Source organism: Mustela lutreola, chromosome 1 (assembly GCF_030435805.1).
Source record: "Mustela lutreola isolate mMusLut2 chromosome 1, mMusLut2.pri, whole genome shotgun sequence".
Lineage (NCBI taxonomy): Eukaryota > Metazoa > Chordata > Mammalia > Carnivora > Mustelidae > Mustela > Mustela lutreola.
This window is the reverse complement of record NC_081290.1, coordinates 278,734,849-278,875,767: the sequence shown is the minus strand read 5'-3', so window position 1 is coordinate 278,875,767 and position 140,919 is coordinate 278,734,849. Positions and strand designations below refer to the sequence as shown.

The 140,919-nt window shown below is 44.2% G+C and overlaps 6 protein-coding genes, 2 long non-coding RNA genes, 7 other non-coding genes and 1 pseudogene across 18 annotated transcripts; 9 read left to right on the top strand and 7 right to left on the bottom strand.

The window, feature by feature from the left end:
• The first annotated feature begins 659 nt into the window (after positions 1-659).
• LOC131813125 (olfactory receptor 10V1-like) lies at positions 660-1,641 on the top strand. The gene has a single exon (XM_059143310.1). It carries the CDS (start codon positions 660-662, stop codon positions 1,596-1,598), a length of 939 nt encoding a protein of 312 aa, XP_058999293.1. The 3' UTR covers positions 1,599-1,641.
• A 7,105-nt stretch (positions 1,642-8,746) lies between these two features.
• On the top strand, positions 8,747-39,233 carry PATL1 (PAT1 homolog 1, processing body mRNA decay factor). Its single transcript, XM_059143298.1, has 19 exons — positions 8,747-8,965; positions 11,228-11,339; positions 18,604-18,821; positions 19,119-19,199; positions 19,791-19,985; positions 20,925-21,026; positions 21,677-21,766; positions 21,985-22,205; positions 23,432-23,521; positions 26,204-26,384; positions 26,861-26,984; positions 27,638-27,735; positions 28,291-28,350; positions 29,362-29,510; positions 31,019-31,178; positions 34,598-34,753; positions 36,877-36,968; positions 37,068-37,217; positions 37,530-39,233. Exons 1-19 carry the CDS (start codon positions 8,951-8,953, stop codon positions 37,549-37,551), a joined length of 2,316 nt encoding a protein of 771 aa, XP_058999281.1. The 5' UTR covers positions 8,747-8,950; the 3' UTR covers positions 37,552-39,233.
• A 5,710-nt stretch (positions 39,234-44,943) lies between these two features.
• Positions 44,944-58,338, bottom strand: LOC131813110 (uncharacterized). 4 transcript variants are annotated; one of them, XR_009346621.1, is made up of 3 exons: positions 56,509-58,338; positions 51,445-51,573; positions 44,944-49,518 (listed from the first exon to the last, which is right to left on the bottom strand). It is a non-coding gene; the product is annotated as an uncharacterized LOC131813110 (long non-coding RNA). The 4 variants fall into 4 exon arrangements; XR_009346616.1 differs by lacking the exon at positions 44,944-49,518 and adding an exon at positions 49,953-50,147 and having other exon boundaries at positions 51,398-51,573; XR_009346609.1 differs by lacking the exon at positions 44,944-49,518 and adding an exon at positions 49,953-50,147.
• A 151-nt stretch (positions 58,339-58,489) lies between these two features.
• OSBP (oxysterol binding protein) lies at positions 58,490-92,606 on the top strand. Its single transcript, XM_059143275.1, has 14 exons — positions 58,490-58,988; positions 63,505-63,713; positions 65,916-66,166; positions 70,748-70,946; positions 71,182-71,284; positions 71,611-71,665; positions 71,847-71,978; positions 77,684-77,929; positions 78,206-78,326; positions 86,544-86,647; positions 88,136-88,231; positions 89,000-89,181; positions 89,926-90,146; positions 90,243-92,606. The coding sequence occupies exons 1-14, from the start codon at positions 58,627-58,629 to the stop codon at positions 90,383-90,385; spliced, it is 2,424 nt and encodes an 807-aa protein (XP_058999258.1). The 5' UTR covers positions 58,490-58,626; the 3' UTR covers positions 90,386-92,606.
• A 2,360-nt stretch (positions 92,607-94,966) lies between these two features.
• LOC131811894 (U6 snRNA-associated Sm-like protein LSm3) lies at positions 94,967-95,300 on the top strand (annotated as a pseudogene).
• Positions 95,301-96,581: 1,281 nt separating this feature from the next.
• TRNAF-GAA (transfer RNA phenylalanine (anticodon GAA)) lies at positions 96,582-96,654 on the top strand. The gene has a single exon. It is a non-coding gene; the product is annotated as a tRNA-Phe (tRNA).
• Positions 96,655-100,004: 3,350 nt separating this feature from the next.
• TRNAK-UUU (transfer RNA lysine (anticodon UUU)) lies at positions 100,005-100,077 on the top strand. Its single transcript has one exon. It is a non-coding gene; the product is annotated as a tRNA-Lys (tRNA).
• A 2,710-nt stretch (positions 100,078-102,787) lies between these two features.
• On the top strand, positions 102,788-102,860 carry TRNAF-GAA (transfer RNA phenylalanine (anticodon GAA)). The gene has a single exon. It is a non-coding gene; the product is annotated as a tRNA-Phe (tRNA).
• Positions 102,861-103,151: 291 nt separating this feature from the next.
• On the top strand, positions 103,152-124,407 carry LOC131813095 (uncharacterized). The gene is made up of 3 exons (XR_009346599.1): positions 103,152-103,553; positions 104,307-104,472; positions 124,140-124,407. It is a non-coding gene; the product is annotated as an uncharacterized LOC131813095 (long non-coding RNA).
• On the bottom strand, positions 103,807-103,879 carry TRNAK-UUU (transfer RNA lysine (anticodon UUU)). Its single transcript has one exon. It is a non-coding gene; the product is annotated as a tRNA-Lys (tRNA).
• On the bottom strand, positions 105,410-105,492 carry TRNAL-UAA (transfer RNA leucine (anticodon UAA)). The gene has a single exon. It is a non-coding gene; the product is annotated as a tRNA-Leu (tRNA).
• TRNAR-UCU (transfer RNA arginine (anticodon UCU)) lies at positions 105,859-105,944 on the bottom strand. Its single transcript is given in 2 exon segments — positions 105,859-105,894; positions 105,908-105,944. It is a non-coding gene; the product is annotated as a tRNA-Arg (tRNA).
• TRNAV-UAC (transfer RNA valine (anticodon UAC)) lies at positions 106,222-106,294 on the top strand. Its single transcript has one exon. It is a non-coding gene; the product is annotated as a tRNA-Val (tRNA).
• LOC131813071 (olfactory receptor 4D9-like) lies at positions 116,843-122,173 on the bottom strand. The gene is made up of 2 exons (XM_059143223.1): positions 121,997-122,173; positions 116,843-120,804 (listed from the first exon to the last, which is right to left on the bottom strand). The coding sequence occupies exon 2, from the start codon at positions 119,824-119,826 to the stop codon at positions 118,891-118,893; it is 936 nt and encodes a 311-aa protein (XP_058999206.1). The 5' UTR covers positions 119,827-120,804; positions 121,997-122,173; the 3' UTR covers positions 116,843-118,890.
• A 4,538-nt stretch (positions 124,408-128,945) lies between the features above and the next one.
• Positions 128,946-129,881, bottom strand: LOC131813083 (olfactory receptor 4D9). Its single transcript, XM_059143250.1, has one exon. The coding sequence runs from the start codon at positions 129,879-129,881 to the stop codon at positions 128,946-128,948; it is 936 nt and encodes a 311-aa protein (XP_058999233.1).
• A 9,212-nt stretch (positions 129,882-139,093) lies between these two features.
• LOC131813076 (olfactory receptor 4D11) lies at positions 139,094-140,029 on the bottom strand. The gene has a single exon (XM_059143237.1). The coding sequence runs from the start codon at positions 140,027-140,029 to the stop codon at positions 139,094-139,096; it is 936 nt and encodes a 311-aa protein (XP_058999220.1).
• Positions 140,030-140,919: the final 890 nt, after the last annotated feature.

Sequence of the window (140,919 nt, the reverse complement as noted above, 5' to 3'; positions counted from 1 at the left end):
CTGTTTCTAAAACGGCTGTAACTTCTCTTGACTCTTGGTTAAAAACACAGAGAAAGTCTGTAAAAGGTATGGGGTGCTTATAGTTAAGGGCCAATGTACTAGAAGGCTCAGTTTTTTCTGCAATCACAAAGCAGTAATGGGGCCATCATGCTCAGTGCCGCTGCACTGGCCCGTTGACCTTTTTCTGTCTAGGAACCTAACCCTCAGAGAACAATGGAGCATCATTTATATGGGACAATATGATCCCAATGTATATTATAGGACTTGGACTCAGGATCATTACGAGTCCATATTTGATAGCCAGTATATTACTGCTAGGTAACACATGTGTTTAGAAGCTCAGGGGTTATTAGTTCAGCTGGTTCTTGCAAAACAAAAGTGAAGTCAAAGTCCTGAGCTCCATTGCCACATGGGGCAAATTAACTTGGCTCTTACTCAAAGTGACAGGCTTTCCAGTTAACCTGAGCCAACTCTCTTGAAAATGTGAGCTGGCAAACACAAGCAAGATTAGAGAGTGACATGCCCGGTATAAACTCGGCTTCGAGATTATTAAAGCTAGAGGTGCTAATACAGTATCATCACTTCATCCTAAAGCTCAAAGCACTTTCTTTCCAAACATAATTTTTCTTTTGTCCTAGAAAACCTGATGTGCCACTTTTATGGGGGATGAAAACCAAACCACAGACATCCAGTTCCACTTTCACCCATTTTCGCCCATCCTGGAGATACAAATACTTATTTTTGTGGCCTTCCTGCTGATGTATATCGGCAGTCTCCTTGGTAATGCCACAATCTTCCTCACTGTCTGGGCAGAGCGTTCACTCCACACTCCCATGTATTTCTTTCTGGCCAACTTGGCAGTTCTGGAGATCTTTTACTCTTCCACTGTGGCTCCTCTCGCTTTGGTCAACCTCCTGACCATGGGGAGAATACCCATCTCTTTCACTGGCTGTGGCACACAGATGTTCTTCTTTGTCTTTCTGGGCAGTGCTGATTGTATCCTCTTGGGGATCATGGCTTACGATCGGTTTGTAGCCATTCGGGATCCCCTGCGTTACACCCTCATCATGAGATGGCAGCTGTGTGCCCAGCTGGCAGCGGGAGCCCTGGTCCTTGGCTTCATTCTAGCCTTACAACTCACAGCTCTGATTTTCCACCTGCCATTTTGTGGCCACAACAGGATCACACACTTCTACTGTGACGTACTCCCGATCTTGCGGTTGGCCTGTGGAGATACTCGAATGCAAGAAGCCATGATCTTCATTGTCAGTGTTATCATCCTTACCATTCCCTTTTCCCTGATCTCCATCTCCTACATCTTCATTGTGGCTGCCATTTTGAAGATCCGCTCTGCAGAGGGGCGGCACAAGGCCTTCTCCACCTGCTCTTCTCATTTGACTGTGGTTCTCCTCCAATATGGCTGCTGTAGCCTCATCTATTTACGCCCCAGCTCTAGCTACAATCCAGAAATGGGTCGTGTGGTGTCTGTTGTCTACACCTTCGTTACCCCTGTCTTGAACCCCTTGATCTACAGCATGAGGAACAAGGAGCTGAAAGACGCACTAAATAAGGTAACGAAAAGACATTTGCTGTGCTAGGAAATGTGGACTCACATGAATGATAAACTCGGAAAATGATAAACTCAGGGGAACTAATTTACTACTTCCTCAGGCCCCAGTTCCTATTTCTAGCTCCTGAAAGTTAGATATTAACATTTAAAATAAGAGAAAGTAAATTCTTGATGGGCAGGTATTTTGTTTTGTTCTCTAAATCCATACCCAGTGCCTAAAAGAGCTAAAGCTGTCAATACCTGTTTATTGAATTGATGAATTCCTTCGAGTGATGTCAAAGGACATTCTTTCTTTGTTATCTCCCCTTCAAGGTTATATACTGAGATATGCTGCTGGCATTCCATAAATACTCACAGAGTAACTACAAGAGGTTCCCTTTAAGAGCACTAATAATTCAAGTTTCTACTCATAAAGCTTTACTTTTCTCCTTTCCATTGACTGAGTCTTGGGAAATGTTTATTGGGAGATCTATTATTGTTGCAAAGTTATAAAAATAGTATCTGGAATGTGATAAATATCTGGAACGTATCATCATTTTGAAAGTGTAATTGGTGATGCTTTAAAATCATAAACAATATCTTCACCCCACTCAGAATGGGAAATTTCAAGAAGGGGTCAGGAACTAATGGTTATTTGGCAGAACCAGTATGAGAACTTCTTTCCTCTGTTCTTGCCAATCTGTCTTGCTACGGTTCTTCTTTTAAAATAACATTTTTCGGGCGCCTGGGTGGCTCAGTGGGTTAAGCCGCTGCCTTCGGCTCAGGTCATGATCTCAGTATCCTGGGATCGAGTCCCGCATCGGGATCTCTGCTCAGCAGGGAGCCTGCTTCCCTCTCTCTCTCTCTGCCTGCCTATCTGTCTACTGTGAACTCTCTCTGTCAAATAAATAAATAAAATCTTTTTTAAAAAAAATAAATAAAAAAATAAAATAACATTTTTCCTAGGTGCCTGGGTGGCTCAGTTGGCTAAGCAACGGCCTTCTGCTCAGGTCATGATCTTGAAGTCCCAGATTTGAGTCCCACATCAGGCTCCCTGCTCAGCGTGGGGTGTCTGCTTCTCCCTCTGATCCTCCTCCCTCTGGTGCTCTCGCTCTTTCTCTCTGAAAATAAAATCTTCTTAAAAAAATAAATAAATAAAATGTTTCCATTTTTAAGTATATTACATATCAATTTTAGAAAAATTGGGAAACATATAAAAGTAGGCAGGAGTTAAAAATCATTTCTAACCCCACCAATTAAAATAAACCTCAGATAATGTTTGGGTACTTTATACATTATGCATATTATATTTGGAGCTTTAGTACCCTGCTTCATTCTCTTAACTTATAAACACCTGCCTTGCTCAAGTAGCCTTTTAAAACATGGTTGTCATAACATTTCCATTTATTCTTATTGGCATTTAAACGGCTACCTATCTTTCACTATTACAAGTATCACTGTGGGTGATCTTTACATATGATTTTGTGTTAACTCTAATTACTTCCCCAGTGTTAAAATACTTTAAACCCCTATTTACACACACACATTGCCAGATTGCATTCCTGAGACTACAAATTTATACTCCCACCAACTATTTACAAATGTATTTGTTTTATAAATTCACAGTCAACACTGGGTCGGCTTCCTTCCATTCCTCCCTCCTTCACACTCCCCCTTCTTCCTTTTTTTTCTGTTCTTAGCTTTTTCTTATCTGCCAATTTGATGGCTTCACAATGGCAACTGTTAATCTTGTCTACATTGACTAAATTGATCTTTTTATAGATTCCATAGCTACTTAAAAATTTTTGTGGCCTTTACTAAGATGCTCAAAGAATTTTAAAATCTATTTTTAAGTTTTTGTACTTTATTCAACACTTTCCGTATGTGCTGAAAATATTTTGAAAGTTTATCTTATACATATACTACATCTTATATATACTATTTACATATATTATATGTGTATATGTTATAAAATTCAGCGTTCAAATTTTTGTTTTGTGATTCTCATTTTTATAGTAAATAAATTCTGAAAATTTATCCTGAAATCATACAAATATTCATCCATATTTTGTTCTTGCTGCTTTATGTTTAAAATTTACATGGAATGTATTTATCATTTTGGAATTTACTGTGTTGTATGCTGTGCTGTAAGGCTTTAACTTTTACTTCAAAATAAATTACCAATTGCTTCAATATAATTTTCAAATCGTATTTCCTTTATCCATTGAATTGAGGCATCATCTTTATCACATAGTAAATCCACATTTCTGTCAAGTTCTACTTCTTGGGTGCTTACTCTGCTCCATAAATCAGTCTGTATATTTCTGTACCAACACCACCTTATTTGTACCAGTGGTATTTTATGATCATCATCATATTAGAATCTATTTATCTCTCCAGAAATTTGTCCTAATTAAAAGGTTTCGAGTCTGCCTTCAAACAGGTTGTGGTGGTTTCAAAAACTCCTTTGATATCCCTCCCTTTACAGGGTTAAGCCTGATACCCCTCCCTTTGAGTGTGGGCTATACTTAGTTAACTTATTTCTAGCAAATAGTACGTGGCAGAACTGATATATGACTTCTCAGACTGGGTCATTAAAAATACTGTGGCTGCAGCCTCTCCCTTATTACTCTGGGAAGAAACTGCCACGTTCTGAGAACAGCCAAGAAGCTCCATGGAGAGGTCCATGTGGAGAGAAACTGAGGCGTCTTGCCAACAGCCATGTGAGTAAACCATCTTGGGCACACACCTGCCTTCAGATGACAGAGCCCTAGCTGACGTTTTTGACTGCCCTTCCTGAAACACTAGGAGCCAGAACCACCCTGCTGAGCTGCTCCTCCTAGAATCCTGACCCTCCAAAGCTTTGTAAGATGAGAAGTGATTTTAGTTTTCCGCTGCTACGTTTTAAAGTAATTTTTTGTGCAGCAATAGAGAACATAGCCCCCATTATTGGAATGAACTGACGAGCTGCATTTTAGGGGGGATCTGCATGCACATGGCCTACGTTCCACCACGGAAATCAGGGCATGTCCTTACCAAAGATTTTATAAGCTCCAAAACCGCAAAAATTTCCCAGATGTCCTTTGATTCTGTGCCAACCTCACACGCCATCCTATAAACCCAGGTAGTGGTGGTGGTGATGGCGACTTTTCAAAGAGAGAAAAATACCTACCTTGTAAGATTTGACTTTTGTTTCAAGAGATTTCTTGGCCTCTCTTAACCAAAAAGCCTTGTCTCCTAACCCTTAGCCCCCATTTTCCAAAATGACCACAATGACATATCCCTTCCCACATGTTCTCCTCCCACTGTGACACTGACTCTTTCCATCCAGAGGTGAGGTCCATCTTTCTTGCCCTTGAATCTAGCAGCAGTGATGCTATGCCACTTTCGAGACTAGGTCATGACAGGGGATATGCTTCCAACTGGCCCTTACAGAACACTTGTTCTTGGAACCCAGATACCAGGTGGTGAAGAAAGTAAGAAACCACGTAGAAAGTCCACATGTTAAGCACTGAAAACCCCTCTGAGGTCTGAGCTGCCAGGTAGTAAATGAAACTTCAGACGGTTCCACCAACCAACCAGAGTCATTCCCAGATGCAAGCAGTACCGTGTGATGCCACCTGGAGCAGAGATGAGCTACTCCCCTTGTGTCCCCCTCAAACGGAGATTCATTGGCAAAATAAATCATTGTTGTTTTAACCACTGAATTCAGATGGTCCATTATGTGTATCAAATAACTACAACATTCCAAGTTAACCATCAAAGTCCAAAATATCACGGGTTTTACATTATAAGTTTCCTATCTCGCTAATGGGGGGCGGGGGGGGGGGCGGGGAGAATACCAGAATCCAAGCATCTCTTCAATCAAAAGTGTCCTGACTTCAGTTGTTAGCGAATGGGTGAGGGAAACAAGTGTGCCTGAATTCTTAAACAACACTGTATATTTTACATCAGGCTTCTGTGTATGTAATAGAATGCCTCAAGACTGTTAATGGTGTTCATGGAACTTTGACTAATTTTCACACTTTGTTGAACAAAACTTTTTCTTTTGCAAGCTCTGCCCAAAGGAAGAGAGAGAGCCAAGTTCCCTCCAGTATAGCAGTCTCCACAGAGAGCCTGAAATCTCTCTCTTTCCCCAACTGTCTCAGGAAAAGGCCAGAAACGAGAAGCTTACCTGCCTCCTCTCATTTAGACACGGGGAAATACAGAAGACCAGCTAATGCCAGAAACAGATCACCACTGAGCCCATGGCACAGGGAACACCAAGGTGTTGGATGGGGAGTTAAGCTTTTCAGCTTTCACAGGATTTCCTCCCTTACTCCCTACTCTTCAGCTACCTTGCCCCCCATTTCCTTAGCACCAGCTGTTGCCAGTAAAATGGGCAAGGATGTATTCTGAATGGGATGCTGCCACCTGCCCCTGTTCCAGTGATTCTATAGGAACTGTTAAGAAACCAAGGCAAAGAATCAAAAAATCGAAATCCTGCCACTTGCAACAACGTGAATGCAACTAGAGGGTATTATGCTAAGCGAAATAAGTCAATGAGAGAAAGACAATTATCAAGTAATCTCTCTGTTATGAGGAATTTGAGAGGCACGGTGGGGGTTGTGGGGGTTAGGGAGGGAGAAAATGAAACAAAATGGGACCGGGAAGGCAGACACACCATAAGAGACTCTTCATCTCTGGAAACATACTGAGGGTTGCTGAGGGGTGGAGGGGAGGGAAAGAGTGGCTGGATTATGGACATTGGGGAGGGTATGTGCTATGGTGTCTGCTGTGAAATGTGTAAGCCTGATGATTCACAGACCTGTACCCCTGAAACAAGCAATACATTATATGTTAACTAAAAATAATAAATAAATAAATAAATGAAATAGTCTCACAAGAAAATGGATTGTTTTACCTCAATTTAAAAAAAAAAAATTATAGAGCCTATAAATACCACAAGGGATTATTTGTAGCTTTTGGGGAAAGGACAGACAGCGTTAAAGAAAACTCAGTGGTTTTATCCAACCGATGTCCTCTTCCATCTATCAAAGCCTCTTCTACCTACCTGGCATGCAAGAGACTTTTCTTTCACCCACTCACTGGCCACTCTCCAGAGACATCATACCTTATCTCTAAAGAATCACTTGTCAAAAAAAAACTTGTATCCTCCCCAACTTAATAAAGGATTACATTACACAACTTTTTTTAAAAAATGCATTATTTTCTTTAGAAAACCCTCAATCTCCTTCATGAACAGGTATTAGGTGAGGAAAAAAAGGATAATTTTGTTAATCCAGTGACACCTTGACTTCTGCTGAATTACTGCTTATTCTTTCTTTCTTTCTTTCCCAAGTTCACCCATTTCACTTATATTCAGCTTTCCTATTTTCCTTTATAAACGTCTTTAGCTATATCCTGAATCTCTTGATATCTTTTATCACTCAGTTCTAAATAGTTTCTGCTTGCCATTGTATTTTCTTAAGTAGTCCATGACTTAAAGATGTGTTTCTTTTTAACATCTGATTTCTAACAGTGATGAGAAAACATGGTTTGTAAACATTTTCCATAAAGAGCCAGTGAGTAACTATTTTAGCCTTTGCTTGCAAAATGGTCTCCAGTCTAAGTACTCATCTCTGCCTTCCTTGCCCTAAAGCAAAGACAATTTATAAATAAATGAGAGTGACTGTATTCCAACAAAGCTTTACTTTAAAAGGCAGGCAACTTTGTCTGATTCAGCCAAGAGTCATAGTTTCCAACCCCTGTTCTATAGCACCAATGCTTTGGTCATTGTTAAGACTTGCTGTTACCTAATACTGTTTTGTAATGTTCAGTGCATGCCTGAAACCCAACAATCACCTTATTCTCCGGCTGCTACTCTTCTTCAAGGTTCAGGCCTGGCCCACGCAAGCACTTGCTTTTGTGAAAGGATCACAGTGCTTCAGATACTAGGTTTTGGAATGAGAGAGTCCCCAGCTGGCAGCATTGCCACTTGCCATTGGGTGGTTTGGGGCAAATTACCTAACATCTCTAATCCTTTGGTTCCTCACGCACAAAAGAGAGAAAATAATAGTACCTACCTCGTGGGGTTGGCATAAGGAAGGATAGAATGACAGCACCTAGCAGAGTGCCAGGTTAGACCTCAATCGCCATTATACCATTGAACCACTACTGTGAGGCAGGTACCATTAAACCCATTTCACAAAAAAATTAAGGCTCAGAGATGTTTTGGTAACTTGCCCAAATCTGATGGCCAGTGACAAAGCACGGATTCCCACCCAGAACTTCTATTTCCAAATCCAGAGTGTCCAGACTTGGGGTTTGATTAGCATGTGAGGAATTTACTGTATGCCATTCCTAGGCCAGGCAGCATTTTCAGACACGCGGAGAAAAGGAGTTGCGAAATGCACAGGAATTAATTCTTCGCGGTTGAAGTTTAGTCCTTAGGGGAAAAGAGAGAGTTCCATGAGCTCTAAGGGGCCGAAGGGGCCCGGGCGGTGCCCGCACGGAGGACGAACCACCAGAACCCAGACAAACTCTCTCCTGGGCTCGGTCCGCTCCGGAGGCGGTGTCCCCCAGCGGCGCAGCCGGGGTGGGGCTCGGCGGCCTCGCTGACCTTGCTGCCCACGGCCGCGCTGCCCTTTCTGGCTCCCCCGCGCCACGTGCCCGGAGCGCCTGGCGCCTAAAAATCTCACCCCGGTTGAGCCTCCCGGAACGAGCCTCTGCTTTTTAAAAACCGGGCGCCGTCAGCACCTCGAGACACATAAATCACAGCCCCGACCTGCTGTGGACTCAGCGGGTGGCGTGCCGCTCTCAGCGGTGACGACTTCAGCCCCTCTCGAGGACCTGCACCCGTCGGGCTTTGCCCCCTCCACTCCGCGCACAGGGTGTCTCGCCAGGACCACCGAGCCCCCCGAAGACCGCGCTGGTCGCTGGAAAAAGAGCCCAGGAACCTCCATTTCTCCGAGCCCAGGACCGGCCTGGGACTCTCTAAAGCCATACCCTGTGACAATCACAGGGGTTTTCTCCGCCCCGTCGGTGACGGAAAACTCGTGACTCGGACCTGAGCGCTGGGCGGGCGCAGAGAAGCCGGGGGCGGAGCCGCGAGTCGGGCTCGCGAGGAAGCCCCCGACGGGCGGCGCGTGCGCAGTCTCTCTCCACGGGACCTCCTTCCCGCCGCTGAGACTAGGAAGCGGGACGCCAAATCTGTCCCCGCGCAGCCGCCGCGCCGGGCGCCGAGCGGGGCGGCCGCCCTCCCCGAGGCGCGCCTGTGCACGTTCCCACGCACGCTCCGGCGTACGGCGGCGGCCAGGGGTCGCGAGCCGGTGGAGGACCCGCGCGCGGAGGAGCCGGGGAGTCAGCGCTTCTTCCCTCCCTCCCCCACTCCCCTCCCCGCTCCCTCCCCCCTCCCCAAGAATGTTCCGCTACGAGGTGAGCTCTTGCGACCGGAAGTGACCCCTCCCTCCCTCCCGCGCCCCCTTTCCTCTCTCACGCCCCGCGCGTCGGTCCCGCGCCCCTGGGGAAGGAGGGGGCTAGCGGCGGGACCCAGGGGACCGAGTAGAACGCTTGGGGCCTGGGGTCGCGGGTTTAATCCGTGGGCGCTGAGCCGGCTCCAGGGGGCGGGACTGTCCTATCAGTTGCCGCTGGGGAGAGTTGGCCTCTGTTTTGGGGTGGGGAGGGCCCGTTAAGTACTGTAACCAGGCCATCCCCCACCCACACCCCGGCAGGAGCCGCGGAGGGGAAAGCGATGCCCCCATCCTTGAGGGAGAGTCTCCCGGGAAAGCCTAGAGACGCGTTTCCCGCCCTGGACCCGGAACCACCCCCCCCCCCCCAATTACACACACACCCGTGCGCACGGGCACCCAGCGGGTCAGGGGAGCCTGGACTTGCCCTTTACTGGGGCCCGAGACGGTTTACCGAAGAGGGCTCCGAGTTGGGAGGGGGCGTGTCCCGTAGAAGTTCCGGGCGAGGGGAACGAGACCTGTGTTTGGTGACCATCCCGGGAATGTAGCAATAGTAGAGAGTCCTGCCCCTGCCACTAACTCGCTGTATGACCTTGAGCTGCTCCTAGTCTCTGGACAGAAAGTTTCTAGACTTGTAGACTGAAAGGGCTGCTCTGGGTGATCCCGAAGAGTCTTTCTAATTTAAAAAAGCAGTGATTTGGTTAAGTTGATCTGTGCTGTGGAAGCTGCTGCATGCCTGCCTCGTGGAAGTTTGGAAGGGTTTAAGACGGGTAGAATGGCCTTTTGGCCTAACCTTGCCTTTGGGAAAGTCTGTTTAAGGAGGTTGTCTGGCAAGGTGTATCACAGACCTGCTATTGATGTGTGGTATTGTGATTCTGAGTCTTTGAAAATTGGGGCCACAGGTTACTTATACTTGATAGGAATGGTTCAAGACCAAACTGACTTGATGTAAACGTGGGAGAGAGGATGAGGTGCGGTGGGCAGAGTGTCCAAAAGAAGAGAACTTGGAAAATAAATCAGTTGAAAACTGAAAAGGGGGGGTTGGTATTTAAAATAGAACTGAGCTTGGGCGCCTGGGTGGCTCAGTGGGTTAAGCCACTGCCTTCGGCTCAGGCTCAGGTCATGATCTCAGGGTCCTGGTATCGAGTCCCGCATCGGGCTCTCTGCTCAGCAGGGAGTCTGCTTCCTCCTCTCTCTCTCTCTCTCTCTCTGCCTGCCTCTCTGCCTACCTATGATCTCTCTCTGTCAAATAAATAAATAAAATCTTTAAAAAAAAAATAAAATAAAATAGAACTGAGCTAAATTGTTGTGGTGATAACTAGCATTGTTTAGCAAATTTACAATCTTTGCTTCATTTAATCCTTACAACCCTCTAAGGTATTGTCCTTTTGTTGCCACTCTGAGTAAATGTAGATAGAGCTGGAGACACACTAGGTACTTAGACGTGTTTAATGAGTTAACCAGAATATGACTTAGCCAAGTTTACACATACTTGTAAGAAGGGGACCACAACTTGAACTCACCATATCATAGCTTTTCCAGAGTTCACTTAATTGGGTTTGAGATTTTAGCTTTCTGTTTCATCAACAGATGAAAACAGAAGAGGGGAAATGAAGAGAAAGCTTTAAGAGGACATAATAGTTGAAATTTTGGCATGAAACTAAGGAACATGATACTTTTGTTGAAAGATACACATAAAACTCAAAGTAATGATAAAGTTTGCATTTTGAGTTGTCATTACTATTCTAACCAGTGATGTCAGGAAAGTTGGGGGCCTAATTTCTTGGTTGCATGAAGAGATAGTTATTAAATTCTTGATAGAGAAATGGAGTGTTTCGGAAAAGAGAAACTGAAAGAAGATACTGCCATTTTTCAATGTCAGGGAAATTGGAGGTAGAAAAAATGATGTGTTTACAAGAGATCATATTCTAAGCTATCCTGATGATTGGTAAGACAAAATGAACTTTTTTTTTTTTAAGATTTTATTTATTTGAGAGAGAGAGAGAGAATGAGAGAGAAAGAGAGCATGAGAGGGAAGAGGTAGAGGAAGAAGCAGACTCCTCGCCAAATAGGGAGCCGGATGTGGGACTTTATCTGGGGACTCCAGGATCATGACCTGAGTGGAAGGCAGTCACTTAACCAACTGAGCCACTCAGGGGCCCCAAAATGGACATTTTTTAAATGAAGGTGTGAACTTCATCAATAGCTAATCTCTTTTCTCTTTTTTTAGTCTTTAGAGGATTGTCCTCTGGATGAAGATGAAGATGCATTTCAGGGCTTGGGAGAAGAAGATGAAGAGATTGATCAATTCAATGATGATACATTTGGGTCAGGTGCTGTTGGTAAGTGACATCTTTCTCTTTTAATGTCATCTAGGTCTCTTGTTCTTCCAGTGTTCTCTTTTGTAAGTGCTTTGTCTTAGTAGGAGTAACTACATTCACAAATTTAGCAAAATATTCTATTCTTGGTCTCAGAATAGTCTTCACTGGAAGCATCTACCTCAATGCCCTGGGCCCCTCTTTTGCCTCATTTATATATAAAACCAGATGCTTTCTGAGCCCTGTGCCTTCTGGCTATATTATCTATAGCTCTAGGTTGATGCTGTAAGGTATGCTAGTCATTAGACAAGTAGACATTGTTTAAAGATTTAATATAATCCTAGAAGAAGGAAATTTTTATTTTTGGAACATGTAAGTTTTGGAAAATTAGTAGAGTAAAAGAAAACTTGGCCTTGGGTGTGTATGTTTTAAAACTCAGGTAACCATTGGTGTATTGCATGACCCCGCTATTGCCTTACATAGTATCTTCAATAAAATAAAAAACATTTTATTCTAAGAATTGTGGTGATAGGAAGTCTTCATAAGTTAGAAAAGTGCTCGCACAGATGAACGTTTCCCATCCCTAGATACAGATAAATATTTTAGGAGTTAGAAAGGGTAAACAATTAAAGAGTCAGGCTAAACTTAACATGGCTCAGAGTTATAGTAATCTAAAATGGGAAACTTAGGCAACAGATTTATATGATAAAGTTTGAGAATTAGAGATCCTTAACCAAATATACTAATAAAATGTATTTTAAAAAAGAAGTAGGTAAGAGTTAATGTAAATATTTTTGCTTTAACCATTGGTGTAGAAAAGTAGCAATAAGAATGTTTCTGTTGGGATGTGTAAATCTGTGTGATTTCTTTGAAATCAGCATTCTGTCTGTGCAACAAATATTCAAAGTTAAGTAGCAAGAGGATATTTCACAGTAGTGACTGATCTTAAGATGTTTAATATAAAAAACAAAAGGTTTTAAAGGTGTGAAAGTGGCTCCTCGTTTTGGAGTGATGTGGCCCACTTGAATTTATTAAAACTTAGACCAAGTTGAATTAACTAGGAAAAATGAGAAAGCATAGTATTTTTAGTCAAAGTTTACAAAATTCGGTAGAGAGTAAAACTGCCACTCTCAGGAGCAGCAGGAGAACCACTTAAGGTAGAAGTGAGACTGATTACAGAAGGAAACCAAAGACCTTCTGGATCATAGCCATAGTTTAGGAGATGAGATCCTACAAGAGGATGACATGATCTAAGATGCTGTTCTCTCTCCATGGAGATCACTGGGGAAGAGATGTTGACTAGAATTGCAAATACAAGGAACTGATGTGAATTGCAAATTGTATTTGGAAGTTAGTTTAGTAATAACCTATAGGATACAATAGAGTTAACAGATACTGTGTGCATGTTTCTAGAACTTCTTTTAAAGTATTGTACTGAATGTTATTTTTTTAAGCAAATTCCTCAGGTTTAAATAAAGTTGGTGGGATTGATTTATAGATACTGTATTAAAATGAGACAGCATACTAAAATGTCCTCAGTTTTGAACCTGGACAGAAGAGTAATAGTTTCATCTCTTCTCATTGACTTCCAGCGTGCTGTGGACAGTCTTTTTCTGCTTCTGTGTTCCCCACAAGTTAGGGAAAATATTGTCTTAAAAGGACATTAGAGTGTACAGAACTCTATATGATATGATGGGAAAAAAGAAAAGTGCACACACATTGAAAAAGCCCCTAGGGTTATACTTTAAAAGAACAGGTAGCAAAAAGTAAAGGCAGTGAAATAGCATATGGTTAGCCCACTTTGTACCCCAGGGCATAAGTGATAAAGAAAGACTTTTCTTGGTCAACAAAGTTTGTAATGGGGAAAAGATGTCCAAATATGAATCTTTAAAATATACACTAATTACAAAGTTAAAATCTTAGGGAGAGAGAGAGCACATGTGTGCATATGAGTTGGGGGGGAGGGGCAGAGGGAGGGACAATCTTAAGTAGTCTCGGTGCTCAACAGGGACGCCAGTACAGGGCTCGATCTCAGGACCTGAGCCGAAATCAAGAGCTGGACACTTAACTGACTGAGCCTCCCACATGTCCCTCATGTTAAAATCTTAATTCTTCAGGGGGCACTGGGGTGGCTCAGTTGGTTGAGTGTCTGACTTTGGCACAGGTTGTGATCTCAGGGTCCTGGGACCAAGCCCTGTGGCTGGCTCCCTGCTCAGTGGAGAGTCTGCTTGGTCTACGTGTCCCTCTTCCTCTACCCCCAAACTCCCCCCACCCCCCGACACTCATGCTCTCACATGCTTGTGCATGCTCCCTCTCAAATAAAATCTTTTTTTTTTTTAAACTAACTTCTTCATAATATCTTGATACAAATATCGTACAGATTTATTTATTTATTTATTTTTAAAGATTTTATTTATTTATTTGACACACAGAGAGAGAAATCACAAGTAGGCAGAGAGGTGGGGGGGGAAGCAGGCTCTCTGCTCAGCAGAGATGTGGGACTCAATCCCAGGACCCTGAGATCATGACCTGAGCCGAAGGCAGAGACTTAACCCACTGAGCCACCCAGGCGCCCCCAGATTTATTTATTGAAAAAATTGCTAAGTCAGCCTGTGATTTGTTTAATGCACCATACAGGTAGATACATAGCTGGTGTGAAGAATTTAAATCAGGAGGTAAAATGTCCCACCTTGGACATAATGTTATGGTTTGATAGTTTTTAACTCAAAGAGTGAGTGTCTTGAATGATACTTGTTAGTTATTTGAAGTCACTGGCTGCTAATGCTCTGATGTCATCTTTCCTTAAGAAACTAGTCCTTGTCTTCTGCATGGAAAAATGTTTACATCATCTTTAGAGCAGTAAATAGCCACAGTAATCTCAGCTCATTCTCTAAAAATAAAGTTCCCACTTGCAGAGTGCTTATTATCTGCTAGGCACCATTATGAATGTTTTATATTTATTATTAATCCTCACAAGAACCCTGCGAGGTAGGTACTGTTATTATCCTCATTTTAACAAATGAGATAGAAGACTATGAGAGAGGTGCAATCAGGGTAGACTACCAGTTATGCTTGAACAGTCCTTGGGGAATCTCTGGGACTCTCCTGCCTTTGCTTGGAAGAGCCCCCCATTGTTTCCACTTCCCTTCTGTTGATAGCTGCTATGATCTTTAGGGACTAAGGCTGTCTTAAAATTAAATCACCTGTACTTTTCATGTGGTATTTATTCAGAATTATTCTGAGATAGGCAGTGGGGGGCGGGATGGGGGGAGTTGGGTTGGGCGTTGCTAGCCGTGGGTGGATTCAGTAACCGGTCACATCAGGGTAGAGATTAATTAGTTGAAAACAAAAACTTCTTTTTCTTCATTTTTCTAGTATACCTTTGCCTACCCTTTATTATTTTGACCATTGTGGATCAGGGTTAAGCTTTGTTATATCTGAGTAACTTTATTTTTAGGTCATTTGAAAAAGATACGAGTGAAGTATCCTCTAAAAGTAGGGGCTTGTGATCTTTTGATATTGCTTCACATGAGTTTTCACAAGAGCAAGGAAGACCTAAAATGATAATGATGGGATTCTGTGGCTTAGATTCCTTTGCTTACATCGTTCAGACGGTAATAGTTAATTCACAACAGAGCCCTTCTCGCAGGATAGGGCTATTTAACGAGTGTTTTTTTAAATTAAGGACAAACTGTTCATCTTTGGCAGCTCTAACAAACTCAGTAAGTGTGAGCATGGGAGGTAGTGAATGAAAACAACACAAGTTTAGGAATCCCGCATCAGAGTAATCCACTAACAAATTAACTTCTTTTTTTTTAAGATTTTTTTAATTTATTTGACAGAAAGATCACAAGTAGGCAGAGAGGCAGGCAGAGAGAGAGGAGGAAGCAGGCTCCTTGCCAAGCAGAGAGCCCAATGCAGGACCCTGAGATCATGACCGGAGCTGAAGGCAGAGGCTCAACCGACTGAGCCACTCAGGCACCTACAAATTAACTTCTTAAATTGGGGAAATAAATGTTTTAAAAAAATCCCCTCATTCAGTATTATAGAGTACCCATTTTTTGGCATCACTGAATTAGTAAAATTACAAAAAACAATCTGTCCTTTAAAACGTACTCAGCTTACTCTTCCTTAGCAAAGATGACACAAATATTAATGTCAGCAGTGATTTTTTTTAAATTTACATTTAATTAGCCAACATAGAGTACATCATTAGTTTTTGATGTAATGGTCAGTGATTCATTAGTTGCATGTAATACCCAGTACAATTTATTTTTTTTTTAAAGATTTTATTTATTTGACAGAGAGATCACAAGTAGGCAGAAAGGGAAGCAGAGAGAGAGGGAAGCAGGTTCCCTGCTGAGCAGAGAGCCCGATGCAGGACTCGATCCCACGACCCGGGGATCATGACCTGAGCCCAAGGCAGAAGCTTTAACCCATTGAGCCACCCAGGTGCCCCCACTTGATTTTTAATAACACTAATCTTTAAGAATATTTTTCCAGATAACTGATAATTTAAATTAATGTTGTAGTTTTCCTCTAAAGTGAATTTTTTTCTTTACCACGAGTGGTACATTGAAATATACCACAGTGCCCAAAGACTAGACAGTGATTCCGATCTTAAGCTACTTAGTAAATATTTGCATAAGATGTTAAGACATATTACAGTATTAATCATTACATTGAAAATTTGCAAATAATCCAAGTTTCCATCAGTAAGGGATAAGTTAAATTAGTATATCAAAAGATCAGAATCTTAAACAGCATTAAAAAGAATGAGGTAATGTTATCAGTAGTTACATGCAAGTGTATATACATGAAAAGTATCCAAGAAGTATTGCTTAAATAAAAAGAAACAAGTTGAACTTTATAGTTTGCATTTTGAAAAACTTAACATACCTGTAGAATTCTGGGGAACATTCTAAGTTATATATTTGTGTGATGTTTAAATTTTTAATTAATAGGATTTTCTTTGTAAGCAGGAAAAAAGTTAATATTAACAAGTTGTACATGAGCCCCTCAGAAAATTGTCAATAAATCTAAAGAATCTCTCTCTCTCTCTCTTTTTTTTTTTTTTTTGAGTGGCTACCATTTATTATAACCTTGTTGTATACCAGACATCTTTCTTTTTTCTTGTTATGGTGCCTCCAGTTCTTCTTTCCTCTTTTCTCTTTTAATGAGGTACATAGAAAAATTATATGAGAAGGATTGTCATTGAGGACACTTGCAGAAAGAATTCAGTGTTTTTATGTTAGTTATAAAGAGAATTATCAGGGCACCTGGGTGGCGCAGTCGGTTAAGGGTCTGCCTTCGGCTCAGGTCATGATCTTGAGGTCCAAACCATCCAGTCCTGCCTTGGGCTCCTTGGTCAGTGGGAAGTCTCCTTCTCCCTCTGCCTCAGCCCCTGCTTATGCATGCTGCTTGAGCACTTGCTGTTTCTCTGACAAATAAAATCTTTAAAAAGAGAGAGAGAGAAAAAAAAAATTTAAAAATTGAGAGAAGAATGATCTGTTACCATTTTCTGTTGAATTTTATAGGGCGTAAAGAACAAACTAAGAATAAAATATATACAGATACATTGGGTTTTTGTGGAGTTTGAAAGTCTTGCATGTTTAGATGAGGTGAAGGTAGCATTAAAATGAAAAGGCTATTTAGGGAATGTTTCCATGAGGAGGAAAAGGTATCTGAATTTGAATGCCAGAAGGGGAAAAACATGGAGTCGAACTTTGGCAGTGGAAGCAGAATGGAGGAATGAGATAGAGGAGCATTGGAATGATAGCGCGAGGGAAATAAGGTCTAGTTCTAGAGAAGCTGATGGAGGGTTGTGAAGATTTTTACCTATGCTGTAGCAGGACTCCAAAATAATGCTGCGTTGGCATACAGAGAGAGAAAACAAGCTAGTGCTGGAGCTACAGACCGTCCAGGAGTGTGCAGGAATAGCAAGGGCATTGTCAACATGGAAAAGGACTGGACCCAGCTGCGGGTCGCCCCCCGCAGTAGCCCTGGTGTTGCTGCAGTAGCCACCCGGCAGGCCTCCATGCCTCCGGTGTTTCTTCTCCTTTTCCCGCCCACCCCTCACATCCAGAATCTGTTCTCAGTACAGCAGCTAGACTGTTTGTTTCAGAAAGGCCACATCAAAACCTCCAGCGGCCCCCCCATTTCAATCAGTGTGACCCAAAAGGCCCAGAAGGAGCTCCCTCCTACTACCTACTTGGCCTCACGCTTTTTTCCTGCTCTTCCTCTTTGATCGTTCCAATCCAGACACAGTCCTACTTGACTCTCAAAATCATCCCTTGTCTTTAAGTCCTTTCTACGGACTGGCCCTCTATGTGGAACACTCTTCTCCCAGATAATCCACACGGCTAACTATCTTACCCTTGAATCTTTGCTCAGATGTCACCCTCGCAATGAGGTGTACCTCTCTCTGTCCCATTTAAAGTTTTCAACCTGCTTTTCCTCCATATATCTATATAGTATTTCATCTCATACAGTATCTAAGTTATTTGTTATATTTATTATCTATTTCTGTCTCTTCCCTGCTTGAAGGAAAGTTGCAAGAGACCAGGGATCTTTTTGTCTTTTGTACACTGATCTATCCCATGTGCCTAAAACATTAACACATAATAGGTGCTCAACAAATACTAATTGAATGAAATGAGTAGATTTGAGAGCTCGTAAAGATGTCAGGCATAATCTAAAAGGACATGTATGCTAACGCAGTGGGTTTTAACTTCCCTTTTTTGCCTGATATGTCATAGAATCTCAAAACTAGGGATGCCTAGGTGACTCATCAGTTAAGTGTCTGCCTTTGGCTCAAGTCATGGTCCCAGGGCCCTGGGATCAGAGTCCCTCCTTGCTTCCTTGCTCAGTGGGGAGTCTGCTTCTCCCTCTGCCTGCCACTCCCCCTGCTTGTGCACTCCCATGTGTGGGGTCTCTCTGATAAATAAATAAAAATCTTTAAAAAAAAAAAAAAAGAATCTCAAAACCAGTGAGTTGTGGACATACCTATCACTGGCTTAGAAACTGTTTTCAGAATACAGTTTGAATGCCGTTGGTAAGGTATTAAGCAGTCCCTCTAAGTGCTTCAATTATATTCCTGGTAGGATGTTGTTTGTCCTTAATAGTGAAAAGCTCACTTTCCTATGACGCTTAGTTTAAATCTTACTTTGTTTCTCTCAAGTGGAAATATACTGTCTTCTGAAGTTAGAATTGTTCATCTGGTTAACAGAAGAATTTCATCCAACTTTTAGTCTCAGTATAAACTATGTTTCTTGTGATGTTCTTACAGATGATGACTGGCAGGAAGCACATGAGCGCCTGGCTGAATTGGAAGAGAAGCTGCCGGTGGCAGTTAATGAACAAACAGGCAATGGAGAAAGGGATGAGATGGACTTGTTGGGTGACCATGAGGAGAATCTGGCAGAAAGGCTCAGTAAGATGGTGATTGAAAATGAGCTAGAAGATCCAGCTATCATGAGGGCAGTGCAGACCAGGCCAGTTCTGCAAGTGAGTAAGTTACTCTGATCTGAGAACTATAGCCGACTAGTAATTAAGGTGAAGTACTGAGCTTTGCTGTTTTGTTTCATCTGCTACCCTAAGAAACATGCATATACCATAGAAAATTGTTGATATACTTCCTGATCGTAGCAGGTGAAGAGGGGAGTCAGGTGTCGTCTGGAGCACTGTAATTTCATCTTCTCAAGCAGTTGAGACTCTCTCGAAGCCTTGTTCACCGAAAGCAGTTAAAGCGTCCAGAAACCTCTCTCTACTCCAGACTTTGTGTATGTGTTTCCTTTTTTGTAGCCCCAACCAGGAAGTCTGAATTCCAGCATCTGGGATGGGTCTGAAGTTCTGAGGCGAATCCGAGGGCCACTGCTTGCTCAGGTATGAAACATTTTCTCCTTATACAAATTCCTAGTATCCGAAAACTCCTGTCTTGACCCTTTCCTTACTAAAGCAATGTGTTGATGTATGTCATTTGCTGTTATGTTGATTACTTAACCTCCTCATACCTGTACCTGTTGATTGTACAGTTTATTTACTCAGCCTTCATGCAATGCTCATTTGTGCTTTATTTTGAAAGGTTGAAAGGGAGCCTTTAGAATTTGAATTTGTTAGCTTATAATTCAAATTGCTTAAGTCATTTCTAGGCAGAACCATAGGAATGAAGAACAGGTCAGTGTCTACCAATGGTTATAGGAGGGGTTGTCTGCTAAGGGACACTACAACAGGAGTTTGGGGAGTGACAGAACTGCTCTGTTCTTGATCGTGGCAGTAGATCCATGATATGTATTTATCAAAATTCAGAGGGCACCAAAGAGAGGGAATGTTACTGGATATGAAATAAAATTTAAAAATAATTTCTCAAGATGCTTTTGGCATCTGTACAGATTATTAAACATTTGTTACGGACTAATTTTCTTTCTTTCTTTCTTTCTTTCTTTTTTTTTTTTTTTTAACTATTTCGTCAATTAGGAAATGCCTACAGTATCTGTATTAGAATATGCCCTGCCTCAGAGGCCCCCGCAGGGTCCAGAAGACGAGCGAGACCTTTCTGAGCGCGCATTACCACGGCGGTCAACGTCACCTATCATTGGGAGTCCTCCTGTTAGAGCCGTCCCCATAGGCACCCCACCTAAGCAGATGGCTGTACCCAGCTTCAACCAACAGGTACCTCTCATTAACAGGCACTCAGCCCAGGATATTGGGAATCTGGGCAAAATTATTTGGGAAGTTGGCGATGCTGGGAGGAGGGTGGAAGTTTTGGGTAGGCGTTAGATTAGAAAGAGAAATAGCCAATTAGAGGAGAAGTGAGTACAAATAAGAGACACATTCCCTAATGCCCTTTTCTGGTGCTGTTCCTGTTGCTGCTGCCTTTTAATTGGGGGAGAAAAAGGGTAGTTAACCACATTTAGTGTATATATCCTTTTCAAAGTGTTTTGCTGGCTGCCCACAACATTGGCAGAGAGGTAACTGAAAGCTGGGGGGAGTGGGAACACACAGCATTGTCCACATCCCTTTTTACCTTTAAGATATCCCTGCTTTCCCTAGAGCCTGTGCAGTCCTGTTCCATAGACTTTCCTCCACCTGAAACCAGCAGCTGAAAAGGAAGGCCAATTTGGAAGGTATGGGGGGAGGGTGGTGTTGGTATGGCCCTAGTTAGGCTCAGTATTCTATAAAACGGTGGAGTCCCGATGTATCACAAAAGAGCTGAGCATGGCGGCCATATCACAGGGGCTTCAGAATAGGACTTAGTTAATCCTCCAGCTTTCTTATCATTCCTTCTCCCTCGCTGCTACCAAAATAATATCCTCTTGCAGAGAATTTGCAAGTCAGAATATCTGTTGGTACCTCCCTCAGATAGCATGGAAGGGTGGGGATAACTGGAGAATTAGCTAAATCTTCTTCAGTTACAAGTGGCACATTGCTTGGTGTTTACGAGAGGAAGTGACCAAAGGTTCTTAGGTGAACCCATAGTCGTAGCAATTTGCTTAGAAGTAGGGCTTTGCATTGAGTTCTGTGTCTCTACCAGTACTCGAGGGGAGGGAGAGTAGGTGGAGGAAAAACTGACTTCATTGAGTGTAGTTGTGTATATGTTTGTCCTGATAGATCCTGTGTCCGAAGCCTGTCCATGTCCGGCCCCCGATGCCACCACGTTACCCTGCTCCCTATGGTGAGAGGATGTCTCCAAACCAGCTCTGCAGTGTCCCGGTATGTGTCTTCACGTCCTGATGAAAACGTGCTGCATATGGTTTCACCATTAGTATATAGAGGTCTCCTAAATTAGGTGCGCTTATTATAGTCTCCATACTTGAATTTCTGGATGTTATGGTCCCCAGGTCAGAAAACATGGTTCATCATGTTCAGTTGTTTCATACCTGAGCTTTTTTTTTTTTTTTTTTTTAATCTTTAATGGGGCACCTGGGTGGCTCAGTGGGTTAAGCCTCTGTCTTCAGCTCTTGTCGTGATCTCAGGGTCCTGGGATCGAGCCCTGCATGGGGCTCTCTGCTCAGCAGAGAGCCTATTTCCCCCCTCTCTCTGCCTACTTGTGATCTCTATCTCTCTGTCAAGTAAATAAATAAAATTAAAAAAAAAAAAAAAGAATCCACACCCTGCGTGGTCATCTGGTTTCCTGCTATTTCAGTCCCTTATCCTACTGCCTCCTTCTTCGGGTTACATGATCATAGTGCTTCCTGATGTCTAGCATTGCTCTCTTTCATATTCCTTCCATAGACAGCTTTTTTATATCCAAGATTTTTATATCCAAGTTTATTCTGCATTCCTACTAAATTCCTTTATATCAATTTACAAATTTCACAGAATGTGTGTAATTTTTTGTCTTTTTTTTTTTTTTCCCCTAGAATTCTTCCCTGCTTGGTCACCCTTTCCCTCCTAGTGTTCCTCCTGTTCTCAGCCCCCTCCAGAGAGCACAGCTTCTTGGAGGAGCACAGGTAAGCCTGTGATGAGCCCAACCCATGAAGAGCTCTCTTGCTTTCCTAACATTCATAGGTAATACCTCTCTTTGCTGTTAATCAATCTCTAATGCCTCTTATTTTATTCCTTCACTTTTTCAAACAAAGTTATTGATGGAAATAGTATTCACTTTTTTGTGGATAAAAGCAAGAGGCTTGCTGATTCACTAAATCTGAGATCTTGTCCCTCTTTCTAGCTACCGCCTGGACGGATGTCTCCCAGCCAGTTTGCACGGGTCCCTGGATTTGTTGGTAGTCCGCTTGCTGCCATGAATCCCAAGTTGCTGCAAGGGCGAGTAGGGCAGGTGCTTCCCCCAGCACCTGGCTTCCGTGCCTTCTTTAGTGCTGCGCCCCCTGCCGCTCCGCCGCCTCCGCAGCAGCACTCCCCTGGCCCAGGGCCTCACCTGCAAAACCTAAGGTGTGCAAACTAATGCCACTCTTTACTCATCAGTCGCCCAAGGCTCTTTATCAGTGAGGCTTCCATGTCTGCAAGGGATGTGTTTTGAGATGTTACTGGATCTTCTTCTTGTCAGACACAAAAGTGTTTGACAGTCTCCAGGCATTCTTATGAATTAACATTTTCCTAAAGTCACATGCTTCCTGTGTAATTTGCATATTGCTAATCACCCCTTTATTTCTTCTAACCTTTCTTAGGTCTCACTTTATATCCATTTTATAAACATCCGCATGCACAAAGTACTTATTATGTAACAAGAATTACCAAATGCTAAGGACCAGAGATGTAGATGCTGAGATGTCAGCTCATCTTGGTGGTAGCCAAGTTGCTCACTTCTAATCTGGTTTTATAATAGAGGTTCAAGTTTCTGCTTCTAGTGAGATTGTATTTTATTACATGTCATATAGTATCAGGATTCCTCAGAGAAACAGAACCAATGAAGTATTTATATATATACACATGTACATATGTATATATGCACATACATTTTTCTTTATATAATGAAAAGATTTATTTTAAGAAATGGCTAAGGAAATCCATAAAGCAGGCCAGGAAAGTGCAAGTTCAGATAACAGTTGAACTTGCATTCTTGAGTCTGAAATTTGTAGGTTAGGTTGGCAGGTTGGAAGCTCAGGCAGCACTTCTGTGTTTCAGGCTTGAGACAGAATTGCTTTGTGTCTGGGAAATAGCAGGTTTTTGTTCTTAGTGCCTTCAACTGGTTGGGTGAGGCCCACCCACATTTTCAAAAGTCCTCTTTTTCCTTATTTCTTAATAACAATATTATTGTTAGACCGGTGTTTGACCAGACAACTGGGCACTACAGCCTATGGCCAAATTGACATAAAGTGACTATCACACATAGATTTTCAGTGTGATTCCCAAATAGTTGAAACTAAACACATTAAATCTTTTGAGACTTCTGTTTATAGTTAGGAGGAAGAAGAAAATAGTTACACTGCTTCCCTGCGAATTCACTCAAATTTTATGGTCCTCTTCTTAGGAGTTGTGAATTAGTCTTGGTAGAATACATGTAAAAGTACTACAGTCTTTTCCTTCTGAAAGATCTGAGGATAGACTTGTGTATTCCCTTCAGTGCGCTGTGTGAGGTTAGCCTGTATTGACAACATTCTCTAAAACTTCAGATCACAGAACAACAGAATTAAAAACTTTTCCCTTTTTTTTATTAGATCTCAGGCCCCAATGTTTAGACCAGACACAACTCACCTCCATCCACAGCACCGTCGGCTCTTGCATCAGAGACAGCAGCAGAGCAGAAAGTAAGGACTCATCCTGCTCCTTGGTGGTTTCTTAATTCAAATTTTCCTTTTTTACAGTGTAACAAGGTGCTACTTATTTAGTTTACTCTTTAAGTAAATTTAATTAGTACTAAGTTTATTTTACTGGTAAAGAAGATCTTATGTGCTGTCATTTTATGCTTTTGTTACACTAGCTTGCTTTATTTATTTATTTATTTATTTTCATTTTTGGTCGGGGGAGAAGAGAATCTTAAGCAGGATCCACACCCAGGACAGAGCCCCACAAAAAGCTCGCTCACAACTCTGAGATCATGACATGAGCCAAAATAAAGAGTCAGACGCTTAAACAGTTGAGCCACCCAAGTGCCTTGATACACTGGGTTTAAATGACAAGATTTTTTTATCAACTAATTTCTAAGATTCTATAAATCTGTTTATCGTACATCAGAAATATAATATAGATATGATTTTTTAAGTCATTTTTATACTCTTAACTACCTTTGTTTATCACCTCAGCTCAGAGGTGACCTTGAAATAAATGGCTAGGTTTGTATTTCGGTCTTACGTAAAGCCAGCAGTCACTCTGTTTTTGCCTGTAATCTAATGTTTATTTAACAGATGCAAATATGTACTTATGTGTGCAGCCCCGGCTGCATATTGGGCACTGTGGTAGGTTTGGGGGACTGAAAGAAGAACGAGGTATGTCAAAGTCCTGCCTTCATGGGGTTGAGGTTCTATAATCGCTCATAAACCAAAAATAGAAAATTAAACATAACTTTGAGGTTTCTTTAACCTTCAGTTTTATGGTTCTCTGTGTGTAATTCCTTCTCACTTTCGAAGAAGCTCTAGAATATTTTTTGCAGGGGAAGAACAACATAGGCTCTTAAAATAAGACACAAAACGTGCTAACCGTAAAGGAAAAGATTAATACATTTGACTCTTTTAAAATATGAAACTTCTAGTGCCTGAAGTTAACAGTACGGTTTTATATATTTGAAAATTTCTGAAGAGGGGGGGTTCTCATTTATATAAAGTGTTATTACCACCAAAAAAACCAATGGGAGATACAGAAATTCTAGTGGGTGTTGAATATATCTATTATCTTATGTGTGGTGATGGTAAGGCAAGTGTTTGCATGTCCAGACTTACAAAATTGTACACATTAAATATGCACAGTTCTTTGTATGTCAGTTACACCTCAGTAAAGCTGATATGACTTTGCTTATATGTGGAATTTAAGAAGCAAAACAAAAGAACAAAGGAAAAAAGAGACAAAAACTCTTAACTATAGAGAACAAACAGATGGTGACCAGAGAGCAGGGTGGGTGGGGGATGGGTGAAATAGATGATGGGGATTAAGAGTACAATTATCATGGTAAGCACCAAGTAACATTTAAAACCATTGAACCATTATATTGTACACCTTAAACTCAGAGGAAAAAAAAATTTTAAGCTTGCTTATAATCAGGAAAATACAGATTAAAATTAGATAGCTATTTTACTTCATCAGACAAGTAAAATTTGAAATGTCTCAATACTCATTATTGGCAAGAATATTCGTTAGTCTCAGCCTCGTGTAGAGGAATTAGGCAGTAAATAATAAGGTTGAAAACATGGATACACCACATGCTGGCGGTTCTTTTTGGTGTATGCTTGGCTATGCTGTCAACACAGATAAATGTGAGGAGTGTAACATTGAATAAGAAGCAAGGGGCAGACTTAACATGTCCAGTAGCATTTATGTAAAAGTTAAAGGCACACAGAATAATACCGTATAATATTTAAAGATGGATACATGAGTCATGAGTCTTAAAAATATTGCAAGGAGGGGTGCCTGAGCGGCTCAGAGGGTTAAGCTTCTGACTCTTGGTTTTGGCTCAGGTCATGGTCCCCAATTGTGAGATCAAGCCCCACATCAGTATCCATACTCAGTGTGGAAACTGCTTGAGTTTCTCTCTCTCTCTCTGTCTCTCTCTCCCCCTCTTCCCCTCTTCGTGCTCCCTCCTATACACACATGGGCACAGAATGTCTCTCTTTCTCTCAAATAAATAAAATCTTTTTAGAAAAAAAAAACATTTCAGGGGGAGTTCATACAAAGTCAGGATAGTGGTTCCTCTGGGAAGGAAGGGAGGCAGGAACCCAGGATCCAGACAGGGTACAAAAGGGCCTTAACTAAATACAACAGTATGTTGCTTTAATACTGCTCTTTAAAACCCTGAGGCAAATTGGGGCAACTAAATTTTTTTCTTTTTTTTCCACTAAGTCTAGGTGGTGGATAAATGAATGTTTATTGTGGGCTTTTCTCTATATTTGAAGTACTTCATAATTTTTCTGCAAGTTAAAAAAAAATGTATAGACTGTGAGTCAATTGGCCTGCGTTCACATCTCTTTGGCCTCGGTTTGTTGTCTTCAGTGGAGAAAATCAAACCGCCTACCTCTTAGGGTTGTTGCAGGCCTAAACAGAAGTCCGTGGGTGAGAGTACGCAGCACAAGTGATGAGGCACTCAGGTCTCCGGGTTATTTCTTTCAGTGTGTATCGCATAGCTCTTTGTTCTCCGACATGATTAAGATTCAGTTCTTTTCACTTTGTTAACGAAAGCAAAGTGGAATCTTTTTTTAACCGGCGGGGCTTGTTCCTGTGTTGTTACAAGGCCTAATGAATACTGTGACTTGGAGTGAATGCGCCCCTGTGTTTGTTTTCAGTCAGCATCGCAGTCTCAATGGTGCTGGAGACAGAGGAAGTCACCGGAGCAGTCATCAAGACCATCTCCGAAAGGATCCCTATGCCAATCTCATGCTGCCGCGAGAGAAGGATTGGGTCTCTAAAATCCAGATGATGCAGCTGCAAAGCACTGATCCCTACCTGGACGATTTCTATTACCAGGTAGACAACCATTCAGTCCCTTACTCTGGGGAGGTGCTCAGAGAGATACTGGTAGACCTACATACTGACAGAATCTGCTTTTGATGTAGTTTTCAATTGGGTAAGAATTGACTAAGCAAATTCTGTCCTCTTCTGAAGCTGGAGAGCCTCTCAGTGTTCACTAGAAGGTTTCTATGTTTGCCTCTTATTCTTTACAGAGGCTCTCGGGCCAATGTTTTGAAATCTCTTTGGCATCAATAATCTGGTTTTCTCAGTTAAACATATTGGCAGTCTAACTTTAAAGATATTTCCATTGATGTTGGGCTTTTCTGTAGGCTGGGATTTTTTGAGAAGTAAATATCTGGCAGTCTAGCAAAAATTAAAGATCGATGCATATGTAGAGTCCCAGTTGTTGCTGCCGCCAGTATAATCACGTATGATAAAGAACAGCGGTACTCTGGGCTTGTGTTGCAACTGAAATCATCTTCGTGTGGTAGAATTACTTTGAAAAACTGGAGAAACTGTCAGCTGCTGAAGAAGTACAAGGCGAAGGCCCGAAGAAGGAGCGCACCAAACTCATTACCCCGCAGGTGGCCAAACTGGAGCACGCGTATAAGCCAGGTGAGGTCCTTACCCCTAGGCCCACAATAAAAGAAATTCAACCTGCTGCCCATACGATAAATAGAAATAGCTGTGGAGACAACTGGATACAGACGTTCAAAGCTCATTCGTAAGGACCATTGTCCTTAAATGCAGAGGTCTGCCTTTATTGTGTGGAATGAGTGGTTTAGTAGATGGACTTGTAAATCCTTCACTGCTTGGAATTCCTTAACTTCTAATTTTTTTTTTTTTTTTAAGATTTTTATTTATTTATTTATTTGGCAGAGAGAGAGACACAGCGAGAGAGGGAACACAAGCAGGGGGAATGAGAGAGGGAGAAGCAGGCTCTGTGATCCCAGGACCCCAGGATCATGACCTGAGCAGAAGGCAGACGCTTAGCTACTGAGCCACCCAGGCGCCCTGAGATTCCTTAACTTTTTAAAATGTGTTATAATTTCTAGTATCCCTATAATAAAAGGGAAATACTTCAGATTTTTATTACCATTGCAACCAAAAAATGGGAAAAGATAGATTTGGGTAAGAGATCACATTAGATACATAGATTTCTGTACTGAACCATTAGACTGTGAGGAAAGAATATAGACCATAGAGGTCTTAGAAAGCTGCCTGCTTACACTGCTGAGTTACTTGTTGAAAATGCTTTGTCCTTACAGTGCAGTTTGAGGGCTCTTTGGGAAAGCTTACAGTCTCCAGTGTGAATAACCCCCGAAAAATGATCGATGCCGTTGTGACGTCTCGGAGTGAGGATGATGTAAGTGTCAGCACAGCCGTGTGTTCAAGAAACTCTGGGTTGTCCCTGGTGCCTAGGGGTCACCGTGGGAGGGAATCAGGCGCAATGGAGTTGTTTGTCGTGTGACTGGGAGCTTCCCCACCACATGTCCCGGCGTTCTGGTTTCCTGCAGGTGGGCTGAGGTGCTGACACATTCCTCAACAGCCAGGCTAGACTTGGGGCGGCAGGAGTCTTTTAACTGGGTAACCGGCTGCAAACAGCACTGGGCTATTCATTCCAGTTTCAAAAACTACCATTTTCTGTGTGTTTTAAGATTTTCCTGTGATAGTCTGCATCTTTACTACATTCTGTAATTACCTTGTGCCCACCTGTAAATTCAGTTTAATAGTCTGTGTGGGTTAATTCAGTCTGCTCTGTAACCTTCATCCAGTTAGTCTTGGTTTAGATTACTAACTTTCAAAGAGTTAAGATTTTTTTCACAGTATTGTCACAAGTGGAAGTACATATGCATACTTAGAAAGTTATTTTTAACAGAGGTTAAGAATTCACACTGAGTAGTCTTGTCTTTTTTTTTAGGAGACAAAAGAAAAACAGGTTCGGGACAAGAGACGAAAAACCCTTGTCATAATTGAGAAAGTAAGTTTAGAATTTGTTGCTGTAGTTAGTTTCAAATAAGGAACTGTCACATAGATGTGGTACTCAAGAAGTGGAAAAGTAAGCAGTCGGTGTTCTGTGATTTTAATTAGTGAATATGTTCTTCTTATGTGTCTGTTATGTACCAGAGCACACTAGAAAAGAGTGTGCCGTGCCTCACCTCTGGCTTCATGGAAAGAACACTGCAGTTGCAGTGAGAAGTCTTGGGTCTTTGTCCAGGCTTGGTCAGTTAACCACTAAGTGTTTGGGAGCAGGTCACCTTTCTAAGAAAATGAGAATAAAAATTACATTGTTCCACCTGTGAATTAATTGAGTTAATTAGGTCAGTTCACAGGTATTTCCTGGATGCTGGACACTGTGCTGGGTGCGAAGAAAAATGTGGTACTCTGTAGGCAGTTCGTTTATAAAGTGTAAATACTATGTGTCTAGGCCATAGGCATGGTGAGGAAGAGCACCGAGTATGGAACCGGGCTGCAAATCACGTCTTCTGCATTTCTAGCTGAGTCTGCTTAACCTTTCTGTGCTGCCCTCATTTTCTTCGTCCTCAACAGTGGAGATGATAACGTCCTCTCTTTCTGACTGGGTTGTGGAGAGTGTCTTGTGAATGAGTATAAGCATAGTGCCTAGAACAGTGCCTGGCACCCAGGAGTAAAATTACTACTGTGTTTATAGATAGAAGGCATCACTTGAAGCAGCGATGCAGATTGTTTCTGTTATAATGCTGTTCTTGCTGCTGGAAGGTTTGCAAAGGGTGTAATCATTCACTGTCCTCACCTCCTGGGTTAGTGGTCAGGAGAGACAACAAAGAGAGAGGAATTCTTTAAGTTCTTTCATTATGTTTTTCTGGATTCAAAAGAGCACCTTTTTCCTCTGTCTTACTACAGTTCGTCTTCACTCTTTTGTCTTTACCTGGTGGTCTTAAACTGTGAAATTGTTTATCAAATACTCTGATCCTGACCCAGCATGCTGTGGCCTGCTTTGTGTCTCACTTAGACCTATAGTTTACTCCTGGATGTGGAGGATTATGAAAGGCGGTATCTCCTAAGTCTAGAAGAAGAGCGACCTGCCCTGGCGAATGAAAGAAAGCACAAAATTTGTAGCATGTATGACAACTTAAGGGGGAAATTGCCTGGACAAGAGAGGTAAGAATTGTACACTTGGAGGGGCACGTGAGACCAGCTGGACTCCTTACTTGGCTGACCTGAGCTTTCCACATTTCTGTCTTTTGGATATCTTCTTACCATCCCAGGAAGCTCAGAGTCTGTCCTTCTAGCCGAACTCAAATGCCACGTCATATAAAGCATTTCATAATCCTTCTCGGCCAGGAAAATAATCTCTTTATTCCGTATTCATTTATTTGGTACCTACCTATTCACTCTCTGAGAGGAACTATCCTGGGCATTGGACACATAGTGGGGAGCATGATTTGGTGTCTGCATTTGAGCCTATAGGTTGTACTTGCTTTGCGTTTTATTCCAGCCTGTTCAGTCTTTTAATCTTCATGTAGTCTCTTCTACTAAGTTGGAAAGTACAGACATTTATACTTTCTTGGAATTTCCATAGAATGCTTATACACTATCGTAGCCAATCAGTCTTCCAGTGGGGACTGAGCTCCTTAATGTATCCTTTTATCTGTATCTGGCATCTGTCCCACCCAGGATCTTGCAAACAGTAAATGTTCTATAAATCCAAAGTGTTTATTTGATGAATGTAAGAGGACTCTGTCCCGAAAACTCCCCTCTCCTTTGCCCATGCAAAAGAATTGGTGATTCTTCTAAGCCAGGACACACACAAACCAGAACATAAGAATAAACCCCTTCTTTTCAACACACCATTTCTGGAGTCAGGCGGACAGGCAACTGGTTGAATAAAGGTGGGCTTTCCTTAGCTGGGGATGTTATGGGGCCATCAAATCAACGTAGTTGAAGTATATCTATTGAGATAGAAAATTGTCTTTAAGAAGTTGTCCAGTGAAGAAAGCCCAGTACAAAGCCATGTGAATTCTCTGGACTCTTTTTTGTTGGTTTTTTTGTTGTTGTTTTTGTTTTAATGAAAAAAATACACAGTCAGTGAGCACACAGATCTAACAACGTTTCTTAAAAATGGTAGCAATAGGGGCGCCTGGGTGACTCAGTTAAGTACCTGCCTTCGGCTCAGGTCACTTGGGATCGAGTCCTGCATCAGGCTCCCTGCTCCATAGGGAGCCTGCTTTTCCTCTCCCTCTGCCACTGTCCCTGCTTACGCTCTCTTGTGCTCTCTCTGTCATACAAGTAAATTTTTGAAAAATGTTAACAGTATAAAGTTAATTGTGAAATGATTGTTTTTATATTCTTTTTGCTTATGTATGTTTTCAGATTTTGTTGTATTAACCATGTTGTTTGTCTAGTTACATAGTATTTAAATGAACATCTGTAGTTTGAACAAGTCTATTTTATGTATGTTTGTGAAGATGATTTTCTACATTTGTGAAACTTGAAAAATGACTTACTGTTTGGTAGAGAGTTGAGGAAGTAATTCCCATTATTTTGTAGCACAGGTCATCATAGGGTGAAAATACGCACAGCATGTTCATTCAGTAACATGTAAGAGGAGAAAAAGGACCTGTTAAATAGTTCCTGCTGACCTAAGTGAGCATTTCCTTCCCCTGCAGGCCAAGTGATGACCACTTTGTACAGATCATGTGTATCCGAAAAGGGAAGAGAATGGTTGCCCGTATTCTTCCTTTCCTCTCCACAGAGCAAGCAGCTGACATTCTCATGACAACAGCCAGGAATCTCCCTTTTCTTATCAAGAAGGATGCACAAGATGAGGTGATCCCCCATGTGGGACTTCTTTCCTTTGGGTCTTCATAGTTGATAAGGTTTCTAGAATCCAAATTTCATTCCCTCCCCTCTTCCTGTTTCTGTTGTTTTGTCTAACCTTCAACAGTAGGATTTGACTGTTTAAAGCAAAACTCTACTCTAGGACTATACTTTTAATCCCATTTTTGCTCTAACAGACCAAGTTCCTAAACTGAGGAAAGCAATAATCCCATCGTATTTGTCACAGTCATGAAGCTGTGTTGTGTATCAGAATTTCTTGGGAGGCAGATAATTCAGTCCTGCTCCAAACATTCTGAATCAGAATTTACAGAGGAAAGGTCAGGGCTTCTGTATCTGTAAGAGAATCCCCAGCTGAATCCGATGCTTACTAAAATTTAGAGATGTATGGTCTTGGTTACTTTGCTGGATGTAAAGTATTCACTGGGCTGTTGTCAGGAGCTTAACATTTAGCTGCATATTTAGTTGAATGGTATGCCACAGGAATCAAGTCAGTGCTCGTAAATAACATTTATCGAGATCTAAACTAGGCTGGACTTTGAAACATGATTTTCAAGTTTATAAGTAAACTCTTGGTAAGAACTGCTCTCTACTTACCCTTGTCCCAACACTTGAAAGATTAGCGCTATTTAGAATCATTCTAGAAGTTCAGAACAAGCAATTGAAAAGGGTAGTACAACAGGTAGTTACTACTCAGTGTGAGGTTCAGAATGTTGGAACTTACGAGAGTGAGCCTCTCACAACAGGTGATGCTTGATCAGTAACCAGCTGGTGATGATCCACAGAAAACATGATTCCAGGATACCATGTAGGTAGTATGGCATGAAAGTTGAAAATTACTCCCTCTGAAATCATAGTGAGTTGAAAAAGTCCTTTGAAATTGTAACACCGGCAGAAGAAATTAATGCAAAGTTGAGGCCTCATGTGGAAAAGTGAAACGGGATGAGACAAATATGTTTCTTAAAGATCTTTAAGAAGGAAAAATGGGTTGGAAGAAAGTTTAAGGATTTGAGGTTTATCCTAGAAAATGGAGGCCAGACAAAAACCAGCAGCTTCCTTAGAGCATATAGATTATTGTGGGTCATGGGGTGAATGCTCGGTCCTAGAGGAACTCATCAGTGGAAATAAGTTTGGGAAAGCTTTATTCATTCAGTAAATATTTATTAAATATTTATTACATGTCTATGTACCAGGAGCTATTTTGGGTCTTAGAAATATAGCGTGTAGGGCTAGGAGCTTGGAATTCAAAGACGTCTGCCTTAGTGGAAGAGCCTGCTAGTGAGGAAAACTTGGTTAATTATAGGGGTGGAGTTTCTGTCTATGTGTGTTAAAGAGTAATAGACTACATCCCTGAATACCATTTCTTGAAGCAATAACTGGTTGCACGTCTGAGGCCTAAGATATACAAGGTAATCCTGGAATATCTTGTGCCAGAAAGTAAGGAAGCTAAAAGATTACTAGGGTTCCATGTGAAAGATGCACAGACAAAGCTGAAGGGACTCCTGTTGGCCAAAAGTGGGATCATTTGCTTCAGAAAGAAAAATTACAGCAGTGGATTGAAATATATCAAATATTTTGAACTTAATGATACCAAAAAATATTTAATCACCTTCAGAGATTGCTAGGCCATCAACTCATTATTCTAAAAATGAGTATATAGGGAAAAGACTCAAACATTTATCCTGCCTTTTCATTACAACTAAATATCATGGTAACCAGAAAGTTGATAATAGAAAGTTCTTCCTAGAAGAGTTTCAGCTAATAAATGCAAAAGAAATGATAAAATTAGAAAATCTCCAATTTACAATACCTAATAGAAAAGCAGTCAGTCAGTCTGGACAGCAGTCCTTACTGGTGCAAAAGGCATCAGGTTAAAGGTGAATAGGGAATCTTATGTTGGTTGGGGCAGCAAACAAATGATTACTGTCTAAGAAGGGGGACAGCCAGACACTGGGTGCTTCTTGACGTAATGCAGGAGTGAGCATACAGATCTATCCACGAAGTTTTCTTACCCTTGCCTTCCCCGATGAACTTAAACATTTTATTAAACCTCTGATTCTAACCATCAGTTTTTATTGAAAAGACAGAGGGTAGTAGAACCTGTTAAGTAACACCACAGAGCAAACTGTGGAATGTCAGCAACCAAATAGCATGAGAAAAGAAGATAGGCAGTGGGCAAGGGACCACCAGTTCACAGATGTTGAAAGCTTTACCAGCCAGATGGTATGTATGGGTCCTATTGGAATCATGATTAGAATACATCAGTTGCTAAAAGATCTTTTTGAGACAACTGGAGAAAATGAATATGGAGGAGATATTAGGTGATATTGAGGAACGGCTGTTAATTTTGTTAAGTGAGAGAATTTGTTAGAAATACAAGCTGAAGTATTTATGAATGAAAGGATAGGATATATAGGAGGAACAGATTTAATTTTAATAAGATTGGTAGAATGTGGATGATTTAATTATCAAAGCTGGGTGATGGGTACACAGACTTCATTATACTCTTATGAGTGATTAAAACTGCTTTTGTTGTTAAAGCTTTGTTTCTTTAGAGTAGTAGATCACTAGAAGTCTACTCTCCATCTTTGAATGCCATCTGAAGTAAAAACCAGCTGTCACTTTTTATACCATGGGCACTGAGTGCTGGAAGCACTTGATTTCCTTTCCTGTGTTAGAGCCTAGTTAACACTGGTAGCACTGTGTTTTAACCTTTCAGTCTGGGCCTCGTGACAAAAAGGACTGAATGACTCGCAGGCCAGAATTCAACAGCCTTGGATTCTGGTTCTCACTGCTAGCTATGGAACTCTGAATGACGAGCATCTGCTCGCTTAGCTTGCCTAATAGCTGCAAAATCTATCATTTTCCACTTCCTCACTGAGCCTCTATAAAGATCAGACAAGAGCCAGTTAAGTCCAAAAGTATATCAGGGTAGTTCCACGGCGCTCAGGATTTACCGGTCTCAGAGTCCTTCTCACAGTGTGTTGAAATTGCCAGTTTACTCATGACTCCCCACTCAACTGTACATCCCTGCAGGCCTGGACTGTTTACCACTTCATTGTAGCCCACGATGCCTGGCACACTGTAGACATTGAAATATTTGTGGGATGAAGCCAAATACTGATGTTTTATCGTGAATCTTGCCATTTGAGAAGTGATTTTACAACCTTGATTCACGCAAGTCATGTTTCCTGTGCAAATGGAATTTTAAAAGTTCTCAGTAGACACCTCAGAACCCACTGTGGAGACTCCAGTAGTAGTACCTGCTAGATTTGACAGCCCTTTTGTGTTAAATCTTGCCTGAGGCCATTTGAGGGTGCCCCTGGGCATCCTCCTGTCCGTGTCCGTTGATGCAGGCTAACTGAAGTCACAGTTGCCAGGACGTAATGCTTTTCTTCATTTTTTTGTAGGTGCTGCCATGCTTACTGAGTCCCTTCTCTCTGCTCCTGTATCACCTTCCGTCAGTGACTGTCACCAGCCTTCTGCAACAGCTCATGAACCTACCTCAAAGCGCAGCTGCACCAGCACCCTCCAACCCTCACCTCGCTGCTGTGCTCCAGAACAAGGTGCTCACACCCTCTTAGGTCCCTGAACTTGGCCAGCCTTCTAGATTTGAGTTACAGATACAGATACTGGCTGCTGTGGCAACTTGTAAAAAGGTTTCTTTCAGGAGTGCCTGGGTGGCTCAGTGGGCTAAGTGTCTGCTCTTGGTTTCAGCTCAAGGTTGTGAGATGGAGCCCTGTATCTGGCTCTGTGCTCAGTGCAGAATCTGCTTAAATCTCTTTGTCCCTCTGCCCCTTCTTCCCTTGTATGTGTGTGCCCACACAAGGCCTATCTCTCTGTCTCAGTCTCCAAAATAAATCATTCAGTCTTTTTTGGAAAAGGTGTCTCTCAGCCAGGAGTAGAGCCTCTGACAGAGGAGAGCCTCTGACACTAGGCATTAAATGCCTAGTGTCAGAGGCTAGAAATAAGTGGTTTCAACAAAATGGGATTTTTCTCTCACTTGGAATGGCTTTGGCATAGTGTCTGCGTGTCATCAGGGATATAGGCTTCTTTGGCTCGCCTTCTCCACAGCCTCAGCAGTGGCTGTCACCCTCATGACTTCTCTGGCTCCACTCTGCTTCAGGAAGAGAGGTGCCTGCAGAGGGGCCAAGTGTGTAAATTAGCTGTCTGCCTTGTTGGGATGTTTTCCAAGAGTTACAACCAACAACTTCTGCTTAATTTCAGTGGCCAGGTTTTCCTTACGTACCACACATAAGTGCAAAGAGGGCTGGAAAACATCTTTGCGTTCACACCACTGTAATCTCAGATAAAATGCAAGTACTGACGTGAGGAAGGAAACAGGTAGCCTGCACTCTGACTCTTAAGATCGTAAATAGGAGAACATCTTGTCCCATGTTTCATCTACGTCAGATTCATGATCCAGAGACTTGCTGGGGACGTGTAACGTAGAAGAGAGAACATGAGCTTTCAGAGCAGCTTTCCATTCCTTGCCTGCCAGTCTCCAGGTTTGTGACACTGAACACATTCTTTCACTTTGCTGAGCCAGTTTCCTGACTTGTAAGGGAAGGTGACAAGGGTGATTTCAGAGCTGTCCTTTTACTCAGATGAGCCTACTGCTGTGATAGTTCAGCGTAATGCCCTTGCTCAGTGGGCACTTGTGTGAGCACAGTGTGAAAGTCAAGGCCTCTTTCCCCCGACACCTGAAAACCTGCCAAAGCAGGACTCAAGGGCAGTTGAGAGGTGATAGAGGTGGGGTTTCTGGAGTGACAGGCTGTGGGCCTTCTGCAATACTCGGGCTTGAGTTTAATGTTGATAAAAGCAATAGAAAGCCACAAGGTCAGACAAGTGATTGTATGTGTAGCCCAGTGTTGTTTTTCTGACAGTGACATGAGGGTTCTCCTCTGTGAGGTGAGCTCAGAAACGTGGGTTCCCTTCAGATCCACTGTTGCTGTGATTGATACATTTAATCTTGGGCTGCTTGTTGCTATTTGTGTTCCGTTCTGTGCCCCTTTAGACCACGTGTTTCCTGCCAGTACTGCCCATTGAATAAAACAAATCTTTAATTTCTAGAGCAGGTTGCTTAAATTTTAATAGTCCTACATATATGAATGTATCTGTGCATCCCTTCTCTGCTTTGAACGTCTTACCTAAAACTTTATCTGTCCGCTAGGGATGTGTTATGGAAATTTTGTTAAGGGAACTTTTTCAGGACATTCAAGGAAGTCTCTTCATAGCCTAATCGTTTCAGTCACTTCTCTTTTTCCCACCGGTCTTCACATCTTTTTTCTTAATTCAAATATCAACCTATTTAATGTTATTTCTTTCTCTGTGAACTTTAATATTCTGTATCAAAGTTTATCTTTGACTATTTTTAATCCATTTCTGTTTTAGTAAATGCAAGAAAAACTAAATCCCACATTATCTGTGGCAGGGAAAAAATTTCATCTCACTTTGGGATGGGGAAGCGGAGAGGATGCTTGGCCCTGGGATTTCCCCTTTTTGTTGGTAATGCTGTTGCTGCTCTGCCTGAAGTAAAGCCAGGAGAAGGACACGCCCTCCCAGCTCATGTCTGATGTTTGTGACGCCAGAGCACAGCAGCGGGGTCATTGTGGGCTAGTGCTGGGATCCCCTCAGTGCTGGTGGAGGATCAGGAGCTAAGTTGGATTCCCTCTCTCTCCTCTTGTAGTTTGGCCTGTCACTGCTCCTCGTCGTCCTGAGCCGTGGGGAAGACCTCCAGAGTTCAGACCCCACTACCGAATCAAAACAGAACAACCAGTGGTCAGTCCGGGCTGTGTTTCTTCTTTCACATTCTTTTAGATCATTGTTTATTCTTTTTCTCATATTGTTCTTATGTGTCGTTAACGGTTTTTCTTTCAGGACAGAGGTGATGTTCATGGCAACCCGAGAACTTCTGCGGATTCCCCAAGCAGCCCTGGCCAAGCCAGTCTCTATACCCACAAACCTGGTGTCCCTCTTTTCTCGCTATGTTGACCGACAGAAACTGAACTTGCTGGAGACAAAGCTGCAGTAAGTCTGAAACAGGAGAGTTCCACATCTTACTAAAGTTGGCACTTTAGACATTATAATGAGGAGATCAGGGGCATAAAACTGAATTTAGTGGAAGACCTTAAAGAGTTCTATCAACTGCATGAGTATCTACTATATACGAGATGCTGTACGGGGTACAGAAGCACCCTTGAGTTCAGTAAGGAAAGGTAGAGATACTGTAGGTGTTTTGTTGAGAGAATTCTAACAAGGATGTAACTTTAATGCTAAATATTGCCTTCTGTTTTAACTCATTTATACAAGTTTCCTTTCTCTCTTTCTTTATACCCATAGGCTAGTTCAGGGGATCCGATAAAAGATCTCCAAATGTGTCCTGTACCTCCTTTCGGCTGCCACCTGCACTGCCGCCTCACAATGGAGTGTTTTTAATGAGGGAGGGAAGGTAGCTTATTTCCCAGAGCGTCTTGTGGGACCGATTCCTGTCACCAGGGGTCGGCTCCCAGTGCCAGATGTTTCCCCACTGCTCTGTGGAATTTGGCTGGGTGGTCCTTCGGCTGGTTCCTTCTGACCTTCTGTGTTACAGTTCTGCATGTCCTGCTTTTCCTCAATTCTTCTCAATTTTGCATTTTCTTTGCCCTAGAGACGCAAATATAATCTCTCCCCTTTCCCACCCCCAGTACTCCAGTTCAGAGTAGATCGTAGCCTGCCAAAGGATTCCTTCCCTCATCCTGTTAAAGTCTTCTTTCCATTGCCCCATATTAATACAACTATAGGAGAACCAATTAAGTAGAAACTGATATATATACACATACATATGTACATACATATGTATGCACACACACCCCCTACACACGTTCACGTGGTCTCCAGAGGATCCTTAAAGAACGAGTTTTAGATTGAGAAATACATAGTCGACATGTCCCTCCTCTGAAATCAAACCAGCTGATGTATTTTTAATCTGTTTCTAGTCCATCTTGTAATTAATTTGGTGGGTTCTACTTGTTTTAATATAAATACAGGGTATGCAGCACATGAATAAAATCAGAACTCGTAATTGGCTGACGCCCAGCTCTAGGCTGAGAAGTCCTGTATCTCCTCCCCGCCGTATTTCCTTTGTATCTGTCCGCCTCGGCGATACGGCACACGGTTAAGCCCTTTTCCTGCTACAACTACAGTGCACTTGAGCCTGTCCCCTCCAGGGCGTACAAGGTTGCCCCAGATGAGCCAGACTTAGAACCTGCTTCCACAGTGTAGCGTTTGCACACTCGCTCTGTCTTCCTGAGACAACGTCAATAAAGCCATGCTTTTACTTCCCGCTTCCCCATTTTTATTTGGTGTCCTGGGTAGCAACCTCCAGAGGTAACCACGGAAGCTCAGTTCGGCTTGCTTTGCTCTGCAGGCTCCTCCACGCCACAGGCAGAAGTGCTGCCCTTCCCCTTTGTCTCCAGGTCCCTCTCCCAGGCAGCCAGGGGGGCCTGGCTCTCAGTCCTGGCAGGGACAGCGCACTGTGGTCCTTTCCACCCCTCCCCCTCTTCTGCAGCAGCCAAGCAGGACAAGGGGTTTGATCTCCAGGGATTACAGCCCTCCGGAAAATTTAATCACAGTCAGTTTCACATGACTCTCCTGATGATAAACTTTTTGCTATTCTCACCTTTTCGAATGTTAGTGAGGGGACAGGTTATGATATTTAAAAAGAATCAACATTTTGCACAAACATGTCTCCTACAACAGTAAAGTCCTCCATTATAACCTGCTGTCCTTGCTCTCCATCTCTGCGTCTCCCCATTCTGGAGCCCCGGCCCCGCCAGCTGCTCCCGGTGACATGACCTAGCGTCCCTCTGCCCTTCCCTACTGACTGTTTCCACCATGCGCCTTTCCTCCCTTCCCCTCACAACTGATCAAGTGAATACTTGACTATTATTTCTTCCTTTCTGTGCTTTATCTTTTTTGTTTGGTTCTAATTAATAAAAATTAAAGTTTCTAAATTTACATTTTTATAGGGTATTGTAAATAAAAACAAATTGTATACTTGAAGAACCGAGTGCCTGCATTTCTCTTTCTTGTTACTTCTTGGCTGAACGTGATTGCAAATGTGTCTCTAGCCTGTTTTGATGGGACTGATGGACATCTTGGTGTTGGGGACAGATGAGGATTTTACTTTTGTACTGTCGTAGGTGAGACAGATCAAAGACCTTATGTTCACATGGTGACCTTCCTTGAAAAACCTAGGTGCTTTCAGTTCTCCCCCGTTCCCCCCCAACTATAAAACCACATTGTGAAGTGTGGGGACACACCGTGCAGTCCATCTGCATCCGCTCTACCTCCCGGCACATGGGACTCGCGGAGGCTTCAGAGAGCGTGGCCAGCTCTGCCTCGCATCGCGCAGTTCGTCTCCTCATGGGATGGGGAAGCATTGATAATTCTTCATAGTAAATTTGTGTTATTTCAGACGGGGTGTAGTTTTTACTCTCACATGCTCCAGATAAGAGACTACGCGCGCTCTCCCCTCACGCTGCCATCGTGGTGTGTGCACTTAACTCTTCCTCGCTGGGTATTCTGGTGAGACTTTCAGGATCAAGCGATTTCTGGCCAGAAAACAGAAACAGAGTCATCCCATGTCTCAGTGGGTTCAAATGGAAGCTAGTACTAAAAGCTCCTTCCCAAGGGTGCCTGGTCGCAGTTGGTGGGACGGGCACTTTTGGTTTCCACTCCAGTTGTGATCTTCTGGTTGTGAGATAGAGCCCCATGGCAGCCTCCGTGCTCAGCAGGGAGCCTGCTTCAGAGTCTCTGTCTCCCTCTCCTGCTGCTCCTTCCTCCCCACCCCTGTTCACATTCCATCTCCCTCTTTGCTCTCATAAATCTTAAAAAAAAATAAAATAAAATCAGTGAATATAATCCTCTAAGAAAATGGAGACCGTAGAAAGTAGTAGCTAACAGAGCTGTGATTAATAATTTTTATAAAGATACAAGTGAGTAATATTGAGAACTTCACCCTCACCCATACATAGAAATAACAAATAAGATACTTGTTCAATCTATCAAATCAACAAAATCTTTAAAAATAATGCTAGTGAGAGTTTGAGACTGCCACTTATACTGGTAGGAGAAATTACATTTCTGGAAGTGCTTTGGTGAGGTGAAGACCTTCAGAAGTATTCACAGCCTCTGACTAATTAATTGGGTTTTAGAAAGATTCCAAAGGAATGATATATATATATATAATGAGAAAACTACTTGATGAGGGGAGATTCTGTTCCTGTTGGTTACTGATGTATGTCTCCAGGTGATAGGAATACCAGAAGCTAATTTTTGCATTTCCGTGTTTTCCAAATTTTCCATAGAGAAAACATATTGCTTATATTTTTGGGAGAAATATTTTTAGGAAAAATTGCATTTAAAGAGCTCAGTTAACATGGGAAAATACTAAAATACAATGTTAAGTGTAGGGCAGGTTCTGTATATGTATGTATGTGACTTAGTCTTACAGAGGGAAAAAGGTGACAAAGTAGCAGTGGTGACCTTTAAGGGAAAGGTGGCAGGGGATTTTGTCTGGGGGTGATTGTTCCTTTCTCCGTATTTTCCAGTGTGTTCAGTGACCATGTATTGCTACTATAACCAAAAGGGTGATTCCTCTGTAAGAACTAAAAATAGGAGTAGCCTTCTGCTTCTAGTGAGAAAATAAGTCACAGCAGAGCAGAAGCATCTGATCTAGTTGTGCTTGACTTCAGAGCCAAAGTGTTTGACTTTGCAGCCTATGAATATGCTGCATGAGAGCAAGGCAGTTACCTGAGAACTGTGGCCTGGTGTTCCGTACTCCATAATTGAGATGGCCTACCAACTGGGGGGTCGGAGAACCGCTTCAGTAAGCCCGGGCCGTAGCTCCCAGCAAGCTTCCCATTTCCTCTAAGCTGCATTTTTTCCAAACTGACTTGAATCAGGAAGGATCCCAGCTCCATCTCCAGGAAGATTAAGTGTCAGCCAGCTGGCTTGCACCGAAGTTGTCCTGTCCGTCATTAGGAAGGCCAAGACACGACTTTGAATTTGATACAGAGAACTGGATGCCATATACCATCTGCTTTTGAAGGGCAGGGAAGTCCACTGTGTAAGAAGTGAAAGTAGGAAGTTGAAAGCAACTTCTGCTTTTCCTCTGTCCGGCCACGTTTTAAGTATATTATTGTTGTGACCTTTGAGAAACTGCCGTGAGGGTGTTTAGGAAGCAAGTCTTTAATCTGAGGAATCAGCATCTTAAAATCAGCTAATAGCATTGTTTTGACCTTTTTCCTTCTTCCTGCAGAAGCGCAGCTGTGAATCGTTCGCAGGTCTGACAGCCTCTGCTTTCCTTTTGCTTGATGACTTGCACATAAGGCTGTTCTGTGACTCTGCCAGCTCCCACCTTAGCCAAGTTCATTTTCCGAGGCAGTATTACCCTCACTCAGACCTTAGGGTTGGGAAACTTCTAGAAGCGACCTAGGGAATCAGTGGTGTGTGTACTTGGCCAGTTATGAATACATTGTCTTAAATTACTTAGATGTTAAGTCAATCTAAAGAAGAGGAGAGAAATCCGCATATAACACAGGGAAAATGTCAAGATTTCACACACTTGGCCCCAAAAACATATTGATAGGGACACCTGGGTGGCTCAGTCGGTTAAGCATCTGCCTTTGGCTCAGGTCATGATCCCAGGGTCCTGGGATGGAGCCCCACGTCAGGCTCCCTGCTCAGCGGGGAGCCCACTTCCTCTGCCTGCTGCTGCCCCTGCTTGTGCTCGCTCTCTCTCTCTCTCTCTCTCTCTCTCCCCCTCTGACTAACAAACGAACAAAAACACACTGCAAGGACAAGTATATTGTCCTCCAAGTGATTTTTTTAATGCATATACATATGTAATTAGTACTATAGATATTCTTACCTTTTTTTCCCATGATACATCATGGACATCTTTCTATGTCACTATATAAAAGCTCCCCCATTTTGTTTTTTTAAGATTTTACTTTTTTAAGTAACCTGTATACCCAACATGGGGCTCTAACTCATCCCCAAGACTGAGAGTCCCATGATCACCGACTAAGCCAGCCAGGTGCCCCGAGCCGCCCTTTTTAACAGTCGTGTGGTGTTCCACTGTGCGTCATTGCACTGTGACTTATTGAACTGCTCCCCTATTAATAGGATTCGATCTTCAGATACTTCTCGTCATTGTTCATCCATCAGTGCACAAAGGGGATCACCTTATAGCTCTTTCATGGTGTACAAAGAACACTCACACTCATCATCTTGCCAGTTCTCTCTATAACCTTTTGGAGTAGGATGGGCCGCTCTGCAGGTACACTGCCACAGCTGTGTGTGGCTCAGAAAACCGTCCAGCTGGTGAGGGCTGACACTCGGATGTTTTAGGCTGCATGTCTAGCGACCCGGCCACTAGAAGGCCCCTGTGCCTGCTCCCTGCTTTATCCAAGAGCAGCGAGAAAGCTCCAGGCATTTAAGGACACATCTGCAAAGTCTTCTGATGGGATTTTAACTTCGTCATTCTCAGTAGGCAAATCAAGCAGTTGCCTCTCAGGAACATCAAAGAAGGGGGTGGTTGAGGGGGTCATTACTGGGGCCAACTGCATTATTGTAAAGATCAGAGTTACAGCTGTCCGGCATCCGTATGGTCCTTTACTGTAATAACTTGGTCTGCCTGTGCCATGCCTGTCAAACTGCATTTTCCCACACTCTATCATGACAACCCTGAGGTCAGGAACAGGCTGGTAAACTACGTCAGGCCCAGTGGTGATAACTACAAACGGAGGCCCCGCGTCACTGCAGCCTGAGGTCTCGGGAGGACACTCACAGGTAGTGACGGGCACTCGGAGAACAAAGGTCGAGGGAGTCGGGAGGTGGGAAGACAGGTACTCGAGACAGTGGTCAGGAAAGGCTGTGACGCGTAGGTGCACGAATGTGACAAGAGGACAGCGGTGCGAGGGGCTCAGAAGAGCATCCGAGGCAAAAGGAAGAAGACGGCCAAGACCCTGAGAGGAGAATGAGCTCAAGGCCCACAGGCGGCTGATGTTGCTGGAATGAAGCAGGGATAGAGGGGCCCACAGGGCCTTGAAGGGATTTGCTTTCATCTGCAGAGTGTTTGAGGAAAAAGCACAAAATCAAGGCGTGACCTGATTTGTGCTTGTGAAAATCACTGCAGCGTGAAGATGGCAACAGGCAAGAGAAGGGGCCACTTGAGAGAGGGCCTCACGACACTATTCCTCGTCTGCAGAAGACAAAGCCTTTAGCAGGCAAGGTGACCGAGAGAGAGTCATTTTTGAAAAATTAGGTCTAGGACAGTGCTTACCTTCGGGAGCATTTAAGGGAATGGGATTCAGATAAAGTTGTAGGAAACCGGCTGTTGGGTGGTGGATTGGTGGGTGTTCGCTTTACTAATGTGCTTCACAGCTTCTGTGTATCAGCATTCAGCGTCTGTTAGGGGCCAAATTGTGTCCCTCGAAACTCACATTGGAGTCCTGACCTCCAGGGCCTCAGAATGTGGCTGTATTTGGAGATGGCGTCTTCAAAGTGAAGAGGTTAAGTGAAAAATGAAGTCATTAGGGTGGGCTCGAATCCAGTATGGCTGTCCTTTTAAGAGGACATTGGGACATGGGCACAGAGAAAAGGACCATCTTAAAAGTGAAAGGGAGATTTCAGAAGAAGCCAGTCCTGTCCATACCTGCACTTGATCTCAAATTTCTAGCCTCCGGAATTGTAAGAAAATAAATTTTCATTATTTAAGCCCCCAAGTCTGTGGTCCTTTGTTACAGTAGCCCTGGAAAACTAGTAAGTAGAGGTGTCAAATATTTCATCTTTAAGCATTTTTAATTATCGGGGCTCCTGGGTGGCTCAGTCATTAAGCATCTGCCTTTGGCTCAGGTCATGATCCCAGGGTCCTGGGATCAAGCTCTGCATCGGGCTCCCTGCTCAGCGGAAGACTGCTTCTCCCTCTCCTACTCCCCCTGCTTGTGTTCCCTCTCTCGCCGTGTATCTCTGTGTCAGTTAAATAAAATCTTCTAAAAAAATGTAAAAAATAAAGTAAAAAGTTTTAATTATTTTTTTAAAAATCCCATGGGGTAGTAGAAAAATATATATCAAAATGTTAAGAACAGTCATCTCTGAAAGGTGTGATTATGGGGAGTTTTCATTTTCTGTATTTATATTTCTGAACCTTTATTTTTTAATTCACAAGTAGGCAGAGAGGCAGGCAGAGAGAGAGAGAAGGAAGCAGGCTCCTTGCTGAGCAGAGAGCCCAATGCAGGACTCCATCCCAGGACCCTGGGATCATAACCTGAGCCAAAGGCAGAGGCTTTAACTCACTGAGCCACCCAGGCACCCCCCATTTCTGAACCTTTTATATCTTTCATAATGAATATAATAGGGGTTTGTATTTGAAAGAAAACAGAGCATGGATATGACTTGTCCAAGATGGCAGTGAATTGAGTAACCGAGAAAGAAAACTTGAATCACATGTACAATCATTTCCCATTGCTTCTTCATTAACAGACAAGTAAGCAGACATATTGTGTGGGACATCCAAAAATTGCTCCTTGGAAGGGAACCCTTTTTTCCCTCCTTCCCTCTTCTTGCTGCCCAGAATGCAGTTGTGATGGCTGGAGCTTTGGCTGCCACCTTGAGGCAAAAGGTAATATCAACAGCAGAGGAGAAAGAGTCAGTCAGAGTGAGTCTCTGAAGACTTCAATGAGCTACTCTACCAATTCTGAGCTGCCTGCCTACCTCTGGATCTCTTTTATATGTGAGAATAAACTCTAATGTGTTTAAGCCAACATAAATGAAGTCTTTCACTTGCAAATAAACCAAATCCTAATTACACAGTTTCTTTAGTCGTTTCATATTAGAGTTAAGTTAGTGAGGGGAGAAGCAGTATTGAATAATCTTTTAATAATTTATCATAAATTGGAGGGATGGCAAAAATGGTATCTTTCCTGGGAGTAACAGACAGGACCAGGCTGATGATACTTTTTAAAAATAGAAGAAGCTATGTTTATTTTCTGTTATCAAAATGAAAACAAATGTCATGTCGTTTTGTTGATGACACCGGCTGTAACTGTTTGAGTTTTTTATGTTATTAAGAAGAGAAGAGTTTTTATGGCACCTATGGTACAAAGGACAGCCTGCCTCAGCTGTGGGCCTTTGCCCTTACAAATTACCTACTTGTTCAAGTCTGTTTCTCCATCTGTAAAAGGGGGCATAAAGCAGCTGGGATTGTGACAAGGAATAAATTCAGTTATATTTGTGAGTGTGCTTAACAATCAGTAAAAGCTGTGGGGTACCCAGCGGGCTCAGTCAGTTAAGCATCTGCCTTTGACTCAGGTCATAATCTTGGGGTCTCAGGATCCAGCCCCACGCCGGGCTCCCTGCTCAGCAGGAAATCTATTTCTTCTCCCTCTGCCCCTCCCCACACCTGCTCGTGCTCTCTCTCTCTTTTAAATAAATGAATAAATATTTTTTTTTAAATCATGTAAAAGCTTAAAAAAAAACTTCAATAAAGCTTCACTGTATTAACACACTCCTGCATCGTATGAAGTCCCAGTATTTCTAGGCTTCTCTATGGCATGTCTAATATTCCCAAGGAAGTCTTGGGCCCCACTTGGGTTAGATCTGCTGTGCTTCAAAGATAGTCTTGAATAATTAATAATTACAGGTAGCATGGACTGATCATTTACTCTATGACAGATTTCATTCGTGCATTTTCATTTAATCCGTCCCTCAAAACCTTGAGAAATAAACGCTGTTCACATGGTCATTAGGAAACTGTTGAAAGGTTTAAGTAAATCCCCCCAAGATCGCATTCCCTTCGCACAAGCAGAACAGGGACCCCAGTGATCAGGGTCCCGAGGCAGAGTAACGCATCACTCTTACAAAGCCTCAGTGAGCCAATGCCGCCTCCTGCTGGGGGGTTAGAGATTTTCCCAGATAGTAGGCAGGTCCCATTTTTTAAGTATACAATTATTCCCTGTGGGACTGTCTACCAAATAGATACACAATGTGGTCTTCCTTTCTAGGACCGACCGTTCCCCTTGGTCACCCCAGAGTAGAGGGCTGAATGACCTCCCGGGAAGTTCTGTTAAAGTCCTGTTCCGATATCCTGGCAGTTCCCGCCTCACTTTTGTGTCTTTCTACTTTCGGTGAATTTCATCAGCCTACTGCACTAACTGGACCTAAATTGGAAGAACAATTGGCTCAGACGAAGTACTTGCTCCGGGGAAAGTGAGACAGCCAGGCAGACCATTCCTTGGTAACCACAGAGAGAACCATTCATTCCTCTTTTCCACGCTCAGTGCAGCCCTGAAACTAGAAGGCTTTAAGCATTGTTTGGACAAAGCGTGCATGAGTGGCTCTGACCCCCATGGCTCTATGGCAGTCCCAGTCCAGGCTTACCACCAAGGGCAGTATCTGTCAGGGGTCCAGCCTGCCTTGCCTTTCCTGTGGGTTGAGGGAACCACATAATGTAAGCCTGACCTATAGGGGGAATGGTTTCCTGTTGTGGGTGCCCTGGAAACGCCCTCTTTAGGAGCAGGTACTCAACCCAGCTGCTGACATCATCAGTGCCTCCTGGCTCTCCACTGAGCCTGTCTCCCTCTGGGAATCGCCCTCACCCCCAAGGAAATGCCTCAGGCTGGGCCACCTTCTTGGATGCAGCCTGGAAGCAACAATGGACTGTGCTGTGCTGCGAGTGCCCCCAGCCACCTTGCGTAAAGGGCGGAAGCCTGGGATGGGCTCGTCACAGCCAAGTGCCTCTCAGGCCCGCTTCTTCCTCAGATCTGGTTTCCTCCTCCTGCTCACAGTGAGCCTCTGGAACGTGTGCACCTACCGCCACATTCAATCCAGCCTCTGCATCTCTTGTAGAAAGCTGCACGTGGTCCCCAACTGCTGGTTCTTTTCCCCTCTTGTGACTCCAGTGACAATAACAAAAATTGGGGTCACTTTAACCCCTAATCACTCCGATTACACTTGGAATAGAACCCACACCACTCTGGAGGCCTGTGCCCCCGGCCCTTCATCCCTCCACCTCAGTCACCGCCTCTCCTCTCCTCCTCGGGCCTTCCCACCTAGTGACCATCCTTAGGGCCAGTCAGTGGCTCAGGGGAGGGGTGTGAGACTCTTGATCTCAGGGTTCTGAGTTCGAGACCTACACTGAGCGTAGAGATTACTTAAACAGAATAAAGTCTTTTTTTAAAAAAATGACTATCCTGTGTGCCTGGATGGCTCATTTGGTTGATCGACTGCTTTCAGCTCAGGTCATGACCCTGAAGTCCTGGGATCAAGTCCTGTATCAGGCTCCCTGCTCAGGAGGAAGTCTGCTTCTCCCTCTGACCATCCCTGTCTCATGTTCTCTGTCTCGAATAATCTTTTTTTTTTTTTTTAATTATTATCTCCATTCATTCTTTCCTTCTCTAACTCCTCCCCAGTCCCCAGATCTTAGAGAAAGTTCATCCCTGTTTGAAACGGGTGACACCTGTTAATTCTTTGATCGCACCTCACCTGCCCTCCACATTACTGTATGTATGTATAGGATTACATCTTTTCTCTATGAAAATACTATATATATTCATTTCTGTGTTTCCTGCTCAATACCTGGGTGTTCCCAAGATCCTCTATATTCCATGAGGAACGAGAACCTATTTGTACATTCACTATCCTGTCCCTAACACCTGGCTCAGGCCTGGAGATGTTCTAGCAGATGCTCAATAAACATTTGTTACATGTGAATAGGCCAGGCTGTGTGCTACCGGCATGCGGGAACTGCAGATGACAGACACAGATCTACAGGTCACATGCTGGAGGAACTCGCCCTGTCGCAGCTATCATATGTGAAGAACACAAATAACTTAAGGCGAGACAGCAAATATCACCGCAAATCCTATGAGTCCTGTGGAGGGAGCATTACTTCAAGGCAAGGAAGGAAAGGAGATGCTGTGTAGGGAGATATTGTGCCGGGCGTTAAAAGAAGGGGAAGCATTCGCAGAGGCACCCACGTGGGAAAGCACAGGGCAAATGTGGAAACAGACGTTGGGACCAATTTAACGGGAGCATGGAATACATCAAGACATTAGAGCAAGAGACTGCCTGAAAAGAAGTCACTACAGATTGTCCTTATTTGCTAGGCTGAGAGATCTGGGCTGTATTCCGGAGGCAGCGGTGACCGACGATGACTCAACTCAGCCTTTGAAAACATTAAGAAAAATGCTCTTTTCAGATATACAAGTAGAAATAATAGTAGACACCCATATGCTTCTCACCAACATCCAACAGTTAACATGGGGCTCTATTAGGTTTGGGGTGCCTGGGTGGTTCAGTGGGTTAAAGCCTCTGCCTTCAGCTCAGGTCATGATCCCAGGGTCCTGGGATCAAGCCCCACACCAGGCTCTCTGCTCAGCGGGGAGCCTGCTTCCTCCTCTCTCTCTCTCTGCCTGCCTCTCTGCCTACTTGTGATCTCAGTCAAATAAATAAAATCAATTAAAAAAAAAAAAACATGGGGGTGGCGCCTGAGTGGCTCAGTGGGTTAAGCTTCTGCCTTCAGCTCGGGTCATGATCCTAGGGTCCCTGGGAACGAGCCCCACATCTGGCTCTCTGCTCAGCGGGGGGCCTGCTCCCCTCTCCTCTCTCTGCCTGCCTCTCTGCCTACTTGTGATTTCTGTCAAATAAATAAATAAAATCTTAAAAAAAAAAAACCATGGGGGCTCTATTGCTTTATAGAGATATACAGATGCATGGAATAGATACACAGATATAAATGTGTGTGTGTGTGTGTATGTGTGTGCATTCCAGAGTATGTATTACTTTTTCTTGGCTCATTCTTTCTTATTCTTTTAATCTTTCTTTCCTTTTCTGAGCCATTTCCAAGGAAATTACAAACACTATGACTCTTCATTCCCAATTATTTCTCCTAATATTAAAGGTGCTTTTCCTTCATAGCCATCATACCAATATCACATTGAACAAATGTAGTAACTGCCTAACATCATCTAATACCAATCCTTTTTCAAATTTCCCCAGTTATCCTCCAAATGTATAAAAAGCTGTTTTGTTTTGTTTTGTTTTTCAGAACCAGAATCTAATTAGGTATGAGGTTGTGTCTTTCAATTTGTGGTTTTTTTTGTTTGTTTGTTTGTTTGTTTTTAATTTAGGACCATCACCCCCTGGCCCTTTTTTATGACATCAATTTCCCTTAATCTTTAGGTCTTGTCTTCTAGAAAACCAGTTGTCTTTATAGAACACCTCACATTCTTGATTTATCTGATGGTCTTCCTTCGGGGTGTTGTTTAACTGATTGCTCCAGCTCCTATAAACCAAAGGTTAGATTTGAAGGCTTGATTACATTCAGAATTCAGCATTTAGGGCAAGAAATTTTCATTAGCAGTGCTGTATACTTCATGCTGCAGCACACCAGGAACCTCATAAAAATATTGATTGTCCCAGGGTGAATGATGCTAAGTTGGATAGCTGACTTAAGGCGGGAACAGCCAGGTTTCCCTACTGTAAAAGTAGCTCATTATCCTTTGTGACTGACAAGTAATCTGAGGGATATGCCTGGCAGTCCAAGTCACATTTTTGTAGCTGTTTAGTTTTAGCAAACATTTCCAAGTGCATTTAATCACAACAGCATCCCAGTAAGGTTTGATACCCATTTAAGAGAAGTGAAAACTGAGGCTCAGGGGCCTGAGTGACTTTCCCGAAGTCGCAAAACCAATAACTAGCAAAGGCAGGACACAAACATAAAGGGATTCGCTTTAATTCAGTTTTATTTTTCTTTTTAAAAATATCACAATTAGGGTGCTGAGTTGGTTAAGCATCTGCCTTCAGCTCAGGTCACGATACTCGGGTCCTGGCATCGAGCCCTGCTTCAGGGTCCCTGCTCAGTGGGGAGTCCACTTCTCCCTTACCCACTCCCCCTGGTTGGGCTCTCTTTCTCTGTCAAATAAATAAATGAAATCTTAAAAAAATTACAAATCACAAATAATCTACATCTAACTGCAGGTTTTCAAAGTGTATCCTCTCTTCAGAATTCAATAACTATTTCTCTTTTATATCAACATTTTCTGAAAAAGAGTATTCTTCACTTTCTTTTTTTTTTTTTTAAGATTTTATTTATTTATTTGACAGAGAGAAATCACAAGTAGATGGAGAGGCAGGCAGAGAGAGAGAGAGAGGGAGGGAAGCAGGCTCCCTGCCGAGCAGAGAGCCCGATGCGGGACTCGATCCCAGGACCCTGAGATCATGACCTGAGCCGAAAGCAGCGGCTTAACCCACTGAGCCACCCAGGCGCCCCTATTCTTCACTTTCTTGATACCAGAGAGCACAATGCCATGGAAATGCAGTTTGTTTTAAAAGGTCAGAACGGCTATTTGTGTTGCGGATTTAAACTAGCAAAATGTAACAGGTGCCGGATTCCCCAAAGCTCAGTTTGTAACAAGAGTTCACAACATCCCCATGTTCAATGAGCTACTGACTCTGAGACTGTCACAAACCTGTGAGCCAGGGCAATGATGCTAAAGCCAACCAGGGCCCTCAGGTCTGGAGGAGACACCCACCTGGAGAAGCACACAGAAAGGCAGGGCCTCTCGAGTTGATTTTCTCCTCCCAGCGGGGTCAGCAGCCCGTGGGACAGAATGAGGAGTGCTGCGAGGAGGACTGGGGAGACCCGGACGCTGAGGCCTCCCCCCAGCCCACCCCAAGGATGTCCCTGGAGGCTCTCGGTCTCCTCACCAGAAAGAATTCAAGAAGAGACCAGACACCCCGGGTGAGCGGTGCGAGCCAGGGAAGTTTGAGTTCCAGTACCCTCTGCAGACATGAGAGCCCTGGCACACTGGCAGTTGCGTTTCTACCTCTCCCTGACAGCTGTACAGGGAGGAATGTTACTGGAGGCAGAGGTTTCCTGGAAGCCGGATTTCATACTTTTTCTTTCTTATTTGGCCAGGGGTTTCCGGCCTTCTTGGTTAGCCAGCTTGGTTTCATCTGGTTTCTTATGGCTTTGGGACAGGGGCCAGGACAGGCCTCTGACCTTCTGATGACAGAACTGCCCACGAATTCCCCTTTTCTGGTCTCTGGGTATTCTGTTAGAACCTGACTAGCTGCTGCTTCTAACATTTCTCCTTCAAGCACTCTGGGCCCTTAGAATCTGGGAAGGGAAAATTCCCTTCATGCTGGTCTGGGACGTTCACCTTGCCTGAGGGTTCCAGAAGCCCTTACTCTCTAAGTTTCAGGATACCTGGATGGACAGTGGGGAGCAGAAAGAAGTCACAGGCTTGGGGCAGAGGGTGTTAATAGGTTTCATCTTCATGGGGGATGGGTTGGAATCCCTGGTGCGCCATCATTTGATAATGAAATGGTGGGGACTCTGGAAGAGACAATTTGATAAGAAAATTAAACAAACAAGGTCCAGAAGGCAAAAGCAACAATATAGCCACTAGTAGTCCTGAAAAGGTCAAGGATGGGGTTACAGGTGGGAAGCTCTTACGTCCAGCATTCCAGATATTAATAGCAGGATCAGCCCCTTTGGCCATTGGATGTAGCCATTAGACTGGGGCTTCTAATTCTGGGATGTTTTCTTCCACCTGGCCAGTGGTGTTAATGTAGGTGCAACACCTTCTGTTAATGACAGCATATACTCCATCTTGTTCAGCCAAAAATTAAATGTAAGGCCAGCCTGTTGTCTGTAATTACATTGGCCAAAGACAAGTATGACCTGGTAGAGATCTGAGAAATGCGATACAATGGGGAACGCTGGTTCATCCAAGGCTGCTGTCAGATTTCGCAGGGTGGAGCCACGATATGCAAATCCCCAAGGAGCTAAGGCACTGCCAGCCAACAGAAGGCCTATAGCCCTTTTGGTTCTGGAGTGGGGTGGGCAGATATACAGGGATTCCAGGGTGCAACTGCCCCAATGTTTGAGGTTATCAGTACACTGAAATCCTAGGGCCAATACACGCTGAGTAAAGATGGGTCCCTGTGGATTGTGAGAAGGATGTACACAGATAAGGAGACAGTTGGCAGAGGTACATAAGGTCATGGGATAACCTGCTGTTCCTAGCTCCTGGAGCTGTTGGGCCTATAGGTAAGAGTTATTGTGTGTGCATTTGGGGAATCAGGGCCTGCCCCCCCCCCATATCCTAGGGAATTGGAAAGTGGTGGTGAAGGGAGAAATTAAACAGTAATGCTGAATGGTGTCCAGTGAGGCCATGATCCAAAACATGGATGTACTGAGGTTTTACTTGAAAGGATGGGATTGGCATATACCGAATGGGTGGCATTGTAACCCGTGTCAGTTATATTTTCTAAGCAGGCATGCCACATTCCATGCCTGGAATACTGAATTAAGACATCAGAAAATCATCTGATGGTCCAGGGGTCACTGGCAAAGTGAAGTCCAGAGGCTGCCCCTGGAGGTGATGCTATTTGGCAGCTGACTGATCTTTCAGGGTCTGTTTTTATGGGTTGAATTATTGGAGTTATCTGCAAGTGGAGCTTAGGAAATAAGCAGGGTCCACTACCTGAAGTATCGGGGTGCAAGGAAGGGATAGGTCAACACAGACCCAATTAGGGCTGATAAGAATCCCTTCTAGGGAAGGGGCACTCAGCCTGGTAGTATTTTTGATGGAGTTATTTTAGGAGAATGAGCAGGATGAAAGAGGGGGTAAGAAAGATCTTTCTGGGGATGTAAGTGACAAATCCAGCAGTTGGAAGAGTTATTTCCCTTGCAGATAATGTTGGACTCCTTCATCGATCTCCGTAGGTTAGAGCAGTAATGAGAGTGAGAAAAAATGACTTCTAGAGCCATGTCTGAAGGTTAGACCCAATAGGAAAGATGTTTTTTGTTTTGTTTTGTTTTGTTTGAAGGAGGGGGGTGGCTTAAGGATAACAAGAAAAACAACTCAGAGGCTCAAGTAGACAAAGCATAAGAAAATCCAGAACTCCGAACGTTATAGCTTTTACACACACAAAAAAATACCATAAAGCTAAAACAAATGTATATATTAAATACAAGGGGGAAAAAAATACAAAACCAATAAATTCAAATTTACATTTAAAAAAAAAATCCAGGCAATAGCTAAACGTATGAAGCAAATACTCATCATAAGGTATCAATCACTTTTTTTTTTTTTTTTTTAAAGAAGTAGCGTAGATTTTCCACTGGCTCACGGGAAAGGGATGGAATGTCACAGTTTTTGACTGTGGGCAGCCTGGACCCACGAGTTTATTTCTAGACAAATGAACCCAGCTCATTATACCTTAGAGCTTAGCTGCTGTTGGGTGCTAAGAAAAACCTGGTAGGGTCTCTACCATTTGGGGTTTAATTGATCTGAAGGTAAACCCTCCTTCCAGGTCTTTAATAAAACCATGTCTCCTGGCTTGATCCAAGAGACAGGCTTTTTCTTGGACAAAAAATCTTGCCGTAGTCAAGGATACCTGCTGTACCTGTCTTAGGCTGATTAAATGTTTTATAAATTTGTGAGCTTCTGAATCAAACAGCAGATCTGCTATTAAGAAAGGCCTCATATAGCATTCCACAGGGGCTGAGTCTGAGGTTCCTTTTGGGGGCCATTCTCATTCTTAAGAGAGCTATGGGCAGGAGTTTCATCCAGGATTCTGAGGTTTCCTGACAAAGTTTGGCCAAGATTTGATTAACCCTCTTGACCTTTCCCAAGGATTGGGGCCTCCAGGCAGTGTGAAGGTGATAATGAATTCCCAGGGCAGAAGGCACTTGCTGAGTCACCGTTACAATAAAGGATGGGCTATTACCACTCTGCCGAGACTTTGGAGGCCCAAAATGCAGGATAACTTCCTTTAGTAGAGCTTCTGCTACCTCTTGAGCTTTTTCTGTTCTAGCAGGAAGAGCCTCTATCCAACCAGTGAAAGTGTCCACAAAGACCAGGAGGTATTTACATCCCTGAGATGGGGGCATCTGAGTGAAGTCTATCTGCCAGTCCTCTCCAGGTTATGTGCCTTGTCTTTGGATGGGCTAGAGAAGGGGAGGTGTTCTTGTGACATATGTTACAGGTCCTGGTGACTTCTTTGATCACCCATGACAGGGTAATTCCTGACTTTAAGACTCTAAGGAGGTTAACACGTCTCTTCCCAAATGAGAAAAGTCATGTAGTCCCTTGATGATTCTCCACCAGGATGCCTAGGGAAGCGTCACCTTTTGATGTCCACTGTCCCTTGGGATGGAGCTGGTAGTCTTTCTGCTGAGTCCAGTTTATTTTATTTACTTATTTTATTTATATTATTGGTAGTCTTTCTGCTGAGTCCAGTTTACTTCCTTCTTTGTATAATGGGACCTTTCCTGGAGGGTTGGTCCATGAAAGAGTAAAGCTGTATTGGGAGTTTGGGGCCTTAAAGCCATCTTTTGGAGCTTTCTACAAATATCTGGACTGCCCTGGCTTAAAAAATGAGTTCCTAGGACCAACATTCCCTCTGGGGTATCTGGATTGACACTGGTGAACTTTTGTGGTCCTTCTACTGGACGGGGTAGAAAAGAGCAGGATTGTCATTGGGTCCTTGGGTGATCTCCCTCAGATTATCATAGTTTACTAGCTTGATACATCTTCTCTCGCTCTCCAGGAGGCACAGTACCATGTGGTCCCTGAGGTCTAGTCCCTGCTGCCCAGGCTGATAATTCCAATTAGGGTCTATCTGAGGTATGACAGTCATTCCAACTGGGGGATCTGTTAGGCTGGGTAGCATGAAGTTCTCCTCTTCTGCCTGCGTACAGAATTGCTCCTCTGGATGGTAGTGATGGAACAGAATGACCAGAAGGTCCTTCCAGGTTGGATCAAAAGAATGGAGTCAGGCTCCTGAATTCCTCAGTAAATTTGTTAGGATCCTCAGAAAACCAGCTTAGCACTCATGGCACTGCCTGAAATCTAACATCAAAAAGGGGACGAAGAGTCTTTGTGGTCCCCTAAGTTCCACCCACCACATCCTGGAGGGGGCAGAGGAACTTTTTCTTTTGGTCTCAGTCTGGCCAAAGAGGGTAGACTGGTTGCTAGGGTGAGGGACTGGTTGCTTAGGCTGGAGCCAATGGTGCTGAGGTATTTCCGAGGGGAGCTACTACAAGAATTCCTTTCTTGGGGCCAAGATCTAATGACCCCACCTCCCACTGTGCATGTTTTATATTTGTCAGGGGCATCCCTGAGGGCCATAAAGGCCTGGATGGAAAGGAATCTCTACTCTTTTCTTGCATTGTATGGAAGACATCAACTTACAATATGGTTTTATAGTTAAGACTATCATTTTCTGACCAGATCTCCCCTCTAGCTTATATGGTGGCCAAGCAATGTTACAAAAGAAAATAAGCATTTTCCTATTTAGGCTTTCAAATAGAAGCTGATCCCAGTGTCTCAAAATACACCCCAGGGGGCGTCTTTGGGGATAGAGGTGGAATTTCCCATTGCCTTCAGGGAGAGAGCTGACGCCTGTAACAAGAAAAGGAGCAACTAAACCAGGTTCCCATTACCAGAAGCCTGGAGTCCTATTTCCCTGAGGAGAGTTAGCTCTCTCTCTGAAACCTGAGAGGATCTCAAGTGGTTACTCTTCTAGAAAGTTCCAATGGCGAGTGGACTGTGGATGATCCCAGCCTACTGTCCATCCACCCCTGAAATCACGGCTATGGCCAGCATGCCGTGTGATGACCCAGCAGCCCTGACACCCCAGGGCCCTCGCCTTTTTCCAGCACCTGCTCTCCCAGAAGTGATGGCCTCCCTGAAGACCCAACAGAAATGATGCCTGATAATTAACCCTGATGTCCCAGGATGGATCCTTTCAAAACGGGCATTATCATGATTTCAAGATCTCTGAATATCCCACCTCCCTTGCTCTGATACGCCTCTTAACAGCTGATGGCAAACAATAGCTACCAAACAGGAATCTCTTGGGTGATCTAAACATTTCTTGTCTGGCCTGTTGATCTCTCCCTCACTTTGTGGGCAGTTCTGGTGAAACTAACCTCTATTTTCCAGTTCTCTTTGCATCCCTGAATTATTTGGGTTGAGTCACATAAGTGGTGGATAAGGCATACCCACAGGGAGAGATCTCAAAAACTGGGGTCCTTTGCCAGGGAGTAAAATGGTTTATAGCTATTTTATGGTGATCACAGTCTGAGCTGGCAGTCATGCAGGACCTCTGCGATTCTGGAAAGGACATCTCACAGGTCTTTATGTCCCACCACCAACAGAGGAGAGTGCAGAAGAAGGTAGGAGAGGAAACAGTTGAAGGCAGACAAAGTGGGTCAGTGTCCCATGACCAAGAGGCAGAGTCCTATAGACAGAGTCACCTTGGGACCAGTGAAGAGGATCTCAGTGTGCTGCTGTGTCACCTGCACGAGTGAATGAGTGACCATGGAGCACTCTCTTACACGTCTCAGTTTCTCCCACCAGAAGTCTAAGACAACCAGAGTGGTTCGGAGCACTGGAGGATCAGTCCTTGTGTGTACATACAGAGATGAGCCAAAGTCTTAATTACTAGTGAGATGCAAAACCCATGGGACTCTTGCACATCCTGAGAAATAATCTCCGACACTTCCATAAAACTTTTAGTCACCGAAGAGTGACTGTTGGCTGGAAGGAGCAAGTGTCCCTTGATTCTTTGGAGCTGAAAATTAATCTCTCATAAATGCCACCGGACCATCCGGTTCCCTGGTAGACCAGAGAGGACAGCAAAGGAGGAGTGGTGAGTTGACTAAGCAACTCTCCAGCACTTAGGCGAGAGCTGGAGGCTCACCAGGGTGGAGAGGGTCCCTCAATGCGCTGTTCCTTCCTTCTGGCTGGCTTGCCAAAACGGTGCCGCCGGTAGGCTGGGGAGACCCTGGCCCCTGTGGCCTCCGCCCAGCCCATTCCAAGGATGTCCCCGGACGCTGCTGGTCTCACTGCAAGAAGGAATTCAAGCACAGACCAGACACAGCGGATGAGCGGTGCAAGCAGGAAAGTTCATCGAAGCGCAAGCAGGCTCCGCAGGCGCGAGCGGGCCGGCTCGAGCGCTGCACGCCGGGGGCTCGGGTTTCCATCCTTTACGGACAGGTGTTAACCAGGGCTGCAGTATCTATTACCTGCGGCGGGGAATTCTCGAAAGCAGGGCTTCCCGCCATTTCTTCCTTATTCCGTCGGGGTTTCCAGCCTTCTTTGTCAGCCGGGGGGGCCAGTCCGGTTTGGTCCAAGTTTCCCGCGGCTGTTTGGGGAGGGCCGCCAGGTCGGGCCTCCGACTTTCTGACCGCGCCGGCCGCGATGCCCCCTGCTCTGGACTCCTGAAGCCTAACGAGCTGCCTGCTCCAACAGGGGCAGACGACCGCCCGGAATCAGGAGCTAAGGGCCGTGGTGCGAGGAGGAGCAAAGCGGGGAAGGGAACTGGGAGGATCTTGGACGCGCGAAGGAACTGGGGAAGCGGTCTGTGGACGCCGCAGCAGCCCGGGCCTCCCGCTCAGAGCCAGCTGCGAGGACGACGCCCTCAAAGAGGGCTTCCCGCAGGCAGTGGCAAACGACGGAGAGTCGCTCCTCCCAACAGGAAACGACGGATGTCTTTGACTCAGGAAGAGAGACTCCAACCCCGCGCCTTTGCGAAAAAAACGCTTCTGGCAAGAGGACTCGGCTCGCCGACCCCGAAGAGCCGGGAGCAAGCAGACACGCCCCCAGGCGGGCTTCCCGGATCTTATTGGTTGTCTCCAGTCAGCCCCTCTCTCAATTGGTCAGCACTGCCCAGCGTCAGCTGTCACAGACACTATCCAGAACCAATCATCTCTAATCCCCACTCTGGCTCTCTTCCAACATGTGAGTGACCTTTAGACGAACCAATAAGATAGGGAAAGTGAGGATGTGAAAACGAGACTCCTTCCCTTTTTCTTCCTCTCGTTCAGCAAATGGTAGCTAAGGCTGAGCAGCTGACACCAACCACCAATCCGTAAGGGCGGAACTGGGGCGCACAGAAGAGTGATGGCAGGGGGTGACGTGGCAGTGACGGGATCATAAACTGAAATGAGTGGCGGAAACCCTGGCCAATCCGTGACCGAATTGGCCGGGCACTCTGCATTCTCGGGTCCTCCCGGAGCGCCGGAGACTCCGGGAAAGCACCAATGGGCTTGTACGTGAGTCTGATTGGCCTTCAGCTGAACCAATCAGCAGCGTGCCTGCGGGACGCGTCCCACCCCGGGCTCTCACTGGGCGGTGTGAGATGACAGGCCCGAGAGAAATGCCAATGTCCTAGGGGTCCTCCGCAAGTGACGCTCAGGAGCACCAATCGACTGTCTCCTTCCCGGCGGCCGAGCCCTCCTCCCGCGGCGGGCCTGGCGGGGCGGGGACGCTGCGCGGCCGCTGCTGATGCGCTAGCCGTGTGGGGCTCTCCGGGCGGCGACGGCGGCTCTCGTAGGCGGTTCCGGTCCTGTATCTCGGGGCGGCGGCGGCTCATGGCGGCGACGGAGCTGAGAGGGGTGGTGGGGCCAGGGCCGGCGGCCATCGCAGCTCCGGGCGGCGGCGGCACCGGTCCCCCCGTGGTGGGAGGCGGCGGCGGCCGCGGAGACTCGGGGCCGGGCTCCGGGGCCGCGCTGGGCACGGTGGCCGCGGCGGCGGCGGGCGGCCCGGGCCCCGGCGCTGGGGGAGTGGCGGCTGCGGGCCCGACCCCTGCGCCTCCGGCGGGGGGCTCCGGCGGCTCGGGCGCCGGGGGTTCGGGCTCGGCTCGAGAGGGCTGGCTCTTCAAATGGACCAATTATATCAAAGGCTACCAGCGGCGGTGGTTCGTGCTGAGCAACGGGCTCCTGAGCTACTACAGGTAACTGCTTCCGGGGCGCCGTCCCCCACGGCAGCCCACGGTCCCCGCGCCGTCACCCTCTCGAGCCGGCACCGCAGCCAAGGTCGCCCCAGGCCCCTTTTCGTCACCTGCGCGCATTGACAGCCCGCGACGCGAGCCCACCGCCACGAAAGTGAACGCCCCGGCTCTAAGCCCTCCCCCCGGGTTACCCGCCCTTAGTGCAATACCTTCCCCTCCGTCCCTGGCCTTTCCAATCGTTTGGAGAGCATCTACTCTTCCATTGTGTTTCCACCAGCACAGAGGTGCAGTGATGAATTCTGCAAGGCAGGCGCTGTTGTGGGTGCTAAGGGACGCATGTAGGAGAGCAGAGCCTGGGCATGGCTCTCCAGGAACTTGCTGTGAAAGTCCCAAGTCTTAGCTGTCTGTGCCCAGTCTCCAGAATTCAAGGTTATTAGCAGCCCTTGATGTACCCGACGTTGTTCTCTCCACTTTCAGGCACAAGGACGCCAGGCACAGGGTGGCCTTGGTATCTACCCCCTGTTTTCCTTATCTCTCCCAGACTTGGCATATGCCTTCACCTTCTGGACAGCCCGGAGTGGAGATGTGCACTCCAGTGCTGCTTTTATTCACACTCATCCACCTGCCCGCTACGGGAATGGTTTAAGTGGTTTATCTAGTATTTCTGGGGTCTCTTTGGTTGGTTCGGTTTAAGTTTTATTAAAAGAAGAATCCATGTCTTTGGTATGATTACTTTTCTGTTCCACAGTGTTTGTTTTGGAGTGTTTAATATATATTTACGGTGACTCACAGTCTTGCCATAAACTGCAGCCTGCTTTTGGCTACTTGAGTTACTAGACATATGATAGTGGATTTGGGAAGAAACATAGACATTTTCCGAGTGCTGGACAGTTTGGATAGTTTCGTTGACTCCTGACACTAGCTGTGGGAGTTAGGAGATATTCCCATCTTACTGATGAGGAAACTGAGACCTAGCTGGACAATTTTTCCAAGGTCTTAAGGAATCAGGATTTGAAACTAGTTCTCTTCACACCAACATAACCTAAAACTCGGGTTAGTGTTACATGAATCAGTCAGATAATAGAGATCGTTGCTTGCCTATAGCAAATGCGTTTCTAGGTCACCGTTACTATATGTCCTTTATACAGAATATAATTATTCTGTTTAGGGGAGACTTTGCTTAATAAAATGGCATTTCTAATTGAAATTTTTTTATAAAGACCATCCTGTTTGAGACCCCAAACTCTGTGAAGAACAGCTCACTCTTTTTCTCTTCCTCTGCAAGTAGTCATTCTGCCACCAGGAGAGTTAGAGTGAATGAATCTCTTGCATCAGCTCTTAGAGAATTTTGAGGGGAAATTGAAGGTGGGAGTTGGAGGTTGTTGAAGTTAAGAACACATTCTTATCTAGTCTCTAACAGTGGAAAATGCCTTAGCACATCCTCACTGCTTCAGCTACGTTGTGAATAGCTGTGTGTGTCATTTGCATTATTATATGTTCAGAATTGATTTTAATTTTAACCTAAGTAGTCATCCAGGATGATCAGTGGAGGGTTAGATTTGACATTTTAGTGTGTTCCAAAACTTTCCCTCTACTCAAGTCCTGCTTTCCTGTTAGACTGACCGTCATTCTAATGTTCAGTTGATTCGTATCCTAACTTAGCTTGTAAGTCACTGTTAACATTGATTCCTCGTCTTCAGAAGTTGTGTCACAGTGCAGGCCTTACTGTGTGGCCATTTTTCCTCATCCAAGTTCTTACCAGTTCCACTTTCCAGGCCAGTTGATTCTTTGATCAGTTACAGCCTTAAACAATGTTGATATTGGCTGGACATTAAGAACTTAAATGTTGCGGTCTCTTCAGGTATTTGCAATCACTTTTAACTTGGCTCCTTCAAGAGCTAGTGGCACCTGTCTGACAACAGATCAAACTCCTTCCAAAGCATACCAAATCACATATTGGGAAATGTGCATACGCCTGTCTTTGCCAGCTAAGATGGTCCCACCCACAGACCAACCAAGCAACAGGAGCCAGGGTTATCAAATCTGTGCACTGCTTCAAAATCACACTGAAGTACTTCCTACCAACTACACTCGTAGTTTATTCTTAAGCGGGTTCTTTGGGTTCCCATCTCCTTAGAGTTATTTAGCTAAATTGTCATTCCTCCCACTTTTTGTGCCTCTGTAACCTGTCATCTCCTCTATATGCCTTTTATAAAATGCTGTTTTCTTTTTACCTGAGGTCATGTATTTCTTAGACCCACCCTGTGATGAACCATCCCAATGGCCTTTAGCGGGCCTCTTCCCTCATTTTACCCATCCTGTTCTTCTTTACATGGATGTTCCATTACTTAAAACCATATGTAGAATCCCAGCTTTCCCAGACACATGGTGACAGGGCCATGTAGCATTAGTTTTCCTGACTAGCTTCCAGAGATTGACTTACTGTTTTGGCTGGCCTTTTTAGGGAACTTTCTAGACAGAAAGTACCACCTAATTGATACATAGTGACTGAAGAACATATCTTGCACTCTGAAAATCATATATTTCCAGCCTCTGTACTAATCATCTGTAAACATACATGTATCTGCCTGAACCCAAGAGCTCCTGAGTTAAGCCTGCCTTACTCCTAGGGTTCCTTGGTAGTTCTAAAACTGCTGTAGACTTTATGGGATGTGAGAAACTCCTTAAGTTCGTGAAGATGACCCAGGCAGAAGACATTCATGTAAGTGTCTGGTGAAAAGTACCAACAGATAGTGGGGAAAGTGGTACAAAGTCCAAGTAGCTCCCTTGGAGTAGAAAGCAAGGGTGAGTTGGCCTGTCAGCTGTGGGTCTGAAATTCGGCCTGCATTATTCATAATGTAACTGAAGCTTGGGGGCGGGGGAGGTGGGGGAGGGGAGGTAAGAATAGAAAAAAACAGGGATTCACGTTACAGTGTAGCAGGTGCAGGAGGTAGAAAATGGCCTAGTCCATTGAGACCCCCCTGGTCATCCCATACTGCTCATTTGTGTGTTTGAGGAAGAAAAACCAGTTTCATGTGACACACTGAACAATAGCAAATCTGTCTTCCTAAGCACAGTAAACAGACTTTCTCAAACATACCAAGTCTTAGTTTCTGGAGATGGGGTGTGTGTCATTTCTGGCATGCAGGAATTCTGGATGTGCCAGGTGTGTGGGGCTGCTTGGCGCCAGTGAAAGGGAAATGGCTCTGCTGCGCACGGTGGCAGTTGGCAAAAAGGACTTTGACCTCTGTATGTTCCAAGTTGGTCAGGGAAAACTGTGGTCTCAACATGCAGGTCTCTGGGCATAACCCAGCGAGTGGCGGGGAAATTAGCTCAGTCTGCAAGGTCTATGCAGTTGTGCTAGCAGCTTGGTATTTTCTGTGAAGTAGCTTGTCACCAAGTGGTGATGTAAAGTTCAAAAGTTAGGCTATTAATAGAACTGTCAGTAGAGATGGGGAAAATTTTTACACCCAATCCTCTGAGAACAGATTTGCTGAATCTTTCCTAGCTATTAATAGGATGGCTTAGGAGTTCCTACCAATAGAGGTCAGTGGATCTTTGGAAAGAGCATATTCCCAAATAATTATACTACCTAGTGATTCTTTTATGATTATTATTATTCTTTCTTTACTCCTACAGAGAGCTAGTTATTCCTTTCATATCATTTGAGCTGTAGTCAATACTTAATACCTAAGCATCTCAGTGCACCTTGCACTGATCCAGTAGAATTCTAAGCGTAGTGTGACAACTCTCATTTGGACTGAGTTGAGCTTAGGGAGGGGGGTTGTTCAGTATAGGTGAAATGGAGCTATTCTTTCTCGGAGGGAGTGAGATTGTTGAAAGAAATTTTGTTATGTGAGTTTATGAATCACTATTTTTTTAAAAATTTGATATATTCATTTGAGAGAGAGACAGAGAGAGCACAAGCAGGGGGAGGGGCAGAAGGAGACTCCCTGCTGACCTGGGAGCCTGATATGGGGCTCGATCCCAGGAACTGGAGATCATCTCCTGAGCTGAAGGCAGATGCTTAACCATCTGAGCCACCCAGGTGCCCCATAAATCACTATTTTAAACTTAGAACTTGCTAAGTAAGAAGTAATTCCTGACTACAAAAAGGTAATGAGGGAACTTTTTTTGGTGTGATGGGAATGTTCTACATCTTGATTGTGAAGGTGGTTACACAGTTGTGTACATTTGTCAAAACTCACTGCATTATACACTTAAAATTGCTGAATTGACATAGCCTTCCATGAAGGCTCTTTCTGAAAAGCCGAGGGTGAGAGGAACAGCAGAGCAATACAGTCTGACTCTGAAACACCACTTAATGGCTGTGAAAGGAAACCCCTGCTGATTGTTTCTGGAATTTTAGGGAGCCATGTGAGGGAAATAGTAGAACTTGCTGTTTCCTAAGGCTGCTGCATTTTCAAAAGGCTTAGAGCTACAAGAAGACAAGAAGGTGGTGAAGGATAAACCACCCATCCGCTTTCTACTTAAGCTGGTCTTTGTCTCATTATTGCAGGTCAAAGGCTGAAATGAGACACACCTGCCGTGGGACCATCAACCTCGCCACGGCCAACATCACCGTGGAGGACTCCTGCAACTTCATCATCTCCAACGGCGGCGCTCAGACCTACCATCTGAAGGCGAGCTCAGAGGTGGAGCGGCAGCGCTGGGTGACGGCCCTGGAACTGGCCAAGGCGAAGGCCGTGAAGATGCTGGCAGAATCGGGTAGGGAGCAGAGAACACCACGTGTGGGGAGCTTCTTGTTTGCGCCTCCTCGGCCATACCTTATTTTATCCCTCACTCTCAGTCCGTTATCACCCATCTGACTGACTCAGGCTTGTCATCATCGTGTGGCATTTCTCCCGGAGTGGTGGCTTTCACCTGTCCGCAGTTCTGCCCTGCGCGGTGTCTGGAGATGTTTCTGTGGTCGTAGCTGAGGGTTGCTGCTCCTGCAGGCATCCGGTGACTAGAGGCTGGGGAGGCCGCACGGGACAGCCCTCACAACGAAGAGTGAACTGGGCCCAAACGTCAGTAGTATCGAGGCTGAGAAGCTCTGTCGTAGAGGTGCAGTGAGTGTCCTTTTGGCTTTTAATGCCATTTGGCTACCTCAAAATTTGGGGGAAGGATTATTTTATTGCTAGGTCCATCTCAAGATCATTACAGGTCACAGTTCGATTCTGTTGTTACTTTTTTCTTTTTCTCCTGACATTTTTTTACCTAAGTATCTTCTGAGTTGAAACAATCTTTATAGGTTGCCAGAAACCTTATAGGGGATACTGCCCATGAAAAATCTTTAGTTTGCCTTAGTTTCACCAGAAAGAGTGGTGTACACATGTTGTGATATTTCTTCAAGGAAAATGGTCCCCACTTGTTAATAGTTTAAGCACCCTGAGCTTGTCCACTCAGAGCTGACCGGGATGGTCACCTCCTGGCTTTTGTTCACCTCTTGTTTTTCTTATCCGTGGTCATTTCCCACACTGTATTTAAAACCTGGTAAACAGTGAAAGGAATATTTACTACATTGTTAGTTTTTTTGGTAACACGTTATATTTTGGATTTAGTCCTGCCTCTCGAGCTAGCAGATAGGGGAGGTCTTTCCTTATTTCTTTTGTTTTGATTTTAGTGCTGATGTTCCAAAGGAAGTGACACTGCTAGGAGAGCATTTTACAGTTGCAGGACTGATAGCGAGAGGTGCAGCATGGCCCTCTGTTTGACCTGCTTCTGGAGGGTTGCTTAATAGAATACCTTACATTACTTTCAGTGCAGGGGTGGCTTTAGTGTCAGATGAGTTCATCACAAAGTTCCTGAGGAAAAGGAACTTTGGAAAAGGTAAATTAATGAGTCTTTTGGTGATGTGGACATTGCTTACAAAGAGCCAGACTGCATTTCACAACCTATTGCATACAGGGCTCACCTGTCACCCACAGGATGGCGGGTTTGTAGTAATGATCAGCTTGGACTGGATTGGAACCCTCAAGCTTGAGTTACAAGGCTCTATAATTCATTCCCAATCCCAGGAGCCATTTAGCTTCTCCATCCTGTCTTCCAGGGATCATTAGTTCTAAGACTTCAGTGCGCATCAGAATGGCCTGGGCAGCTTATTCAAAATGAAGGTTCAATTTCTGGGGTGGGGCCAGAATGTTGGCACCTTTAATAAGCCCAGTGTTGGGAGGGTGGGGAAATTGAATGTAGATGGACAAAAGGTACAGATTTATATTATAAGATAAATAAATACAGGGGGTGTAACATACGACATGATGACTATAGGTTTTTTTTTTTTTTTTTTTTAAGAATTTATTTATTTATTTGACAGAGAGCATGAGCACAAGCAGGGGGAGTGGCAGGCAGAGAGAGAGGAAAGCCCCTGCTCCATAGGGAGCCCGATGTGGGGCTCAGACCCAGAACCCTGGGATCATGACCTGAGTAGAAGACAGATGCTTCACTGACTGAGCCACCCAGGTGCCCCCTCACGATGACTATAGTTAACGCTGTATGGTATATTTGATAATTGCTGAGAGATTACATCCTAGAAGTTCCCATACAAGGAAGAAAACATTTTTGAGATGATGGAGGCTAACTAAATTTATTGTGGTGATCATTTGTCAGTATATATAAGTCAAATCATTATGCTTTGACAGTGCTGTATGTCAGTGATGACTCAATAAAACTAGAAGGAAAAAGAAAAGCAGGAGCAGAATAAATGTGTCCCAGTGGGAAAAAAAGGAAGAACCAGCCCGGGTGTTTGTGGTACAGGTGGGCTGTGGACCGCATCAGCGCCTAGTCGTCTGGTAGCAGCAAGCTCTCAGTTGGTCCCAACGCCCAGCATGAGGCATGCTGATTTAGTTGGGGACAGAGTTGGTGGGCTTCTGACTCATAGCTCTGGAGTCACGTAACTGGCGTCCCGTGATTCCCCTTTTGGCTGTACAGATGAGTCCGGAGATGAAGAGGCTGTGTCACAGACTGACAAGACGGAGCTGCAGAATACCCTGCGGACGCTGTCCAGCAAAGTGGAGGACCTGAGCACGTGCAATGACCTCATAGCCAAGCACGGCACGGCGCTGCAGCGCTCCCTCAGCGAGCTCGAGTCCCTGCGGCTGCCCGCCGAGAGCAACGAGAAGATCAAGCAGGTCAACGAGCGGGCCACGCTCTTTAGGATAACATCCAATGCCATGATCAATGTGAGTGCTGAGTGCAGCTGGCGCCTGGGTCGCCTTTTTGTTCTTTCCCCCAGAATGTAGTTCTCCCCGTGCGCCGTGCTGGGGAACATTGGAAATGAGAAAGCAGGGAACTGCTCAGGGGACTTAAGTTACATTGTTTGTTTCATGAACGAGACCAGGCTGCACAGTTGGAATGACTTTCCTGCTCTGATCACACAGTCCATGCCAACCTGGGAATTCGTTAGGAGGCCAGGGGCCCAGTCTTCCTTCTGTAGCCAGCAGGACATCTGATGGTGATGTTAGTTGAATTCCTTAACTTCTCTGGGCAGCGGTTTTTGTTTGTTTTTATCTAACCTGATCCGCTGGATCTGAGAGGTCTCCGTGGGTCCTTTCTGTCGTGTGTGAGCTTCAAGTTGGGAGTCTTACCATCCTTTGCTAGTGCGTTCTGGCCTACAGTGTGGTAAGTGGGGGCCGGCCAGGTACTAGTGAGAACTTGATAATACTAGTTAGTCCCATCTGTAGTCCTTGATCCCAGGGGTAATTCTGGGTGATAAGACAGAATATTCAAATTTTGCTTTCAAAAAGAAGGGACCAGTGCTTCTGTTTTATTGTGACTCCAGCCTCAGGTGGCTGTGTGGACTACGTCAGCTGCCTGGATACAGGGCTCCAGGTAAACTTAGAGCATGGCGGGCGTTGGGATGTATTTCAGAAACTGGGTGATAGGTGTGAAATGAATACATGGTTTAAGTAGCGCAGTTTCTCCTCTCCTGGTGACTGATTCTCACCTGGCGGGTTTTTCAGTTAACTTACCAGAGGAACACCAGGGGTTATGTCGTAAGGCAAGTGGAATGGGTATTCTGAGAAAGGGGTTACACTGGTTTTGCCCCTGTCCAATTAAATGGATGAAATTACTCTACGAGGGCCAGATTTTCCCTTGTTCAGGGAGCGATAGTAAGATATCTGCTTAGAACTAGTTTAGTTCACATGACTTCTAGAGATCAAAGATCTTTTCTCGTGACCAGGGGAACATTTAGTTTTTCTCATTTAAAACCCCTTTGTTACTCAATAGGAAGTTGTGATACCCTTGATTTTCATATCATTTTCTGAAATCTTGAACATTTTCCTTGGTGCTCCGATTCACATACCAGTTGGAAGAGGCTAATTATTTTTGTCCACTTCAGGACTGCAGAAAGGTCAGCTGTCTCCCAGGACCATCCTGCCCATCAGCACGAGTGCTTGTGTTTGTTTCTAATGGCTAATCGTGTGCTCTTGTTCCAAACTGTCTACTTCTTAGTGACGGCATGCCTGTTTTTCAGGTCCTCTTGTGACCAGGAAAATCTCATAAATCGTACAGGTCAATTCACCAGTAGTAAATAAATACACTTTTTAAATGGAACACCTCAGGCCACAATAGTCCCCTGACAGTGCGTGTTGCCTCTTATCCCTGTTCCATGCAGGTTTTCTTCCCTTCTGATGTGAAAAATTAGCTAAATCAAACACCTCTTGGGGTGCCTGGGTGGCTCAGTGGGTTAAAGCCTCTGCCTTCAGCTCAGATCATGATCTCAGGGTCTTGGGATCGAGCCCTGCATCGGGCTCTCTGCTCAGCAGGGAGCCTGCTTCCCACCACCCCCCACTTTGCCTGCCTGCCTTTCTGCCTACTTGTGATCTCTGTCTGTCAATTAAATAAATCTTTAAAAAAAAAAAAAAAAAAAAAAAAAAACCTCTTGATAAAAAAAATTCTCATAAAATTGAAACTCAGTTTGGATTTTTCTTTTGAAAAAAAAATGCTCATCTTCATTCCTTGGGGGCAGTTCTTCCTCCCCAAGTTGTAAATGTTCAGAGTTTGGTGTCAAAGGGAATGATCCTTTGGCAATTAGAGGTAAGTTGTGTTTTCATTCTGTTCTCCGCAGTGTACTGCCTATGCCTCCTTCATAGCTGGGTGTTGCTTGAAATGGGTTTTTTATCCTTGTGTTTTTTCCTTGGTATCTTTTCGGTGCTAAGGGCAAGGCCTTAAAATTAACCTGCTAACTTCACATCCCCAAACAGGCAAAGTTTTATCAAAGGAAGAGTACATTTCACTCAATTTCTTGATATGCTTAGGGCATAGCTATTCTTACCACCAAAGTGAATCTAACCTGAGAAATATATTTGATACTATTAGTATGTCCACTTGCTTATCCAGGAAACATCCGTGAGCACCATCTGTTTTCTAGGCACTGTGCTATGGGATATAAAACAAATGTGGATACGGTCCCTGCCCTCAGGGAGATCATTCTTTAGTGAAAGGACAGAGAAGTGACGGATCATTATAGTGTGCTAGGCATCATGATAGAAAGGAGCGCAGGCTGCTGTGGTGTATATAAGATATTGGAGGTGTTCAGCTCAGACCAGGAAGATTACAAGATAGAGAAGGTAACTCCTCAACTAAGTTCTGAAAGACCAGAGAGACTCTTCCTATGAAAAAAGGCAATAAAGAGCTTGGGGGCCTCAAGTCCAACTGCTTTGTCTATCTACATAACCTGCTTCCTCTGTGAACACAATTCCTTTTCGGTAAATGGTGATGATACCAGTAGCTGCTCAAAGAATTGTTGAAAGGCTTCTATAGATAATTAATGTAAAGGGTTCAGCGAAGTGCCTGACATATTGCCTTTCATTAAACTCGAGTTATCATCAGTATTCTTAAAAGAAGTGTGGGAGAAGAACTGATCTGGGTATGGATGTGGCTTACACAGAGCCCTCCCCTCCCCCCCAGTCTGAAAACGAATTGACTGTTAGAATAAGGAAGTAGCTAGAGATAAGGCTGGCCAGGGATTAAGTGTGGGGGAGGGGATGGGGTACAGATCCTACTAAATGGGCTTGGTAGAGTGGATTAGAAGGGGATAAGAGCGATTTTGATGCAGGCTTAACTATAATAGCTAACGCCTTATTGAATGCTTACGGTGAGCCTCAGATTTCTAAGTGCTTTACAGGTAAAGCGACAACTCTTTGAGACGGTTGCTGTGGTGGTTCTTTGTTTACATATGAGGCACAGATAGGTTAAATAAGTAACTTGCCCCAAATTGCATAGCTAGATCGTGGGATGAAGCTGTGAGTAGAGCCCCAATGATGGAACTCCTCTGAGGGTATGCACAGATCCCAGAAATATTAAAGAAGAATCAGTAGGACTTGATAATTGGAAGTGGAGAGGGAAGAAAAATGTAAGAATCAAGGGTGCCTCCTAGTTTCCTGGCTTGGGCAGGGGGAAGGGCCCTGGTATTCTTCTTGGTGTGGAGAACGAATACCAAAGGGAGAGGTAGAGTCAGAAAGGGAACATGGTGTGTTCACTCTGGCACCCTAGGATTTTGAGATTACTTTGAACCGTTGGATAGACAGTTAGATACCCTGTCTGCATGAATGCAGAGCTGGAATTACTGATTTTGTAGGCATTAGCCTATAGGCAAAGGTTGAAAACATGGGAGTAGATGTTTTCTGTTTACTTTTTAGTTTTGCCGTAACAGGGAATAGATTTTTAAGCTTGCATTGCTTCCTTCCTTCATTATTTATTAAGCAGACTTTATCAGGCTCCTACAATGTACAAAGCAACTAAGTTAGGAGCTGTATATAAATAAGATATAAATGGTGTATTCAAGTTGCTTGGAATCCACCTGGAGAGACAGAAAATCAGTTACAATGCCACTGTGGATGGTATAAAACAGAAGTGTGTGCAAAGTGCTATGGAAATGCAGAGGAGAGATTGGATGCTTATGAAATCATCACATAAGAAGGAACATTTGCCATAGATCTTAAAGAAGAAAGAGGACTTGGCCAAGTCGAGGAAGTGGGTAGGAAAAGGCATTCCTGGCAAAGCAACTAGCATATGCTTGTGGCAGGCATGCCTGGGAGAGCAGGTCAGTGTGGCCCACTGTCGGGCGTAGGAGCAAGTCCAGCTGCCTGGGGAGGAGGATACGAAGCAGGTGGTGGCCATACCTGAAGGGCCTTTGACGTTCAACCCAATAGTTAGGTTCCCAATGGGGAGCCCGTGAAGGGGGTAATATGAACAGGTCTGTGTTTTGACTGTAGATTCCTTCTTTGATGCCTTATGTAGGCTTCTGGTTTTTAAGGTCAGTTGTTTCTCTTTGTGACCAAAATAAAAACCAGCTGCTTTCCCCCGTCTTGATCTAATTCAGGGCAGATTCCCTTTTCTCAACATCTGAATTCCTCAACTTTAGGTGACCTGTGTGTGGTCAGGAATGTATTGAAAGCAGTTATCCTCTGCTTGTCCTCATCTTTCAGTCAGTAGATTGCTGCTTTTGGTTCAGTTCACACAGTTGGCCTTTGTGACGTTGCCACAAATACCTTGTCTGGGTTTACTGCTCACTTGGCATTTGTTTCATCCTCATGACCAGGAATATGTAAAGGAACCGTGACAGCCATGTCCAGTTTTTTCCCTGGGGCTGACCTTGATTGCATCACGGAGCTGGCTGTCCCTGATACTGTGGAATAAAAATGAGTCTTCCACCGTAATTTGCGAAAGTTCCTAGAATATGGTTACTTAACAGGCTCACAGAGGCCTGAGGGAACTCTCTGACTAGTTGGGTTGAGCATAACTCTTTCTCCATACAGGCCTGCAGAGATTTCCTCATGTTAGCCCAGACCCATAGTAAAAAGTGGCAGAAGTCCCTTCAGTATGAAAGAGACCAGCGTATCCGACTGGAAGAGACCCTGGAACAGCTGGCAAAGCAACACAATCACCTGGAGAGGGCCTTCCGGGGGGCCACGGTGCTGCCGGCGAACACTCCTGGCAGTGCTGGTTCTGGAAAAGGTAAGTCACCTGGCTCTGGGGTGGCCCGTTCACATAGGAGCCAGGTGGTTTTCTGCCACTGATAGCAGACCTGCAGACTCTCCAGGATCAGGGGTTTCTGTGCCAGGGAATTGGAGCTGTTTACTTCTCCTGCCATGTGTTCCTGTGCGGTAGTCGCAGTGTGGTCAAGATCCTGCTGGGCCGGGTTTTGGTAAATTGAGCCAAAGTAAACGAATGGCCTTCCTTCTCCTTACAGATCAGTGCTGCTCTGGCAAAGGAGACATGAGTGACGAGGATGATGAGAATGAGTTTTTTGATGCTCCTGAGATCATCACCATGCCCGAAAATTTGGGCCACAAGTAAGTTGTCCTTGACTCCTGCCAAAAAGAACACATCCGGCCATCAGAGTCGAGAAAAGTTTCAGTGGGACTGTCGTGGTTGTCGGTGTTAACTAAGATCTGGACTCTTTTCCTTAAATGAGTGGAAAACTCTCACCTTTTTTCTATGAGTGAGTTCTCCAGAGATATTTGAATGCATGCATATTCTAATCTAAGTGTTGTCGTTCAGTTACCCGTTACTAACTTCGTGCAGTGTGCTTTGCACTCTACTTTGTAGAGACCTGGCGAGAACCAAACTCTAGTTGTTGATCCTTGTTCTAATTCCCGTATGTTTCCCACCTGTGTAGACGTACTGGCAGCAACATCAGCGGAGCCAGCAGTGACATCAGCCTGGATGAACAGGTAACATTCAGTTGGGAGCCATCGGATGGGAGACCTGGGCGTGATTCTCCAGGATTTGCTTGTAAAGCCCTTGTGAGAGACGGAAAATGCCCAATCTTTTTCAAGATGGGGGAAGGGAAGCATATAAATACCGGGTTTTTTGTTCTTTGTGGGTGATTGAATGGCTTTGTTTTGCCCTTAGTACAAGCATCAGCTGGAAGAGACCAAGAAGGAGAAGAGAACTAGAATACCGTACAAGCCGAACTATAGCCTCAATTTATGGAGCATCATGAAGAACTGTATTGGAAAAGAACTCTCGAAGATCCCCATGCCGGTGAGGCTCTTGCACACCTGCGCTCTGCCAGGAGGGCCTCTCGGGCCACAGTGGGAAGAGTGCTCCTGTGACAGCCCCACACACTTGAGAGGCAGTTCGTGTGTGGCGTGGTCTTTGTTACCCTTACCATCAAAAAGTGTCCCTTAAAATTAGCTGCTTTAATGTAGTCTGTGGATCTGGTGTGTTTCCAGATCACGTCGAATCAGATGCATTTGTTTAATGACGTTTGTGAGCAGATTCCTAAGCTTGACATGCTGGGGGCATGCACAGATAAATGCAACATAGCTTCTGTGTTCAAAAAGCATGTAGTTTAAAGGAGGCAGACATGAAAACAAGGAGAAAATTCTACTCTCTATGGTAGTGTTACGGGAAGTACTAGCCATACGCAGGCTTGGGGAGCACAGAACAAAGACAGTCCGTTCTGTCTGGGAAGATGACGACCATCTCCATGGTGACGTTGGTGTTTGGGCTGACCTCCCTGCCCCTCTTCCTGCCCTCCTCCAGTCTGTCCACTCTGTTGCCAAAATGATCTTTTTAAAATCACAAATGTAGTCATGTCACTCCTTAGCCTAAAATCCTTAACTGAATTCCTTCTTTGCTTTGAGGGTGATCCAGATTCCTTAGTGGGCCTGACGCTTCTCCCTTGGACCAGGCTCCACCCACACTGCTGATCTAGTCATTCAGAGTCACGTTCAGGTGTGCTAGAGGCATTTTGGTTTCTCCCCCTCAGGGCATTTGCGCAGACTGCTCTCTCTGCCCAAACTTTCATCAGCTCCCCGTGCACTCGTGCTGTGGCTAATCGCCTTGAGGATTCAGCTACAACATTATGTCTGTTAGCAAGCTTCCACCCATGCATCCAGACAGGGTGAGAAGGCTCTCCCTTGTGTTCCAACAGGTGCCATTGCTCAGTCATTGCACAGGCATTTACTGAGCTGCCTCCTGTCGGCCTGGTGTTATACCCATGTATCAGTTATGTTTGATTTAGGATCAATTTAAAGAAAAAAATCCAAAATCTGTTTGTCTAAACCCAGGGTCAGCAAACTGTGAGCCCCAAGGCTACATCTGGCGGCCATCTATGCAGCCTGCAAGCTAAGAATAGTTTTTATATTTTTAAATATCTCAAAAGAATAAAAAAGAGGATAATATTTCCTGATGTGAAATTTATATAAAATGTAGATGTTAGTGTCCCGTTAAGTTTTATTGGAACACGGTGATGCCTGTTCATGCGTGTATTGTCCGTGGCTGCCTTCATCCTACAGCAGCCGTGTTGAGCAGCTGTGACAGGGGCCATATGGCCGTGTCATATGGGATAGTAAATATTTCGGCTTTGAGAGCCATATACATATTTACGATCTAACCTTTTATAGAAAAAGCTGGTCAACCCCTACCTAAAGCAAATAGTAGCCTAAGTCATCCTCCTGTTAAAGTCCAGAAGTAGGGGATCCCGGGCTGGTACCATACTCCACACTGTTGGGACCAGGCTTCTTTCTATCCTGTTGCTCTACTATCTGTGGCCTCGGTTCCTGGTTCTGAAGTGGCTGCTCTAATGGGGCCCATCAGAGTCTCATCCCAGTCAGCAGGAAGAAGGGAAGAGAAGGGTGTGCCCTGCCTGCAAAGAGTACTTCCTGGAAATTGCATGAACTACTTTCACTTCGGTCTCTTTGGCCAGAACTTAGATGGTCACAGGTGGCAGGGAGGACTTCTACCTTCAGGGGCGTGGCTTACTTAAACATGGGGGTGGGGGGTGTTTCTGTTTCTTGCAGAAGAAGGGAAGAATGGAGGGGGGGGGTAGCATACAGAAATACGGAAAGTATTCTCCTCCCCTCTTGGGTCTTACGGACCAGAGTGTGGCTTCTGCTTCTCCACAGACTGCGTTCCTCCTGGGCAGAGACTGTGTCTTACTGCCCTTCCTATCTTTGTTGCTTAGCCAGTGCCTGGCACATGGATACCAGTTAGCAGATGTCGAAGTCATTAATTAACTGGGTCTTAGAAAACAAATGGATTCATAGGTTAAGTGTGTAGGATTTCTGTTAGAAAAGTGTTGACTTCCGGACAAGAAAAGGCCATGGGTTAGCACCCTGGAGACACACGAAATTACTGGTTTACTGGGGGCCTGAAAAGAAGCCTCACTTTTCTGGCGCCTGCAGAAAGTAGTGGGAGGTGGCCTGGAAAGGCGGGTCACTGCAGCCTCAGAAGTGCAGTTCTTGCTTAGAAATAACTTCTGCGTTTAGGTGACCTCTCTGTCTCCTTTACCATTAGTTCCTTGTTGACATTGCCACCAGGGGTGTGCAGTCCTGTACCTGTTTGCCAAAGCTCCAGTCCTCGCCCTTTGCCTGCCCTGTGGGGCGTCACAGGAGAGCTGGTTCCTCCAGGCTGTTTCTCAGGTTCTGTGCCTTGGCAGCTGGCTGCGCTCCACCAGTGCGAGGCACCAGTAGGAGTTGTGGGGGAGGGGGTTGGGGGGGAGAGGAAGGGAGGGACCCTGGCCATGCATTCTCCTGGGCAGTGCTTTGACGGTGGCTGCGTGGCTCTGGTTTCCACTGGACGGGCGCCCTGAGACTTCAGCTGCTGCTGGGTGCCTGTGGCCTCTGGGCCATGGTTCTACCACTTGCTTCTCTTTGTTCCTCCAGCCCCGTGCCCACGGACTCCTGCTGTTGTGATCTCCAAGCTGTCTAAGTGTCTATCAGCTATGTAATGAATTCCCTCCTTTCTTCTGCTTTAAATTTGCAGGTTCATTTGTTTTCCTGTTGGGCCTCTGGCTGATAAAATGACCAATATGAAAATCTGGGCGCCTTTAGAGAAACCGTGGTTCCTGGAACAGTGATTGGGGCCAGGGCTGCGTGTGTGTAAAGAGCAGCGAGGGCTTAAGGATGCACTGATTCCAGGCCCAGGATGTGCCCATATGTCTTGTAGCTATCAGAGGAGCGCATTCTTCATCCCATGTTCCTCAACACTCATGGAAGCATTACTTTGTGCTGCCTGAAATTCTGCCCCTGAGAGATTTTGTCAGCATAGTTTCTAAGTACCTTCTGTAAAAAAGACTCCGAGGATTAGAGCTGTGTTAGTCCATTACCCCTCAGTGGGCATTTTTTCTTTTGCTGTTTTTCTCTAAGTGTCTCTCAGCATCAAGAAGATGGTTTTGGAGTGTGGCGCCCTATTTTAGTTGAGGCAGGTTAGATCCTACTGATGAAGTCCCAGAACCTAAGTCAGGTTCGGTGGGGTGAGGTTCGGAGCTGACGACTAAAGAAAGAATTCTTAAGACATCTTTGGTGCAAAATGGTGGTTTATTAAAGCACGGGGACAGGACCCGTGGGCAGGAAGAGCTGCTGCACCGGGTTGTGAGGAGTGGCTGGTTATATACACAGGAGTTGGGTAGGTGAGGACAAAGGGGTGTCCAGAAGGGCTATTGAGGCAAAGACTACTATCAGGATATTGAAGGCCTGGTTACTATCAAGTAAAGACAATTGAGAGTCTCCTGGTGGAATGTTACATTCCTGCTATCAAGCATCCTTGTTAATGAGATTTAGGTTTAGAAGAAATTTAACTTTATTTACTTTTCCTTCTACTTCCACCTCCTTCGGTTTTTTATGGAGGGGAGGGTGACATTAGGGCTTGAGGAACTGAGTTCTGTGTCTTTGGAAATTGGGCTATTGATAAGGTAACTTCTTTGTTGTAATCTCAAGGACATTTGCAAACCAAGGGAGACTCCTGTCTTGCAGGATTGCGATCTCAGCAAGTTAACTATTTATCATTTTATGGCAGTCAGGGGTGCCTGAGGAATGCTACACATATGGGGGGGAGCGGATGAAGGGGAGGTGCAAGGCGCCAGCTTTTGCTTTGTCCTCAGCCAGCCTCCTGCTCCCTCATCACTACTGCCCAAAAGAGGAGTGGTTGGTTTTTTTTTTTTTTTCTTAAGATTTTATTTTATTATTTATTTGAGAGAGAGGGAGAAGAGGATGGAGAAACAGACTCCCCACTGGGTGGAAAGCCCAGTGCAGGGCTCCATCCCAGGACCCTGAGATTATGACTGGAGCCAAAGGCAGACATTTAACCAACTGAGGCACCCAGTCTCCCCCCCCCCCCCCCCCGAAAGGGAAGTGTTCTGTTGTTGGTCCAGTGACTCTTTGTTCACTGGGAAATTTTCACAGAGATGCTGGGTATATTTCTCAGAGAAAAAGCAGGCTGTAGCCTGTATTTCATTTTTTAAATGTATACATGCATAGACATAAACATGGCAATATGATGGGTATCTTTGGGTAACGGCATCTCAGGTAAATATTTTTCCTTTTTAAAGTTTGTTGTGGTAAAAAATTACAAGACACTTCACCATTGGAAGGGCAGTAAATATTGGGGTACTATGTGGCTCAGAGGTTGGTGGGTAGAAGGTTGGACAAAAATGCAGAAAAAGAGGTGGGACCACAGGAAAGAGAAGTGTTTTTGTTTTAACTGAAATATTGCTCTAGGCCCGCTCAATCCATAGAAAGGGAATTGTTTTCCTCCTCCCTCTGTTCTTTGGATTCAGAACTCAGGCTAATGATACGCAGGCTTGTTCAGTGAGATTGCTGGATTGTAAAGCTAAAGCTTTGTGGGCTAGCCTGGAAAGCTAACCTGTTTTTATAGTAATTTTTTGAGTAGTAAAGTCATCTTAAATCCCAAACAGTCAGAGATGGGAGATGGAGAGATAATGTCTCTCTTGTTCACTTCTCTCTCTACCCGGTGGGATCAGGCACACATGGGGGCTCAACAGATATTTGTGGAATGCATAAGGGAACAAACGAACGAATGAACATCTCCCCTACAGAAGCACACATAAACTCGCTTCATCCTATGGTTGAGAGCCCTAAGTTGGCTCTGAAACTTGAAAGGCAGAAACACTCGAAGCCCCCAGTCAGCCCCAATCATGAGCACTACTGTCCAGAACACAACTGCCCAGCCTCAGAGAAGAAACCAGATCCTGGCCTAATGTAGAACTGAATCAGTAATTAGCAATTGAGGGGTACTTGGGTGGCTTAGTTAAGTGTCTGCGTTTAGCTCAGGTCATGTTCCCGGGGTCCTGGGATCAAGACCTGCATCGGGCTCCTTGCTCAGTGGGAGTGGGCTTCTCCTTCTCCCTCTGCCCCTCCTCCCGCTCCTGCTCACTCTGTCTCACCCCCCCCCCCAAAAAAAAATCTTAAAAAAAAAATTAGCAATTGTCTCTTCAAGGAGTAAGAAGCTAAACTTTCGTAATGTTTTCTTTTCACCAGTCAGGACAAGCCTGTACTTAAAATTCACTACCCTTTCTTTTCTTCCTCAAGAATTTTAAATACCTCACTTCATCTCTGGGTATACTTGTGCTAAAATACATTTCTTCTTTTATTCATTCTTTCTATACCTATTTGATGATAGTTTCCTGTGGGTGAGGCATCAATGGCTCTCGGATATGCAGGGATGAACAAAGAGGCACGGTTCCCATCTCAAAGAGCTTGCAGTCAGTGAAGTCAATGAAAACCTTGATTTATACCGCTCATTGACATGGACAGTTGACCAGGGAGGGTGCATCGCTTGTAGGTTAGATCTTAGAGCCGGTCTCCTGAGCAAAGGCCTCTTTTCTTCCCAGTGATTTACTTTATCATCTTAACAACCTGATATGTCTCTCTACCTGCAAAAACATTCAACTGTCTCTTATAGATGTGTGGGCAAAGTTTTTAAATCTGTTCTTTTCCTGACAGGTGAACTTTAATGAGCCCTTATCCATGCTTCAGCGCCTTACTGAAGATCTGGAATACCATGAGCTGTTAGACCGAGCTGCAAAATGTGAGAACTCTCTAGAACAGCTCTGTTATGTTGCAGCTTTCACCGTGTCCTCCTACTCCACTACTGTCTTCCGTACCAGCAAGCCATTCAACCCACTCCTTGGGGAGACTTTCGAGCTGGACCGATTAGAGGAGAATGGGTACCGATCCCTCTGTGAGCAGGTAAAGGGGCCTCAGGACTGGGACACATTTGCTTTGAAGAAAGGGATCATTTTGGTTGATACCTCTAGGTGCTACTTTTGCAGAAATTCAGTCCCTTTCATCCCAGACTGGCTTCTTTTCCTTTAGGGGCTTCAACCCTGGAGGCCCTGGTATTCACCTACTGTTGTGGGTATACAAATATCAAGTGTGCATTTTGGGTGTTTATCACCAGTTCACAGGCAGAATCTTTTCCTTCTCCTCTTCCCTGTCTTAATTTGAACCACTGATTTCTCCAAGGTGAGTCATCATCCCCCTGCTGCTGCACACCATGCCGAGTCCAAAAATGGCTGGACGCTGCGTCAGGAAATCAAAATCACCAGCAAGTTCCGAGGCAAATACCTCTCCATCATGCCCCTCGGTAAGGCTGCCATCTGTGTAAGGAGGAAAGATTTTCTGGCTGGAAAGAAGTGGTCACTGCTTTGATAGTCAGGAGACTGGAGGTCTGATTTGGGTACCGAACCTTAACTCGCCAGCTCTGGGCAGGTCATTTCACTTCTCAGCTGTCAAATGAGTGAGGAGGCAGGAGCTTATTTAAGGGTCTGTCCAGTCATCAATGCTTCTTAGTTATATCTAATCTTTAAGTATCATTTTAGAATATAAAATCTGGCATGCTTAAAACTCTTTCTCTTAACCAGTGTTGTTGCCCCCACTACTCTAGCAATCAGCTTCACTCCACAAATCACAACTCCTGTGACCGCAAGGTTAGGTTTCTTGGGCGGTCCTTTCCCCTTTTTTTTTTGTCTCCTTTCTCCCCTCTGTCTTCCGCCACTGGAAAGGTGAGGTATCATTTAGGTAATGGCTGAACTCCAGGTAAGAGGAAGCTTCATTTAAAAGATCTTACTGGATTACAAGTTAATTGTGCACCAACATCAAAAAGATCAGGCCTGGGAATAGGAGTCCTAATATGCAGTATTAGAGAGTCTGTACTTTAGGCGAAATGAGGTTACAAAGTGTCGTAGTGATTCTCGAGGTTCTCTTGAACCGGAGCAGCCACATTTGGCTGTGCGTGTCCAGAAGAGTGAATGCTGAAAAAGATACAAAGCAGACAGAGAGAAGCCGAGTAGCTGCCTAGAGACAGAGCGGTCAGTAATTGCCTGAGCTCCTGGTGGCCTTCCATTTCCTGGTTCTAGTCTGTCATGAGGTGTGGCCTTAGTGCTGGGTTAGAGTCATCTTCTTTAGTAAATTCCCCTTTCCTCTCAGAAATACAAAATGTAGCAAGTATAGAAATGAGAAAGTGTCTAGAAAATAAAAATTAGAAAACAAATGCAGGAGTGTTTGTAATATACTAAAAGGAGAAAAGAAACAGGAGTGTTAGCTCTACCACCTCATGGCTGATAGGCTAAAGACTCTTAGATGAAAAGGTCACTGAGTGGTTTTGGTCTTGATGTTTACTGAGGACCTTAGAAAAGGTTCAGATTGCTAACTGTGTTTGATGCTAACAATTTCAGAAGTATCTGGTTAAGAGTAGTTAATCTTGGGGTGTTCTAACCTGATGTACAGAACTAGGATGTCAATGGTCATATTGCAATATGATTTTTACCCATGGAGAAGTTGGAGACCCCCTGAGGATCTCCAAAGGGATGGGTTATTTTTAACTCTAAGAAAGGTTGTATACATTTTAAAAGTAGCAATAGGGGTGCCTAGGTAGCTCAGTCGTTAAGCATCTGCCTTCACTCAGGTCCTGGGTTCGAGCCCGTGTAGAGCTCCCTCCTCAATGGGGAGCCTTCTTCTCTCTCTCCCTTGGTAGCTCCCTCTGCTTGTTCTCTCTCTGACAAATAAATAAATCTTTAAAAATCTTTAAAAAGAAAAGAGTCAAATTTATATACATAGTATTTATTTACTTGTTTTAAGATTTTTATTTTTAAGTAATAATTTAATAAATAATTTTCTCTACACCCAGTGTGGGGCTCAACCTCACACCCAGAGATCAAGAGCTACGTGCTCCCCCAACTGAGCCAGCCGGGGCCCTAAAAAGACACATTTAAATGGGTGTTATTTTACAGCGTTGGCGCTCTCTAACGCAAGGAGAATCACGATTAGGGAATATGAATGAAACAACCAGTCATCCTGTTGATCTCCGTGTTGTTGACCCTATGGGGCTCCAAGTATCTTGAAGTTTGCTCCCAAGTGGCATTTTACTAAAAGAAAAAGTCTCCTTATATATTTTATTCATTCTTGCAGTTTCTACTTTTTGACTAGAGTGATTACTTATAATCAATTACTGATTAGGTAGGATTTATATCTGCCATTTTTGTTTTTTGAGTTTTTTGTTTTTGTTTTTTGTATATCTTCTTTTTTTGTTCCTGTCTTCCTCTACTAGTTCCTTCTTTTGTGTTAAATTAGATATTTTTCTAGTTTACCATTTTAATCCTGTTGTCTTTTACTATATTTTTAAAGGTATTTTTGTAGTGGTTATCCTGGATAGTATAGTTAACATCTAAGTATCTTGTTCAGATTAATACTAATTTAATTTCAATAGACACGAAAACTTTGCAACTATATAGATCCAGTATTTTTTCCTCCTTTGTGTTTTTATTTTTATGTAAATTATGTTTTATACATTATAATCCCATCAGCATAGTTTTATGACTTACTTTATAGGTGTGTCTTTTAAATCATACAGCAGAAAAAAGTTGCAAGCAAAAAATAAATTTATACTTTTTTTTTAAAGATTTTATTTATTTATTTGACAGACAGAGATCACAAGTAGGCAGACAGGCAGGCAGAGAGAGAGGAGGAAGCAGGCTCCCTGCTGAGCAGAGAGCACGATGCGGGGCTCGATCCCAGGACCTGGGATCATGACCCAAGCCAAAGGCAGAGGCTTTAACCCCACTGAGCCACCCAGGTGCCCCTATACTGTTATTTTTTTTTAAATACTGTAATTATCGTTACCTTTCTTGGTCTCTTCTTCATTTTTTTAAAGATTTTATTTATTTATTTGAGAGAGAAAAAGAGAGAGTGGGCATGGGGAGGGGGAGGGGCAGAGGGAGAAGCAGACTCCTTGCCTAGGGAGCCCAATGCAGGGCTCAATCCTAGGATCTGGGGATCATGACCTAAGCCGAAGGCAGATACTTAACTAAGCCACCCAGGTGCCCCTTACCGGTCTCTTCTTAATGGAGATTTAAGTTGCTGTCCAGTATCTATCTATCTATATCTATCTATATATATATAGATAGATATTTTTTTTTAAGATTTTATTTATTTTATTTCACAGAGATCACAGGCAGGCAGAGAGAGAGGAGAAAGTAGGCTCCCTTCAGAGCAGAGAGCCCAATGTGGGGTTCAATCCCAGAACCCTGGGATCATGACCCAAGCCAAAGGCAGAGGCTTAACCCACTGAGACACCCAGGCACCCCTGCTATCCAGTGTCTTTTCAGTTCAGCCTGAAAGACTTCCTTTAGTATATGTCTTGAAGGGAAGATATGCTAGCTATGAATTCTTTACGTTTTTGTTTGTCTGAATGTCTTAAATTCTTTTTATATGAAGGATAGTTTTGCTGGCTGTAGAATTCTTGGTTTGATAAATTTTTTTCTTCAGCATTATTGGATATGTCTTCCTGCTGCCTTCTGGCCTCTGAAGTTTCTAATAATCTTATTGAGGATTGTGTAAATGTGATGCATCACTTCTGTCTTAGTGTTTTCCAGATTCTTGCTTTGTCTTTCAGTAGTTTGATTATGATGGGTTCTGGCGTGGCGCTCTTTGAGTTTGTCCTGTTGGAGTTCAGTGATTATGTAGATTGATGTTTTTCATCGATTTGGAATTTGGGGCCATTATTTATTTATTAACTGCTCCAATTGTGGGGTTTTTTTAGTTGGTTGTATGTTTGTTTTGTTTTGTTTTAGAGAGAGCAACCAGGGAAGGGACAGAGGGAAAGGGGAAGAGAGGATCCCCAGCAGGCTCCATGCTCAGCGTGGAGCCCAGTGCAGGGCTTGATCTCACGACCAGAGATCATGACCTGAGCCAAAACCATAAGTCAGACGCTCAACCAACTGAACCACCCTGGGGCTCCCTTAACTGCTCCAATGTGAATACCACCTCAGGCCGCTACTGTGTTAAATAATTCTTATTTAATCGTCACGCCTGGGCAAAGGCCGCGTGAGGTGAGCAGGTGCTGAGTCAGGTGAGATAAGGAGAAGCCCTCACGCAGGAACCACCAGACAGGTCAGGCAGTGACCATTCCTTGGAGATTGAACTTCTAGGGAGCTTCAAACCATCTGTTTCTCCAGTGGTTGCTAGGCTGCTTGCGGGTTTTATCTCTACCGTGACTGTGAGGCTGCAGGTTTTCAAGGCTACTGCCGAGCTGGGGAGAGGAGGATGGAAATAGGGCAAGTTAAAATGCCACAAAGCTCCTTTTTCTTACTGGAATTCTGAAAAAGTTGATTTGGTTAGTTTTTGCCTAGTGTTCGTAACTCATTTTATGGAGGAACAGATATATAAAGTCCTTCTGTGAGCATTCTGAAGTGCCTATCTTCCTTTTCATATATTTTAAGCACTTCAATTTTTAGATCTTTATCTCACTGTCAAGTCTCCGAGACACAAATATTATATAAAGGAAGGCAGTCATTGGGCTTTCTTTGTTTTTCCACTATCCCTGGGAGCTGGAAAGGATACTTTACAGAAAAACAGGTGCATCAGCAGGGTGGGACATAAGGTTATGGTATTGGGGAGTACAGATATTCTGAACTTCTTTTGAACTTCAGCTCTGGCCCCTACTAGCTGTGTGACCTTGGGGAAAATTACCTCTCTGAGCTCAGAGCCTTTGTTGACAAAAGGGGGATGTGGTAGGCTAAATAATGCCCCCCTCCTCCCAAAATAATGTCCACATCATAATCCCTGGAACTTGTGAATATCTCACTTCTCATGGTGAAAGGAACTTTGTAGGTGTGGTTAAATTAAAGATCTTGAGATGGGGAGGTAATTCTGGAGTATTTCTATAGGCTCAGTACAATCACAGAGGTTTTTCTGAGAGGGAGGCTGGAGAATCAGAGGGAGTGATGACAGAGTCCAGAGTGACACTGGGAAGAGATCACAGGCCAGAGAATGCAGGTGGCCTCTGGTAGCTGGAAAAGGCAAGGAATGAATCTCCTGTAGGGCCTTTGGAGGGAACACAGCCTTCTGATGCCTTGATTTTAGATTTCTGACTTCCAGCCATGTAACAGTCTTAACAACCGTGTTGTTGTAAGCCGTAACGTTTGTGGCAGTTGGTCCCAGCAGCAATAGAAACAAATATGGGGGATAACAGTGCCCATAACTGAGGTGTCAGCAGGTATTTGCGTGCCCACTGTACGCTGGAAGCTGTTCTCAGTGCTGTGGGTATGTAATGGTGGGCAAAAGCCACTTTGCCCTCACTTAGCTTGCATTCATTTCTTTCCTTTTCTTTTCTCTCTCTCCTTTTTTGTTTTTTTCTTTTTCTTTTTTTTTTTTTTTAAGAGAGAAAGAGAGTGTGGTGAGTGGGAGGTGGGGAAAGACAGAAGCAGGGGAGAGAGAATTTCAAGCAGACTCCATACCTAGCACAGAGCCCAATGTGGGGCCCAATCCCAACACCTGAGCCAAAATCAAGAGCCCGTTGCTTAACCAACTGAGCCACCTAGATACCCTAGCTTGCATTCTTTTCTTAAGCAGACAAAAAAGTAAACAAACACCGAACTTATAATTATTGTCAATAATTATTTAATTTTATATGGTAGTGATTCTATGAAGAAATAGAGCAAGGAGAGATGGGGGTGAGGGGCAGAGAAAGGAGTGGAGTGTGTTTGTGGTTCCTTGGACAAGGTCACCAAGGAAGTTCTCTCTGAAGAGGTTATATTTGAGCAGAGACCTATCTAATAAAAAGAAGCCAACCAGAAGAAGATCTGGAGAAGCGTGTCCCAGCAGAGAGAACCCCTTTAAGATAAAGGCCCTTGAGAGGGGGGCAAGCACAGCACACCCGAGAAGCACAAAGGTCACAGCAGCTTCCCTGAGCCATCCGAGCAGTTGGCAGGGGCCAGATCTTGTAGGGATTTTGTACATCAGGGAAAGGAGTTGAGTTTTGCTTTCATTGCAGTGGGAAGAAATGGAGAGATTTTATACAGTGTGGTACGTTGACTTGACATGTTTGAAATGGATCGCTTTAACCAGAGACTCAAAGCTGACTATGGTAGAAGCTGGGACCAAAACAGAGTTGTTAGCTTCAGGCAAGAGATGATGGTGGCTTTATTATTTTATGCTTTTTAAATTTATCTATTTGTAGAGAGAGAGAACGAGCAAGCAAGCACAAGCAGGGGGAGCAGCAGGCAGAGGAAGAAGCAGGCTCCCCACCTAGCAGGGAGTCCAACATGGGACTAGATCCCAGGACTCTGGGATCTTGACCTGAGCCAAAGGCAAACGCTTAACAACTAAGCCAGCCAGGGTCCCTGATGGTGGTTTTAGACAGGTGGAAGAGGTACTGAGCAGGAACTGAGCATATGTTTAGGTGGTACAGATATTTGAAAGGTGGTTGTGAAGACTAAATGAGCTAATATTTGAGGAGAGCATAGCCCAGTGCCTGGGACACAGGAGATGCTGGCAGCAGGACAGCTGCCATTGCCCATGGTGTCATTGTCATCACTGCTGCTACAGCCATCAGGGCTGTTTTAATCTCTTATACGAGAAAGACAGAAAGACCCATAATTAGTCTTCTGTGCATCAGTGGTTACAGAGGGAGCTTAGACTTAACACTGGTCCTGTAACTGTATTAGTCAATATGTATATAAAGATATACACATAGGGGCACCCGGGTGGCTCTGTTGGTTACGCATCTGACTCTTGATTTTGACTCAGGTAATGATCTCAGGTTCCTGGGATCGAGCCTCGTGTCGGGCTCCACGCTCAGTGAGGAGTCTGCTTGAGTTTCACTCTCCCTCTGCCCCCACACCTCCACTTGTACACATGTGTGCACACACTCTCGCTCTCTCTCTCAAATAAATAAAATATTTTTAAAAAGATATACCTATATGTATAGTTCTTATATATGTATAAGTTCTTAATTATTTTGGATCTCTAGTCACTTCTGTTCACCTCATTTTTTTCGTTTGGTATGTGAAATGAACTCAGAGGGACAAGAGAAGATTGTATCTCCTGAGTGCCTGTTATGTTTCAGGCATTTTACTGGGCAAATAAACAGTATTTACTGTACAACAAGTTGTGCTTATTCCAAGTCTACAGATGATGAAGCTGAGGCCAAGGAAAATTACAAATCATGAAGGATATATTACTCTAATGCAGTTCTTTGCTAACCGCTCAGATTCATGCAGACCCCGTAAGTCAAGGGCACAGGCTCCAGCAAGACTGTCCTCACCTCAGGGGCCAGCCACAAGTTTGGGGGTCCCCAGGCCCTCTGTACTTCTGACCAACTGGCTTTACTTTCGGTAATTTGCTAGGATGACTCATAGAACCCAGGAGAGAACTATCCTCACTATCATAGTTTCATTATAAAGGGTATAAATCAGGACTGGCCAAATGGAGAGACACATAGGGCAAGGTCTGCAAGTGTCCTGAACTTAGAGCTTCCGTGCCTTCGCTCATGGAATCAGGGCCCATAATCCTTTTGGCGCATTGATGTGTTCACAAACCAGGAAGCCACAACAAGATCCACTGTCCAGATATATTACTAGGGTTTCATTAGGTGGGCACGATTGAACTATTGGCCCCATGACTACACTCAATACCCAGGCCTCCTTCCCTCCCTGGAGGGAAGGGAATACCATTCTGGGAATGGTAGGGAAGGGAAGGGAAGTCCATCTGATAGCAAGTGATTCAAGGCCCCAAGTCTCTAACACATAGTTGATTTTTCTGGCCTGACTCATCCTGAGCATAAGCTATCCAGAGGCCCATCGTGTTACTTCACTGACATAAACTCTTAAGGCGCCATGAATAACAAGGATACTACTATCCCTTGGGAAGGTCTAGGGGTTTAGAGGTTCCCTCCCAGGAACCATTTTCAGAGTCAGGCAAATTCTTCATTATATAGCCCAGGGTCACACCTCTAATGAGTGCTGGATCTGGGATTCAGTCCATTTCTGCCTGATTCCAAAGCCCCTGCTCTATCCACTACTCCATTACTGTTAAGGCCCTTAGGAAAGTGGTTTACTTCAGGTCCCACAGCTAGTGACTAACAAGAAGGCCTGGCCCCCGGGCCTGACTACCCATGTGTGCTCCTTTCTGCGGTTCACTTTTATTTCTTCATGTTGGGGCAGATTTGACCTGTTCTTGTACATTTTGCAACTTGTGTGGCAGGCACAGTTGGTGAAAAGATTGGAGCTTTTGCTTTCATTTCTATTTCTACAATTCCAGAATATTGCTTCCTAGCTACGCGCTATTAGTTGTCAGTGTTGGTCATCATTTAGTTATAGTTCATTCATAAATTTAAAAATGAAGTGAAAAAATTCAATCAGTGCTTCTAACATTTAAGAAGATTATAAAGCCCTTTTGGTTTATTATTTTCCTTTTAAAAGTAAGAACTGTTAATAGAAGAAAATCAATCCGTTGTTACTTGTAGTGAATATGGTGGTATTATTCTAATACTTGTCTTAATTTGAGTACCTCTCTCTGTTTCCAGGTAGCATCCACTGTATTTTCCATGCAACTGGGCACCACTATACTTGGAAGAAGGTTACCACAACGGTGCACAACATTATTGTGGGCAAGTTGTGGATAGATCAGGTAAGCAGAAGTGCCCAAAGTGTTCTGAAGTTCAGGAGAATACGTTCATAGGTACATCTGTGCAGTATCAAGGACATGTGAACTGGCCCCACACTGTTGTTACTGATTTATCCATTTCTCCTAAGGAATTGCTCTCAGCCAGAAGCCCTACCCTGACCTCCCAAGTTTCTATACCACAGATTATTTCTTATGAATGACCAATTTATAACATTCATTCTATAACTACTCTACCAGGACTATGTTAGCTACTATGAAAGTTCAACAAAATAATAAACACGACTCTTACTCTTCATCCTTTCATTATTTATCAGACATGACTGCTAGGCAGAGGGCTAGGTCTTAGGGATACAAAGCCAGATAAGACATTGTCCTTCAAAGAGTTATTGTATCATTGGCGACAACATGACAAATAGGTATAAATTGAAAAGTGTTAACAAAATATGCTAGTGGTAAGAGCTGTACTAAGGGGTCACCTGGGTGGCTCAGTGGGTTAAAGCCTCTGCCTTAGGCTTGGGTCATGATCCCAGGGTCCTGGGATTGAGCCCTGCATCGGGCTCTCTGCTCTGCCAGGAGCTGCTTCCTCCTCTCTTTCCGCCTGCTTCTCTGCCTACTTGTGATCTCTCTTTCTCTGTCAAATAAATAAATAAAATCTTTTAAAAAAGAAAAAAAAAAAAGAGCTGTACTAAGATAACATCTAAATAATTGTCAGTTTGCTCTTAAGATGATGGTTGCAATAAATTCAGAAAAGAAAGGGAATACTCTCTGGCAGTCAGGAAAGCCTACATGGTAGATGTGGGAATTAAGCTGAGGTTTTGATGTTGCTGTTGTATTGTTTCGTTTTAGATTTTATTTATTTATTTTAGAGAGGTGGGGGCAAGCAAGGGGGAGGGGCAGAGAGAGAGAAGGGGGTAGAGAGAATCCCAAGCAGATTCCACACTAAGCACAGAGCCCAGTGCAGGGATTTGATCTCACAGCTCTGAGATCATGACCTAAGCTGAAACCCAAGAGTTAGTTAACTGATTGAGCCACCCAGGCGCCCCAAGCTGAGTCTTAAAGTGGTTTGGGATTTAGAAGATAGAGGAGAAAATAAAGTGTAGAAAGGCCTGTTATATGTAACCTTGTAATTGTGAGTAGAGTACTTTGACTTAACCGTAGAGTTCATGAAGGGTATGAGTGGGGGCTTGGTTGGGAAAGGTACATTATTATGTGAATATCAGTATATGTGCTGAAAGGCAAATCTTGTCACCTAACATGGGACACATGATTGACAGAAAACCAGAAGGCCATTTGATCTTGATCCCAATCTGGAATACCAAGGTTCCGAAGGGATTTCACAGCTTGTTGGGGTCGGCTGAGACTGGAATCCTTAACCAAGGGAGTCTGAAAGTATACGATGGAAAAGTGAAGAATTATAAGGCGTGGGGTCTGGCAGATATTCAAGTCCTCCGGTCTTAATAAAATCAATCCATGATGCTTTTTATTTTATAGTCTGGTGAAATTGATATTGTGAATCACAAGACGGGAGACAAGTGCAATCTTAAATTTGTTCCTTATAGCTACTTCTCTCGCGATGTAGCAAGAAAGGTAAGAGAAGTTGGAGTTTAAATGTTTTTCTTTAGTGTGTGTCTCTTAGAAAGCCTACTCTTTGGGGGCTGGTATAGATGATGGATTAGGAGATAGTCTAAACATATGTATCTCCTAAATATGTATGTGGTGATTTTAAAAAAAGGCGACATTAAAGGAGAAAGTCAGCAGGAAGGGGGACTAGATTGCATTACCAAACCAAATCATTGTCTTTTCTGGTAAAGACATTAAATAAGAAAGTAAAAGTCAAGAGCAAGGAGAGATTGAAAATGGGAAACACCAATAGACCAATAGACCAATAGAAGGATTTCAGGAAGAAGGATGGGCAGTTCGACCGCTGTGAGGTCTAAGCGCGAGTCCTGTGTCAACACCATAGCGCAATTGCGCCATGAGTTTGATGGAGAGTAAAGAAGAGCTGGGGAGTTAAATCTGTTTGTGGCTGTCTCTGAAGAAAGAAGAAAATACCAGAGAGAAGAGAAAACCATAGAAAGAAGAAAATACCATAATTCTGAGTACCATTCAGATCCTTTTCCTGCATATATCATTGCAACGAAAATCCCTATACAACAAAATGATGAAACCACAACTCATGGCTCATTTATTTTAAGCAGCTCAAAAAAGTTTACCAAAACAATTTTGGTGTTCCATGGTGTTTGTTGTAGCAGAATTGAACCAATATTGACCATAGGACCTTTGTTTCCAGAATAGTCAGGTAAGCTAACCCACAGTGAATGCCGTACTCCAAAGCCCTACTTTCCATCATTGTAGGTAACAGGGGAAGTGACAGATCCATCAGGAAAAGTTCACTTTGCCCTTCTGGGGACATGGGACGAGAAAATGGATTGTTTCAAAGTACAACCAGTCGTTGGGGAAAATGGGGGTGATGCTCGGCAGAGAGGCCATGAGGCAGAAGAAAGCAGGGTCATGCTATGGAAAAGGAACCCTTTACCGTGAGTATCAGTATGCATGCTGTCCAGGTAATACTTTGACCTCCACCTTGGAGCAGTACTGATAGCATTTCTGCCGGCCTTTCCACTTAATTATGTGAGGGATCAAGCCAGGGAAATAAGAACCTTTGGAGAGATTACCAGAAGGCCGTCACCATATGATTTGGGTTGTCATGGGCTTGGTCAAGAAAATTGAAACTAACCAAGTCACATCTGCCAAAAAATATTCATAATTTAGAGCAAAGTGACTCAGAAGCAGCTAGAGGAGAAAGATGCCTACCACCTGTTAACAACTTAGCCCGAGACCCAGTGGCAATATAAAGGTTCCTGAGGTCATATTCTGGAATTCGGAATAAAGATGGAGGCCATTTGTCTCCTGTCATTTCCTATGTTCAGTCTAGAGTAAGAGCCAAGATTATCCCAGAAGGAGGTTACAAAGAAAGCAAAGGAAATAAGAATAAGGAATTTTCATTCGGTAGAAGGTTTCATTTTTCCTAAGGCATTTCTTCCTAATGTCCGCTGAGCACAGCACAAGCCCAGTAAACTCCTGTAGTGAGTGATGCCCAGGGAGGGGATGGGGATGGTCCAGTCTGGTTCTCTGCTGCATGAGGGGAACCTGCCACCGTCCTAGAGTCCATCTGTAGAACAGCTTTGAGGAGGCCGTCTTTTGGCAGGGTGCTTGGTTGTTGCTCCTTAATAAGGGCCTGGGCTCTGGCGTCACCCGTCTTTCTCATCCTTGATTTGTAGGAAGAATGCGGAAAACATGTACTACTTCTCAGAGCTTGCTCTGACGCTCAACGCCTGGGAAAGCGGCACCGCCCCCACAGACAGCCGATTGCGGCCTGACCAGAGACTGATGGAAAACGGGCGCTGGGATGAAGCCAATGCTGAGAAGCAGCGCCTGGAGGAAAAGCAAAGACTTTCCAGAAAGAAGAGAGAAGCAGAAGCTATGAAAGCCACAGAGGATGGTAACGAATCCATCTTCCACTCTCTTGATGGGTAGAGAATCATTTGGTGTGTTTCTGGCTCTCAATTTGTTTTTCTTCACCTGCTTTCCCTTTTAGGCACACCCTATGATCCCTATAAGGCGCTGTGGTTTGAGCGGAAGAAGGACCCTGTTACCAAGGAGCTAACCCATATTTATAGGGGAGGATACTGGGAGTGTAAGGAAAAACAGGACTGGACCTCATGCCCGGACATTTTCTGAAGTGGCAGCAACGAGAAGGTGGAGGATCCAGAGGAGAAGAGGACAGAGGATGTGCGGGAAAGCTGGCGTTGGGGACTCTGACCGATCGCCTTCCTCCAGTTTGTCTGTCTTAACCAATCATTCTGTCCAAATCAATCACCAGAAGCAGACACCAGTGGTGGTGATTGGCTGGTTGCCTTAGCTGATTGAAACTGAAATCGACTTACTAGGTACCTGTGTGTGGGAGGGGGAGGCTTAGTGGCCGGAGTGGGGCGCTGCTCCACTTCTGCAGTCAGGTGTTCCTGGCTCGGCCTCCTCCCTCTGCCCCCACTTTAGGATGACGTCATTCACCCTCCCCCGTAGCATCCTGCTCAGCCAAGGGCTGCGTGAGGTGATGATTCGGGGGCATTTTGGTGCTGTTCAGAGCGAGAGCTGAATTTAGAAGCTCCTTGAAAGGAGCACGTAAGACTTAACCAATGGAGGCATCGTGAATGACCGCGCTGGAGCTTAGGCATGGCGTCTCGAGATGGGGTCCCGCACGGGGTCAGTCTCATGGGGCGTCTGCCCCGATACAACTGCAGTATCAGAACAATTGCAGGGGGACTTGTCTTGTAAGATTGGAACACTCAGACTGACATTTCTTGGAAGTTTCTATCTTCATTTGTGTAACCTACCCTTCTGCTGTCCTCTATCTTTGACAGCAACCGGAGGCCACTTTGGGGGTTGGTAGGAGGGTTGTGTTATCCTCACAAGGGAATTTATGGACTTGCTCACACAGGGAACTTGTGAGAACACAAGGCAGGGTAGAAAAGACCGCTAGCCACTTTGCTTTCCCAGTTCCTCCTCACCCCCGCTCTTCATTGCCTTTCTTGCTCCTCCCTCGCTCCCGGCCTCCCTCCGTCTCTCTTCCCTCCTCTCTCTCTCAGCGCAATACCGGTTTGGGTCTGTGCCCCAGGGTGGAGCAGAGCATTACCTATCCCACTCTGGTATGATTCCGAATTTGAGAGAAGGAGTTAATTGGAAACAAAAGTTTTCACCATCTCTCAAGCCCCATGGACTGGAGCCACCTCTCGAATAATGTGTTAAATATCTGTATATTATATATATGTAGAGAAAAATCTAATTTTTTTGTTTGATTTTCCTTCTTCCCATTAAGAATCTTGTTTTTTGATATCCTTTATCTCCCTGGGACTCTCTCTTGGACACACTGATGTGGAATGGAGCCTCCTCTGTTTTCCCTCTTTTAGGGGCAGACAGACTCAGACCCTAAGCAGGATCACCTCCGGCAGTTACTGAGCAGGGACTCGATCCCGGGTCTGTATCACGGAGTGCCCACTGCTGTCTAAGTTCTGCTCTCCTAATGACCTGAGTCTTGAAAATGAAATCCCAACTCTTTCCTGCCTTTTTCCTTTCTTTTTTTAGGAAGAGCCTGGGTAGAGAGTCAGGACGGTAGTTTCCAGTTTAATTCTGCCTCTGCCCAAATCCCACCACACACAGCTGATTCCCAAAAGACACTTCTTCCTAGGACGTGGGGCTGAAAGTGCTGTCACGTGGGGTGGGTAAGAGAACTACTCCTGTGGGGCCCTGGCTTCCTTCATTTTGTGTTCTGTATTTGTTTCAGTTGTCTTGTTCAGGAATCCGCCCCTGTGCAGCCCACCCTTGGTTGAGGATCACAAATTGAGGTGCCTTCCTTGTATGCTTTCTGTTCGTGTATTTCGTTTCTGTTCCTTAACTGCTGAGCCTCAGCCAGTGTGGGTCCTGGGGGAAATACCATTCCAGAGGAAGCCATCCCTGCATGGAAATTGGATTTATACTGGGGAAATTAGTACTTCTATTCCTTCCTCGCCATTCCTCCCTTCCTAGCTGTGAGGCACTTGAGAGACGGGCAACCACTGCGGAGTTTCCTCCCAAGACCCCAACTCCCAAGCTAAGCGCGGGATTGTGCTGGGGCTTCTTTCAAGGAGGCCCGCTAAGGCCGTGACCTTTCGGGGGGTTTTAGCCAGAGCAGGAATTCCTCAACCAACTGAACGTCTCTGCATTATCCCCCACCTTTCTTCTTCCACCATCTGCACTACATTTCCCAGCCTGATCCCCAGTCCCGATTCCTGCTAATGGAGAAGCTCTGAGTCCTTCAGGTGAAATGAAGTCACATCAAGACAAAACTATATATATTTTCATTTTTTTTGCCTTATTGTGTTTTTTTCCAAGAAAACTACTAAATTAAATAATTTTTAAAAAGTCATATCGTTTGTCTGATTCACTTGACTCCTACTAGATCACAAGTTGGTGGGGTGGGGAGCGGCTGGAGAACCGGCCAGGCGCCAGTTTGTTCTTGGGAATCAGGCAGCGGATCTTTGTGAGCAGTTGAAAGAAAAATGGGGCGCGGGTTTCCAGATGTCTTAACTGTCTGACAACATTCTCAAGGGCCTGTGGACAGAAGAGTAGTTTTAACAGCCCTTTCCACTTTAATGGAATGTAACCATCAGTGCCCCCCACCCTTGGTATAGGGAAATGGTTTCTAGTGTTTTTGATGTTGGACCTATTTCACTTCAAAAAACAAAAGTTTTCTTGAATTTCATTTTTGCCCGTTAAGATTTTCAGATTCTTACTGTTCCATGTAGGGATTCAAATTCTGTACTTTGAAACAAGCAATTGAGTACTGATTTGAAGGCCTTGGGAGAGAATTAAGGACTGGGAAGATGGTTGGTCAGTTTTTCTCTATAAAGTTCAGGGAGAGGGTCAGGGTGCGCAAAGGAATCAAAGGGGCCCAGAGAGGCAGCACACAGGTCCTGCCCTGTGGCTGAGCATCTGCTTCTGCATCCAGCGTGCTGTTAGGAATTCTGAACATTGTCCAGCTCACACTTGAACAATTTTAAGAGCTAAGTGTTAGAATCGTCATGTGAGGTAGAGAAGGCACGGGGGGGGGGGGGTAGCGGGGAACGCCTAATTTAAATAAATTCACTAAGGTTACACAGCTGATTGGTTAGTCACGGTGTTGGAATTCAAAGCTGGGTTTGTTTGACCCCCCAAGTCTGTGACCCCTACTACCTCGTGTTCTAGGAGAAGCTGGGTTGGAAGGCAGCTGACAGTGAAGTCATTTCCTCCTCACATCATGCAGTAATGCACACTTCTGTTTCCAGAGGCTTAATGATGTGAGTAGCGCCACTTTGGAGGTACGCCTGAAGAAAGGAGCATCCTTGAAGTCCAGCCTCCAGATGCCTTTATTTCTCAGGCTATCGTGTCCACAAAATTAGCTATGTTGCCAGAGGTGATTTTCCTAGCCCGGTTCTTGGGAAGGCCACGCATCCGTTCAGGTCATTTGCCTGATTCACATTGCTGGGCTTGATGGTAAGTTTCAGGACCTTAAGGGCTTTTTTTCTAGCAAGCTAAATATCATTGCAGTAGGCACCTGCTGTTTCTGACAGTTATATCTGGCTACCTTGAATAGCCCTGTGCCTTATAACTTCCTCCAATAGGGGCAGTCAAATGTACCTGAGACAGTTTAACAATCCCTTCTTTAGTCCTTCCATGGGCTGCTATGACCTGATGGGTTGTGATGTGGATCCCCAAAGGCCTACCACACTCACTCATGATTCAAAATGAGGACCCAGCAAAATTATAACACTAGTCAGGGACCTCTGAAGTCCCACAAAAATGGCAAACCTTTAAATTTCAAGGCCTATTCTACTTTTGGCAAGATAAGTGAAAACCAACCCCGAAAGGAGATGTAGAAATCTTTGGAAGTTATTCGCTATAAAGTAGATAGCCTGTGAAACTCTAAGACAGTCATCAAAATGTAGAGCTTGCTTCTAAAAGTTACAAAGCTTTTGCCCCGTGATCTGTCCTGCCCTGTGGGAAGCACTTCAAGCCTCTCACAGCTTTTCCTTCCAAGTTCAGACAATAATGTTAGTATAGTCTCCTCAGGCCTTCCTTTCGCCTAGCATTTCGGTTCACATGGACCCCTCAGGGGAAGGAAGCAGGGTGGCCTCAGGAGTTATGTTTAAAGTCAAGAACTAGAAAGCTCGAATCCTCTATAAATAGCTTTGCAGAGATCATACTTGAATTTAACCAGGTGATCTTAAAAGTTAGTAAAGAATCAGTTGGGCCTGAGATAGGGCTTTCTTTCTCTCTCTTTTCTTCCCTCTGTCTCTCTCTCCTTTCTCTCTCCTTCAACATTGACTCCAGTCTGTTATGTAACATACATTAGGGTTACAAATGACAAGAAAGAGCTCTGATAAACAGGCAGTTACAGTCTGGTTTGATAAATGGTGTAAAAGCACTGGAGGGGGTCACCAGCCTATTATTGGGAGTACGAGAGGGACAGGATAGAGGCGTGTCCAAGAAGGCGTCTGGAACTAGGAGAATGTATCCGCTTTGGAAGTTGCAGGCTTAATAGGGGTTAGGGAAGGGCAGTGGATAGAAAGCAGAATGAACAAAGATGAAGAAGAGCAAAGTCTAGGAAAGCATCCTGAGTTTGGACGGCTGCATGAATGGCTAGAGTTCAGAGTCCAGGAGGAAGCAATGATAGTGGTGCTGGAGAGAGGAAGGACCCAAGTTCTGGAAGTCTGTATACCATATAAAGAGAGAAGTTTTGGGTTTTGAAACGTGGCAGATGAGATCGACCAGCAACAAAAACCAACACCGCAGTAGAGTCCCTGGATGTCATCAGGCTCAGCCCCAATGAGCGAATTTAAAGTGAAAGTGAGAAATGACAGAGAACTTCAAGGCAGATTACATGCTTATCATCAGCATTTAAATATGATATTGAGAGATATGGAAGAAACTGTGACTACTATAGAATTGATAAGGAAACATACAAAGAGATATATAAATTAACAAAATGGAATATGCTGATGCTTTTTGTCTGGGGAAATGGTGTTGTACTAGTTGCCCCTCCACTGAAAGTTGGCTGAAACAAAAGAATTTATTGTGTATGGAATATAGGAGATTTAGTAGGATTGCCTCTTTAAATGTAGAAGACATTCAAAAAAGAGATCTGTGTAAAACTGTGGTATTAAGAAATGGCCAAGGATTCTTCCACTCCTGAAATGAGTTGATTTGCAGATAACTAAAAAATCCCCCCCCCCTTTTTAAAAATTCATTCATTTGTCAGAGAGAGAGAGAGAGCAAGAATGGGGAGCAGCAGGCAGAGGGAGAAGCAGCTCCCTGCTGAGTAGGATCCAGTAGGACTCAATCCCTGGACCCTGGGATCATGACTAGAGCTGAAGGCAGACACTACACTGACAGAGACACCCAAGCATTCCAGATAACTCAAAAATTGTTAAGCTAAAGGGCATTTTAGTTTTTTCCAACACTTTCAATAAATGTGATCACCAAGATGCAGAATTCTTTTTTTCAGGAATTGATTTGTTCTGTTGTTTTTTCAGACAATTTCTGATATTTTTTCCTTTAAATTTGATGTTTCTTTTTTGACAAAAAAAAGAAGAAGAAGAAGAAGAAGAAGAAGAAGAAGAAGAAGAAGAAGAAGAAGTAGTAGTAGTAGTAGTAGTAGTAGTCGTCTCGGATTTTGCTCTCAACTGGGGAGACCCTGAAGGATTTTTAAGCAGGGTGATGGGTTCCAGTGTAAACTTACGGGTAGGAAGATAATGAAGAGGTTGGGGAAGATGTAAGAATGAAGAGAAGTGGAAGGATTCCAGAAACACTGAACTGGAATGAACAGCACTTGGGTCTGATTATAGGTGGAGAGCAGCAGGAGAAGCAAAATTATGAAACAGGAAGAGGTGGGATAAAATCAGCTTTAAGGGGATATGATTAAACCACAGCTTGCTTCTTAGAGTTTGGGAAAGGTCGCAGCCAATTCCACTTTTTGACAGTGTCTATGTATTTGAAAGTTTAAAAAACGCCAAGATGGGGTTACAAAAATTGAGGTATATTTTAAAGAGTTAGTTTTAGCAACTAGTTGCTTTTAACATACAGATGCAGCGACTCTATGCACACCTCTAGGGGTAACATGGAAAAGTCACGTTTGAAGTCTTTTATGAATGGCCTTCCTGTTCAATTTCATACATTTCTTGAGTCCAAACAACTGAGCAATGTAAAATTATTCGTCATTTCTGGCTCATAAACAGAAGCTTGGTTTTCTCACCTAATATTTGCTAAATGCTGACCTCCAGCCGAACTCATCCTGAGCTCTCTCGTTACAACCAAACAAATTAGTATTTCATTACGGAAATACAGAAAGCACTTCTAACAAGCAGCCGAAATAGCTCAGTTGGGAGAGCGTTAGACTGAAGATCTAAAGGTCCCTGGTTCGATCCCGGGTTTCGGCAGTGGTTTTAGATGCCACGGTCAGGAGCATCCCTTCTCGCTGGGCCGCACCGGTCTCATTACGACACGATTCCCACTTGTCACAATTCTCACCCATACGAGCTGAGGGTGGACGCAGAACTACTCGTTTCTTCTTGTCCTTTTTCAAACCTCTCCCAGTGGGAGGACTGAAAACCGAAAAAGGGATTTATCCCGTTTCTAAACTGCTCTGTATTAAGCCGGGCTCCCTTCGCGGACCTTGCTGGCTGAGACCACGCTTTCGCTCTCCCTACGCACCGCGAGCCGCTCACTTGCTTCTGGATCGCTCCCGCCCTTTCGTTCCAGTTTCCCGCGACGTTCCAGGAGCTGCTGGCGCTGGGACCTGTCTCCGCGAGTCCGAGCCACTAGCGCGCCCGGGCTCGGCAGGGGACTTGACGGCCCGGCGGCCGCCAGCCAGGAGCAGAGCGCAGGGCGCGGGGCTCGGTCCCGGGCGTGCGGGGGCTCGGTGGGGATGGCGGGCAGCCCGGACCCCCTCTCGGCCAGAAAAGTCCTCTATTTCGGTTTGATCCAGCTGGTTTAACAATGACAAAAACCTAGAACAGCTTTCGGTGGTGGTGGTGGTGAGTATGGAAAGCCCTTTCTGGTTCGTGTCTACACCACTCTTATCAAATCAAACACAGGACGCCCAATTAAATTTGAATTTCAAAGAAACAATGAATGTTTTTTAGTATAAGCATATCCCAAATACCGCGTGGACCAAAGTACACACTCGTTTCTCAGAAATTTAACTTTAACTGAATTTGTATTTGCCAAATCGCAAACCACTATTGTGTATCATATATACATACATACGCTCTGAACGGGCTGCGCCCCCTGCCCCACCGCGCCCCAGCAAATATACTGAGAAACTACCCTCTGGACGATCCGGTTTCGGAACACGCTGGTAGGTTCTTATTCTCAACATCTCCCCACATACAAAACGCCTTTGCGCCCATCACCGAAGCTGGCGGTGGCAGAGATCCCCAGGAAATTAGCCTCAGGGAATCCGCCATCCTACTGGCCCAGGCTTCCAGAGCTGTTTACCTCGGTCTGGGATAGGGGTGGCAGGGAGGGGGAATTTGGAGGCTCTGGGCTGGATCCTAGTAGTTGTAATAGTAATAATAGTTGGAATAATAATAGTAGTAGTAGTAGTACTAATAATAATGGGAGTAGTAGTAATAATAATAGTAATAATCATTATTGTTATATAATACAAAATACATATTATTATAACAGTAATAAGTATAACAATACTTATATATTATTATATAATATATACTATATTATTAATAATACTTATTACTTGTTAAGATGGTGAATAATACTTATTACTATATTTATTGATCTTATACTTGTTAAGATGAATAACAACAATATTACTCATACTTACTATTACATACTATTAATATTACTTACTCATACTTACAGATGAGTCACTCTGTCAAGATAGCGCAATGGAACAACACACACTCAGGGATGCCTTCTTTCTGGCTGGACACCAGGCTGGGATGTGGGGAGAGAGAATGGAGAGTCAGTCCTCACGTTCTAAAAACCCTAGTTGTGGTGAAAGGCAAAATGCAGAAATATTGCTTTGGGGCCTATTTATGTGCCCTCCCCTTTCTGCTTGTCTGTGCCAAGACAATAGCTGATGAGGGGCTTTGTCCCCCAGTTCTTTGTGTTCTTGGGTGGAAGGGTGCATTTTGATGAGGGACTCTTGAAATCTAATGATGGCCAAAAGGAAGGAAAACAGAATGATGTACTAATACATAGAGGACTTGCAAGTTTGCATGATGTATGTCAGCACGTGTGACAGGGAGTTTTATAGGTCACCGTGGCAAGGCTGTGGTGTGGTGCCGGGTTGTTCACTCAAACACCAGTCTAGGTGCTGCTGTGAAGGTGTTTAGATGTGAGGAACATGTAGATCAGACTTTGAGTAAAGCAGATTGTCCCCTGAAATGTGGCTGGGCCTCATCCAATCATCTGAAAGTTTAAGAGCAAAGACTGGGTTTTCCTGACGAAGAAGGAACTCTTTTCAAGATGGCAACTAGAAAACCTACCTAGGTCTCCATCATCTGACTCAAGCCTGCAACACCAACTCTTACCTGAATTTCCAGTCTGTTGGCCTACCCAATAGGGTAGTTAAAGTCGCCAACGCCCACAGCTGTGCACCAATTTCTTAAAATTGCGCGCTCTCTCTCAGTGTTGGGCCTTCCCATTTTCCAGCCTGAAGAGAAAAAGGTTGAATCCCCACGGGTTGGACTTGGGATCCAAGCAAGAAGTGCGAAGATTGGGTGTCTGCCAGCGTCTACTCTGCCGGCCTTCTGGTTGTCCGTCTGTGTTACTAAAGCACAAGTATTTTTCTCTATTAAAGCATTAGATTACGAGGTTCTGAAAGGTTTACTGCCTGTATGCTTGCCTGCCCGACCTGTAGTAGATCCGCAGTGTAGCGGAGGTGAAGACCAGGGATGGTGCGGGTCACCAGAAGGTACTTCCTAGGGAGGATGGAGGTTAAACGGAGTTCTCAAAGACGCTTGGGACGGGCGAGGGCAAGGAGTGAAAGGGAGGTGGTAGGCCATTTCGAGGGAACAGCATGCGTAAAGGCACAGAGGACCGAAAGGCAGCCCTGGGGTCTGTAATATGCAAATAGTGGCGTGTGCGGTCCAGAGGTGGGGAGATGAGGGTTCGCCCTTGCAGGGCGGCGCGAGCACGCGTGCGCGGAGGCCTGGCCAGTGGCCGCGGAATAAGGGGGTGCAAGGGGGTGGGAGGGGGTGGAGAGGGGGCGGAGGCGTAGGGGCGTGCTCTCCAGGCCCAGGCGCGGGTCCGAGGTGGCTGCTGGCGCTTCTGGCCGGAGCCCGCTCATATCATCTCTTTTAATTAATACCCTTCGCGCTTCTTTTGAGGTGGGCACCTGAGATGGGGACCAGAGCTGCGAAGGGGTGCTTCTCGGAAGAAGGGGCACTTGATACCTTTAACACTGCACTGTGATCGCCGACCCCGTGCTCTTTGCTTTTAGGGCAAATAAACGCGTGGCGGGATGGGGGTGGGGGTGGAGGGCAGTGACTAAATGGCTTCTCCTCCTTTCCACAGGCTTTTGCAGAACTCAAGATTCATGTTTGCCAAGCAGTTTCTAAATAAAACGGGATGCTTTTTATTTAAGAACTCTGCAAGCAGCTGCAGAAAACCACCTGACACCTTCCCCCCAGGGCAGTGGGTCGGAACTGGGCTAGATCACAGTCAGAGGAGGAGTCCCGGAACTCACGCAATGTGTTTCTGTTAGCGCGCAGCGCAGAAGGCAACAGAGCTTTCTACCACAGCAGGGAAGGACTTCCCGCGAGCCCGGATAGCTCAGTCGGTAGAGCATCAGACTTTTAATCTGAGGGTCCAGGGTTCAAGTCCCTGTTCGGGCGGACTGCTCTCTTTTTTTTTTTTCTTAATAATTTAAAAATAAGAATAAACTTTCGTCATCCGGGTTGCCTTCAGAGAAAAGAGTAAAATCTTTGAGCGCGTGGGTTTTGAGTCAAGACGCTTCCGTGAAAAGCACAACCTCAGCGAGGACTGACACTGGGAACCTTTGTGCAAAGGGCCTCCGGAAAATTTGCGGCGCACTGCTCCAAGTCATTAAATAGGCTGCTTTATTCTGCAACCACTAGGCAGGCTCCGGGGTCCCAACTACTGACTACTTCCCACAGGAAGAGGGAACAGATGCATTCCAGGACGGTCCAGGCACCGCCCTCCGTCGCTGTTTGGGGCCGTCCCCGCTGACCGTGTCTCTGGGGTTCCCTCCTGCTAGGTGCCTGCGACTATGGCGTGCATCTTGCACCTATACGCCACTTTTCTATGCTTCTAGAGAATATGTCTGCACTCTGAAAAGGAAGAGACAACCATCTAGAAACCCACGCACCAAACAGAGCAGTCCCCTCTCTAAACGAAGGCTTCTCTCTACCCTTCCCTTGCAAATTGTGACCCTGAACACAGGGAGGAGTTGAGGTGGACATGGCAGCTTCTGCTGTGGGAAAAAGAAGGGTGCTAATTGGAAAGACTTCAAGAGGCTGGAATGGGGGCAAATCCTGGTGTTGCAAAAACAAATTAAATCAGCTAACAAAGGAAGGAGTTAACTTCTGAAAGGTATTGAGGAAGTTGGGTTGTGGACACAAGAGAAGCTTAGGCACGGGTTCCTCGGGAGGTAGAGGGAAGGTGCATCCTTGCTTCACTAGAGACTGACCCTGTCACTAGGCAACAAAGGAGAGTCTGCATTGATCTCCTTAGCAGGATGGAGGTGTAGGTTGAGTCACCTGCCCTCTTAGCTGATGGATGGTGGTACCCAGGGAGTCCTGATTAGTGTGGCAGATCCAGGATGGAAGGAGTACTCAAGAGGGAGGCTGGGCCTTCACCCTCCACACTGGAGTGCCTTACCCAGAGCCTACACAGACCCACAATTACCTCCCAGTCTCCAAAGTGCAGCCTCCTCATCAGGAGAAAGCGAATCAGAGCAACAGCATCCATCTTATGAACTTGTTAGCAAATGAGGTAACGAGGCATACATAGTGCTTGTAGAGTTTTTCCCCAAGGTAAACATTCAATGTACTGTAGCTATTCTCATTATTATTATCCAATATTTAATATTGTTATTATATTGAATCTAGGGAGGAAACAAAAGATATCTGTCGAAACAGGTAAGGAACCATTCCAAAGAAACAGACTCCCAATAAGCCCAAGATGATAAGCCTATCCATATTCATGTGATTTGTGTTAGTTGGTATGTGCTGAAGGGACAGCAATGGTCACTGATCCAAGTAAAAGAAGAGTGTACTCGTTGGGCCAGTCAGGCTTTTTTCTTGAAAAAAGTGAACCAAGGGGTTCAGATGGCATCTCAGGGAGAGAAACAATGTGAGGAGCTATGTCAATTTTTCTTCTCTTTGAGGGAGTCCTTTGGAGAGTGATCCAGTGCACTTTTGGCAACCTTGAAAAGTGAAGTGTCTTTGCTCCAATCATTTCCTGACTGAAAAAGAACAGAGTGAGCTGGGACAAGGAGAGGACTGGGGGTGGAGAGCATTGCGATCTCCTGGTTCCCTCCTCCCTTCCCCTCAAGGTCACTCCCTCCGTCTTTCACCAAAGAGGGAAAAGTGAGAAAACAAAACAAAACAAAACAAAACAAAAAGCCAGAAAACAACCCTATGTCGTCTTGACCAAGACATTTTGGGCTTTGAAGCTGGACAGCTCTGGTTCAGTTCTGTATGAGATCAGTTACTTCATTTAAAAATTATCATATTATCAACCTTAGGGCAGGGATGAAGTGGGTGGAGATTGAATGAGACCATGTAGGTCAGGTCCAGGCACACAGTAGGCACTTAGTAAGTGGCCCTATTTACTCTTGTTGGGGAGGGCCCCGAGGAAAGAGAGAGAAAGCATTAGTGATGAAGGAAAGGGTTAAGATATAGGCAGGCAGAGGTAGGGGGACCCTGACTAGGCTCTGAAACTATTCCTGGCAGGCCCAAGTGATAAGCCAGAGTGAACAAGAGATAAAGGAGTAGACCAGACCACCTGGCTCTGGATGTTAGGGAGTTTTTTTTTTTTTTTTTTTTTCGTTTTGTTTTGTTTTGTTTTGTTTGCGGTTACAGTGTAATCATAGAAAATGATCAAACCTCAAAGAATTAAGTAATTAAGTGTGTTCTCAATAGTCCTTGCTCAAACTCCAAGATGGTGCGAGGATCTCAAGGCCACAAGCCTCCCAGGCAGTTCTCAGTAAAAGACGGCCACCAAAAGCCCTCCGTGGCAACCCATTCTGGACCCCTTCTCACTTCCCTTCTGCTCTCACCTTCACTTAATAAACTTTCACTTCGCTTTACCCTTTTAGAGTCCCCAAGATTCATTCTTTGACTCTGTGAGACAAGAACCTTGCAATCCTGTTAACATTAGGATAAGAATGCTAAATCTTCCTCCTAGGACAGGAATTAGTTTTCTCATCCACTGCTCTCAAAACCTGAGAGCTGTACACAGTATGATTTGGAAGGCGAAATTAGGAACTGAGAAAGCAAAGATAAGAGAAAGGTGGTTTCTTTTCCCCTTTGCTTTCTTTTTTAAATTTCCCCTAACAGGGTAGCAAGCGCTCTCGTCTTCGCCGAAATAGCTCAGTTGGGAGAGCGTTAGACTGAAGATCTAAAGGTCCCTGGTTCGATCCCGGGTTTCGGCAGGGTTTTTGCCCACACGTCCCAGGACAGGCCAGAGAATCTGTTCCTTTGAGTAGTCTCCCTTGTGCCCCCCGATACGCCTGCGCAGAGGCCCTGCAGGTCTGCGCGTGCCCACCCCCCCGCGCCTGCGCAGCGGCTTGGTTGGGTCGTGGATGGGTGGGTGGGGGTCTCTTAGCCTGTGTTTTCCTCTTCTGCGCTTGCGCAGCGGCCGTGCGGCTCTCAGCGCGTGTGCCCTCCGCTGCGCGTGCGCACCGGCCGAGAGGGTTTCAGCGCCCGGGGGAGGCGACCGTGCTTTCGTTCAGCACGCGGGGCGTCCTGTGGCCGTGGGCCTGGTCTCCAGCCCAGAGGGGCGGAATGCCCCGCCCCCAGTGTAAGACTGCACAGTAGCCTCCCAGTGCCGTCAGCTCATAGGGCTCGCGAGTTTTTCTCGTGGGTGACAGACGTGCCCATGGCCCTAAAAAGTCTGTCTATACGGATGGTTCCCAGCCGGAGATGTGACTCAGAAGCACGAGTCTCGGTTTGAAAGAGTCCTTGGAACCTCTTTTCTCACTGCGCCTTTAGTAAACGTGGCGCGAACGATTGCTCAGAGCCGAACGCGGCGCAGTGACCGCCAGGAGCGTTCCTGTCCAGGTCAGGACTGACGACGGGGCTGCGGTTTTCTTGCGCATAGATCTATCGATGTGCCGGGTAGAAAAGTAAGTTTCAAGGAAAAAATATCACAGGCAAAAAGTCACATTCCAAAGTTGGAAGAGAAAGGTCCGAGCTTGGAAGGCTCCTCAGGTGGCCCTCTGCGCATGCGCTAGGTCCACTGTGGGTAGGGCCAGGCCTGGGGGGTAACCTGCCCCCCCACCCCGCACAACCCAGGTGTGCTTTATCTACCCACGACCTGTTCATGAAGAGGGGTGTGAACACTGTCTCAAATTTGTTTTTGGAATTTAAAATAACCTCCGCCCGAACAGGGACTTGAACCCTGGACCCTCAGATTAAAAGTCTGATGCTCTACCGACTGAGCTATCCGGGCTCGCTGGACAGTAGGTTTCCTGGCCCTATGCGCAGTTCAATAGGGCACGTGTCCGCATTCTTTTCCTACTGAATTAACACCCTTAGTCCTTTTACTGATTTCCTGCGCGGTGAAACTGCAGAATCAAGCTCCAGTGCGTGTTTGGCGGGATGGAATCCCTTTTCTACCATCAGAGACAGACTGTTAAAGAGAGTATCCGCCTGCCTCTCCTGCCTTGTCCGCGGGCAGCAACCCCCTCCCCGCCTCCACCTTCCCTCCCGAAAGAGCTGGCATCCTAAAGGGTCCGTCACCAGAGGAATTCCCTAGATTTAGGACCTCTCCGCGTGCTTTTGGCTGAGCAGCGGCATTTTTAATTCCAGTGCTGGTCTTTGAAAAGTCCCGAGTGGTGATTTACGAGTAATTAAATTTCCACTAATCTATTCAACAGGCGTTCATCGAGGGCCTGACGCTCTCCAGCCTTTAGGCAAACTGGGGCTGCAAAGGCCCAGTCCTGGTCCTCAGTGCCGCGACAGGACGCGCTACCAGAGGCACCCGATCCAGCTCTTTGACGGTGGGAAACTGGCTTTGGCCGCGTTACCCGGCCGACACCAGAAGTAAGAGGCAGTAAAGTCTTCCAGGGGGGTGGGGAAGCCTGAACTGAGCTATGAATGGTGACGGGGCCCCTGTAAACTGGGAAAGAATTCTACCTGTTACAGGGTACCTTCAACACCTGTATGAGGATCGATCTTTCCTCCTCGAATGTTTCTGCTGGGAGGCAGACACCCTGTATGTCCCCAATGCCTGGCCAGTGGCTGACACGGCTCAAACTCTCAAAACTTCTGTGGCATGAATGAGGGCCATGGGTCAAGGAATGTTTTTAGTCAAGGTTCCGAGAGCAGAATTTGTTCTTGGGAGTTTTTGTTTCGTGGAGAGAGGAGGGGAACATTCATGTCAAGGTGAATGACTTCCACAAATGGAATAAGCTTGGGCTTGAAAAAGTTCTATACCACCCTCTTGTGCTACCCCGTTTTCTTTATGTTCAAGTGCTTATTGCCATCAGAAATTCTGTTTAGTTGCTAATTTATAAACCACCTCTTCCCATCACTGTGTGATGTAAGTGCTGCTGGACAGTAATCTTGTTGGTGAGGACCTTGTCTTTTTTGTTGTCCTTATTTTTTATTTCTTTTACTTAAAGAAAAAAAAGTTTGCATTCCCATAACCTGAGCGTTTAGAACAGTCGTTGGTGCATAGCAGGATCTTAAGAAATAACCGTTGACTCATATCAAAGGTTGAAGGTTTTTACTACATAGTGTGTCTCCCCTCCCCCTGTCCCCAAGGTATAGTTGTACACAGACCTTTCATTTCAGTTTTCCAAACCACCAATTCTGAATTTGTTGCTAAAGGTTCCGTTTCTGGCAAAAACATTAACATTCAGATTAAGACAACATCATTGCCCTGTATCCAGTCGGAGGTCCCAAACTGTTTGCCACGTTTAAGCCTTCGGGAAATTCAGAGAGATTGGTTTTTTTCTGGAAAAGCAGGGATAGCCTTTACCAGAAGTGGGGTTCGAACCCACGAGGATATGAATCCATTGGATCTTAAGTCCAACGCCTTAACCACTCGGCCATTCTGGTACCCTTCGTGTTGCTGTTTTCTTTTACGCAGCTTGACCAATACGAAGCTGCTATCGTTTCAAAGCAATTAAAAATTTTCACTGCCAACGTAAAAGAACAATATAAGGAAGGGGAAAAAAAAAAATCCCAGTAACCTATCACATCATGCTGATTTTTCCATCTTCAGTCACTAGAGACTCTGGGGCCCCCTTCAAAGCCACTGGAAGACTCAGGTGGCGGGATTCTTACCACCTTCGCACGAGAGGACACAACAAGGAGCTGGGAATGAGTTTCTTTCCATCGCGGGGGAGTGGGATGCGGAATTTTTAAGTCGGTTAAGGTGTTCTTTTTTTTTTTTTTCCTTCCTTTTCCTTACCAAAACAAAAGCGACTCTGGTGGGACTCGAACCCACAACCTTTGAATGCCTTCATCTGTCTAGAAGTCCAATGCGCTATCCATTGCGCCACAGAGCCAGGCACCGGCACCCCCTCCGCGCCGCTTACATCAAGGCAGGCGCGGCTCCTGTCCCCGGACGCTCGCCGCGGCCACGCCCGTCTGCCTTCTCCGACAAGCGGTGGAGCCGGTGCGGCCAAGGAGAAGCGTGGGTGGGAGCTGCGCTGGCAAGTCCGAGATCTGAAAGTGTCTCTCCGTAAGCGACAGCCGGGCAGCAACTCCCAGTCTCGGTGCACGTTGGAAAGAGAAAGGTCTTTGTGTGCAGTTCTTCTACCCTGGAGAGCTGGTGCAGCGCGCGGTTCCATAGTGTAGCGGTTAGCACGTCTGCTTTACGCGCAGAAGGTCCTGGGTTCGAGCCCCAGTGGAACCAGGGGGTCGTAATTTTACCTTTTAGCGATATTTTCAGGTTTCCCTTTGCCAGCCAGGTCCTGAATTTTACTCGGGGAAGCAAGTGGCGCTGCGGTTCCGCGCCCCGGGCTCGGCGCTGCGCCCGGCCGCGTCGGCTCCAGTCCGACAGGCGCCCGCGCGGATCCGCCGCCGAGGCTGCCCCCGTGTGGCGCCTCTGGGGAGGTGCAGGCGGTCGACCCGGCGTCTGTCTCAGCGCGCCGCTGCGCCTGCGCCCTCCGGACCACCCTGCAGTCCGGCCTCCCAGTGCCTGCGCGGGGTCTGAGCTTACTTGCTCCTTCCTAAGCCCTACTCGGGCCACCTTTTAAAAGCTGCCCCACCGACTCAGTGCGGGGGGATAGTCGGAGGGTTACCCCCCTCCCTTGCTGATTAATCCTACTCCACTGGTCTCATTATTTACTGGAATTAAAAATCTTTTTGAAAAATTATATATGCCTGCTACGGAATTCAGAGAGCCCCACATGTCTTATAGTGATGCCCCCCTCTGACCAAGCTTTTCTCCTTAACCAAACGACCCGAGCTCTGAGCCTGCTTCTCCACGAGGCCTGTCAACCTCGCCGTGATGACTGGAACTAACTGCAACGCTAACATGGTTTTTAGGCATTCCCAAGGTGACCCTAGGTCCACCTGAAGTGCTGCCTGAGAGAACTGAATGAAGGCTGCCCAATTAACTGTTGGTTTCAGCCAACACCTGAGCACAGGACCCCCCGTCTCCCAACGTCTGTGGGAAGGCAAAGAGCCTAACTTTTGTTAGAGTTAAGGACCACGTGGGGTTTATGTAGACCAACTCCCCCGTTTCCAGATTTTTTGTTATTTTCACTCGCCTGACTCTACTGAGCTCCAATCACACCCTCTCCTATTCCTTCATTATTCTTTAAAATGCCCAGCCACTCTGTACAAATCAACGCTGAATGCAGTTCATGCTGGACACTTGTCCCTCTTGCAATAGCGTATTACTGATTAAAATCTGTGCTCTCCCTTTTAACTGGAGTCCAGCTTTCTCTTCAACACCTCCCACCTGTTAACCACTAGAAGTTTCTTTTGTGACCCTTCAGGGCTAGTCTTTGCGTTCTCCAGTACAGGCGCGCCCTTCTTTATCAGCCAATTAGGATTTTCGTACAAAAGATAGCATACCATAGGTACTATTCCCCTCCCCCCAACGATATTCTGGGAAGAATTCATTCACAGGAAGCGAAAGGATGAGCAGACTTATGAATGAATGTATCACGATTGTTTATACCATTTGATGAACCATTACAGACAGTGCTGGTGGTGGATTTCCTTGTTCAGTGGTTTGGGGGCGGATCAACATAAAGAGTAATAATAGCAAAATCTTGACTAGGTATTTCCCATGTGGCTAGGCAGGAGTCTCAGTCGGCTCAGGTAACACTCAAAATGATTGTATTATTGTCTAACCCATTTGGGAGATGAGGAAGAAGCATAGGGAGGGTAAGGGATTGCACAGGATCATACTGGTCAGGGACAGAAGAGGGTATCACCTAGGCAGGCAGGGTATTGCCTTTTTGTCTTAGAAAAGGAATTACTGGGAATATCTATGTTATATTTCTGTGAATATTGCTACTTTCACCTCCAAAGGGCTTGGACAATATTATACTCCCACCAATGTGAGAGTGCTTGCTTGACTTCAGTCTCAGATAAAAAATATTAACATGCTTTTGGGTCTCTTTGCCTTTTGAAAGGGGAAGATGTTTTAATTTATATGTCTTTCATCAGAGTAAGGTTGATTATTCATGTGCTTAAAAAACATTCTCTTTCCTCCCTATCTTCCTTTTCCCCTCCCTCCCTTCCTTCCATCCTACGATCTGTTCTATCCTTTTGTCCAAATTTCTATTATATTGGTAATTTTTAGGTGTTTTTATAAATATAGATTTAGATATATTTCGCAAATGTGTTTCCCAGACTTAGCATTTGCCTCTTGATTTTACTTTTGATACTTTGTGCAGAAATTTAAAAACTTTTAACATAGTCAAATTCCTTAACCTTTTATTTATTTTTGAGGGGGAGATTTAAATTTTCTTTCCTAGAAAATGCTTCCCCTTTCTGAGATTATGTTCCAAAAATGGTGCTGTATTTTCTCCAGGTTATTTTTTACTTAAAATTTACCTGTTACACCTTTGATCCTTTTGAAACCTCTATAACTGGGTGCTATGGTCTGAATGTTTATGAGTCCCCAAAACACGTATGCTGAAAGCTGATCCTCAATGTGATGGTGCTGGGGGTGTTGGAAGGTAGAATAATACCCTCATCAGTGGGATTAGTGCCCTTTTATTTATTTATTTATTTATTAATATTTTCATTTATTTGAGAGAGAAAGAGAGAGAGAATAGCGGGGGAGGAGCAGAGAGACAAGCAGGCCCCCCGCTGAGCAGGAAGCCTGATGCAGGACTCAATCTCAGGACCCTGAGATCATGACCTGAGCCAAAGGCAGACACTAACCAACTGAGCCATCCAGACACCCCATGGATTAGTGCCCTTTTAGGAGAGTCCCCAGAAAGTTCCCTCATCCCCTCTGCTATGTAGAACAGCAAGAAGACAGTGATCTATGAACCAGTGTTCTTACCAGACCCAATCTGCTAGTGCCCTGATCTTGGACTTCCCAAACTCCAAATCGGTGAGGTAGATTTCTGCTTCTTATAAGCCACCCAGTCTGTGCTATTTTTGTTACAGCAGCCTGAATGGACTAAGGAACTGTGTAAATTATGCAAGGGCCCCTGTAGAGGGATTTTGTAAAGCACTCTAGAAGACCCTTTTAACATAAATTCCAAAAATTAAAGGTCCTGTCTGTTATTTGGTCTTTAGGTTCAAGTTCCTTAATATCCTTTCCTTAGAACTTCCCAGAAGCTCTGCTGGTGTAGGTTTCCCCTCTGATACTACTTTGGCTCATCAAGCCACCTTACTTCTGCTTTTCTGTGTCTCACAGGCTGGGTTCATTTCCTTCTCAAAAAGAGCATAGCTTTGGGTGGTCTGGCATACTATAGAAATTCACCCTGTAGAGTCCAGATCCAAACTGTGGGTTCAATCCCTGGTTCTGTTTCTCTTAGTTGTGTGACCATGGCACAGTACATAACCTGCTGTGCTGTGTGACATTGGGTTAGTTGCTTAACTGTTCTGTGCCATGATTTCCTCTTCTGTAAAATGAGGATCAAGCTCAGCTTAAGATTCTGGGGAGGATTTAGCAAATTAATGTATGTAAAGCATTTCAATGAAATGCACATAGCAAGCATTTAACAAATGACATCTATCATCATCATTATTATTACTGATTTGGTGGATTAATCTGGTGAGTTTAGGGAGAACAACATGGTTCTCTCATAGGGACATTTTTAGAAAATGATAAGTGCTAAGAACATCATCTCTTCATTTACTGGCCTCTCTTCTAGGCTTGCAGGGTGATGTAGGAAAGACATTAGGATTCAAAGCCTACAGCCAAGAAAGAATTCTTGAGAGTCTTTGGTGCAAAAAGGTGGTTTTATTAAAGCATGGGGACAGGACCAGTGGACAGAAAGAGTTGCATTGGAGTCATGAAGAGTGGCACATTATGTACTTTCAAGTTGGGGAGGAGGGTTAGGGGGTAGTATAAGCCTCCCAGGTATTTTGGAAACAAGGTTTCCAGGATCTTGAGGGGGCTAGCTATTGTTAGGAAAGATCATTTGTTACTGTTTAGTAAAAACTCAGGCATGAGACCCCTCAGATATACATCAGTGGGTCATATGTTTGGAGGATGATTGCCAATATGCATCTGGGGTCCTAGAGGTAGAGATAAAGGAAGTTTACAAAGACAATTTTATAGACTTACAAGGTATTGGGGGTTGGGCTAAGATTGCCTTTTGCCCTTAGCAAAGGATCAACATCCAGACAGTTGAGTTCCTAGAGGAATGTCACTCTGCCTGTTTCAAGGACTTGTCAGTGGGCTATAGGGAGCAGGGACATTTAATAATTTTACTTCTACTTTTGTTTCTCACATCACAGGGACAGTCTTCTTCCTCTGTCTCTTCACATTGTCTGTCCTCCATCTGCATCCTTGGGTCCAAGTTTCCCCTTTTCATAAGGGCACCATTTTATGGCACGAGGGCCCACCCTAATGGCTTCACGTTAATGTGATTATCTCTATCACAACCCCGTCTCCAAATAGGGTCGTGTTCTGAGGTCCTGGGGGTTAGGACTCCAACAGATGAATTTGTGGGAGGGGGGGCACCAGCCATGGCATAACTTGTCCAAAGCAGAGCATGCAGTGTTGCCCAGAAACAGGATCTGCCCTGTATTTCCCTTCTTGGTGAGCCATCTGCTACCGCAGCACCCCACCCTAGCCAGAGGCCCAGCACTTTTCCCATTTCCTTACCCCCCCATCCATCCACACCAGAGCTGGCAGGTTCTTTTCTCTGTTTCTCTCCTGTTCCACCCAGCTCAGGTCTCACTCATCTCCTCCTTGGAGGGCCAGGCGGCATCCCTGTCTCCAGTCCTGTGCTTCTCAAAGGGACCAGAGCGACTTCTCTAAAATGCAAATGGCACATCCCCCTTCCCCTCTCCACCCTCTGAGGTGTGGTCTCCCTCTCCAGCCTGCCCCTCATCTCATTTCTTCCTTCCCTGGTGCCTGGGGTGCCTTTCCTGGTGCTTCTCCCCACTTCTCACTGCCATCTTTGAAAAGCAGCTACTCCTATCCTTGACAGTTTGGAGACACTTCTGCTACTTTCCTGACTTCAGCCTGGGCATCTGCACAGCTGGAAACCCCTTCCAGTCCCCATTTAGTTCTGGGCATTAAGGAACATGAGGTCAGGGCATCTTGTTAATTCTTCTCTCTTCCCCTCCCCCAGCCCCAGGTACTGTTAAAGCAAAAGTCATTCTGACACTTCTTAAAACAATAAGAAAGACTATTCAGGCCCATTGCCATATGTGTCATGACTGTTGTCATAGGGGACAGAGCCTGGACTCAATTCTGAATACAGTAACGTCAGCTGGAGACCTACAGCCATGGAGCAGGGCTGGGGAAGGGGATGGGTGGAAAATTACTAAGCAGAGACATCCAGGTCAGGGGATTCGCAGTAAACTGACATCACAAGATTCTAGGTGAAGGTGGGGCAGGGTGATCCAATGTCAAAGTCAGGGGACGAGGAATTTGATGTGATATTGATCAAAGGTGATCAGATGCCAGGAGTGGGGAGAGTCTCGCTAAGCTGACTCTGCAGGATGGTTGGGAACGCTGGGCTGAAGAGAGGTTGGGGGTAAGTGCAGGTGTAGAGAAGAGGAGGGGGCTCTTGGGAGCATGGCTCAAAGTCTGGCCGAAAGAGAGGCTTTGCTGGCACCCCACCCAGTTCCCAGTCTGTAACAAGCCCATGATTCGTGGGCATTGCTTTTAACATATTTCTGAGTCATAAAAGGCCTTTCGAATGGTGGCGTCTTAAAATTTTACTCTTCTTGGAGTTAAATTTAATTCAGTTTCTTTTGTAACTTTTCCACCAAAGAGGAAGCTCAGCCTTTTTGGAGTTTGTCTTTTGAGATTTTCAAACAGAGCACCCACTTTGCAGAGGAATGTCTTGTCAGAAATCTATATTTCAAGCTTCCAAAAGACAGGGTTTATTATAGGCCTGAAACTATCAGATATTTTTTTCTAGAAGATATAGGAGAAAACCGTTGTGACTACTGTTTAGGCAAAAATTCTTACATAGGACACAGAAAGTGTCCCTAAAATAAACAATGAATTTAACTTCCTCAAAATGTAAAAACAAACAAACAAACTTCAACTTGTCTAAAAATACTCTTAAAGGAAAAGACATATCACAGACTGGAAGAAAAATATTTGCCACAGGCTTATCTCGTAAGTCTTGTATTGAGAATTTATTTAAAAGTCCTCTTATGAGGGGCGTGTGGGTGGCTCAGTGGGTTAAAGCCTCTGCCTTCAGCTCAGGTCATGATCCCAGGGTCCTGGGATTGAGCCTGCATAGGGCTCTCTGGGCTCTCTGCTCAGTGGGGAGCCTGCTTCCTCCTCTCTCTCTGCCTGCTTCTCTGCCTGCTTCTCTGCCTACTTGTGATCTGTCTGTCAAATAAATAAATAAAATCTTTAAAAAAAAAAAAAGAACATTGACTTTCAAAAAAAAAAAAGTTCTCTTATGATGTCTTATGATAAGAAAACAAAGAACCTCATACAAAAATGGTCAGAGACCTGAACAAACTTTTCACCAAAGATGATATACACATGGCAGGCAAATGTACAAAAAGATGCTCAAAGTTATTAGTCATTCTGAAAATGGACAGTAAAATTACACTACACACTTGTTAGAATACGTGTAAAAAAAAAAAAAAAAACTTAACGCTAACAATGCCAAGCGCTGACAAGAATGAGGAGTAACTAGAATTCCCGAATGTCGCTGGTAGGAATGCAAATGTTATCGCCACTTAGGAAAATAATTTAGAAATTTCAGTAAAAGTAAACACACTTATTTTACCAGCAATTCTACTTCTAGGTATTTATCCAAGAGATAGGAAAGCATATATTTACACAAAGATCTATGTGTAAATATTTATAACAACTTCAGTCATAAATTCTCCAAAAACTGGAACCAAACGAGATATCCTTGACTGGAGAAGAGATAAGCAGACAGTGGTACGGCCAGGCCCTGGAAACCCATCAGCAAGAGAAAGGAATGAGCTTCCAGTGCACACAGGAAGATGGATGGATCCATTTCAAAAGCGTTATGCTGGGGTGCCTGGGTGACTCAGTGGGTTAAAGCCTCTGCCTTCGGCTCAGGTAATGATCTCAGGGTCCTGGGATCAAGTCCCGCATCAGGCTCTCTGCTCAGCGGGGAGCCTGCTTCCTCCTCTCTCTCTCTCTGCCTGCCTCTCTGCCTACTTGTGATCTCTGTCTGTCAAATAAATAAATAAAATCTTAAAAAAAAAAAAAGGCGTTATGCTGAGTGAGAGAAGCCATAAAGAAAAGACTACGTGATAAAGGATTGTGTGGTTATGACTTTCTGGAAAAGGAAAAGTTACAGGCACGGAAGACAGACCAGAGATAGCATTCTGGAAGCCTGAGCAGAATTTGACATAATGTCCCAAGATCTCACACAACTGAGGATGTACTGAGGATGTTTTTGCCTGTGCAGGAAGAGGGTAGTGTGAGCATGAGGCAGCTTTCTGAGGTGATGGAAACACTCAGCATCTTGATTTTAATGACTGTTACTTGACTTCCTATCTTAGTCAAATCTCATTGAACTATACACCTTAAAATGGTGAATATCGTGTGTATAAATCAGACCTCAATGAACAAAAAAGATCAGATTTATAGCACGGTGCAGGCTTTCAATAATGAAAACAGAATCAACAAACATAAAGAAGTACTTGTTGGAAGAAGGATGGAATGAAGTGGAAACTGGATTTCGGGTTAATATTGATAACAGTTTTTTTTAAAAAAATTATTTATTTGAGACCTAGAGAGAGCACACAGGAGGGGCAGAGGGAGAGGGAGAAGTAGACTCCCCATTGATCAGGAAGCCCCACATGAGTCTCAAAAGGGGCTCGATCTTGGGACCGTGGGATCATGACCTGAACTGAAGACAGATACTTAAACCTCTGAACCACCCAGCCCAGGCTGATAGCAATTTTATGTGACTATAACTTTGTGGGTAATTTTTGTGATCTTTTTACATTTCTTGGGGCATAGTTGGACAATAGAAGCTGATGATACAGCAGGCTTAGTCACAGGTGTACCAAACCTCCAGATACAGAAGGGGTCTCTATGCAATTGTGTTTAAAGACTCAGAAAAAAAAAAAGATTCTTCAGTCGTAATTTTTAAGAAGAAAAAAAAATCACTTTGTGGGGGGTGAGGAGAAGGAATATGGTTTCAGGGCATCAGAAGCTCTACGTCATTTGCGGGCTATCCATGGGAAATGAGAAGTGAGACAGACTAAGTCAGAATTGTACAGCAACTTAGTGGCTGCCCAGTGTAACTTGAGAACTAGCAGAGTTTGGAGAGCACGCTAGTCCCCCCTCATCCTGAGAGTCAGGGGTGAGCAGGGCGGGCAGGCAGGGTAGAAAGTATAGAAAAATCGGACACAAAGAAAAGATGAGGGGGAGGAGAGGAAGAGAGAAACAGCGGAAGCCTAGAGAGAGGGAAAAGAAGATGGAGGAGGAGGAAGGCAGGAAGAGGAGGAGAAAGAAGAGAAAAAGGAGGAGAAAGGAGACGCCACTGTGAAGGGAGGTGTCCAGTGTTCTTTGCAATTACTTCCGGTGTCACTCATCGGTGTTAGTTTTTAACCAGCTTGCCTCTGAGCTTTCCGTCTTCAGGGCTGACCTCTCTTTTGACTAGTTGTATATTAAACAGAATGTAAACAATAACGGCTTTAAAATGGTTTGGTGCCGATTTTCATTTCTTGAGCCAAGGTGAGTGTTGCCTTTGACCTCAGTTCTTTCGCAAAGGCACATGGTTTTACAAAGTAACTTTTCCGTGCTATGAGGTTGTTCAACACACGGGGCTGAGGAGGATGTGAAAGCCCTGGTCCTTAGGGAGCTCTGCCGTCCCCTGTTTTCGTGGACTTTCAGCCTGCTGCAATCCCCTAGTTTATCTAGGTTGACGGACCCCCAGGGTTTGGAACATGGCTCCTTGTAGTGGCTTCTTCCTGTCCCCTGAGTGCTGACATCGGGCAGAGGTAGTAAAAAAGGGACCAGAGCAGGGTCTGAGGGTTTGGTAACTGGAACTGATGGCTCGGAGGCTTCACAAAGTCCAACCAGAGAATAGGTCCCTGCCCAGTGGTTTCCAGGCTCTTTTCATTGAAGTACATGCTCATATCTGTGTTTTATTTACATCAAGACGGCTATACTCAAGTCCATATCCAAAATAAAGGTTTGGGGAATTAGTGCTTTTTTATTATTTGAAGGATTCTGTGCTTTTTTATTCTCCCCTAGACTATTCAGTTTCATTAACAACAACAACAACAAAAATGCATATGCAGACCTACTGATGGCACACGCATTAACTTTTCTGCAGTTTGTAAAACACTGACCTGGAGCTGGGCCCCCAGAGTGTTGTGAGACAAAGGCTGCTCCCAGCAGGACCACCCAGCAGTGAGTGGTTCCTGGTATCCGTGACAACTCTTGAATCTCCCGGAGATGGTGCCTGAGACTTTGCATTTTAACTACATACCTAGGCGATTCTGTGCTCACCCAGGTTTGGGAACCACTGGCCCCGGGGGGAGCACATAAGCTGCTCCTAGCAGAGGTTTCCAACTGCGATCTATGGAGCCCTGAGGACTAGAGCGGATGCCCCTCGGGGAGACATCTACTGAGCTGCTCCTCCTGATCTTCATAAAAGTTCATGTGCCAAGTCGTTTCTGCTTCTCAAAGAAAGATCTGAAATTTGGGAGAAAGAAAATGCATGTGATAAGGGTTTTGAGTCTTCATCTCCTTAGAAATAAGTGAAGTTCTGTCTGCCAAAGGGAGAATCACGGAAAGGGAATGGCTCCCTTTAGTGGTAAGGAAACGTTACAGAACACTTTGCTTCATAGACACTGGTCCTATTTCAAGGGGAGCCTCTTTAGAAATGCAGCTTCCCAATGTGGGAGATACTGAACAGTTTAGCAAAAACTTAAGAATCTTGTATTAGAATCCATATTTTGAAAGATTGTTGTCAAACAAGGCATGCTTATCACCTCCAAGGAGAAGAAACTTTTTCTTGGGAAATGGATTTTAATGTATACCAATTGTCTCTAGAATACCATAGTCTTTTTCTTTTTCTTTTCTTTTCTTTCTTTTTTTTTTTTTTTAAAGATTTTGTTTATTTATTTAGAGTGAGAGTACAAGCAGAGGGAGGGGCAGAGGAAGAAGGAGAGAGAGAATTTCAGGCAAAATCCATGCTCCTTGTGGAACCAGATGTGGGGCTTGATCTCAGCAGATCAAGCTTGATCTGAGCAGAAATCAAGAGTTGGCCACTTAACCAACTGAGCCATCCAGGTGCTCCTAAAGTATCATAGTCAGGGTGCCTGGCTGGCTTGGTGGGAAGAGTATGGGTTGTGAGTGCGAGTCCCAGGTTGGATATAGAGATTATGTAAATCAATAAAGAAATCTTTAAAAAAATTAAGTATGGGAGGCACTCTGCCTTCGGCTCAGGTCATGATCTCAGGGTCCTGGGATCAAGCCCTGCATTGGGCTCTCTGCTTAGTGGGGAGCCTGCCTCCCCGTCCCTGTCTGCCTGCCTCTCTGCCTACTTGTGATCTCTGTCTGTCAAATAAATAAAATCTTAATAAGCAAATAAACAAATAAATAGATAAATAAAAGTACCATGGCCTTTTAGGAACACTAGAATCAATTAATTGTCTTATAAAAATATGTGTGTGTGTGTGTGCATGTGTGTGTGTATTTTAAAATGAACTACATGCTATATATTTTTTTCTTGTACTGAGCAGTCTATATGTAAGCACGAATATGTGTATAGACAGGAGACACACATACACACAAACATATTTTTTTCTTGTGAATCCTCAATTCATTATTTGCCTTTAGAAAATAAAGACGAAATGCTAAAAAAAAAGTATAAGGAAAGGAAGTTTAATTTTTAAGAAAATCTTGACTTTTTTAAAATAAAAAATGATTTGCAAGTGGTGGTAGGAGGATGAAGAAAATAGGTGAAGGGGATTAAGAGTTTACAAACTTCCGGTTATAGAATGAATAAGTCATTGAGATGAAAAGTACAGTGTAGGGAGAACAGTCAATAATATTGTAATCACTTTACATGGTGTCAGGTGGAGAGTACACTTATTCTGGTGAGTGTGGTTAATGTACAGAATTGAGAATCACTATGTGGTGTATCTGGGACTAATATAACATTGTATATCAATCATGCTTAAATAATAAAAATTTTGAAAAATGATTTACAAGGAAGAAAATATCTACTACTGTTGACAAAAGAACATACTGGTTAGGGCAGAATATGATTCTGTATTCTGGTTCAAAGGGAAGTTTGAACTGTTCTTGCTGTTTTTGATATGTGAGTGATTAGATATAAAAGTCAAGGCTGAAGTCAAAACTGAGGTGAATGGTTTTAATTCTAGGCAGGAGGTCATAATCAGCCCCAAAGAAGCAAATGCAGATTTTTCAAAAGATCTTCTGACTTTAGTAAAGCACCCTTGAGTCAAGGATCTGGCATTAGCTAATGTGAATTTTGTTAATAAATTCTGCCTTGCTTTGTTGTGCAGAAATGTTCCATCCTTCTGTACCTGGGTCTCCTGGGCTACCTTTGACAGCCTGGGCTTGGACTCACCCCTCATATCCATGCACTGCAGTTTTCCTGTTCTACATCTCCTCTAGGAGGACACCTGGTGCCTTTGACTAGTCCAATAAGCCAATCCTCTGAGAGGTACCACTGAGGATAAACTCAGAGATGCCCCCTCTCCACCATCACCACCAGCAGCTTGCTGTGACCATCCAGAGATATATCTAACTTCCAAAGTGGTGGCATTCTATCTAACTTAACCCTATGAGTTATGTCTAACTTACAAAATATTCCACAATAGGGATATGGGGCCAGCACCGAGGGAGGAACACGAGGCCGTGATAGAGATGTTTGGGATTGGCTATATTTTGGAGCAGGTTTCCCTAGCTTGCGTTTTTCTCAGAATCAGGCTATAAAAATGGCTCTTTACTTCCCTTACTTCACACATCCATCAGAGACTGCATGGGAGAGAAGACTGAGATCCAAATGCAATCCGAATTTTAGCTAACTACCAATTTCATTTATTGAATGAAATTGACAAATTAACAGGTTGTCAGAAGACCAACTCAAATATGATATTGTTTTCTTAAAAAGGAAGCCTGGATAATGAAAAGTCATTTATTCTTCAGCCTTTGCTTCTTGTGGACTTGAGTCAGGCACATTCCAGCAATGGGCACAGGATAGGATTCCTTTCTCTGGAGGGCTGGCTGGGAATGAATGCCTAGGAAATGATGTTGAAATTCTTAGAGGGGCCTGAAGCCTAAGGTATCTACTCCTTGGTCTGATGAAGACATGCAAGCACCTTTTGTAATACTACAATAGAGGAGAAATTTTTATGGATGAGCTTATTTCAGACCTTAGAAAATCCAGTATGAGGCAGCAGGACTAGTGAAACATGCACTTAGCTGAGGCTCAGATATCTCAGATCTAGCCGTGCCTCTGCCATTCATTAGCTAGGGAAGCTTTGATAAAGCATGAAACTTAGCTCATAGTCTTAGGGTGCCTGGCTGGCTCAGTGGGAAGATTATGTGACTCTTGATCCCTGGGTTGTGAGAGGTAACTTTCTCACAGAACTTACTTCCTCACCTGTAAAGCTCACCTGAGGTGTTTGGGTGATGTAATCTTTGGAGTCTCATTAAGAGCTGACAATTTATGGGTCTGAGACTCTTAGTTGTCAACAATCTCACCAAGATAAAACCTTTCAGAAAAGATTGTTTCAGGCCACCCTTATTAAAGGATGCTGCTGAGGGACAAAGGGAGAACTTCGGTCTCAAGATGGTCTTCTACTGTGTTGTGAGGAAATACTTTTCAGTTTTGACTTTCAATCTAGATTTCATAGCATCTATTCTTTTTCAGAAGGTCCAAGTCTTCTCCTCAGTCTCCTCATGGATGACTTCATTTCCTGGTTCCTCAGGGTGTAGATCATGGGGTTCAGGACAGGGATGATGACCGTGAAGGTGATGGATACAGCTCTGTCCATGGGGAGGGCAGTGAAGGGCCGGGCATAGACATAGATACAGGGCACAAAGTGCAGGGTCACCACAGTGATGTGGGAGGTGCAGGTAGAGATGGCTTTCCTTCTGCCCTCCCCAGCGTGAGACCTCAGCATCATCAAGATGACTGTGTAGGACACAAGAAGGAAGACAAACCATAGTGTAGAGATCAAACCATTGTTGGAAATCATTAAGACCTCAAGAGCAAAGGTGTTGGTGCAGGCGAGTTTGAGGATCTGGGGGACATCGCAGTAGAAGCCATCAACGACATTGGGTCCACAGAAGGGGAGGGGCAGCAACAGGGAAATCTGCACGATGGAGTGGACAAAGCCCCCCACCCAGGAGGCCACAATGAGGGCAGTGCATCGCCCCCTACTCATGATGGTCACGTAGTGCAGGGGCTTGGAGATGGCCATGTAGCGATCGAAGGCCATGACAGAGAGAGAAAAAATGTCTGCCCCACCGAGAAGGTGGAAGAAGAACATCTGAGTGATGCAACCATTGAAAGAGATGGTCTTTGTCCTTGACAGAAGGTCCACGAGGACCTTGGGAGCAGTGATGGAGGAGAAGCAGATATCCAAGACTGAGAGATTGCGGAGCAGGAAATACATGGGGGTGTGAAGGCGGGACTCACAGGTCACAGTGACCATGATGAGGATGTTTCCCATTACAGTTGACATGTACACCAAAAATAACAAAGGAAATAAGAGCAAACTCAGCTCTCGGGACTGGGTCAGTCCTTGAAAAATAAATTCTTTCACTCTGGTGTAATTTCCCTGCTCCATTGTATCATATTTTTTCTTCTTCAACTACCTGGGGAGAAAATAAGAGTGGATTTCCAAGGGAGGTAATTAATCGAAGCACTGAAATCAGCATGCTATTAAATTCTTACTAAAATTTTTTACAGTTGCATAATTTTACATATTCTATATCCTTCTTGAAAAGCCACTAGGTGGTATGAGAAGTGAGGAGAATAGTTTTGTTTTGCAATGAATACTCCTGTATCTAATTGTTAGGAATTTGGAAACACACAGGGGAGAAGTATAAAACACGGTCTCATGGAAGCTTAGAGAATCTTCTCTCATACTGTTTTACAGTAGACAATTTGGCATAGTCTGTGCAAAATTTGATAGTACTTGATGATCATCACTGTTAAGACAAGAAAAAGTTTCCAGTTTGCTTTTCCCCCAGGACAAACAGGTTGCAGCTGCTAACACGATTTGAGCACATGCTGCTTTTGTTTTCAGTTTTTCTTCTCCTTGGTGTCTTCTTCTCTTTTGTCCATGGGACTTGGCAAGTGATAGCTACAGTCCCTGCTCCTCATAATGCCCTTGGCAAAGACTTTATCACCTGGGTCACAAGACAAATGCCTTTTTCTTAGGCTCACTCCCTTCTCATCACCTACACTTGGATGGCACTTCCTCTCACCTCGCTATTTGCAAAAGCTTCAGTTTTGTGCAAAAATCACAGATTTTAGAACCAGTAGATCTGAATTTGAATATAGAATCTGTATTAAATGAGTAGGTAGCTCATTCATAGCTGACTCTGAGTTTCTGTTTATCATCAGTGAAAGTGGGTATAATCATGTTTGTGTCATAGGGCTGTGAAGTTTGAATGGGTTTGTTTCATTCTTTAACCGGAGTCTCTTTAACCCGCATTCTTTAACCTGCAGACCACAGGTCCCTTCACACAGCAGCTGCTGACATTTTGCAGGGCCCGTCTTCTCTATCGCATTTATTTGGGAGATGCTGTTACGCTTTTTCCTACGAAAGATAGTTTTTTGAAGTAATTACAATGAGGACCAAATGTAGCATTTAAAAAGCAGATGTGTCTCATACAATGGAGTATTATTCAGTTCTAAAAAGAAATGAGCTGTTGAGGCCATGGGAACAGAGAGGAACCTTAAATGCATATTGCTAAGTGAAAAAAGGCCATCTGAAAAGTTACACACTGTATGATTCCAACTATATGACATTTTGGAAAAGGCAAACTGTAGTAGAAAGATGAACGGTTGCCAAGGGCTGGGGTGTACAGGTGGGGAGGGATGAGTAGGTGAAGCACAAGGGATTTTTATACATGGCTCCATGCATTTGTCAAATCCACAGAACACATAACACTAAGAATGAACCGTAATACAAACTAAGGACTTTAGTTAATAAATAAAGAGAATATTTACAGTAAGCACTGCTTTAGGTGGCTTTTGCAGTTTTGTCAACTGCTTACAATAAAATTGCCCTTTGTAGCTTGCTCTCTCTTAAAAAAAATCAGCTTTGTTAAGGAGTAACTTGCATATAATAAACTGCATATATTTAAGGGGCACAATTTGATGCCTTTTAACAAATACATGCACCTGTGAAGCCGTCCCTATAATTAGGATAAGGAACATCTCCATTCACTCCCTGTGCTCTGGAGAACTGTGGAATTCTTTGCACATAATGACTCTGCCCAAACCTCTGCACAAAGACAGGACCCAAGTTTATCAGGCGCTGGGGCAGCAGAGGGCTGTGTGTTCAGGATGTCTCCAGCCTCCCGTTAAAACGCTTACCTGAGAAAGCACAGAGCTGCCAGGAGAATTTACTGTCTGTTCCAGCTGACATGTGGACATATAGGCCCCTGACCTCCCTTTCTCAGAGCATTTACTAAAAAGGGCTTTCAATCATGAACATGGATTTCTTGCAAGGCAGTTTTTCTCAGGCACCTGAGAACTGTTCCTTTGAATGTGCTCATCAGGAAGAGCCAGCCTCTGTCTCTTTGTCTACGCGAGGTCAGAATCCTGACTTCCCTAACTGCCGACTAACAGACAGAACAGAACTAGTCTCAGGGATGCTGACTGGCCCCTTGCCATCATTCTCTTCCCGGACCCTCCCCTTTTGCTCTTTCCTGTCCAGAATGCCTGCTGTTACCGTTGTGCAAATGAAGATGGAACTCACTTTTTCCCCAGCTCCAAGTACTTACTGGTCCTTGTCATCACTTAAACGAACGGCCGGCGCTGTTCGGGTCTGACACTGGGTTGTGCTGCTTCCCTCAGTATTCCCTCCACACTGATGCCAGGCCAGGCCTGCTGTGCGGGATGGGGCTCTCTGCTCTCACCGGACTTTCTCTCTCATTTTGAACAGAACTGCTCCTTCACTAACTTTCTGTTCTCTTTCCTTTGAAGCCCAAGCCACAAACACTCATTTTCTAGGCTTTCTGCCAATGATCTATTGACCCGTCCGTAACTCTCAGAGAATTTCATTGCCTTCAAATCTTTTTTGTTTTTAAAAGGGCCAGACATCTTCTTCAGAGTAAAGATTTTTAAAAAATCTTAAAAATAAAATGACCAAAGCACATGTAGTGTTTTAGAGAAAGCACAGAGGATTTTGTTTTATTTTGATCTATGGCATAGAGTAATGTGGTGCAGAGGAAGGATATCAGGTTGGGAACAGGAGCTCCGGTTGCCTTCACGGATCGACAGTGGAATCCTTAAAGGCAGTGAACTCCAGGAAGGTCATTCCTATCATCAATGAAATGGGAGCATTTGCTGCCTTAAGTCCTTTTGAAAGTAGGCAAGGTCTGCACAGCATCGAACAATATTAGGTGGACCCATTGATCTGGGTAATTTCTAGGCCTTTGGAGATTTAATGCTGAATTATTCTAAATAATATAGCCTCAGTTACCTTATGACTAGTCAAGACTGTGTGTTCTACCCATTGCTAACAGTTAATAATCCCAATTAACCTCAGATTGTTTATTGATATTTAACTAAGAGCTGACTGGTGGTGGCAAGAACAATTGCTGATGTCAAGAATTCTCAGGGGCAGTTGGTCATAGCTGTTGAGAGAATGGGCTTTGAAACCCACATGCATGAGGTTCTGTGCAGATGTTAGTCATAAGCATGACCAGGTCATCAAAATCATCAAGAAATACTCCAAACATGCTCTTCTGAACACCAAAAATGTGCTCCTCTGTGCACAAAAGGGATGTGGAACTAGGAACCTAACACATGGAGAATGGGAGGCTGACAGAGAGCCCCAGTGTATGGATATGTCTGCTTGGAACAAAAAAGAAGAAAGAAAACAGAGAAGTGTCATTTATATGTTGGATTTTGTTTTTGTTTTTGGCAAGAACAAACTCAAGATCCCAAAGTTCTTCAGAATCTTGTCTGGGTAGAACCACCTTAATAAATCAGGCTTACTGAGTGGCATGGAATCCCCAGCTTGGGGGAAACCTCAGCCCCACTGTCTAGCACACATTGCCACCCCCATTTCCATCTCTTTACAACTGATTTCTCTGTATGCTCTTCAAGCCACCTTCCTTGTATCAAAGAATGTGTTCCTCTTCTCGTCATCACTATGGTTTCTAGCTTTAATATACATAATAGAATATACAGGAGCATTGTTAATATTCAAAACACTTTTGTAATTCACAGTGACATTTCAAAATTGCTGGGACATGGCCCCATATGCACAGACACACTAGCACACCTCAAAATGAAATGACCTCATTAAAGGTCCCAAACTCGAATCCCTACCTGTTAGAAGCAGAGCTAGCCATTTGGCTGCATACACTGACCTTAGGAGACACTAACTGTCAAGGAATATTCTCCTTTAAGGAAGATATGCATCTGAGGGTTTGTTGGGTCAGGATCTTCTTTCTTCCTGTCAGAGGCAAAGGGCAGCTCCAAGAATCGTCTCTGTGTGGTGAGACGATCACAGTCCTATCACGCTGCCTTGTGGTGTCCCTACATGAGTACGGGTCTCTCAGCCCCAGAACCAGCAGAAGCTCACCAAAGGGAATTATTGTTGGATGTGGCTGCTAACTCAAATAGCCAGACTTTCCTTTTGGGACGAAGCTCCCTGGAGTGTTATTAAGAACTCATGCAGTGGAGGACACACTTTGGTTTTGCAGCTTTCCTAATGTAGGGGAGGAGATGAGTCCTCCTAGACCTTGGGCTTAGAGCCCAAATATCTTTGCCTGAAGGGCTCACAGGGGACAAACAGGAGTCCGCCTCCTTAAGAGGTAGGAACTCAGGGAAAATGAACAGGATTCCCAGTAGAGTGTATTTCAGCCCAATTTTCCCCAATTTTTTCCCAACTCATTCCAATTTTTTTCTTTCTAGGCCGATGGTTTGCTTGTTGTCCTATTGATATACATCAGAAGCATCATAAAGATTGGGAAATGCATTTCTCTTTGTTTTCCACCAAACTTCTCCTATGAAGAGGGGATATAAGCAAATAAAAGATATGTTGGTACTATTCACTCATCAAATATCCAACTGCGAAATATTTATTGAGCATCTACCATGGACTGGGCCCTATGGTTCCAGAGGTCCTAAAAGCAGAAAGTTGCAATTTGCTTCTCATCTCATTCCCTATATCATTTTTGAAACCTTGTCTCTCACCATAGATCTATGGGTGGTCTCACTTGGACATTGCATACCTCCAACTGAAAATGTCTACGGTAGGGGTGCCTGGCTGGTTGAATTGGTAGCTCCTGTGACTCTTGATCTTGGGGCTGTGAGTTCAAGCCCCATGCCAGTTGTAGAGAGTACTTAAAAATAAAATCTTTTTAAAAAGTTTATCTGAGGGGTGCCTGGCTGGCTCAGTCAGAGGAGTATGTGACTCTTGCTTTTGGGGTTGTGAGTTTGAGCCTTGCATTTAGTGTAGAGATTACTTAAATAAATAAACAAAAAAAAAATTTAAAACATTAAAAAGTTGATCTGATCTGATCATTTGATCTGATCATTGTTATTAATAAATAAATTCTTCTCTTGCTGTGGCTGGCACTATTATCTGCTTGTCCCAAGGGCTCAGTAGCTCTGAATCACCTCTGACATTCCTCACTACCCATTTTCTTTTGTCTCTTGTAACCTTTTCTGAATAAATTAATTTTTAGGTTTCTTTCATAATTTTCAATAGTTTTTCATAATTTACTTCTAGAATTTGCCAGTCCTGGCCCTGATATTCATGCTTTTGTACAATCCCCTCCTCTTGTGTGTGGAGGGAATTTAGTGACTTGCTTCTAATGAATAGAGTACAGCAAAAGTGATAGGATGTCACTTTCAAAATTAGGCTATAAAAGACTGACTTCTAGGGGCACCTGGATGGCTCAGTGGGTTAAAGCCTCTGCCTTCAGCTCAGGTCATGATCTCAGGGTCCTGGGATTGAGCCCCACATCAGTCTCTCTGCTCCGTGGGGAGCCTGCTTCCTCCTCTCTCTCTGTCTGCCTTTCTGCCTACTTGTCATCTCCGTCAAATAAATAAATAAAATGTTAAAAAAAAAGACTGACTTCTATCCTGCTGCACACTCTTTTGCCTTGATTGTTCACTCTGATGAAGTAGGCTGCCATGGTGGAGAGGTACACATGGCAACGACCTGAGGATGGGCTCCAGCCAACAGCCTATAGGGAACTGAGGCCCTCATCCCAATAGCTCATGGTTCTGGCCAGCAATCCTATGAGTGAGCTTAGAAGTAGATCCTTCCCCAGTGAACCTTGAAATGAGACAATAGATCCCTGCTGACACATTGACTATCACCTTGTGAGAGACCCTGAAGCAGAAGATTTAGCTAAGCCTTGCCTGGTTCCCAACGCACACAAACTGTGTTTTTTAAGCCACTAAGTTTTGGGGTAATATGTTATGGAGTAAGAGGTCACTAATCCAGTGCTGAACTGGAAGTCTTTTTTATTGAATAAGAGCTATGTTGAGAACTCTTTCAAACTTGAAAGAGTTTGAGTTTCTCAGAGAAATCCAGAGTGACGATATCACTCCTAAACTAGCTGGTTTGCATATATTGATATGTTTACTTGCTTAAAAAATACCATGGGAATTTAAAATCAACATTCCTTACGTAGAAAAAAAGTCACAGATGTTAGGACCAAGCATATGTAACCTGTGTAGGATAAGCTAGAATCAGTTTATTTGTAATACCTAAGGATATGGCTCTACCTGGAGAAAAATATAGATTAATCCAAGTAATTATGTGATGTCATATTGCAAGAGAAGTAAATTTAATGGTGCTTTCATGAATTCAGTTGCTTTTCCCCACTGTGTTTGGTCAGGTTGCTTTGCATGTCTAAACAGTCCAAGTGAAGCTTCATGGGCAAATTTTGCTGGGTTGCTGTCATTTGTAGGATCTTGTACTGGGGAACATAAACTCTGATTGTACATATCTTTGGTTACCTAAAAATCCACCCAATCACAAAGGTTTTGCTCAAGGTGAAGTCAACATAGAGGTAGAAAATAAAAAAGAGGCATCATTGTGAAAAGTACATAAGATCTGGAGAACAATGATGCCAGAGCAAAGATGGAACCACTTAGTATATGGTCATTTGGTCTGAAGATGGATCTAGCCTAAGACAAATTTATGTCTTTATTGGAATTTTAATGCTTGGAGAAGTGTGTCTAATATTGGAAAATAATTCAGAATATTTTTGAGTGGTAAGAACAGAACAGAACATAGAAAAGGACAGTCAACAAAGAAAAATCAATCATCTCTGTAGGACCTTCTAATGTATTAATAAATGTTCATTTACAATTAGCTGATGGCGACTGTAGGGTTAAGTGAAGGTTGTCTTCTCTAAGGTTGTCTACTAGGCCAATCTCCTCTGGGCACTTAAGTCCAGTGTTTTAGCTATTGGGACCTGATATTTCAGTTTACTGTCACTCTAATTTCCAGGATTACCTTCCCCTTCCTTTAAATTAAATTTCCTTTCCCCAAATTTCCTCCATTTTGGTTTGATTCTCTGTATATTCCAAGGGTCCAGCAGTACTTCCAGCACATCTACACGTTAACAGAATCCTCTTAGAGACAAAGTATAGTCTTTGTGATCTAATCCATTTGTGATTTCTTAGCACAGAATCATAGATGTGGAAGAGATCATTAGAGTTCATCATTTTTCATGTTCTCCTTTTCTTTCTAGGAATAGAGCTAGATTACATTCTCCAGATTCCCTTGCAGTGAAATGGGATTATATGAACAAGGGCTGGTCAACGGAATGTAGCCAGAAGTGGAAAGTACCACTCTAAGGACTTGCTAATAATGACCCTTCGCCTCTCCCCACAATTCTTTACAACATTTTCTAAGGATTTATTTATTTATTTGAGGAGGTGGGGGAGAGAGAGAGAGAGAGAGAGAATGCATGCCCACGAGTGGGGGAAGGGGCAGAAGGAGAGGGAAAGAGGAAGCAGATTCCCTGCTGACATTGGAACTCCATCCAGGGTTCAATCTCATGACCCTGAGATCACAACCCCAGCTGAAACCAATAGTTGGACACCCAACAAACTGAGCCACCGCAGTGCCCCCCAACATCTTCAGATTAAGGGGATTCTTAATCCTCTCTCCCTTTCTCCATTTGCTGGATGAATGGAGAGATTCTTAGGACCTTGGGAAAGGTGGAGCCCAAGGTGGAAGAAGCCTGTCTCTCTAAATGATGAATGGAACAGCTCTTTCTAAAGACCAGCACTGGCCTGTGCCCTGAGCATCAAATAAATTTTTACGCCAGTTATTAAGTACTTTGGTTTTGGATGTTTTTGTCACAGCATTTTATCTACTCTAACAGATGAGTGCCAGCTTCTGTGGCTTGAGCTTTATTAGGAAGAAAGACATAGTCTAGTAAAATCAATCAATCCCAGCAAAAGATCAGTTGGATTGTTAGGTAAACCTTCTCCATTATCTTTCTCATCCCTTTCATTACAAAGACTAGCAAATTCCCAGATTCAGTGATTAAGCATTCATGCTTTTTTAACATCTTTTTTTTTTTTTTTGACAGAGATCACAAGTAAGCGAGAGAGAGAGAGAGAGAGAGAGAGAGAGAGAGGAAGGAAAGCAGGCTCCCCGCTGAGCAGAGAGCCTGATGCGGGGCTTGATCCCAGGACCCTGAGATCATGACCTGAGCCAAAGGCAGAGGCTTTAACCCACTGAGCCACCCAGGCACCCCACCTTCATGCTTTTTATGACCCTTTCTTTACCTTTTAATGGATTGAATGGGAAGTGTTAAAAAGTTGTGGGTTCCCTACGTGCAGAAACAGTGAGGAATTTGTGTCTGACTCATCTGTGATTGGGATAATCCTACTATACAATGAGGAGTCAGTTTTTTTCACCAGGAGAGTGCTTAGCATCTCTATTTGCTTAAGCCTTGCCCAGATTCAGGTGAGCTGTCTACAGCCTTTACCCATCACTGACTGTTATTTCTTGATGAATGCTCCCACTCACAGCATTACCTCCTTCTATCTCGGAAGAAACCATAGCTTTGAAGTGATTTGAGGATCCTCTCTTCCCAATAGAAATCATGGATTTGCATCACTTAAGGGACCACAAATGGAGTTCTACTTTCCTCGTAAATGTCCACTAGTGGTATTCTCACTTCACAAGTGCGCTACTTCATGGCTACATTGAGCTCACCGTTGCACAAACGTGGCATATTTTTATAATGGTCTCTCCCCATTGGTAATACTGGCTTCTTTTCTTGGGTTGTGTTTTTCTGTCTTTTCCCCTTGAAAAGGTATACTCCCTAGAAAATGCCTTTTGAAACTCTCAGGTAAAGTGTCTACAATATTCCCACAGCACTTTGTTCATCTCTCCATTAATGCATTTTGGGATATGGCTCTAGGAATGTGACTATATTTAATCTTTTTTCAGCAATCTGAATCCTAGTACTGTCAAGCACATAATGTGTGCTCTGTAAAATATTTGCAGAATGAATAATTGAAAGTGAGTAATGGAAGTGATGAATGAGCTTCACCTTAAAGCAGTGTCACCTAGAGGCCCTTAGCACATACTATACTACAGAATCCACTTCTTTGAGGACTCCCTGATATCCATAGATACCCCTTTGTTTTTGGCATTAAAGTGATCTCTTCCCATTTTGAGAAAGTGAGGTTTAATGTCTATACTTACCTTTGGGGGCTATCTCATTCTTACAGAACTTAAATCTTTTCTGAATGCCCTAGTCGTTTCTTTAGTCTCCTCATGGCAGACTTCATTTCCTGATTCCTGAGGGTGTAGATCATTGGATTGAGCAAAGGGGAGATGACAGTGAAGGTGACAGAAATGGCTTTATCTGTGGGGAGGGCAGTGAAGGGCCGGGCATAGACATAGATACAGGGTACAAAATGCAGGGTCACCACAGTGATGTGGGAGGTGCAGGTGGAGATGGCTTTTCTCCTCCCCTCCCCAGCGTGAGACCTCAGCATAGCCAGGATGACTGTATAAGATATGAGGAGAAAGAAGAAAATAAACCAACTGACCAATCCATTATTGGAAATCATCAGGAGCTCCATGGTGAAGGTGTCAGTGCAGGCAAGTTTGAGGACCTGAGGGACATCACAATAGAAAGTGTCAAGAACATTTGGTCCACAGAAGGGGAGGGGAAGCAACAGAGAAATCTGCACAATGGAGTGGACAAAGCCCCCCACCCAGGAGGCCAGCACCAGGCTAGTACATCGTCCCTTACTCATGATAGTCATATAGTGAAGGGGTCTTGAGATAGCTATATAGCGATCAAAGGCCATGACAGAGAGAGAAAAAACATCTGCTCCTCCCAGAAGGTGGAAGAAGAACATTTGAGTGACACAGCCATTGAAGGAGATGGTTTTTCTCTTTGATAGAAGATCCACTAGGACCTTGGGAGCAGTGATGGAGGAAAAGCAGATGTCCAAGATAGAGAGATTGCGGAGCAGGAAGTACATGGGGGTGTGAAGGTGAGCCTCACAGGTCACAGTGACCATGATGAGGAGGTTTCCCAGCAGAGTTGTTGTATACACTATAAACAAGAAGACAAACAAGACCCAGCTCAGTTCTCGAGACTGGGTAATACCCAGGAAAATAAATTCTTTCACTCTGGTATAATTTCCCTGATCCATTGGGTCACAGATCCTTTTCAAGTATATATTTGGAAGAAATAACAAAGCAGTTAAGGAATGTGTTATAACATCTACTGTTGTCTTTTCTGTCTCTTGACTCTTGGTGTTTTTCTTGGGAGGAAGCTCTTTTCCCATGCATGTGTTGTGCCTGCAATTCAGCATGCCACCAGTAGGTGGAAGATTATCTGGGTTTTTGACTCCCGTCATCCAAGCTGATGGGTTCTATCAGAATGGTCACTGAAATACAGGTAACAGGTCTGTGAACTTACTCAATTGTACTTTTACAATACAATCTGACACTTAAAATAATAAACAATAAACATAAATTTGACTATATGAAGAATTTTGTTCACAAATACGTCACAACAATTAAAAGATAATCTACAGATGGGATGATGTATGTACAATATGTATATCTGAAAAAAAAAATCATGTCCAGAATATATAAAAAAAAGCGTACAAAGCAGGGGGAAAAAAAGATGACAACTGGATCAGAAAACGACAAAGGCATGAACCAGAACTGCTCAAACGAGAATATCCAACTGCCAGTTCAACTTGATTAGTTATCAGAAAAATGCAAATTAAAATTGCAGGAAGAAACTACTACCTACACACCCACATGGCTAAATGGAAAACGATCAGAAATGCCAGGTGATAGTGAAGATGTGGAACTGAACTCATATAGTTCAGAAGGGTGTGTGAAATTGGCACAGCCACTCTATGGTCAGGGTCTATCTGCTCATGCTGTATACATATCTCATAGGATGGAGGTAGGTACCTAAGAACATCTCTTCTACTCCTAGGAAGTCTGTATGCACGTCACAGGCAACACAGGACATATCCTACAATGTTCACAGGAGCACTATTTGTAATTGCTTCAAACTGGAGAAAGACACAAACACCCACCAACAGTAGGAAAGATAAATTGTGTTAAATCCACACAAGACATCAGTGGGAATGATCTATGCTGTGCGCAATGGTATAAACGAACCTTGTTATGTTTATAATGTGGAGCCAGATTATCCAGGCACAAAGGAATGCACACTCTCCTATTTTGTTTACAAAAAGGATAAAAAAGATACAAAATGAAAGGAAACGTGAAGAAGGTTTCTAAGGTGCTGGTAATGTTCTGTTTCTTGATCAGGGTTATTGTTTTAAAGGCGTATTCAACATGTGTGAAAATTCATACAGCTGTACATTCATGGATGGGCATTTTCTGTATGTATGTACATCATACTTCCATGAAATGTAAAACGTAATAATCCTGTGGTGATTATAACATTTTAATCTCATACTTAAGGAATGAATTTCATCGAAAGTGACATTAAATGGACCACTCACTTTCACTATAGTTACTTTTAGAGTTTTGCAGTTGTAGCCCTTACCAGGTACAAACTCAGGGTTGCCTTCTTATTTTTCTCTCACTTAGAGACGTAAGGGCCTCCCAAATCCTTATATTATGTAGGCTCCCCTGTAGTTCTTTCTCTGATTCTAGTTTTAATTTCTGCATTTTTTTCATTTTGTTCCTCTAATCTTAGGGAAAAAAATTCCTTAACTGACCACGGTTCCCCACGCAGGACTCTCTTTTTTTGCTCCCATAGAAACATAAGATAAGAGCTCCTCCCCATTCCATTATCATTTGTTCCAATTCAGCTCAGTCTCCCTGTCTTGGGGCTTTAGTAACGACATGGAGTGACAAGAATAAATGTTCAGAATAATGACTGCAAGAGACTTCAGGTCTCCAGGATCCCAGAATTAAGAATTGCCCTCACCATATACTCACCATGGCTAGAAGGTAGAGAAATCATTTCAGGAATCTGATCAATCTGGACAGCAGAAGTGTACTTTAATGGATGACAGCAATCCACTCTAGAATATTTCTTTTGGATACTGGAATGATAAGTTAACAGGTTTCAAATCTTTTGCTCCAGAAACCACTGCAATAAGCCCGAATTTTCTATGCCTCATGTCCTCTCCCTCCCTCCTTTCTTTCTCGCTCCTGTTTTTCTTTACCATATCTCTTTTCTTTATTTTGTTCCTTATATACCATTTCCATGATGGTATTAGGATTCTTCTAATTTATACACATATACATATAATATGTACAGTTGGTTAAGCATCTGCCTTTGTCTCAGGTCATGATCCCAGGGTTCTGGGATGGAGCCCTGCATTCGGCTTCCTCCTCAGCAGGGAGTCTGCTTCTCCCTCTCCCTCTGGCTGCCTCTCTGCCTGCTACACCACCTGCTCATGCTCTTTCTCTCTCTCTGTTAAATAAATGAATAAAATCTTTAAAAATTATGTATATATAATGCACATATATGTGCCTACACACACACACACACACACACACACAAACACACATACAAAAGGAGAATTATTATGAAGCATTGGCTCACACTAGTATGGAGGCTGAGAAGTCCCACGGTTTGCTGTCTAGAAGCTGCAGACCCAGGAAAGCTATTGGTATGAATCCGCCCTAGTCTGATGGCCTGAAAAACAGGGAACCAATGGTATAAATGATGAGATGAGATGTTCTGACTCAAGCAGTGAGGCAGGAGAAAGGGTGCGAATCTCTCCTTCTTCCACTTTTTGTCAAACCATTCAGGTCCCCAAAGGATTGGAAGATGTCCACCTTAGCTGGGAAGGGCAATTCATCTACTCTACCAAGTCCACCCACTCAAAAACTAATCTCATCTGGAAACACCCTCACAGATACACCCAGAAATAATAATTAATCTGGGTACCCCGTAGCCTTCAAGTTGGCATAGAAAATTAAGCATTATGATGACGGTCAGATCATTTTTTTTAAAAGAGAGAGAGTGCACATGCACACAAGTGATGGGGGGAGGGGCAGAGGGAGAAGGAGAAGGGGAATCTTAAGCAGGCTCCACGACCAGTGCAGAGCCTCTCATGGGCCTCGATCTCACTACACTGAGATCATAACCTGAGCCGAAATCAAGAGTCAGATGCTTAATCACCTGAGCCACCCAGGCGCCACCGAGATGACCTTTTTGAGGGAAAGGTGACTCAAACATCTGTCTTTTCTTTAAGAAGTTTACAGTGAAAACAGTAAGAGTGTTGTAGCTTGTGCAATCAGTGGACAGAATAGTGAGGAGGTATAAAATCATGGCAGATATACACAAAAACCAGCCCCATTTGGGCACATAATGCTTGTAAACCCTGTCTACCAGTCCAGATGAACAGAATCGCCCCACACTTGCATTTGGGATACACCTGGGTGGATCAGCTGGAGTGCTTAGCCATTTGGGTTTTGCCACTTCCTAGCTGGCATCACCTTTGGCAAGTTACTTACCAACAGTCCCGAGCTCATGGTAAACATAAGATTCACAGGGCATGGCTTAGCGTTAGTTCCTAGCCTGCATCATTAGAGTTCATCAGCAACACGCTGACAATAAGACCTACCTCATACGAAGGATCCTTCTTAGGAGTGGGTGAGATTATATATCCGTTTCAGAAGCGGTTGGGGAAGTGGATTCTGCTAGGTGCTACTCTGTGTCATCAGCCTCGGGGGACGGCTTCTTCCTTACACATGCCAGGTCCACCTGCGGAGGCTTGTCTGAGAGCAGCTCCTCTTGTTGGTTCAAAGCCCTCTCTCCAACATTTTGGGGCAGATTTAATGTGCAATCTCTTCTTTGGTAATATTTTTCTTTGTTGCTCAAAAAATTCAGAATACTGTATCACATAACTGCTTATAAACACCAATACATTTATTTTTGTATGCAGTTGTAAATAGAGGTATTCATATTAAAAAAACCAATCCCCAGTTGGAAAGGCGGTCATCTGGATATCAAGCTCTGTGGGCAGGGAACGGTGGCAGTGGTTGGGGTGATGAGGGTCTGTGCAACTTTCAAGGTCTCAGCATTATGGAACTATGAGCAGAATAATGAAGCTCTACTATGCTTACTCTGTCTTTTTAAAATAAAGATTTTACTTATTTATTTGACAGAGAGAGAGTTCACAAGCAGGGAGAGTGGCAGAGTGAGAGGGAGAAGCAGGCTTCCCACTGAGCAGAGAGCCTAATGTGGGCCTTGATGTGGAGCCTGATGTGGAGCTCAATCCCAGAACCCTGGGATCATGACCTGAACTAAAGGCAGTTGCTTAACCAACTGAGCCACCCAGGCGTCCCTATTTTTTGCTTGCTCTTAGTGAACATGAATGGAGTGATTCTTATATGCTATTCTGACTGCATCATTTTATCTTTTCCAAAACCTATAGTATCCACATGAAATAGATATTATCTTGATTTCTCAAGTGAGGACGCTGAGGCACAGAAAGGTTAAGTAAATTGCTCAAGGTCTCACAGCTGGGAGAGCCATGGCTCAAACTAAGATTTGTCTTATTGCAAAGACTGATGCTGTTAACCTAGGGAAATTCTACTTCTTCCCAGTGTTGATCAGCCCTTCCCAGAAAATGCTGCAAAGAAAAAATAATCTTTCCAAATCAAGTGAAAGTAGTACGTGGGTGTTAGGAGACCACACATCCTCTCCTGTGAGAGGATATCAGAGTGACTAGGGATTTTGAAAGAGTAGACTTTGCCATCTTCGGAGGCTCCTTCATCAACTACATGCTCTGCTCCAGGGCAAGGTGCAGAAGTGAGATCTGAGTAGCATCACCTTAAATATAAATTCCTCTTGGAACTAACGGCTCTGGTGGGTTCCAATGGATGCTGTCTTTTTATGAAGACTGGGAAGGATACTTTGAGAGCATTAGATTATGCATATCGGATTGAAACACATACATAATACAGAGTGGGGAAGGGGAATGGAAAAAGAAATAAGTTTTATGTTTCTTTGCAAGGTGGCGATACAGAGCACAAGAATTTCTCAGAAATCACCTCGAAGGGGACCATCCTTAGGAAACAAGCTTGTCACATATGTTGGACAGAGTCTGTAGCTACAAGGTTACCCTGTACCCCAGCTTTCCACTGGGTAAAGGCTGCCCCAATCTCTACATGGAGTTAAAGCTCTCATGTCACAGTTTTCTTTTTCCCAATACTGAAGAGCCTCTATTCTTAATTGAATCTCCAGAAGTTTTAAGAGCATGGGTCATATTCATTAGTACATGAGGGCATAGATAAGCTAGCCATTAAAACACCTTACTCAAAACCCCCAAACTTCCATTCCCAGCCAAGAAACATACATTGAATTCAAGAATATTGATTTGGAGCTGTTTTTCCATGGCAGTCACCCTCCTGAGAGCTGGGATATTAGCACCTTCTCAACTACCTTCAACACTTTGAACTTCAACTTCCCACCAAGCAGAATATGTCCCATCCCTGAAGCCAACTTACCTTCTTCTTGTATTCTGTAAGCCCCACTTTCCCTTTTCTTAAGAGTGATTTGCTTCATTAGAATTTTGGTTTCAATAGGAACATCCTTATATACTTGCCATGTTTCTGAAAAATCAACACTGACAGCTTTTTAGTTTCAGAAGTTCACGCATACCAGCACTAACTGACTTCAGTCTCCAAGTGGGAAATTGATCCTCTTATGATGCTCAAACTGCATCTTAGAAGAAATAGGTTCTGGGGAAATTCTATGTTTAATGCAAAGCCTAACTCAAGGTTAGTTAGTGGTTTTGTTATTTTCTTCCTTCAGATGGGAAAAGGCAGCCTTAGGGAATCACATCCTACTGACTCTTCAACTTTGCCTTACAGTTTCTCAGTTGCCTCGATTAGTCCCTCAGCCACAAGCCCAATATAGGAATGAGCAAAGGGAATATTGTTGGTTATGAACAAGGAAAGCTTAGTGGCCAATTCTGTGAAGTTCCTATGGGAGTCATTAAAACGTCACCAAGTCCTACTCCTCTCCCTCATCTCTTCTCTGTCCCCATCTCACACATAATGCTGAGGTCCCAGAACACGTTCAGGATGTGTTCTTTTCTCTGGAGGAAGCATTATCATCTTTGGCTCAAGAAGATAGCATTGTGTTCAACCACACCAAGGACCGTGCAGTCTTCCTCCTGACCAAAATCCATTAACTTGCAATCAGCTGGGAAATGAAACTTAAGTAAAAGAGCCTCCATAGAAAAATCAAAACCCTGTGACTACTGATAGGGCAACTCTCAGAGACTGGACAGTGTAGATTTATCTGTGCAGTTTCTGTTTAATACAATATATACATTGCCCCTGTATGATTACTTTAATTTTTAAGAACAATTTTATTTTTAAGTAATCTCTACACCCAATGTGGGGTTCAAACTCACGAGTCCAAGGTCAAGAGTCACGTGTTCTGCCAACTGAGCCAGACAAGGGCACCCCCTCACCCCACCCCATGCGATTACTTTAATCTACTACATGTCTGAGGTTCCTAGTTCACTTAAAACCTAAGGAGGTAGCACAGTGACAGCTCTTGATACTCATCAGTTTAGTTACTTTAACATCATTTTATATTATTCGGTTCATGGCTACCCAGAGATGTTTATCACTAACGTGTTTGATTCACGGAACAACGCGAGAAAGGGTAATTTGAAAGCTATATGTATGCCCAGGGTCTGTTAAATTTTCTATGGTTCTTAGTGGTAGAACTTAAGAAATAATAAAAACTGATTTAAATGGAAAACCTGCAGTCCAAGCTGTGATTTGATGTCATTCAGATAAATGATGTATGTTCGTGTCATCAAATGCTATTGCTTTCCCCTTCCTCTGAATTACTGATCAGGTTATGTTGTGCATTTTGACATGGTTTGAGGAGGTGTCAGGAGCAATGGTGTGGCAGCGGTTTCTGGGTTCTTGCCCTTGGGGATTATGCTTCTGCAACACAATGATTCAGACCCCATATATCTTTGGTGCCATACAATTCTGACATAGTGATAACAATCTGATTTGAGTGAGTCACCAGAGATAAGGTGGAAAGGAAAGGACACATTTGCATGAAAAGGACTATAAAGTGGCTTGTGGTGTGTATCTTTTATAAGCAGTTTCATAAGGAAAAGCCTAAGGGCTGTTGAGAACAGAGCTACCTGAGTAATGGAGCAGGACTATGAATGGTGACTTGACCAGTATGAATTATTCTTGGAATTTTCATGCTAGAGGATGTAGGTTAATATTGTCAAATTTAGAATTGATTGATCAGGTGACAGGAAATGGCAAACAATTGAGCCAGTTAGTGAATGCTTATAGGGCCAGCCCAGATCTGATGACAGATAAAACTGAAGTCCGTCCTCAACACTCAACTCCCTTTGGCTAACTCTCCTCCGGCTCTTTTCTGTCCTACTGACTCTGACTTTTTGGTCTGGTCCCTTATCTCACTTTCAAAGCTAAGGTTTATCTTTGGCTCATTATCTTCTTTTTTTTTTTTTTTTTAAAGATTTTATTTATTTATTTGACACAGAGAGATCACAAGTAGGCAGAGAGGCAGGCAGAGAGAGAGAGGAGGAAGCAGGCTCCCTGCTGAGCAGAGAGCCCGATGCGGGACTCGATCCCAGGACCCTGAGATCATGACCTGAGCTGAAGGCAGCGGCTTAACCCACTGAGCCACCCAGGCACCCTCATTATCTTCTTTTGATCTGAAACTCTTTAGCCTTGCAACTTATCAGCTGTAGAGTGTCTATTTAAGCTTTTGTGGTGACAGAAAGCCAGAAATTTTAAGATGATAGATGTTTTGAATTCAATGTACATCCCTTTGTTTTTTATCCCATCAGGTTTTTTCCTCCTAATAATGAGGAATATGGGCCATATAAGAGAAGAGGTTAATGGGAGGTTGAATGTGTGTTAGGCAGAGCAGTAAGGGTGACATTGAGAATGACATTTGCCTTGCACTGAACATTTACTATCTGCCAGGCATTGTGTGTTTCACACATGTCATCTCCTTTTAACCTTACCAGTGACTCCATGAGATGCATAATATAAGTATCTTTGTATAGTGAACTATAACCTATGGAGAGACAAGATAATTTGCTCAAGATTACACAGCTGATGGATAGCAGAGATAAACATTGGATCCAGGTCACAATACTTACTTTTTACTTTACTTCTTTACCAGCTTTTCCAGATAAAACACTAACCTGTACCACCTCTTCCCAAACACCAACAGACTGAAAAACAGACAGTTAGAATTTTACCTTCTTTAACACCTCCTCTCTTCCTCCCTGGGGGCAAGAACGTAAATCCTCCAAGCTGAAGCTAATCTGAGACTGGAAAATCAGTTCTTCAATAGTGAAAATGGGTTGCTTTTCATGTAGGATCCCTGAGGTTCTGCCTTTGTCTAAATTTAGAACATTGAGAATGTGAATCTTGAGATGTGAATCTGGCACGTCTGGTTCTGCATGAGATAAATCCTTTTAGGACATAAGGGGAAAGCTTCCCAAGTTCTTCATTACTGATAGGAATCTAGGAGGACAACCATTATGTACTGTTGAGGTTCTCAAAAGGTCAGGGGCCCATATGGAGTTTAACTGGGCTGAGAAAATTTCTTACTCTGTGATAGGCCATATGTATCCATATATGTGTACTACAGAAGCACTGATCATAAGATCTTTCCTAGAACAGGATTGTAGTTTGGTATAGACAGTTCTAGTAATTAACACATTGCAGCCATGTGAAGGAAGAGCAACAGATTAGGTGTCTGAAGACTGATCTCTACAATTTATTTGATATAAGATCTTGAGCAAATCACTCATGTCTAGGCTTCTATTAACTTACCTCTTTTTTAAAAATAGTTTTTATTTTATTTTATTATTATTATTTTAAAAAGATTTTATTTATTTATTTGACAGAGAGAGAGAAAAATCACAAGTAGGCAGAGGCAGGCAGAGGGGAAGGGGGAAGCAGGCTTCCTGCTGAGCAGAGAGCCAGATGCAGGGCTGGATGCAGGGCTGGATGCAGGGCTGAATGCAGGGCTGGATCCCAGGACCCTGAGATCATGACCTGAGCTGAAGGCAGAGGCTTAACCCACTGAGCCACCCAGGCGCCCCTAACTTGCCTCTTGAAAAAGGATTCAATCAATTTCTTTACCTGCCATGTAGTTGTCCTCGAATAAAAATACACAATCAGTTCAGTCTCACAATAATAATCACTTTATGCTTACCAGAAGCTTGAGTCATTAGTAATCTATTAACTTAAATAGGAAAATAAATTGTTATCTAGTAAGTATAGTTGATTTATTGACAATATATTCAAGTATATAAATATGACTCTATAGAAAAAATAATGGAAGGAGTCCTTGGTGATGAATAAGTTGAAGATTCTTACACTATTCCATCATGAAAGGCATGAGTCTTCTCCTCAGTCTCCTCATGGCTGACTTCATTTCCTGGTTCCTCAGGGTGTAGATCAGAGGGTTCAGCAGTGGGGAGATGACAGTGAAGGTGACAGAAATGGCTTTATCTGAGGGGAGGGCTTTGAAGGGCCGGGCGTAGACATAGATACAGGGCACAAAGTGCAGAGTCACCACAATAATGTGGGAGGTGCAGGTGGAGATGGCTTTCCTCCTCCCCTCTCCAGTGTGAGACCTCAGCATCATTAAGATGACAGTGTAGGACACAAGCAGGAAAATAAACCACAGGGTAGTGACTAAGCCATTGTTGGAAATCATCAGGAGCTCAAGTGCAAAGGTGTCTGTACAGGCGAGTTTGAGTACCTGGGGGACATCGCAGTAGAAAGTGTCAAGAATGTTGGGTCCACAGAAGGGGAGGGGCAGCAACAGGGAAATCTGCACGATGGAGTGGACAAAGCCCCCCAACCAGGAGGCCACAATGAGGGCAGTGCATCGCCCCCTACTCATGATGGTCACGTAGTGCAGAGGCTTGGAGATGGCCATGTAGCGATCGAAGGCCATGACAGAGAGAGAAAAAATGTCTGCTCCACCGAGAAGGTGGAAGAAGAACATCTGTGTCATGCAGCTTGTATAGGAGATGGTCTTTATCTTCGACAGAAGGTCTATGAGAACCTTGGGAGCAGTGATGGAGGAGAAGCAGATGTCAAGCATGGCTAGATTGCGGAGCAGGAAGTACATGGGAGTGTGAAGGCAGGACTCACAGGTCACAGTGACCATGATGAGGAGGTTTCCCAGAAGAGTTATCATGTACACCAAACACAAAGAAAGAAATAAGACCAAACTCAGGTCTTGGGACTGAGTAAGTCCCAGAAATATAAATTCTTTTACCCTTGTGCTATTTCCCAACTCCATTGAATCATGTTTCCTCTTCTTTGTGTAGCTTGGGAAAAATGAAAAATACTATTTCAGAAAGTGCTCACTGTCCCTTAATATATCAGACAGAGTTAGGTATTAGATCTTGAAAATGAGTGTGCTCCTATTACCACATGAAAAGCTGTCCTGAGGTTATTGCTAATGTATAGAAAATGACATCTGATTAACACAAACATGCATCTAATTAAAAATTAGAAATATTTTAGATGTGGCATAAAAACAACATTCTAAGTATAGAAGTTCTAAGTATTCAAGATAAATAGGCAGATGTTAAATATTCAGAAAGGAACTATTGGGGCATGAAGGACATAAAAATGGGGTCAGTTTGGTGTGTGGGTAAGGCAATGTGTCTGGTTTCTTTTCAGATTGCATGCTCCACTTAAATGGTTTAAGAACCCCTATCTGCAAAATGGTTCTTTATGGACTGATCTCCACAGAAACACTCCTCCCTTCCTTAAATTGCAAATTTAATTCTATGAAAAATGACAAAATTTTAAAGTCATGAAATTCTTCTCTATTGGTCTATTCTTGCTTAACAAGGCTTCTTTATTTCCACCTTTATTTTACACTATTTTATGTACCAAAACCCCTGCATGTTGAATAGCTCCTCAGCTATGGAAACAAAAGTGTAAGTCAGATCTCAGATCTTCTCTTCTATTCATTGTTTTAGTTTGTTTCTTAAAAATTATTATTATTTTTTATAGCACCATCATTGACGTACAATAGACTCACGTATTTGAAGTGTGTACTTTGATATTTGGATATCACCATATATCCATGACATCACTATACTTAAGATTGTTACCGTATCTATCACCCCAAAAGTGTCCTTATGACCCTTTGTTATATGCTCCCTTTGCCCCTCTTTC

Excerpts from the sequence above, each read along its gene's own strand:
- LOC131813125 (XM_059143310.1), top strand. The coding sequence starts at position 660 with ATGGGGGATGAAAACCAAACCACAGACATCCAGTTCCACTTTCACCCA.
- OSBP (XM_059143275.1), top strand. The coding sequence starts at position 58,627 with ATGGCGGCGACGGAGCTGAGAGGGGTGGTGGGGCCAGGGCCGGCGGCC. Across the intron at positions 66,167-70,747 it reads CATCCAATGCCATGATCAAT|GCCTGCAGAGATTTCCTCAT; the intron begins GTGAGTGCTGAG and ends TTCTCCATACAG. Across the intron at positions 86,648-88,135 it reads GCAAGTTGTGGATAGATCAG|TCTGGTGAAATTGATATTGT; the intron begins GTAAGCAGAAGT and ends TTTATTTTATAG.
- LOC131813071 (XM_059143223.1), bottom strand. The coding sequence starts at position 119,826 with ATGGAGCAGGGAAATTACACCAGAGTGAAAGAATTTATTTTTCAAGGA.
- PATL1 (XM_059143298.1), top strand. Across the intron at positions 28,351-29,361 it reads CCCTTGTCATAATTGAGAAA|ACCTATAGTTTACTCCTGGA; the intron begins GTAAGTTTAGAA and ends TGTCTCACTTAG. Across the intron at positions 29,511-31,018 it reads AAATTGCCTGGACAAGAGAG|GCCAAGTGATGACCACTTTG; the intron begins GTAAGAATTGTA and ends CTTCCCCTGCAG.
- LOC131813083 (XM_059143250.1), bottom strand. The coding sequence starts at position 129,881 with ATGGATCAGGGAAATTATACCAGAGTGAAAGAATTTATTTTCCTGGGT.
- LOC131813076 (XM_059143237.1), bottom strand. The coding sequence starts at position 140,029 with ATGGAGTTGGGAAATAGCACAAGGGTAAAAGAATTTATATTTCTGGGA.